The sequence below is a fragment of the Cervus elaphus genome, chromosome 15, assembly GCF_910594005.1.
Source record: "Cervus elaphus chromosome 15, mCerEla1.1, whole genome shotgun sequence".
Lineage (NCBI taxonomy): Eukaryota > Metazoa > Chordata > Mammalia > Artiodactyla > Cervidae > Cervus > Cervus elaphus.
This window is the reverse complement of record NC_057829.1, coordinates 58,315,845-58,460,023: the sequence shown is the minus strand read 5'-3', so window position 1 is coordinate 58,460,023 and position 144,179 is coordinate 58,315,845. Positions and strand designations below refer to the sequence as shown.

The 144,179-nt window shown below is 41.2% G+C and overlaps 3 protein-coding genes, 2 long non-coding RNA genes and 1 pseudogene across 12 annotated transcripts in view; 3 read left to right on the top strand and 3 right to left on the bottom strand.

Moving 5' to 3' along the window:
• The window catches only part of SLC35G1 (solute carrier family 35 member G1), a 10,137-nt gene extending 316 nt beyond the window's left edge, over positions 1–9,821 (bottom strand). The window contains exons 1-3 of one of the 2 annotated variants that reach the window (XM_043926643.1): positions 9,550–9,821; positions 4,892–5,072; positions 1–2,732 (exon numbers count right to left, since the gene is read on the bottom strand). The exon at positions 1–2,732 is cut by the window's left edge and continues 316 nt beyond it. In XM_043926643.1, the coding sequence (XP_043782578.1) occupies positions 1,994–2,732; positions 4,892–5,072; positions 9,550–9,727 (1,098 nt within the window). In that variant the 5' untranslated portion in view covers positions 9,728–9,821 and the 3' untranslated portion in view covers positions 1–1,993. The remainder of the gene's footprint in view (positions 2,733–4,891; positions 5,073–9,549) is intronic. The other variant, XM_043926645.1, reaches the window with a different exon arrangement.
• Positions 9,822–16,082: 6,261 nt separating this feature from the next.
• LOC122709342 lies at positions 16,083–16,595 on the bottom strand (annotated as a pseudogene).
• Positions 16,596–16,677: 82 nt separating this feature from the next.
• LOC122708547 (translation machinery-associated protein 7-like) lies at positions 16,678–17,029 on the top strand. The gene is made up of 2 exons (XM_043924766.1): positions 16,678–16,713; positions 16,793–17,029. Exons 1-2 carry the CDS (start codon positions 16,678–16,680, stop codon positions 17,027–17,029), a joined length of 273 nt encoding a protein of 90 aa, XP_043780701.1.
• Positions 17,030–28,842: 11,813 nt separating this feature from the next.
• On the top strand, positions 28,843–31,739 carry LOC122709344. The gene is made up of 3 exons (XR_006345486.1): positions 28,843–28,993; positions 30,444–30,641; positions 31,201–31,739. It is a non-coding gene; the product is annotated as an uncharacterized LOC122709344 (long non-coding RNA).
• Positions 31,740–50,738: 18,999 nt separating this feature from the next.
• LOC122709343 lies at positions 50,739–142,808 on the top strand. 6 transcript variants are annotated; one of them, XR_006345484.1, is made up of 11 exons: positions 50,739–50,840; positions 116,147–116,213; positions 117,625–117,713; positions 123,912–123,985; positions 134,235–134,279; positions 135,116–135,250; positions 135,682–135,779; positions 137,178–137,333; positions 137,655–137,713; positions 139,047–139,258; positions 142,673–142,804. It is a non-coding gene; the product is annotated as an uncharacterized LOC122709343 (long non-coding RNA). The 6 variants fall into 6 exon arrangements; XR_006345480.1 differs by lacking the exon at positions 117,625–117,713; XR_006345485.1 differs by lacking the exon at positions 117,625–117,713 and having other exon boundaries at positions 139,047–139,211; positions 142,673–142,798.
• On the bottom strand, positions 103,986–143,115 carry LGI1 (leucine rich glioma inactivated 1). Of its 2 annotated transcripts, none has more exons than XM_043926642.1 (8): positions 142,327–143,115; positions 141,859–141,930; positions 122,270–122,341; positions 122,095–122,166; positions 113,721–113,792; positions 111,001–111,170; positions 110,560–110,724; positions 103,986–104,618 (listed from the first exon to the last, which is right to left on the bottom strand). In XM_043926642.1, the coding sequence occupies exons 1-8, from the start codon at positions 142,959–142,961 to the stop codon at positions 104,575–104,577; spliced, it is 1,302 nt and encodes a 433-aa protein (XP_043782577.1). In that variant the 5' UTR covers positions 142,962–143,115; the 3' UTR covers positions 103,986–104,574. The 2 variants fall into 2 exon arrangements, with proteins under 2 accessions (XP_043782577.1, XP_043782576.1); XM_043926641.1 differs by lacking the exon at positions 103,986–104,618 and adding an exon at positions 106,290–107,487 and having other exon boundaries at positions 142,327–142,921.
• Between the last annotated feature and the right edge of the window lie 1,064 nt (positions 143,116–144,179).

The following is a 144,179-nucleotide window of genomic DNA, read 5'->3' as shown; positions in this document are numbered from 1 at the left end:
AGGTAGAGAACCAGGAGAGGCATCCCTGAGAGTTAATTAACCTTAGATATCTCAAGCAGTGGTTTACTTTCCATACTTTACCTTGGAACTAAAGGAGGGATAAATAAGACCATGGAAACCCACCTTGGGCAGGTCCCCTCCCTAGCATCCCTAACCATGGAGTATATCTCCTACAAGAGGATCTCTAACCTTTGAGCCCTAGAAAGCTCCAAGTCTATAATTATCTAACATAGTTGCAAAATGATGGTTCTGCAACTCTAAACTTGAATACTGCAGAGTAGGCTAAAGTTATAATAATAGTGTGACTCTCCTAAATAGACTTCATTTAGGATTTGTCTGGTGGGAAGCACTTGGGAAGATCAGCAAGCCAAAAATTTCCTCTGGGAACTACTGGAAAAGATCGTTTCTCACCATGGCATAAACCTCAGAAGCCAAGTTCTTTCTTACTTTGGCAGATTTGTGATGAAACAATGGGAAGGAGCCTATAAGCGTTCAAATCTGTAGGCTTAAGATCACAGATGCTAGGTCTGATACAGTAAGAGCTGAAGCCCTACCAATAAAGGGTTCACTGTGACAAACAGCCATTAGTATGTACTCTCTATTTCCTGATTAACCTCTCAAGTTCTCCTAAATGTTACATTCTCTCTTTAACTACAGAGTACTGGCCTGAAGAAATTCCAGATATAAAATGTGTTGTTTGAACTCATGAGGTTAATATCATGGTTCAGCACTGACACTTAAGGTCATACTGATATACTAGAATTTAACAGTGATTCTTTTTTTTTCCCAAGAAATTACAAAAATCAATTAATTGTGGATTCACAGGTCTTTACATTTAATATATAACATGAAGCATTATTATATAAAATTCCGTAAGGGAAAAAGACTACAAAAATAAGTTTACTAGGATTACTATATTTTAAAAAGTAATTTAAAAAATATACTCCAAAGTCCCTTAAGTATTTGGTTTAGAAGGTAAGAGAGGTATCTTAATAGGGTGAACCATAAGGAACTATGGTTTTTGTAAGTTGAAAAGGTAAAATCTCATCAGTTTCTTATGGTTAAAGTGAATAAAACCCTGAGAAAATTTTATTTGGCATAACACCATAAATTCAAAGAAAATTTCTAGAAAATCACATTTCTATTATGGGGAAAACACTTCAGAATGGAAATGTGCATACTGCTTATGCCAAGATTTCTTTCTTATGATTTTTAAACACCTAAAATCTTAGAAGGTTAAGAAAAATTTAGGGGTGTTTCAAAAAAAAAAAAAGAGGACAGTTAGAATTACAGAATGTAGCTACAGTTGCTAATGCCACTAAAACAGAAAACTATTAGCCAGATGTGGTGATGGAAAGATTTTCTTTTTTTTAAGTTTATGCATAAAAGTTTTAGCATTAAAGTGAAAAGGCACAAATACGGGTTAAAAGAATGACAATTGTTTATAAAAGCCTTGAAAATAAGGCTAATTCATTTGTTTTATTAATACCATTAAGTAGGCACCTATTCCAAGTTTCAGCTTTGGCCTCCTAAATGGGATTACATTTCAAATGAATTCTCAGCATAACACTAACTATATAGCAGCATTATTATCAGTAAGTTCTTCAGCCTCTACACTGCTGAAAGAGAATCTAAAATTTCCTCCCATCTATATCCCATCAGTACCAAAAATACACTTCTAAAAATTACATATATTTATACTTAGAGTCAAAAATTGTGCAGTTTTTCTTCAAAGAATCATCTATCCTCTTACCAACACCTACCAATGCCACCCCAACAACAACAAAAATCCAAAACCAAAAAATAATTGACTAAAGAAATCACTGCTACACCCAACTGACTGGCTTATTCTCAACTAAAGAGGATACTTTATGAAATGTATTAAATATAATCAATGAAGTAAATGCAGATTTTCCAGGTGTGTGTGTCCACTGTGTGTCTGAACTGGGTGACGGTGTACTTTAAAAAAAATACACATTTTGGCAGTGATGCTTTATTTGGTACTATGGCACCATTTACGAATGGCTGCTCCAGTGCTACTGGCTATTACGCATAGGGAGCCACCCACTGTCCACCATGATGGCATGTCATTAAAGAAAATAATCTGAAAGATAAAAGCAAAGACCACATCCATGGTCTTCATTAATGCTACTGGCCCTGCCTTTTCTATCTGAAGGGCTTTTGCCAGAAACATCTGACCTCCCAAACCAAACATTCCAATTAGTATGAGAAATAGCCTGTCCAGCCCGCAGTGCGGAAGACGCCATTCTCCTAAAATAGAAAGGACGATGACGCACTCGATGAGGCCAATGATGACATAATACCAAATGCTCAACATGTAGTCCACAGATGTCCCTATTTTTCTGAGGATAACTAGAGTAATGGCAGCAAACACAGCATGCGCGAGGGCCACCAAAGCGCCCTTCACGTGAACTGAATAGTCTTTATCCGTCTCCACGACTTCGGAACCGAACAAAAATGGTGGCCTCACGATCAGGATCACTCCAGTGATGGTGAAGGCAGTGAAGAGGGCGTCCCAGGGGCTGTATTTTTCCTTGAGAAATATGCAAGCAATTATAGAGGTGAACACCGGGCAGCTAAAGGAGATAACCGTGGCATCTGCGAGAGACGTCAGCTGGTAGGCATAGTACAAAAGGATCATGGCGTTAGAACCAAGGACTCCTCTGAGGAGCAGGTAGATTCGTTGACCTTTGGGGCCTATAAACCCAGTTCTGTAAATTCAAAGGAACGAATGCATATTAAATGGACTTGGCATTTGTTTTCAAATTACATGCTTAAACATTATCTTAAAAGTCTTAACTTTCAAAAACAGGAAATGGTAAATTAATTATGTCTACAACTATTATAATATACTTTTTACAAAGTGTTTCCTAAGTATAACTAATGACATTAAAGTGTTCACAGTACAAGCAAAAATAAGACATAAATAGTATAATTATAATTCAGCAAATAGAGATAGTATTTTCCCTATGTATTGATATATGCTTGTAAAAAAAAGACAAAAAGGAAAATATACTGAAATGTTCATTGTGGTTATACCTTATACAGGTAGACTCACAGGTAATTTTTCTTCTTTATATTTATTTTCTCTAAACTTTCTATAATGAAAAAGTGTTATTTTTATAATAGGTACAATTTCACTATTTAGCTGCCCTATATAAGAAAACTTGGGAATGCAAGTGTGCATTTTCAGTCTTAATGAGTTTTTTCTGTTAAAGTTGAAGCGATGCTAAAGTTTATTTTAGCCACTGCGTATGAGACAACTTTTCACTGTTCTCCTTAGGAAATGAGTTAAAATACACTGGAAAAGAAACTGTAGCATCTGGGTAAGTATAGTAACTGCTGTTCAAATGGTTTTTAATTAAATATTTACAAAGCAGGGCACTGTGTAAGTTCCTGCCTAGGTGCGGCTCACTGGTCTATTACAGAGCTGGCCTTTTTAGAACAGCATCTAGGCTTGATATAGGGAGTTAGGAATGAAAGTTAGGTCACCTTTGGTCCATACTTTGAGAAGCTGAGTTTTTTCCATGATAGTGAAACGTAAAATGGGTCAAAACAGATTAGTGCCAACAATGTAAGAAAATTTTTCTAAGTGCCTTACTGCCAGTATTTTTATTCCAAAATGGAGAGAATCATTGTGTTCACATCAATGGTCTGTTGGCACTCTTCAACATTTCTTAAGTCTTACCCACCATCATTTCCTAAAATACTGTGACTTGTCCACACCTACACAGGAATTTCTGACTATATTTTTGCTCTTCCTGTATTTTCACCCTTTTCACCAAAAGCTTGGGATAAGGAGTGAAACAATTCTAAGTAAATCTGTGCTGAGTTATAGATACAAGGAGACTTTGGTAGCAAGTGACTGAAGCTTTTCATTTGGAGTCAAAACATCTTTACCCAAAGAGCCAAACTGCCACCAGGAACCCAACAGTCCCTCCTCGCAGGTGTCTAAATACACAGGGATGTGTAGAGGTTATAACAGTGTGGGGGAGGCATAATTTTGACCTGGGGAGGGTGTGTGGATGGGGTCCACGTGCAAGGGGAAGAGAGGCTGGCCGGGGAGAAGACAGTAAGGATGGTGAATACAGTTTTCGTATAGGGTAGAGGACAAAGGGTATCATTCCCTCCAGTTTGCAGATGAGGACACTGAACAAGAAAGGAGTTAAAAGGGCCTTTCTCAAAGAGTCAGCTGATGTGGCAAACTTCACTGCTGTCTTATTTTAAGAAATTGCCACAGTCACCTTAACCTTCAGCAACCACCACCCCGCGCAGTCAGCAGTCATCAACATGAAGGAAGACCCTTCACCAGTGAAAAGACTAGGACTGGCTGAAGGCTCAGATGATGGTCAGCATTGTTTGGCAATAAAGTAATTATTTAAATTTTTTTTTTACAAAAGGCCTTTCTTAAGATCTCCTTACATCTTTCCCACAGCACCCTAGTGGGAAGATTGAAATATTATTACTGTACCTTTCTGTCTGCCCTGGTTAAAGAAACCTCTGACACCAGGAGACACTACTGTTTCCTCTTGTTTACTTTTCTCCTCCAAATACTTGTTATGCCAAAGGAAAGAGGGAGGGTGGTACAAGATGGGGGGAATTGTACAAGGAAAGCGTTGTTCTCAAAATGAGGGGCTGGTGAATAACTGAACTCTTTCCCCTCCTTTGTTGGGCATGTGGTTTGTGCTTATGAGAGCAACTTCTATGGGTGGATCCTTGTGACTTTTCATTAATCTGAGCCAGAGGGTATGAGGACTGGTAAATCTATGAGAGGGATAAAGCAGATGCTGGAGAGTAGATGATTTAAGCAGGTCAGAAGATTTACAAACATTTATTAATACCTTCTACTTGGCACGTAAGAAATACTTACTTTCTGTATATTAAGCAAGGGACAATGATTAGCATTTGGAACACACATCGGAATGCACTAATTTCTACAGCGTGGATGTCTTGCACTTTTTTAACAAATAAGGAGCCCACTGAGAAAAGGAACGCAGACAATAATGTGTAAAACAAGCCAAGTCCAGGACAGGGTGCTTTCTTCTCAGCTTCTGAAAAAGATTAAATTCTGGTTAGTCCTTGCTTCCATGTTTTATCACTTTTACTTAGATACTGAGAAAAATGGAATGACACTGATGACTCACAGAATACAAATATTACCTCCTAATTAATATCCATTCTCTGGACCTGAACCATTTTCCCCACCCAGAGTAGAGAACACAGGCAGAGGGCAACAATTTAAGCCTACATTTTTAAACTGCAGTTCACGCTATAAAATGGATTTCTTTGGCTCACTGAAGACTCTTCCCTTACTCTTAAGTCAAAAAAAAGTACAAGCTTGCCAAGATGGTGAAAGAAATCTTTAAGAAATATTTATCAAGAAGGCGAGAGAAAAATGCTTCCAAGTGATATTTTATATCACCTCCTTGCTGAACTCAGCTTTAGACAGAACGTGTTCTTTTCTGGAAAACAGGTCCGAACTGTGTGATGTGGCTACTTGTTGATTATCTGGCTTCCCCCACAAGCCTGTGAGCTCCTCTAGGGCTGAGAGCTCAGCTGAGCTGTTCAGGCCTGGCCCATGGAAGATGCTGAATAAAAATTTGCTGAAGGAAATAATGTGAGAAAGCCTGGCGGGTTTTTTTTTTTAATAATATAAGATGCATAGTCTAACACCACAGGCAAAAGCATAATCTGAGAAGGCTCTCTGTTTAGTTATTTTGAACAGCTGGCACGAGTGGTAAAGAATCTGCCTGCCAGTACAGGAGACATAAGAGACAAGGGCTCGATCCCTGGGTCAGGAAGATCTCTTGGAGGAGGGCATGGCCACCCACTCCACTACTATTGCCTGGAGAATCCCATAGACAGAGGAGTCTGTTGGGCTACAGTCCATAGGGTCACAAAGAGTCAGTCATGACTGAAGCGACTTAGCACACATGCAAGCAGATATTTAGGTTTTCATGGTTTACAACTTATCTTCCATTTAGAACACAACTTTTTGAGGGCAGGAGCTAGGTTATCTACCCCTCTGACCCCAAAGTGCTTAAAATTTTTTAAAAAAGATAAAAAAGAACTGCCATCTAATTCTTGGCTTGATCTTAACCAGGAAACTTCTGTTCTCTCCAGGGCATCAAGTATTCAGTCCATTAATGAAGGTCTATAGGAGCAGCCACTGCCTGTGTCTTACACAGCTGTCTAAGAGAGGAGTAGAGCGTGCTTTCAATCTCATCCTGGTCATTCAGAGGAGAGCAAAATGCAAAAGGGTAAGCAGAGAACTCCTTAAAAGATAGGCCACACACTGAAGAATAGTTTTTTAAAAACTAACACACAAAAAACCAAGGAGAGAATAGGGTGGAAATACAGTACGGCCCTTGTTAGTTATGAGCATAGCAGAGGTGAAGGATGTGTAGGCACATGCAATTTGTAGTAAAGCAAGATTATAATTCCAATCTAGGAATTTACAGTGGGTTACTCAGCCATAAACCAGTATTGTACAATGTTTGTTTGTCTTAATGCCCTTTTCTGATAAGCACAAACATCAGCTAATACACTTCAACATCCACATGTTAACTAGATATTTTTGCCCACAGTGATAAACAATTTGCAAAGTGGGACCAAACTGTGATGATGCACAATCCTCCTGGGCGTACACTACAGCCTGACCTTTGTAGTAAAAGATGCCATTCTGGCCAGAGGCCTCCACCTTTTCCTGTTCAAGGTGTACAGCTGAAGGGAATGACCTGGAGTTAGCAGTCGCCATGTAATAGGTTATCTGTTATAAGTACCAGAATCCTCCATTCTAGTCTATATCTATGTGCTCAGATACTGCAAGAACCAAACTGTACATACCCACTCAGTCCATGAGAAGGAAGCTTTAGAAGGTTAAGCACCACAAAGTACATGTCTTGGTTGTGGTCAGCCTTAGAGGTCAGCTTCTGAAATTTCAGAATTCAGGTCCAAATAAAATAGTTTTTCTTAGAAGAAACCTAATCCTTACATAGAACCTACACCCTCAGACAGAACAGAACAGAATGGGAAGATCAAGGACAAAAAACATCTTGGTCTGTGTTTCAGGGATCTTCTCCAACCTAAACTTTAAAATTTTTCTCAAGGAATATTTTAACTTATGATATTTTAACTCTTTTAAAACTTTAAGTTTCAAGGTCTGGCTGAACTTGATTGTTCTGAGGCTGAGGACTGGCAAACTTCAGTCTCTTACAGAACAATAATTTCAGTCCTGTCAAAGGAAATGAACAAGAATAGCATAATCCAAAGAGGCATTTGCTTATATATATGCTTCCACAATCATACTCCATGCAAGCATATCAAATAATCTTGTAACTCTAAATAATTCAACTTAAGTGGCAACAGTGTGATTTCTTGAGTCAGAAGAAAACTGAAAAGTTGCTCGGTTTCTCTATCCTCTCCTTTAAACTGATGATTCACTACCCAGTTGGGAATTAGAATCAACTTAGGAACTTTTAAAACTTCCATCTCAGCCCTACCCTAGACCCACTGAAACAGGATCTTGGTCACTGTAAAGAGCTCTGCTGGTTTCAGGGCCACTGCTACCCTAAGGAACTCACTCCTTCCAGGAGAATGAGAGGCACAGACTTAAGACAACTCCTTGCTTCAGTCTAAGACTCACACTGTCCCTCATGAAAATAAACAGATGTCTTAGGATAGCTATATGCTGTCTGTGAAGGTTATCCAAGAATGTAAGAAAAATGGGTAACAAGTTTCAGCCTGAACTTGAAAATGAACTTTCTTGAGATAAGCAGTTGGGTTAAGAGGCTAAAATGATACTGTCACAAAGTTCAGTGACCACAGTACAGAGGTTTAAAGTGTTTCTGTGGCACTCCCTTTTTTGGATTATTACCTAGTTACCTTATAATAAGTATTTCTAAGTCTTATTATTAGCAACTTTCTTTGAAATTAAAAGACCCCCTCAAGATTCTTGGGTGCAATTGCTTACATGGGTTTTGCCACGTTCTGCCTGAAATATTCCTCTTTGATTCACAAACAGGGAAATCACTTAAAAGCTTGCAAGGACTAACTCAGCAGCCCATCAGAACATTCAGGCCTAGGATATTAAGACAAGAATCTGACCTCTTCAAAGCTGCACCTCTGGTCCACTCAGCTGAAAGTGAAGTGAAGTGAAGTCGCTCAGTTGTGTCCGACTCTGCGACCCCGTGGACTGTAGCCCACCAGGCTCCTCTGTCCATGGGATTCTCCAGGCAAGAATACTGGAGTGGGTTGCCATTTCCTTCTCCAGGGGATCTTCCCGATCCAGGGATTGAACCCAGGTCTCCCACATTTCAGGCAGACGTTTTAACCTCTGAGCCACCAGGGAAGCCCTCAGCTGAAGGTAACCCCTAAATAAATAATCAGAAGCCTGATCATTTCTCTTAGCATTTAGGATGAAAATGGAGCAAGAACCATCTCCCTGGGGTTTGTCTCTCTATAAAGTTCGTGAACTTTGTGACTCCTACAGATAGGGAACAGTGGGGTTGGCTAAACAGCATAGAAATCCCAGGTCACACTAGGGGAGGTGACCTAGAGGATGAGGTGGTGCAGACTGTAACTTTGTTTTGAAAGGAGATCTGCCTGTTTCTCTTTCTTGGAAGAAGCTGCTTCAAGTGGGTGGTGAAGTTGAAGGAGGAATGTGCCTGAGGCTGAGAGGAAGGGCCCTGGACTGGGTCTCTAGCAAACTGGGATCCTATGCCTGCTGCTGCCCAGACCTGTGGAGTGTCTTTTCCAAACATGCCAAATCTTAGGAGAAAAAAAACAAACAAAATCTTGCCAAAGCCCTCACTTTCCTGGGCCTCAGTTTCATCATTTGTGGAAGGAAGACATTGAACAAAATAAAGTGTCCCTGGTCTTGGAGGTGGGTCCGTGAACCTCTTACCCATGTATGTAAGATTGTGCTTCTGTCTCGTTTTGCCTCAGTTGCTAAAAATTCCTTGTAACTCAAAAAAGGTTAAGAACCAGTGGTCCCACTCAACTTTGCTTTCCCAAGAGTCTTAAGACTGAGACAAACATTTTTCTAGACTTGATGCTTTTCAACTTCCTCTTCGAGGAACACCGTTTACCATTGATATCAGTTTTCTTGGTTAGCTTCCTCCCAACCTCAGCCCGCTTCGTGATGGCCTTTCTCGCTGACCCCCAACCTCCAGCAGGGCGCACCGAACGACAATCGGACTCCACGATCCTGCCAGCAACACTTTAATTATAGGAACAGTTTCAGAATCCTAAACGGATTCCAAAGCAATCAGAAACTTTCTCCGGTCTTTCCGCCGACTGGGAGGCAGGGGGCTTCTTCTTTCCAGCCCGCACCCCGCGCCCCCCCCCCCCCCTCCGCCCGCAGGTGACAGCGCGAGAGTGTTCCGGAGCTTCCAGCAGGGTGGGAAGGAGAGGCGCGGTCCACCATGCGCAGCCCCCCGCCCGCCGCTGCGGGAGCTCCCACCCACTGGCGACCTCCTGGTTCCCCCATGGGCGAGACCCGCGCCAGGGTCCGCGCCCCGCACTCACCCTGCTGGGCACGCGAGCCGCACGGCGAGGACGGGCACTGCCAGCACCCTCCGGGGCCGGGCGTCTCCACTACCTCGGCAGCCGCCGGCTCCTGCCTGAAGCCCGGGGACGAGATGTCCATCAGCGGCAGCCCGGACTCCTGCCGCTTGGCGGCCCCAGTATCATCCAGGGGCCGCATCCCCTGCCCGCGCTCTCCCCGCGGCCACCGCGGCGTCTGAAGCCTGCCGCCGCGGCTCTGCTGTTCTGCTCTTCCGGCCCGCGGCAGTCCGGATGCTGCGCATGCGCCCCCACTACCACCCCCCCCCCGCCCCCCCCCGCCCCCCCCGCCCGAGAGCCGAGCTCGTCCTCCGCTGCCCTCTCACTTTCAGCTTCTCTAGCGCGAGGCCAGCTGCCTGCAGGTTAGGCTGCGGTAGCCGGGACAGAGCCGAAGGCGTCCACCCCTCTGCTGCGGTCCCGCTAGACTGGCCAGCGACGTGGAGTCATGCTTCCCACCGACACTGGACCCCTTTCTGTCATTACGAAGGGAGGCTTGGACCCCCGCGGGTCCTGTAACCTTCTCCTGGGGCGGCCGGTGGGGAGGTTAGAATAGGGTGCATTTATTTATCCGTGTGGCGCGGCATTCAGCATCTGTAGCACACCCTGAAGACCTTGCCAAGCACTATGCCTGTCTTTGAAGGATCGTGGGTTTTTCCTCTTTTGTATCTGTCTTTGCCACTTACCCAAGGAAAGTCGATTTTTACTGGTTTGGGGTTTAAAAAAAAATTTAGCACGTATCTATGGGGGAAATGTAAGACTGGGGCGGAACCCATTTATTTGTTGTTGCTTTTTGTAACTGTAGGCATTCACTGTTGATCTTCATTGTCTTTGTCTTTCCGTCCGTGCATTTCTCTTCCTTGTTCATTTTCTCCATCCTCCCTCCTTTCTTTCCTTCCTATTGTCATGTGGTTAGGGGAAAAAAATTCCAACAACCTGATTTAACTGCACCTGGTAAAATCAGAGATTTATGTCATTTGGCCCCTGGATTCACTAATAGCCTCTGTATGTTTCCATAATTCTTTTTTTCATCTCTTTGCTTGCTTCAGATGTGAAAAAGAGAGTCTCTGGGCAAGGATGGACCTGTCTAAACTGTCCTCGGTCCAAGCGCAAGCAGGTTACTAAACAAGAGAATGAGGTTTGTCTTTACTTAGATATTTGAACAAAGTGGTCCACAGCTGAACAATATTGGACTTGAAATCAGCAGGAGTCCTGATTCTGTCACTGAATGTGTGACCTCCGACAGTCACTACTATGCTACCTGAAGTCAGCCTCGGTTACTTCATTTAATTAACAGAGATAAAATATTTCCCTTCCGACTTTGCAGAGTTGTTATGCAACTGAAGTGCAGTGATGTGGGCAAAAGTACCATGTCACCCGAAAAGCATTTTACTGGAAAAGCAAGGTGTATTTTTAAATAGGGCAAACATAATTTATCCTCCAAACTGGGACTTTTTTTTAGAGTAAAAAGGGGAGCTCATTTAAAAATTATGCAGGGCAGTAGGCATAAACTGGTACTGCCTAGGCATAAACTGGTACTGCCCTAGGCAAACTGGGACAAATGACCATGTGAATTCTAAATTAACATATACTTTTGCCTTGTTCTAAAGAATAATTCAAGAGTGCTTACAAATATATATGTGCAACTGATTTATTGGTGGTGGTGGAAGGTGTTTTGGTGGGGAAATTATAGGGAAGGGTGATGAGAATGATAGCTCATGATTAGGAGGGAAGAACCAAGAAGCTTCTCCAAACATGCAGAAAGCAAGTGGAGTGTCACAGTTGCATTCTGAGATTTAAATGTGCAGAACATGTGAAGAGCCCTTGAGATGTTGACTTACGAGAAATATGTATTTGGCCACATTCAGATGTATTTCTGAATGTATTTCTCACATATATATAATCTTCAACCTGAGTTCCTGGCTCATAGTTCTCAAAATCCTTGGAATTTCCTGCGCAGTAAGAGCAATAGGAGCATCTTTTGTTATAGTATTTGTTCTCTTGTCCTCACTTCTTAAAATGGCCTCTGTGCCTTAGAGGTGAAACAGATGCCTTGTTATCAGAACAGGCTTCTTTCCACCACTCCTGGGTTTGTGTTAATTTTTTTTTAAAAAAGCACCTAAGGATGGGGGCTTGTTACCAAGGGAACCAACCCTGAGATTAAAGGATTAACACTTTTGGTCCTACTCTCACCCTTCACTCTCCACCTCCAGGGAGGTGGGTAGGAACTAGCAGCTGGAGATTGAGTTCAGTCATCAATGGCCAGTGATTTTCATCAATTAATCCTATAATGAAGCCCTCATAAAAACCCAAGAGGAGGGATTCAGAGAACTTCTGCGTGGGTGAATATGTGGAGATGCTGGGACAGTGATGTGGGCAGAGAGGGCATGGACACTCAGCATCCTTTCCCTGTCCCTTGCCCTGCGCATCTGTTCTACCTGGTTGTTCCTGGTTATATCTTTTTATAATAAACTGGTGATCCAGTAAGTAAAAAGTTTCTCTTGGTTTTGTGAACTGCTCTAGCAAATTAATCAAACCTGAGAAGGGGGTCGTGGAAATCTCTGATTTATAGCCAGTTGGTCAGAGGAACAGGTAACAATATGGACTTACAACTAGCATCTGAAGTCTGAGAAAGGGGGACTTTGGAACCTCTAGTTTATAGCAGGTTGGTCAGAAGCACAGGTGATCCTATGGGCTTGTGATTGGCATCTGAAGGCATGGGGGCAGTCTTTTAGGACAGGATCTTTTACCTGTGAAATTAACCTGTGCTGTCTTCAGGTTTACAGTGTTGTATTGTTGTTTTGTTGCTTCAGTTGTGTCTGACTCTACAACCCCACTGACTGTAGCCTGTCAGGCTCCTCTGTCCATAGGATTCTCCAGGCAAGAATACTGGAGTGGGTTGCCAATTCCTCGTCCAAGGGATCTTCCCAACCCAGGGATTAAACCCCCGTCTCTTGAGTCTCCTACATTGGCAGGTGGATTCTTTACCATGGAGCCAACTTAGAATTGAGTTAAATTGTAAGACACCAAGCTGGTGTCTAGAGAACTGTGAACCACTGCAGCATTGGGTCCAGGAACCCATTTAGTCATCCTCTGAAAATTGTGAAGATGGTGGTTAAGAAGCAGAAGGAAGAAAGAACTGGATGAGTTGAGCCAGAAGTACCTCAACTACTTCACTTTGATCACCATCCTCAAAAAAAGAGAAGAGGAAGGGCTTCCCTGGTGGTACAGTGGTTAAGAGTTCACCTGCCAATGCAGTGGATTTGATCCCTGGTCCAGGAAGATCTCAGTGCCATGGGGCAACTAAACCCATGTACCACAACTACTGAACCCGTGCTCTGGAGCCCAGGAGCCACAACTACTGAAGCCCGAAAGCCCTACAGCCTGGGCTCTGCAACAAGAGCAGCCACTGCAATGAGAAACCAGTGCATTTAAAAAAAAAAAAAAAAAAAAGAGTGAGGAGAAGAGAGAAAAAAAAAGAAAATATGTGTCACACCAATGTTGACTAAGGTAATGAAAGGGTACTGGAATGATTTTGATCTTGGAGTTTATTCATTTAACTTGCTTTCCCTCTGTTGCTGACCTTGATACATGTATGATATCAGTACAGTCATTTGTTGAATAAACAAGAGCCATACAAACTTAAAAAGCTACTGGTAAGAAAAGTATAGACCAGACTAGAAGGAAGAAGGCATGGCTCTGTTGCAGTCCCACCCAGCAGAGGCTTGAAGTGGTTAAGTTTTTCTTTGAACATTGTTATTTCAAGGATCTGTGACACTAACATTAAGCTGGGCAAAGATGGATTTCCCCTATAATATGAAGGGTGGGGCAGAAATCCTGACTGTAGGGGAAACTGACTCAGCCCATTTTTGCAGTGGTCTCAGTGAGATTTTTGACCTCAAGGCAGAGGAGGCAAGGAGGAAGGATTGATTTTGAGTTAGCTAAAAGATGGAATGGACAGGATTAGTTGAACAGATGTGAAAGAGCATTGCTTCCATTTGCAGAGTCATGCAGTGTTCCAATTGCAATTCCTCTGCTTCTGAAGAAATTCAATCCTCTAGTGAAAACAGGAGTTCTTGACACAATGCCAGCTAGTCACAGTGACCGTGGCACACATATAGTTCTGGTGTCAAGAAAAAGAAGGAAGATGAACATAGAAGAGAGGTGAGTTCTAGCTGTCCCATTATTAATAACAAGTTAGAGTCCACAATCCTCATGATTCCAGTGGTGGCAAACAGAGACCTCCAGGAACTGCAGAAGATCAACTCCTGAATTCCATTATGTTTTGCATGTCAGGGATGTTCGTAAGTGAGACATATGTAAGTCAGGAGCTCTTTCCTGGTATGTCTAGCTGACGCACACCAGACTGGTATCTTGGTACTGATTTGCATATACTCAGAAGAATTGAAAGCAAGGTATCGAATGGATATTTGTACACCAGTGTTCATAACAGTGATATTCACAATAGCCGAAGAGGGAAACAACCCACAGATCATCAGTGAATGAATGGATAAAGAAAAAGTGGTATATACATAAAATGGAATATTATTCAGGCTTAAAAAAGGAAGGGGATTCTTTACATGCTACATGGATGAACCTTGAAAACATTATGCTAATTGAAATAAGTCAAGCCTAAAAGGAAAACTACTGTATAATTCCACTTATATTCAGGACCTAGAGTAGTCAAATTTATTGAGACATAAAATAGAATGGTGGTTGCCAGGAACTGAGAGGAGGAGGGAATGGGGACTTATGATTTAATGGGTACAGAGTGTCAGTTTGGGATGATGAAAGAGTCCTGTGATGGATCACGGTGATTGTTGTACAGCCATGTGAATTCACTTAAAGCCACTGAACTGTATACTTAAAATGGTTAAAATGATAAATTTTATATTATGTATATTTACCACTATTTTAGAAAGTTAAAAATATGACAGGAAAAACCCTTCTGAGAGTGTGCAACAGACAGCTAAAAAAAACCAGCAATGTAAATCCAAAGTCAAGGCAAATCTGGGTCTACATACAAACTGAGGCATGCAAAGATATTTTCCCCAACATGGCCATCTCCTCTCTTAAGTTCTGGCTCATAGTTATACAGAGATAATAATGCATTAAAAAAAAAGGAAATAATAGGACTTCCCTGGTGGTCCAGTGTTTATCCACCTGCCAGTGCAGGGGACATCGGTTCCATCCCTGGTCAGGGCAGATCCCCACATGCTGCAGGGCAGCTAAGCCCATGCACCACAACTACTGAAGTGCCTGTGCTCCGCAACAAGAAGCCAGCACAATGAGAAGTCCGTGCACAGCATAGAGAGTAGCCACAACTAGAGAAAGCCGGCATGCGGCAACGAAGACCCAGCGTGGCTGAAAATAATAAATAAATAAGTATTTTTAAAGAAAGAAATAACAGGAGGAAAAGCGGCAGCATGGTATTGCATGTTCCAGGCTTCTGAAACTTTTCCATCTAAGTGTCCCTCACAGCTAAGAAGTGTGAGCTTTGAACTCTAATTTCTGGAGACAGAGTTTAAAGCCCTCATCAGAAATGGGAAGTTTAGTTTCTTTGAAGGTCGGTGTCCCAGTTTCAAAATTTGTCAGTTTTCCATTCTATTCCCTAATATATTTATGTTCATCTTAGTATCATTCTGCCATGTAACTCATTCAGCTGATGCTGTTTGAGTGCATATGCCTGACCATTCACAATTCCTAGCAGGGGTAGAGTGAGGAACAAAAGAGATAAGTCTGCATTCCTCATAGAGATGTGGTAGGGGATGATGGAGAAAAAAAAAAGGATGCTAACATGACCTGGCATCATGCAAAATTGTTCACAACCATGTGAGTTTTGTTTCACTTCCTGCACTTTCCCAGTTTGACACACTCGCCTGGGGGTTAGAACAGTGTTCTGTGTGGTTGTTCGAGTCTGAATGCATCCATTGGGCTCTCTTCATCTCTATTTCCTCAGCTCCGAAGTCACAGGACGGGGTCCCCAAGCAGTCACTGTTGGGCAGAGCAGAGCCCTGCAGGCCTTACCATGGCCGGAACTTTCTCCAGCAACTCCTTGCTTCATTTATTTATCTTTTTAAAGAAAGAGCAATCTCCAGGCATTTTTTGTTGTTTGATTAAGAAAACAAAACCAGGTAGAGAAGTCCCCGAGGAAAGTCATGCTTCATGACTGTTTACTCTGTGGCCCTTCATCTTCTAAGTACTTACTGTATTTCCTTTTAAAGATTTTAGACATTTATTTTGATCACAAATGCAATCCAAGTGTGAATAAATAAATGTATTATCTTTTAAGAACATACCCACCCCCTGCCCCTCCCCCCCACCCCCCCCCCACCCCCCGCCATGTTCCTTTAAACAGAAAAAGGTTCTGAATGTTTCTTCATAGCCTATTTGGCCATAGTTGTCCCACCTACAGTTTTAAAAACAGACTGAACTTGATCTTCTGAAATCCTTCCTAGACCTACAGCTCATTCTGTTGAAGAAATCCTGAGAGAGAAGTCCTACTCATATTGTCAATAGTCTCCAAAAGGTGAGGATGGTAACTGAGCTATGGCAGCTAGAAGGGGTTGTCAGCAAAAGGAGGACCCTTGGGAAACTGGACAGAGGCAAATCTTGTCAACAAAATACCAGTTCCTTCGATGAGAGCCAGGAGAATGCCACCCACTGAGGCTTATCCAACGTGGATTCTGGTCCCTTCTTGCTCTCAGAATGGCTCTGTGAAGGCTTCACTCGTGACGGACTTCCAGGTGTCTTCGTTTGCTCAGACTTGAACCATACTGCAGTCGGTCTCAGAAAACAGACCTTTCCAGACTGCAAAGTTACCTCCCAACTGCGGAACCCTGGTTTTAATAGCTATCAAATTCCCTCGTTGTCTGTGGTTTGCTCCTACCAGAGAATTGTGGAAACCTTTGATTACTTGAGAGATCCCACTACTTATGGTTCCCATCCTAAAGGCCCCCGCTGCAGCCATACGTCATGCGCCAGGGGCAGAGCTGGCATGCCTCCTGCTCCATCTTGACTCCACTGCTTCTCGGTCAAGCCCTTGCTTTAGTACTCTCCTCTGTGCCCACTCGGCAACAGACAGCTCCTATAAAAATGATTTCTGGGGCCCCAGGGAACCTGTTTGCTCATGTGGGAGCTTGCTTTCTGTTTACAGATGATCTGAGAATGAGGATGTCTGAACTTTAGACTTGGCTTCATATGATAAAAGTACAGCATAGGTGGCAGGGTCTGGGGAAGGGGCGGCAGGCGCCATGTTGGGCCCGACGGTGGCAAGAAGAAGCCCCTGAAGCAGCCCAAGAAGCAAGCCAAGAAGATGGATGAGGAAGATAAGGCATTCAAGCAGAAGCAGAAGGAGGAGCAGAAGAAACTCGAGGAGCTAAAAGCAAAGGCCGCGGGGAAAGGCCCCCTGGCCACTGGTGGAATTAAGAAATCTGGCAAAAAGTAAGCTGTTCCTTGTGCCTGAGGCAATGATGACCCTTAGTTCCATTCCTGTTTAAACACCTGGATTCCCTGCCATGATATCTGTTGCCGCCTATAGCTAGAGTGAAGTGTTGTCTTGGAACCTGTTGTACATTTAAGAATAAACTTTTGTAAAAAAAAAAAAAAAAAGTACAGCATAATCCACCTTACCCCCAAGTTTGTTATAATTTGGGATTTGGATTCCACCCAGCTCTCATTATAATAATTGCTCTTTATTAAATGCTCAAAATATGCCAAGTGCTATTAAATGCATCGTTTCATTTAATCCTCAGGTGAACTTTATCAGACAGTTTAGCATAATAGCTGAAAGCAGGGGTCTGGAGGCAGACTGCCTGGATACTCTCCTGTCTGTCTTACTTAACAGCTGTGTGACTTCAGACAAGTTACTTAGCCTCCCTCTGAGCCTCGGTTTACACGTCTATAGAAAGGGATAATAATAGTACCCAACTGCCGTCAGAATGACTTGAGTTAATAACATGTAGAATACCAGAGAGCAAGTTCTCTTTTAAAAAGATGTGCGTATTATTACCCTCATTTTCCAGATGAGGAAATTGAGACTCAGAGATATTGAACAACTTGCCAGAGTCACACTAGTGGGGAAGGACAGAGGTATGATTAGAACCCAGTGCCATCAGAAGCTGAAGTCCATGGTCCAGATGACTACTCATCCAGAAGACTTAATTACCAGGATTGCTAGCTTCCAAGAAAACCTCATTAGAGAGATTTCTTCCACTTTATATCCTGGCTTGGACCTTAAGGCTCTTACTATGGCAGCATTCCATGACTACATTCTACACTACGACGATGCTGTGTGTCTTGTCTCTGTAGCTTATAGTGTCTTTGTAGCATCTTAACTTTACCAATAATGAGATTTAATGGGCCAAGAGAAATAGATCAGATGAGCAAGAAAATGGAGGTGTTATAGCCACACATTCTGGGAAACAAACTCACTCAGAAGGACAATGCAGATAGTGGAGTGCAATTTATTACACCATTGGGCCAAAGGCAGAGTCTCCTCTTAGCCAAGGACCCTGACCAGCATTTGTGAAAATCTTTTATACCCCATGTGTACATGTCCAAACCCACCACCCCAAATTCCTTGAAACTTACATAAACAAAGGAAGGGTAAATACAACTATAATAACCCCATCATTCATGTGTTCAAGCAGTTGATAATCAATAAGCCTGTGGTTACATTCCAACCAGTTAATAATCGATAAGCCTGTGATTACATCCCGATAGATACGGAAAAAATTTATGACCTGTCCGGAGGCAGGGGTGATTATGGTATGTTTCCTCTTAGGCAATGAGTAAACTGGATGTGATCGTCAAGATTCCCCTGCTCAGAGGGGATCTTATCCCTCCACTGTCTTTCCCACAGGCACTAAGCACAGAGTTCAGAGGCCACTGGAGAGGTGGCCACGCACGACCAGCATGGACAGGCCTGAGATGGAGTCCAGGCCCCATGAATTCCTTCTTCAGAGGGAAAATAGTAGAGTGCCTAGACAAAGCAGAGGATTCATGAAGGGACTAAAATGAGATCTGTGTTATTTGTAGGGATCTTTACATATTGCCTATGAACACCAGCTACTCCTTTCCTGAGGGTCCTAGCCAAGACCCCAGCTTTGGACGACAGAAGTAAGTTAGGAAGAAATCAGAGATGTGGATACTGGAGTGTGATAATGAGGTTATCATTATAGAAGAGAAAATAGGCTGGCTTTAGTTAATATTATAAAAATTGCTTTTCTTTGCTTCTTAGCATTTTAATTTTTAATAGTACAAGTCCTCAAGGGAGGAAGAATTAGGCAAAGGGTTTAATCATAAAACGTTATTTACTTTACAAACAGATGTATGGACACACACACATACACATGCATGCACGCACACACACAATTCTTCGCAACTACAGTGTAACAGAGGCCAGCCCTGGCTTTCTGGAGCAGCAGTAGTTTCCCCTTCAGGAGTGCAAGGTTAGGAAACACTCAAGAAGTTCCATTTTTACACAAATCCTGGTATATTTGTTTAACCTCTCTCCTTGCTCCATTTGTACCTTCTAAATTATAAAACTAGGTTTTATGCAGTGTTTAATACAGGTTAAAAATTTTAACAGTATAAAAGGATACATTATGAAGAACAAAAACTTTTCTCTCTGCCCTCAATCGCACTTCTCAAAGGCAATCCCTGTAAACAGTCTCTGTTTCTAATTCTTCTAGAGATCACCGTTATACTCTTATACATTCTTAGTTCTCTGTTACTGATTTATTAACTTTAGATGATTTCATTTATTCTGCTTTGGAAGATTAAAAATTTCAGTGTATTTTACCACCTCCTACTTTCCCTTGTTCCATCATATCTTTTCGATCAATTGCTCTCTGACCAAGTTGGCATCTGGCACGGTGGGGATATGTTTCACTTTAGGATAATAAGGGTTGCCCTTTGTCAAGTCTCTGTTCTTGCCAGGCAGGCAATATGCTAACAATTTATATATGGTAATTTAGTTAATCTTCAGACCCACGCTATTCAAGAGGCAGTACCCACCTTTTACCGACAAGTAAATTTAGGTTTTGGCTAGTTACGTTTCTTGCTCAGAGTTCTATAGTTAAGACTGGTGGAGTTAGACTTAGCCTTGATTCTCCAACAACCAAGTCCACTTAACCATTACTGACCTATAAAAACAAATGCGTTAAGGCTAGTCTACTTCTGCCAAGGTGTATTCACCTTGTTCCTTTGTTCTGCAAGTTATGTATGCATAAGTGTATGTGTGTGCGTGCACATGTTCATGAGTATCCACATTTATAACGTAGAAATAAAATCTATGACAAATATTTAAAAGGGTGGGGGAGGGAAAGATAGATGGTCATAAGTTTCTTCATATAGGGATACATTATTATTTTGTGGATGACAGTGAATTATCTTTTAAAGATAATAAAAGGAGGAAAAGGTCTTTTATATGTACTCAAATATTTACCATTTCTGACACTCTTCTTGCCTTTTATGAAGATCTAAGTTTCTATATGGTATCATTTTCCTTTAGCCTGAGGAACTTTTAAAAAACATTTCTTGTGGAGAAGATTCTGGGACTAAGATAATGGAGTAGAAAGATCCAGAACTCACCTCCTCTCATGGGCACACCAAAATTACAACCACTTATGAGCAACTGTTGATGAGAAAGACTGAAATCTAATAGAGAAAGATTTTCTACAACTAAAGATACAGAGAAAGATATACCCACATGAATGCAGAGTTCCAGAGAATAGCAAGGAGAGATAAGAAATCCTTCTTAAGTGAACAGTGAAAAGAAATAGAGGAAAGCAGTAGAATGGGAAAGACAAGAGATCTCTTCAAGAAAATTAAAGATACCAAGGGAAAATTTTCATGCAAAGATGGGCATGAAAAAGAATAGAAACCACAAAGACCCAAGAGATGCAGAAGAGATTAAGAAGATGTGGCAATACACAGAAAAACTCTACAAAACAGGTCTCAAAGACCCGGATAACCCCAATGGTGTGGTCACTCACCTAGAGCCAGACATCCTGGAGTGTGAAGTCAGGTGGGACTTAGGTAGCATTACCACAAACAAAGCCAGTGGAGTAGATGGAATTCCAGCTGAGCTATTGCAAATCCTAAAAGATGATGCTGTTAAAGTGCTGCGCTCAATACGTCAGCAAATTTGGAAAACTCTGAAGTGGCCACAGGACTGGAAAAGGCCAGTCAGTTTTCATTCCAATCTCAAAGAAAGGCAATGCTAAAGAATGTTCAAATTACCATACAATTGCACTCATTTCACATGCTAGAAAGATTATGCTCAAAATCCTTAAGCTAGGCTTCAGCAGTACATGAACCGAGAAATTTCAGATGTACAAAACTGGGTTTGCAAAAGGCAGAGGAACCAGAGATCAATTTGCCAACATCTGTTGGATCATGAAAAAGGAAGGGAGTTCCAAAAAAAATCTACTTCTGCTTCATTGACTTCACTAAAGCCTTTGACTGTGTGGATCACAACAAACTGGAAAATTCTTAAAGAGATAGGAATACCAGACCACCTTACCTGTCTCCTCAGAAACCTGTAAGCAGAACAAGAAGCAACAGAACTAGACATGAAACAACTGACTTGTTCAAAATTGGAAAAAGAGTACATCAAGGCTGTATATTGTCACCCTGCTTATTTAACTTATATGCAGAGTACACCATGTGAAATGCTGGGCTGAATGACTCACAAGCCAGAATCAAGATTGCTGGGAGAAATATCAACAACCTCAGATAGGCAGATGATACCACTTTAATGGCAGAAAGCAAAGAGGAACTAAAGAGCCTCTTGATGAAGGTTAAAGGGGAGAGTGAAAAAGCTGGCTTAAAACTCAACATTCAAAAGAAGATCATGGCATCTGATCACAGCACTTCATGGCAAATAGATGGGGAAAAAGTGGAAACAGAGACAGATTTTCTTTTCTTGGGCTCCAAAATCACTGCAAATGGTGACTGCAGCCATGAAATTAAAACACGCTTGCTCATTGGAAAAAAAGCAGCATATTAAAAAGCAGAGACATTTTACCCACAGAGGTCCATCTAGTCAAAGTGATGGTTTTTCCAGTAGTCATGTATGGATGTGAGAGTTGGCCCTTAAAAGAAGGTGGAATGCTGAAGAATTGATGCTTTTGAACTGTGATGTTGGAGAAGACTCTTGAGAGTCACTTGGACAGCAAGGATATCAAACCAGTCAATCCTAAAGACAATCAACACTGAATATTCATTGGAAGAACTGATACTGAAGCTGAAGCTTCAATACTTTGGCCACCTGATGTGAAGAGCTGACTCATTGGAAAAGACCCTGATGTTGGGAAAGATTGAGGGCAAGAGGAGAAGGGGGCGAAAGAGGATGAGATGATTGGATGGCATCACCGACTCAATGGATATGAGTTTGAACAAACTCTGGGAGATAGTGAAGAACAGGGAAGCCTCGCATGCTGCAGTCCATGGGGTTGCAAAGAATTGGACACTACTTAGGGACTGAACAACTGAAAGACAACAAAAGATATAAAGAAGGAACCACAACAAACTGATAAGAGGAGCAAAGTCATCATATAGTCAAGACCCATACCCCAGGTGGTCACCCACAACGGGGAGGATAATTACAGTTGCTTAGGGTCTCCTCAAGGATCAAGCGGTCTGAACCCCACACTGGGTTTCTCAGCCCAGGGGTCTTACCCTGGGAGGAAAAGCCCCTAGAAGGTTTGGCTTTGAAGACCAGCTAGGCTCACTTTTGGGAGGCTCAGAGTGCCATGGGAAGTAGACTCTACTATTAAAGGGAGCACACAAAATCTCACATGCTCCAATATCTTGGACAGAAGTAGTAATTTGAAAGGAGCTGGGTGAGACCCACATACTGATCTTGGAGAGTCTCCCAGAGAGTCAGGAGGCAGCTGGAGCTCCCCCTGGGGATACAGACACTGGTGGCAACAATTCTTGAGAACTCATTCTACCACTTGGACACTGGTGCTGATGGTAGCAAGAATAAAACTGCAAAAACCACAAATATGTGGAGGCTAAACAATATACTACTAAATAATCAATGGATCACTGAGGAAATTAGAGATGAAATTTTAAAATACTTGGAGAAAATGAAAGTGAAAACACAACAATCCAAAATCTCTGGGATGTTTTAAGAGGGAAGTTTGTAGTAAAACAAGCCTACCTCAGGAAAAAAGAAAAATCTTAAACAACGTAACTTTCTAGTTTCTAGTTAGAAACTAGAACTTTCTAGTTCTAAAGGAACTAGAAAAAGAAAACAAAATTCAGTTAGTAGAGGGAAATAATTCATAAAGATCAGAGCAGAAATTAAATGAAATAGAGATTAAAAAGCAATAAAAAATGTCAATAAAACTAAAAACCAAAACATGATACCAAATCAGACAAATATATAACAAAAAAAGAAAAATACAAGTCAGTGTCACTGATGAACATAGATGCAAAAATCCTCAACAAAATATTAGCAAATGGAATTCAAAAATACATTAGAAGGATCATTCACTGTAATCAAGTGGAATTTATCCCAAGGATTCCTGAATAGGTCAGTATGCCAGGATAGGTCAATATCCACATGTTAACAAATTGAATAATAAAAATCATATGATCGTGTTAATAAATACAGAAAAAAATCTTTTGACAAAATTCGACATCCATATATGATGTTGAATCAATGAAGTGGGTATAAAGGAAACATACTTCAGCATAATAGAGATCATATATGATAAGCCCACCCTCTTTGACATAAATCATAACACTATATTATTGGATCTATCTCCTAAGGCAAAATAAATGAAAGCAAAAATATGGAGCCTGATGCTGCTGCTGCTAAGTCACATCAGTCGTGTCCGACTCTGTGCGACCCTACAAATGGCAGCCTACCCAGGCTCCTGTGTCCCTGGGATTCTCCAGGCAAGAACACTGGAGCGGCTTGCCATTTCCTTCTCCAATACATGCATGCTAAGTTGCTTCAGTCATGTCCGACTCTGTGTGACCCCATGGACAGCAGCCCACCAGGCTCCCCTGTCCATGGGATTCTCCAGGCAAGAATACTGGAGTGGGTTGCCATTTCCTTCTCCATATGGAACCTAATTAAACTTAAATCTTTTACACAGCAAAGGAAACCATCAACAAAACATGAAAAAAAGAAAATACCCTACTCAATGGGAGAAAATATTTGCAAATGATGTGACCAGCAAGAGGTTAATATCCAAAATACAAAACCAACTCATACAACTCAAAAAAAAAGAAAAAAAAAGCAGCCCAATTAAAAAATGGAGTGAACATCTGAATAGGCATTTCTCCAAAGAAGATATAGAGATGGCCAACAGATACATGAAATGTGCAGCATAGCTAATCATGAAAAATACAAATCAGAACCACAATGAAGTATCATCTCACACCTGTCAGAGTGGCTGTCATCAAAAAGAACACAAATAACAAATGTTTGCAATATGTTTAGAAAAAGGAACCCTTGTACACTGTTGGTGGGAATGTCAATTCGTGCAGCCACTATGGAAAACAGTACGGAAGTTCCTCAAAAAACTAAAAACAGAGCTACTATATGGTCTAACAATTCCAGTCCTGGGTATCTATCAAAAGAAAATGAAAATACTAAGTAGAAGATATATATAGATATATATATAGATATATATACCCTAGTGTTCATAGTATACTGATGTATCTATATAGTAATCCTATCTATCTATCTAATCTATCGATAGATAGATTAGATAGATAGATAGATATAACCCTCCATATATATAGAAAGAGAGGTATGATACTCAGCCTTAAAAAAAATTAAATTTTGGCATTTGCAACAACATAGATGGACATGAAGGTATTGGAAATGATTGACATAATAGTGGATTGATTGAATCAGACTTTATGAATCTTGTTGTTGTTGTTCAGTCACTCAGTTGTGTCCAACTCTTTGTGACCCCATGGACTACAGCACGCCAGGCTTTCCTGTCCTTCACTTACCCCCAGGAGTTTGTTCAAACCATGACCACTGAGTCGATGATACCATCCAACGATCTCATCCTCTGTCGCTTAGTAAAATAAGTCAAGCATAGAAGGTAAATACTGTATGATATCACTTATATGTGTATTTTAAAAATAAAGCAAATGAATGAATATAACAAAACAGGAACAGGCTCACAGATATAAAGAACAAACTAGTGTTACAATACTTTGGCCATCTCTTGTGAAGAGTTGACTCATTGGAAAAGACCCTGATGCTGGGAGGGATTGGGGGCAGGAGGAGAAGGGGATGACAGAGGATGAGATGGCTGGATGGCATCACCAGCTCGATGGACATGAGTTTGGGTAAGCCCCAGGAGTTGGGGTCGCAAAATTCATGGGGTCGCAAAGAGTCGGACACGACTGAGCAACTGAACTGAACTGAGTGGTTACCAGTGGAGAGAGGGGAAGGGGAGGGGCAAGATAGAGGTAGATGATTAAGAGATACAAACTACTAGCATAGTGTAGTGTTAGTTACTCAGTAGTGTCCGACTCTTTCTGACCCAATGGACGGTAGCCTGCTGGGCTCCTCTGTCCATGGAATTCTCCAGGCAGGAATACTGGAGTGGGTTGCCATTCCTTTCTCCAATATAAACTACTATGTGTAAAATAAGCTAAAGGGATGTATTTACAGCACAGAAATATAACCAATATTTTATAATAACCTTAAATAGAGTATAATCTATAATATTTTGAATCACTCTATATACATCTGAAACTAATATGATATTGTAAATCAACTATACTTCAATTTTAAAAAAAATGAGGACCATATCTGCTGGCAACTAAGTCTCTTATTCTTTGTTTGCAACATGTCTTTTAAGGGGTCTTTTTGTTAAATATATAATTATATGTTGGCTGCTTTTTTTTCTTTGCACCCTTTGAAGATCTTATTCTATTTTCTTTTGGTTTGTATTTTCTTTGATGAGACATCAGTGATTTTCTTATCTCTGTGCCCTTGTTTTCCCTGTCAACTTTTTATTATTGATTTTCATCAGTGTTCGTTTGTGTAATTTGTAGTTTTCTCTGTATTTATCCTGCTTGAGGATCATTAAGTTTCTTGGATCTTTAGGTTGATATTTTCATCAAATATAGAAAAATTAGCAACCATTATTTTTTCAAATATTTTCTCAGGCCCTTCTCCCTACCACTACACTACCTCCCTAATCTTTGAGACTACATTTATGCAAATGTTAGACTGCTTCATTTTGTTTCACAAATCACTGTTTCCCTATTCATTTTTTAAATTGAAATATAGGTTATGGTTTTTCCAGTAGTCATATATGGATGTGAGAGTTGGATTATAAAGAAAGCTGAGCGCAGAAGAATTGATGCTTTTGAACTGTGGTGTTGGAGAAGACTTGACAGTCCCTTGGCCTGCAAGGAGATCTAACCAGTCCATCCTAAAGGAGATCAGTCCTGGGTGTTCACTGGAAGGACTGATGTTGAAGCTGAAACTCCAATTCTTTGGCCATCTGATGTGAAGAGCTGACTCATTTGAAAAGACCCTGATGCTGGGAAAGATTGAAGGCAGAAGGAGAAGGGGATGACAGAGGATGAGATGGTTACATGGCATCACCAGCTCAATGGACATGAGTTTAGGTAAACTCCGGGAGTTGGTGATGGACAGGAAGGCCTGGCGTGCTGCGGTTCATGGGGCCGCAAAGAGTCAGACATAACTAAGCAACTGAACTGAACTGAACTGATTTACTATATTGTGTTAGATTTCGGTGTACAGCAAAGTGATCCAGTTATATATATGTGTGTGTGAGTGTTCAGATTATTTTCCATTATAAATTATTATGTTATTGAATATAGTGCTCTGAGCTATACAGTAAATCCTTGTTACTTATCTCTTTTGTGTATAGCATTTTGTATCGGTTAATCTTATAATGTAGTTCCTCCCCCTTCCCTTTCCCCTTTGGTAACCATAATTTTATTTTCTACATCTGTAAGTCTGTTTCTGTTTTGGATTCTCCTCCTCTATGCCAGGATCTAAATGCCTTTAAAGCTGGGGCATTTGCAGGACTCATTTGTTTCCCTCCTTCAGAGATTACAGTCTTGTGAAGCTTGTTGTTCAGTATCTAAAAATAGATGTTTTAAATATTTGTCTGTCAGTTCAGTTGCTCAGTCGTGTCCGACTCTTTGTGATCCCATGAACCGCAGCACGCCAGGCCTTCCCATCCATCACCAACTCCCGGAGTCCACCCAAACCCATGTCTGTTGAGTCAGTGATGCCATGTAACCATCTCATCCTCTGTCATCCCCTTCTCCTTCTGCCTTCAATCTTTCCCAGCATCAGGGTCTTTTCAAATGAGTCAGCTCTTCGCATCAGATAGCCAAAGTATTGGAGTTTCAGCTTCAACATCAGTCCCTCCAATGAACACCCATCCTTTAGGATGGACTGGTTGGATCTTCTTTCAGTCCAAGGGACTGTCAAGAGTCTTCTCCATCACCACAGTTCAAAAGCATCAATTCTTCTGCACTCAGCTTTCTTTATAGTCCAACTCTCACATCCATTCATGACCACTGGAAAAACCATAGCCTTAACTAGACGGACCTTTGTTGGCAAAGTAATGTCTCTGCTTTTTAATATGCTGTCTAGGTTGGTCATAACTTTCCTGCCAAGGAGCAAGTGTGTTTTAATTTCATGGCTACAATCACCATCTGCAGTGATTTTGGAGCCCAGAAAAATAAAGTCAGCCACTGTGTCCACTGTTTCCCCATCTAGTTGCCATGAAGTGATGGGACCGGATGCCATGACCTTAGTTTTCTGAATGTTGAGCTTTAAGCCAACTTTTTCACTCTCCTCTTTCACTTTCATCAAGAAGCTCTTTTGTTCTTCTTCACTTTCTGCCATAAGGGTGGTGTCATTTGCATATCTGAGGTTATTGATTTGTCTGTATTTATCAGTATTTTGTTTATGGCAGGGGATAGTATCAGTTAGTGCATCACAGGTTGAAATTGAAGTCCTCTATCCTCAGAGTTTTGATCTAATAAAATGAAGGTCCATTTGGTGATAGTTACACTGAAAGCTTAGAAATTGAGATAGTCTTATCAAACTGCACGGCCACTTTGTGTTTTGTTCCCATGCAGATATATAGTTAACAACACCTTGAATCTTCAGCCAATATACCAACCAAGTCTATACACCTTCTGAAATCCATCAGGTTTTACCTTTCACTGTCACTTCTTATTGGTTGACTAGTGTGGGTTCAGCTACTTTTTGAATACCCTGTTCTTACTTGGGGAGATGATTTTTTTAATGTGATTAGTTATCATGTGCCATAATTATTTTTGTAAAGTCATATTTTATTGAAGTATAACTATCATATAGGAAAAAATGCACAAATCATGAGTGTATGGCTCAAAGAATGATCACAAATTTAATGTGCCCATGAAAATAATACTCAGGTCAAGAAATGTGAGACTTCCCTAATGGTTCAATGGCTAAGACTCTGTGCTTCCACTTCAGAGGGTATGGATTTTATTGCTGGTCAGGGAACTAAAATCCCACATGCCATGAGGCACAGCCAAAACAAATAAATAATAAAAGGAAAAAGAAAAATGTACTTGACAAAATTAAAAAGCACATTTATTTTTAAAAAGAAAGAAATGTAAGTCTCTCTTGTGCCTCCTCCCCATCAGTACACCCCTTCCAAAGATAATCAATACCCAGACTTTTAAAGCTATACATTAGTTTTGCTTGTTTTTAAACTTCATATGATTGGAGTTATACAGTATGCACTTGTTTTTGTGTGGCTTCTCATTCAGTATCATGTTTGTGAAATTCATCCTTGTTAGTGTATGTAGTTTTATTGGCTCATTTCGTTCTTTGTATAACAGTATATGAATATATGATGTATAATTATCAACTATTACAAGGGAACACTGCCACATTTAGAACTATAGTATCCTTTGCCCATTTAATGTATTTCCATTGCAAAACCCTGGAGATATTATTAGACTGGAGTTTCAAAAAATGTTATCATACTCTCTATATACTGAGCTTTAAAGTTCAAATTCAAATGAATTCACATGCATCTATCAACTGTCTACTACGTGCCGGTACCAGGCTAGACACCAGGACACGTTTGAGAATTTCACCATCTAATGAGGAATAGATACAAAAGTAGATATTTAGATTCTGTCCAAAAATGAGGAGAGCAGCCTGGTTTGCACAAATGGTGTTTGATCTCTGTGTTTTACCTCTTTGGGGCATTTTCGTCCAGGACAGACAGCATGGAGAGCCAGCTGCTTGCCAGCCTGTGGGAGCCCGGAAGAATGTCCAGAGCAGTGCACTTGTGTAGGGTTGCAAACCTTCATCAGCTCTGGTTTCTAATATCTGCATGTGTTTTTATCACATAGAATGTGGAGGAATGGGGTGAGTAGCCAATAGAGTTCTTAATGATGTTAAAAATGATAGCTGTTAATGGTTTTGTCTTTCCTCTGTGCTGGGAGCTGTCCTAAGCATATTACAAGTGCTATTTATTCCTCCCAGCAACTTATAAGGTGAATGCTATCATCAGCCCGATTGCCCAGATGATGGAGTTGAGATGGTGAGAGAGTAGCTTGCCTTGGCATCACACAGTAAGTGGTGAATTTGGATGCAAGTGATGGACACAGGATGAGGGTCTATTTCCCCACCCTGTGGCTCTACTTCAAAGTCTCTTGCTACTGCCCTGACGCTGTTGATTAGGGTTTGCAAATCTTTGAAGCTACTGGGGAAATGATACTGATGAAAGCTCAAGTCTGGGAAGGAATTTGCATTTTTCTATCAAGTTTACATGCATTTTTCCCATTTGACACCCATAGCCGTTCTCTATGGTAGAGCCCAGGTATTGTTATTACTGTCTTTTACAAAAGGGAGAGACTGAAGCCAGGAGGGGTTAGATGACAGGAGTCACACAGTTAATTATCGACAGTCAACAGCAGACTGTCCCCTGCCTCTGGTTTCCCTTCTAACCTGCAGATGGAGCTGTGTTATCTCAGAACTCCTGTTCCCACCTCCAGACACTTTGAGTTCCTCAAAGGACTTGGGGAGCATCATTCCTCCCTCTATGCTGTTGCACAGCACTTGCCCTTGCCTTGAAGGCTGATTTGGCTCTTTACTCCCCCTTTAGTCTGGAACCAAGCTGCTCTGATTTGAATCCAGCTCCACCATTTACTGTGAGCCTATGTTTCCTCATCTGTAAAATGGAGAGAATAATGTTATCTACTTCATAGGGTGTTGTAAGAACTAAATGAGGGTTCTCATTCAGGGCTCTCTGAACAGGGCTGGATGGATGTATACAGTATGTGCTTAATAAATGTTAGCTGTTGTGATCACTCCTTCAATGATGATCACTCCATCATCTTGGTGGTGAGTCCCTTGTCCAAGCCTCCTCCAACCCTTTGAGCCTTATATTAGCCGTCTGTTGGATGTTTCTACCACCTTCGCCCTCACACCTAAGGTGGCACTTGTCATACCTGTCCACATTCCTGCTTTCTGCATCACTTCCCAACCTCCCCCGACTGTAATTTCTTTATTCACTTCTGGCAGTGTCAGGCACAGTGTTTAGCACATAGTGGGTGCTCAATAAATATTTAGTAAGCAAACTAACATTATTTTAGTTGATGTTCATCCAAGTGTCAGTAGTCTGGTTTCCAAGGGGACCTCTGAGTTTGCAGGGGAGTCCTGCTGGTACAAACAGCTCTTTTGTGCAGTATGTAAAGACCTCCCTCTAAGTGAATACACTGAGATGCTCAGAGCTGATGTGACCCTATACTAGCTAGGGTGCCCAGTTTAGCCAGTCCAGCTCTGACTGAACTTCAGCCCTCCACTCCCCTTCCAGCCCAGGACCAAACTGGAGATTTCAGATGCCTCATAGCACAACCTCATATTGCTGAACAGAACATCCTGGTTGAAGAAATAGTGTCCTGCCAGCCCCATTTCACAGCAACCAACCTCATATGAGACAATGTGCTCTGGAAATGGAAGAAAAACAAGCACCACAGAGGTTGGTCCTGGATTGCTGCGGCCAGCAAAGCAGGTAAGAATCGAAAGTGGTTGATGTACAGTTTGGGGAAAAGAAACAAGAGACAGAATTAAAGTTTTAAAGATGGGGTCAGGGGACTCAAGATCTCTTGAGTCAAGAGCCCTGCTCCTCGGAGCCACATCACTTTTATTTAGTGTCTTGGCAAGCAGAAAGTATCTGTTGTGTTACGATGAAGTCAGCCTCCTGTGTCTCTGGTCACATCTCCCATTTTATTGATTACTTTAGACTATCTTTGTTATTTTCTTGTACAAGGGCTATCACCTAGCTGGAGGTCATAGACCCATATATGCCTTGGGAAAACATCTTAGTGTGTGCACAAGCAGTGTTCTGAATCTGCACTGATCTGGCGTTCCAAGGTCCACACTATGTTTTTCCTTAGCTTAGCAGGGCATGACAACCCCAACTGATGAACCCGATGTACTTTTATTTGGTTTATGCTGTATTGCTATATTTTGCTTTTATTCTTTTCCCATGGTGATTTTTTTTCATGGCTTAGCCAGAGCAACAGGCAGCTGACTATTAACCTCTGCATATCCCCCTTTTGTTTTTGTAGCAGAAGATATGTTGATCTCGCAACTTCTTTCTTCATTAGTTCTCGGAGGGTTTTTCGTGTGCATCTGAGGACTAAACAGAAGATTATAGTGAAACAGCAAAACATAGCTAGTGTTCAGTGAGATCACCTCCGATGTCTTTGATCCACTTGAGAGGACTCAATGAGTTAAGGCCCTCTGTATTCCTTGAAGTCTATCTGCACCTGGTAATGGTCTAAGAGAAGCATGCTGCATGCCAATGATTTTTGCCTGTAGCTTTTTAATATCTAGAGTAAAGTTGTCAGCCGTATGGCCCTGCAAGTGCTGTCTAACCTTTTCCCAGGAGTGTTTAGATTAGTTATATTCCTGGGCATGTCACACAAAAAGTAGTAATGTTCCAGTCACACTTTAAATGTATTTGTAATTTAAGATTTTGTACTTCTTCTCCTAAGAGTAGCACTGCATTTTCTAAATCCACCAACCTGTTGTTAATCTCCTCATCTATATGAGTTTGGGCTCCCCAGTATACTCTGAGATTTTTGTGTATGTCTGGAGACAGTCTTTTTTGTACCTTGATGAGACTGTTCAGAACCCAAACATCTCCAGTTTCTGGAGGGATGAGACAGAGAGAAAAGAAAAATGTTCTAATTTTACCCACAGGTATAAATCACTAAATTATTTTAAACCATCAGTGACCTGAGGAGAAGAGTTTTATAATATCTGAAAACAAAGATTAGAAGCCAGTAATATGTCAGACAAAAAGTCATGAAAATTGTAGTCATATTTAGCTGTTCAATCTCATGTAACCAATCCTTTTGTTTTGTGGCCCTTGCCTGACGACAAAGGACGTCAGTGAACGTGGTAGTCTCCAGAAAGCTCATGAAATTTTTGCCAGTGTCTGTACGACCCAGCAAAGTGGGTGCCCTGATCACTGGAAATTGCAGAAAATGTATTTTAACCATTTTTTTTTCCATTGTGAGATATTAACCCTACAGCCAGGAAAGGCTTATCCTATCAAATAAAAGTGAGGTTTGTCAGGGAGCCAGGAAAAGCCAAGTGGCCATCTTGGATTTCCCATAGCCCCAGCTGTTTGGTTTATAGCCATTTTTCCATTTTAAGTTTCCTGATGAGGAGTTAATTTTGTAGAAGCAGAATGTGCTTTGTCCATGTGTGTCATCGTCTTCATAGATCATTGTGAAGCAACACTCATTCATTTTATCAAAGTAACAAAAGATTTTAAAAACAAGTATGAATCACTTAAAGACTAAGAAATTTACATAGTCTGTTATCAAAAGTCACATACCAGGAAGACTTTGTCTTTTTTTAACAGGAAGAGAAAATCAAATTCCAGATTGGTACCAGCTTATATTCATTTTGAAACAATAGTTATTCATTTAGTCAAAGTAACAATAAAAGATTTCAAAGGCAGTTTAATGTCTTAAGAAACTTGTGTCATGCACAAAACTCTCTTCTACTTGCCACAAACCTTTTTTTACACTTTTATATTCATCACTCTATTTTCCCATTCAGATAACAGCCACCTGTAAGTTCAGATATACTTCCTTTTTCCTTAAGAGAATGTAATTCCATTCCTTATACCTTTTAATTAAAAACACACCTTACTTTCCTTTAGCAACTGTGAACTGTACTTTATAACATCATTCTGTAGATTGGTAAATATAAATCACTCAAAGCTATGTCATTTGCAAAAGTATCTTCACGAAGTCAATAAATAAACATTAATACCAGGTATCAATTCAATAATGAATATTTCCCAGTTCACACAAGCCTGAAATTCATTTTAATTTTTTTGAATTTAGAATTGTTTGATTCATAAGCACTTACTTCTCTTTAGGCCAATTAAATAGAGCTCATTGACCAATCAGCCTTTAGCAATTTTGTCCAAGGACAAAGACACACACTGAGATACACATAAATTTAGACAGACATATAGACAGAGATCTCATAGTTTTCTGCTTGATATTTAAAATGTCTCTTTTTTTCTGCTTGATATTTAAAATGTCTCTTTGCCCCTTCTTTTTTCTTGGTTTGAGTTCTACCAATTTGTTCATGGCTGGAGTCCCAGATAGAGTGGGCTGTGTATCCCAAGGACACGATAAGAGTTAACTTAGGTTTTTTTCCCCGGCCTGTTTTTGTTTCTCGAACAGAATTGGAGCTCCAAAGAAGTATTTTAACAAGCCGCTTTTTCTTAATTGCACGTGCAAAAAGAACCGGTTTTGCAATTTCAAAAAGACTTAATTTTAACCAGTTTTCTTTGGAGTTTAAAGAATATCATGGCCATTCAGTATCAAAAATGTCATCTCTCTTCGTAGTCATAGTTTCATAGTTAAAAATTAATCCAGTGAATGTTCAAATTGGCTCTGATGACAGGGGTGGACAGACTGATAAGAAGTTGTCCCAGCAGAGATTATCTCTCTGGGCAGGTGAGGTCTTCGCTTAAAGAAAACCTGTCCTTTAACCTCTATTTTCTCCCAGGCTCTTATGCAGTATCCCCTCACCTGTTCTATAGCTGATCTTCCATAAGTACTTGATCTTGAGTTCTCCCCCAATTTCCATTGCCTATTAATTGATCTAAAGAGATGGGGATCTGTCTGGCTTGGTCATGAGCCACCATAATCAAATGGGAACCCTCAGCTAGTCCCTGCACTATTTCTAAGGTAAAAGGGGAATTTACTCCATAATTTTGAACAGCTTGCTTAAGTTTCTTTAGTATTTTAAAGGGAATCTGTTTGTGTACAGCCTCATACACCCCATTAGGATTATTAGGATCTTTCCCAGGAGCTACTCGTTCATGTATTGTCCTTGGACATGTCATAGTCAGAGCCTCCAAGTCACCCTCCTGTCGAGTCTGACAAATACCTTTCTGGAGGGGTGACAGAACTGCTGTCCATGACAAGGAAAGAAAAGCTTGAGTCACTCCAGCTGTTAAGATAGGAGCGGGAGGTATACTGTCTATGGTGAAACAGATCACCAGCCCAGGTGGGATGCATGAGACAAGTGCTCGGGCCTGGTGCACTGGGAAGACCCAGAGGAATCGGGTGGAGAGGGAGGTGGGAGGGGGGATCGGGATGGGGAATACGTGTAAATCTATGGCTGATTCATATCAATGTATGACAAAACCCACTGAAATGTTGTGAAGTAATTAGCCTCCAACTAATAATAAAAAAAATAAATAAATTAAAAAAAAAAAAAAAAAAAGATAGGAGCGGGAGGAAGAGGAGATAAAGAAAATTCGTCCTCCCCAAAGGAAGGTACAGAAGGAACTGTAGCTTTAAGAGTCTCCTGCGTTTTTTTGTTCTACGCCCTCTGGCTTTGTGTATTCAGGTTCTCCCTTTGACTGGGTTTTACCTTCATCCTCACTCCCTTCTGAGCTTTCTGGAGTCTAAAGAGGTTCTAAAATTGATTTTATCAATGTCCAAATTGACCAGATAGATACAGGCAAGGGCTCTCCCTTGCAAAAAGCTTCTCTAATTTACTACCTACCTACTCCCAAGTTCCTAAATCTAAAGTACCGAGAGAAGGGAACCATGGGCAATGTTTCTCAATGGTTTGTAAAAGCTCCAATAGCCGGCCCTCACTAATTTTTTTTGTTGTTCACCTACCCGCCTGGGCCCTGGCCCCATAACAATACAGCCGGTATGGTTCCAAGTTTTCTGAATTTCCTATATTTAACCCCGGTTTTAATGCCTGAGAGTGTTATTTACTGCAAAGGGGGATTTTCAGAGGCCTCACCCCACTCTTCTTCAGGACCGTGCACTGATGTTTCAACTTCAGTTTGGCTCACAGCGATCCTTAACTTTCAAGAGCCCCACGTTGGGCGCCACTTGCTGCAGCCAGCACAACAGGTAGGGATCGAAGGTGGTCGACACACAGTTTGGGAAAAAGAAACTAGAGACAGAATTAAAGTTTTAAAGATGGGGTCAGGGGACTCAAGACCTCTTGGGTCAAGAGCCCTTCTCCTCGGAGCCACATCACTTTTATTTAGTGTCTTGGCAAGCAGAAAGTATCTGTTGTGTTACAATGAAGTCAGCCTCCTGTGTCCCCTGTCACGTCTCCCATTTTATTGATTACTTTAGACTATCTTTGTTATTTTCTTGTGCAAGGGCTATCACCTAGCTAGAGGTCATAGACCTGCATATGCCTTGGGAAAACATCTTAGTGTGTGCACAAGCAGTGTTCTGAATTTGCGCTGATCTGGCATTCCAAGGTCCACACTATGTTTTTTCTTAGCTTAGTAGGGCATGACAACCCCAACTGATGAACCTGATGTACTTTTATTTGGGTTATGCTGTATTGCTATATTTTGCTTTTATTCTTTTCCCATAGTGATTTTCTCATGCTTAGCCAGAGCAACAGGTGGCTGACTATTAACCCCTGAACTGGATAAAATCATAAAGTACATTAAACTTGTTTCCAGCACCCTCCCTTTCCTCTTCCTGGCATACCTTCAAACCCACTTGACAAACATTGTATCTTCCATTTGTAAGTCCCTATGCCAGATGTGGGGTGTAAAGAGTTTGCTCACAGTCTAGCGAGGAAGGCAGACATACATACAACCAACTCTAATTGAAGCCAGACTCTGCAAATAATCATAGCTAATAATCATAGCTAACACTGGTTATTTGTTATGTGCCAGGCACTGTCATTTTTATATGCATTGTCTCATGTAATTGTCACAAAAACCTCCTATGATACAGATTTCTCCATCTGACAGCTGTGGAGGGAAGTTACCTGGCCAAGGTCACCCAGCTAGTAATGTTAATAGACAAAGGAGGGAATTTAGAGTCATATAGTCGGGCAGCAAAGCCTGGCTTCCTAATAAATAAGTTATCGTACCATTCTAGAAGTCTAAGGAAAATCTCATGAGAACCAGAATAAGGAGTGGTGATTTTGGGGAAAAACATCTCAAAGGATGGGACACTTCAGTCTGCCAGGAGCTGGCACATGAGATCCCACCCATGACAAGGTCATAAGGGAGAAAACCTGACAGACAAGGCGGATCAGGTTTTCAGGGATTCCAAAAAGGCCAGCTCACGAGATCCCTCCCATGCAAGGTCACAAGGACAAAACCTGACAGGCAAGGCAGATCAGGTTTTCAGGGATTCTGAAAAGCTGCCCCCAGTGCTCACCTTAAAGATGATATCTGTCTTTCTCATACTTGCTTCAATAGACTACTCCCTAATTTCTGTGACACAGGCAGAAGGCCTTCCCTGATCTCTTTCCAAATAAGAATCAATTTAGAACTTTAATCAATAAGTTTCCCGGGTGGTGGTATTTTATGAGATTATCCAGGGTGAAAGGAGTGTTTTAATTTATACTTCTTTGCTGGTATTTTAGTTTGTTTGGCAAATGCGTCTATGCCCTTGGTACTAATATGCATGACTGCTTATAATACCCTAATCATAAAACAGCATAAAGAACCTGATCATATAAAGGCCCTAATAGACATAGAGCCTTTTTGGGGGGTAAAGGGGTCCTATTAGAAAACATAAGAAAAATTATTCTAAAGGTGGTTATTGGGTTAACATTTGCTTGCTGTGTTTTTACTCTTAATGTGCTAAGGTTGTGTTATAGAAACCATTGTTAATATAGTTATAGATCTAGAAAAATAAGAGCTTAGGCCTAGTGTGGTAACAATGAAACGGTCATTAATTATCACCCAGGAGTGCTAGGCAGGGGCTGCCTCACCAAAGTCGCAGAGTCAGTGTGGGGTAAACTTCTTAGATAAACGCAACTGACAACTTCTGCAGAAGGATTAATTTTTATGTTAACAAGGTTATGCTTCTACTCTGTACTGTTGCCCTATGAGACTGCTACCTTTCAGTTAAGGTCACCAGAGAAACAGAAAATAGGTTTACATTCACCTGACTTGCATAAAATGTTAATAGGCCCCAAGGCCAGAAGACAATGTACAAGACCCTCATAAACAAAGAAGTATGCAGAAAACACCCTGGTTTCGTGAAGAACAAGCTGATGTAATGTTAAACTATCTTCCCCTTAGAAATGTACTAATTTAGGGTATAAAAGCTACGGTAAAAAAGTAAAGCATTGCCAGACCCTGCCAGACTCTGCTGCACCCCCCGTCTGGTCACTCTCTTTCTCTCTCTCTTTCTCTCTCTCTCCCTCGCAGACTTGGCCCTATCAAGGCTGGTCTCACGTGTCTTCTCTCGCTGACGCCATTCATCCCGAGGGTACCCCCTGGATCCTGCCGAGGCTGAACCCCGGCAAGGTGATTTTGGGGGAAAACTTCTCAAAGGATGGGACACTTCAGTCAAACCTAGAAAGATAAGTAGAGTCTGGAGCCCACAGTAAGTGCCTTCCAAGTCCCTCGGTGCTTAAAGACCAGTTCTCTCTCTTTTACCAAAACTACAGGTTAGATTTAAGAGTAAAAAGCTTTTTCCACTTTTTCTTAAGTTCCAAGTAGGGAACCTATTTACATTTTCGTCCTGGAGATTTGAAGGCAGAAATCCAAAGTTTGTCTTGCAAGGTCATTGGGCACATTTGGTAAACAGGTTTTACAAATGGCAGTGATTGGTCTTGCTTATACTTGGTCAAAAAGGTCAGTTTTCATTCCAATCCCAAAGAAAGGCAATCCCAAAGAATGCTCAAACTACCGCACATTTGCACTCATCTCACACGCTAGTGAAGTAGTGTTCAAAATTCTCCAAGCCAGGCTTCAGCAATATGTGAACCGTGAACTTCCAGATGTTCAACTGGTTTTAGAAAAGGCAGAGGAACCAGAAATCAAATTGCCAATATCCGCTGGATCATCGAGAAAGCAAGAGAGTTCCAGAAAAACATCTATTTCTGCTTTATTGACTATGCCAAAGCCTTTGACTGTGTGGATCACAATAAACTGTGGAAAATTCTGAAAGGGATGAGAATACCAGACCACCTGACCTGCCTCTTGAGAAACCTATATGCAGGTCAGGAAGCAACAGTTAGAACTGGACATGGAACAATAGACTGGTTCCAAATAGGAAAAGGTGTATGTCAAAACTGTATACCGTCACCCTGCTTATTTAACTTACATGCAGAGTACATCATGAGAAACGCTGGGCTGGAAGAAGCACAAGCTGAAGTCAAGATTGCGGGGAGAAATATCAATAACCTCAGATATGCAGATGACACCACCCTTATGGCAGAAAGTGAAGAGAAACTAAAAAACCTCTTGATGAAAGTGAAAGAAGAGAGTGAAAAAGTTGGCTTAAAGCTCAACATTCAGAAAACTAAGATCATGGCATCTGGTCCCATCACTTCATGGCAAATAGATGGGGAGACAGTGGAAACAGTGTCAGACTTTATTTTTTGGGGCTCCAAAATCACTGCAGATGGTGACTGCAGCCATGAAATTAAAAGACGTTTACTCCTTGGAAGGCAAGTTATAACCAACCTAGATAGCATATTAAAAAGCAGAGACATTACTTTGCCAACAAAGGTCTGTCTAGCCAAGGCTATGGTTTTTCCAGTGGTCATGTATGGATGTGAGAGTTGGACTGTGAAGAAAGCTGAGCACTGAAAAATTGATGCTTTTGAACTGTGGTGTTGGAGAAGACTCTTGAGAGTCCCTTGGACTGCAAGGAGATCCAGCCAGTCCATCCTAAAGGAGATCAGTCCTGGGTGTTCATTGGAAGGACTGATGCGGAAGCTGAAACTCCAATACTTTGGCTACCTCATGCAAAGAATTGACTCATTGGAAAAGACCCTGATGCTGGGAGGGATTGGGGGCAGGAGGAGAAGGGGATGACAGAAGATGAAATGACTGGATGGCATCACTGACTCGATGGACATGAGTTTGAGTACACTCCGGGAGTTGGTGATGGACAGGGAGGCCTGACGTGCTGCGATTCATGGGGTCGCAAAGAGTCAGACACAACTGAGCGACTGAACTGAACTGATACTTGGCCAAACCACATTTTAAGTATATTTTCTCCCTTGTGTGGTCTTTTTGGTTGCTTCTGACTCCATAACCAGTGATATGTCCCAAAGAATTAATATTTAATCCCACCTGCCTATGCAGAGTGAAGGTGAAGACTGGGGCATATCCTCTGGGTCTGTTCCCTGTGAGCTCTATTCTCTGAAAAAGTTTGGAGGCAGCCAAAATTGAGGGCAGCCTTTGTGGTGAAGAATTATCACACCTCTCGATGATTTGATGAAAGTGCAGATCGGCTGAGGCACTAGATTTGTATTGGTGAGTGTGTGTATGTGCTTCAAGGCAGTGTTTCTTATACGTCAATGTGCATGTGCATCCCTGGGGACCTTGTTAAAATGCAGATTCTGGTCCAGCAGCTTTGGAGTGGGGCCTGAGATTCTGCCTGTCTGAATCTAGCAGGTGTTGGTAATACCGCCCCTGCTTAGGCCACGCTTCAAATAGCCATGCCATAAGGTCATTGCATGTCTTAGTCTCAGGACTTATTTTGGTACCAAATGACCAAGCCCTCCCTCCCCAGTCCCCGCCTCCACATACTGAAGAAGGAAATGGCAACCCATTCCAGTATTCTTGCCTGAAAAATTCCATGGACAGAGGAGCGTGGCAGGCTGCAGTCCTTGGGGCTACAAAGAGTTGGACCTGACTTGGCCACTAGACAACAACAACAAGAGCACAACACAGTGTTGTAATATGAGAGAACCATAACTATGACTTAATTAAAATTACTTTATATGATATATATTTTTTAGACATTCAATTTTCACAAAAGTCTTCAGCCTTTATTAGTGGACCTCTTCTGGAATTCCCAGAGGCACCTTTACATTTAATTTAGACTTAGAAAGATTAAAGAGAGTCATCCTTTTCAAAGGGTTTCAGTGTTCAGTCAATTGAAATGATCCTATTATGCATCAAAGAAATGCCAGTTTCATTCACATAGGCTTTACTTCCTCTATGTTCTGCTTTAATGACCTCAGCCTTTTTCATTTTTCACTTACGTCCTGTTTCAACCAGTTTATCTATCCCCTGGCTTTAATTAACACATGTACCTGTCCATGACCACTATATCTTTAGCCCTACTCCAGTCTTCTCTCTGAGCCCATAATTAACTACCCTAGTATTTAACTACCTTTCCAATACTTCTGCTGGCATATCAGCTCTACAAGTTCCAATCTTCACAGGTCTCCCCTACCTCTCTTTCCCAATCCACTGGAGCCACAGTTATTCACTTAGTTTGGGAGCCATTTGAGACTCTTTCTCCTCCTCTACCCTCCACATCCTATCAATCAGTAATGCTTGTTAATTCTATGTCTTAAATTTGTCCACTATCTTTATCCCCATTGCCACTATGCTGACTTAAGCTCTTGCCATCTTTTTCAGGATTATTGCATTGCCTCCTCCAAGATCATCCTGACTTCAGTCTTTTTTTTTAATTAGTTTATTTTTTATTGAAGGATAATTGCTTTACAGAATTTTGCTGTTTTCTGTCAAACCTCAACATGAATCAGCCATAGATATTCATATATCCTCTCCTTTTTGAACCTCCCTCCTATCTCCCTCCCCATCCCACCGCTCTAGGTTGATACATAGCCCCTGTTTGAGTTTCCTGAGCCATAAAACAAATTCCTGTTGGCTATCTATTTTACATATGGTAATGTAAATGTCCATGTTACTCTTTCCATACATCTTACCTTCTCCTCTCCTCTCCCCATGTCCATAAGTCTACTGTCTATGGCTGTTTCTCTGTTGTTGCCCTGTAAATAAATTCTTCAGTACCATTTTTCTAGATTCCGTATGTATGTGTCAGAATATGATATTTATCTTTCTCTTTCTGACTTACTTCACTCTGTATAATAGCTTCTAGGTTCGTCCACCTCATTAGAACTGACTCAAAGGCATTCCTTTTCATGGCTGAGTAATATTCCATTGTGTATATGTACCACAACTTCTTTATCCATTCATCTATCCATGGACATTGAGTTATTTGTTTCCTTGTTCTAGCTATTGTAAATAGTGCTGCAATGAACAATGGGATACATGTGCCTTTTTCAATTTTGGTTTCCTCAGGGTATATGCCTAGAGGTGGGATTGCAGGGTCCTATGGTGGTTTTATTCCTAGTTTTTTAAGGAATCTTCATACCGTCTTCCAGAGTGGCTTCATCAATTTACATTCCCACCAACAGTGCAAGAGCATTCCCTTTTCTCCACACCCTCTCCAGCATCCATTGTTTCTAGACTTTTTGATGATGGCCATTCTGACCAGTGTGAGGTGATATCTCATTGTAGTTTTGATTTGCATTTCTCTAATAATGAGTGATGTTGAGCATCTTTTCGTGTGTTTGTTAGCCATTTGTATGTCTTCTTTGGAGAAATGTCTGTTTAGGTCTTTTTCCCGCTTCTTCATTGGGTTGTTTCTTTCTCTGGCATTGAGTTGTATGAGCCACTTGTATATTTTGGAAATTAATTCTTTGTCAGTTGTTTCATTTGCTATGGTTTTCTCCCATTCTGAGGGTTGTCTTTTCACCTTGTTTATAGTTTCCTTTACTGTGCAAAGCTTTTAAGTTTAATCAGGTCCCACTTGTTTACTTTTGTTTTTATTTCCATTACTCTAGGAGGTGGGTCATAGAGGATCTTGCTTTGATTTATGTCATCGAGTGTTCTGCCTATGTTTACCTCTAAGAGTTTTATAGTTTCTGGTCTTACATTTAGGTTTTTAATCCATTTTGAGTTTATCTTTGTGTATGGTGTTAGGAAGCATTCTAATTTCATTCTTTTACATATTTCTGTCCAGTTTTCCCAGCACCGTTTATTGAAGAGGCTGTCTTTGCCGCATTGTATATTCTTGCCTCCTTTGTCAAAAATAAAGTAACCATGGGTACATGGGTTTATTTCTGGGCTTTCTATCTTGTTCCATTGGTCTATATTTCTGAGGTTTCTTTCTTTGTCAGTACCATACTGTCTTGATGACTGTAGCTTTGTAGTATAATCTGAAGTCAGGCAGGTTGATTTCTCCAGCTCCATTATTCTTTCTCAAGACTGCTTTGGCTATTTGGGGTCTTTTGTGTTTCCAAATGAATTGTGAAATTTTTTGTTCTAGTTCTGTGAAACATGCCATTGGTAATTTGATAGAGATTGCATTGAATCTGTAGATTGCATTTGGTAGTACAGTCATTTTCACAATATTGATTCTTCCTACCCAGGAACATGGAATATCTCTCCATCTGTTTATGTCATCTTAATTTCTTTCATTCGTGTCTTGTAATTTTCTGTGTACAGTTCTTTTGTCTCCTTAGGTAAGTTTATTCGTAGATATTTAATTCTTTTGCAGTGGTGAATGGGATTGATTTCTTAATTTCTCTTTCTGATTTTTCATTGTTAGTATATCAAAGTACAAGTGATTTCTGTGTATTGATTTTGTATCCTACAACTGCTAAATTTACTGACTTGCTCTAGTAATTTTCTGATACTATCTCTAAGGTTTTCTATGTACAGTATCATGTCACCTGCAAACAATGAGAGCTTTACTTCTTTTTCAATCTGGATTCTTTTTATTTCTTTTTCTTCTCTGATTGCTGTAGCTAGGACTTCCAGAACTATGTTGAATAGTGGCAGAAGTGGACACCCTTGTCTTGTTCCTGCTCTTTGAGGAAATGCTTTCAGTTTTTCACCGTTGAGAATAATGTTTGCTGTAAGCTTATCATATATGGCCTTTTGTTGGTCCTTTAATGGACCGGAACCTGGTGGTCTGGAGTCGACGATAAGAAAGTAAGAGAGAGAAAGAGGCTGATAGTGCTTGTTTGTCCTTTAATGGACTGGAACCTGGTGGCCCGGAGAGTAAGAGAGAGAGAAAGAGGCTGGTATCCCCTGGTTTATGTGGAAAGCCAATAGAGTCCTGTTCTTAGGGCTCGCACTGCTGCACATAGGCACCAGGCGCCCACTCGAGTGGGTGAAGGTACAGTGCGCCTTCTCTAGAGGGTCTTAGAAGCCCGGGCAAGAAAGTGAGCTCAGCGGGCCTCCGCACTCCAAGGAATTAGCCAGAAATAGAGAGAGAGAGAGAAAGACAGAAAGAAGGAATAGAAGGAAAGAAAGAAAGACACGGGGACCAAAGCTCTGATGGAGCAAAGGTGTTTTAATCAACATGGTGTGGGCATATATACTGTCTTACAAGGTGGTTATTCTCAGCAAAGACAAAGATTAAAATTTCAGACTTACAAAACATAAGATGATCCCTATCAAAGAGAGAGAGTTGCAAACAATCACCTTTTACCATTTGGCTCATAAAAAGGAAGAGGGTACTTATCACTGTAATGAGAAATGCCTGGATTCCTCAGCCCCAGGAAAGGCATGCCTCTCCTCTTAATTCCTGAATATTCAGGAATCAATAATGAGGGTTCCTGACAAATCCAAAAGAGCACACAGGAAGCCTCTTGTTAAATGCTTCCTGACAGTGATTGCAGCCATGAAATTAAAAGATGCTTACTCCTTGGAAGGAAGTTATGACCAACCTAGATAGCATATTAAAAAGCAGAGACATTACTTTGCCAACAAAGGTCTGTCTAGCCAAGGCTATGGTTTTTCCAGTGGTCATGTATGGATGTGAGAGTTGGACTGTGAAGAAAGCTGAGCACTGAAAAATTGATGCTTTTGAACTGTGGTGTTGGAGAAGACTCTTGAGAGTCCCTTGGACTGCAAGGAGATCCAGCCAGTCCATCCTAAAGGAGATCAGTCCTGGGTGTTCATTGGAAGGACTGATGCGGAAGCTGAAACTCCAATACTTTGGCTACCTCATGCAAAGAATTGACTCATTGGAAAAGACCCTGATGCTGGGAGGGATTGGGGGCAGGAGGAGAAGGGGATGACAGAAGATGAAATGACTGGATGGCATCACTGACTCGATGGACATGAGTTTGAGTACACTCCGGGAGTTGGTGATGGACAGGGAGGCCTGACGTGCTGCGATTCATGGGGTCGCAAAGAGTCGGACACGACTGAGTGACTGAACTGAACTGAACTGAACTGAACTGAGGGTTAGTTCTCTGGTAGTCTAGGGTCTTGGAGTCAGTGCTCCCACACCTAAGGCTCAGAGCTTGATCTTGAAAAGCTCCCCCTACAGTATATTCTGTGTCTGTTGCGTTCACCTTCCAGCTGCCTGGGTTAACTAGAATCCTCTCCTCCAGACCGTCCTCTGCTACTCTTGCAAGAATCTCAGCCATCGCCACAGAGGTCCCCGTCACCAGAACAGTCTCGGTCTCTAGTACCAAAGCATAAGCCACAGAACCAGAGGAGTGCCTCTACCACTAGCCAGGTTACCTCTTACTGCACACTGGCCCTGACTTCAGTCTTATTCTTCATATTAACCCATCTTCCATGTCATGATTCAGAATGCAAATCTTATCATATTGCTTCCTAGCTAAAAAATCTTCAGTGAGACTCCATTGCCCATAGTAGAGCTTCCTGAAAGATGTGTGCTACAATGAATTAAGACATGCCAAACATGGCTATGTATGTGGCCAGCCAGCCACAAGCAGCCTCAATCTTTTACCCTGGTATCCATATGTGTATTCATTTTCCATGTACATCATGAGTGGTATGGTAAGGAAGGACTGGCTATAATATTAGGTTCAAACTCCAGCCACTTGCCAAGTTCTCCCTCTCATCTCTAGTACTCACTGCTTCATATCTTATTATCTAATCAGTGCCATTTCCTGCCATGTGCAAAGCTGTTTCATATCTATATCATTGTACAGAGGGTAAATTCATCCATCAAACTTGGGATGAACCTCTCCATATCTCTATCTGGCAAATATCTACACATCTTTTAAAATGTAATTCAAACTTCTCCTTCGTGGGTAGTCTTCTCTGAGTTTCCAGGATGAAATTGCCATTTCAGCCTTTGTGCTTCCACTGTAATTCCTAATCCACCTCTATTATGGGATTATCATACTGAAGAGCATCTTTTGGTTAGTATGTTTATCTCCCTTGCTGATCTGAGACTTTTCATCTTTGCTTCCCTAGTGCTTGACACACAGGAGGCTTAAGAAAAGATTAGGTGAACCAAATGCAATGAACTAGTTTACATCAGTCAGGATAGGCTAGGTTATGCTGCTAAAACAAATGACTTAACACAACAAAAGTTTATTTTACTGTCTTTTTGTAATCATTCAGGTTGATGGATGTTCCATATGTAAACTCCTATGTGTGTATAATTTATAAATATATATAACATACATATATTTAAATTATGATGTAATGCACATATCATAAAATTCAGCATTTTAATCAGAGTGTACAATGTAGTGGCCTTAAGTATATTTACAATGTTGTGAAACCATCACTACTATCTAATTCCAGAAATTTTCATTAACCCAAATGGAAATCGCACATCCATTTAGCAGTCACTCTTCATTCCCTACTCCATCAACTCTCACTGCAACACCTTGCAATCATAATCTGCTTTCTTTATTTGCCTATTTTGTGTGTTTCATATAATCGGAATCATATAATATGTGGCCTTTTTTGTCTGGTTTCTTTCATTTAGCACACTGTTTTCAATTTTCATTTATGTTGTAACATGTATCAGTGCTTCATTCCTGTTTATGACTGAATAATACCATTATGGGTTTCCCTGGTGGCTCAGTGGTAAAGAATCTGCCTGCTAATGTAGGAGACTTGGGTTCAATCCCTGGGTTGGGAAGATCCCCTGTGTTCTTGCCAGTGTTCTTGCCAGGAAAATTCCATGGACGGAGGTGCAGTCCTACCATGTTCAAGAAATGGGAGCACTGAGATGTTTGTGAATATTCCTAATGATGTCACAGAGTTAATACCAAGGGAAATGAGAGATTAGCTCAAAACAGACCCATCATTTCTCTGCAAGTTCATATGCACAAATCAGGCCAGTATCTGTTACTTAAATATTATAAAGTTTCCAGAAGGAAGATGAACAGAGAATTGCTGAGAGTGGTGTGGTGGTGGTTTAGTTGCTCAGCCGTGTCTTACTCTTTGTGACCCCATGGACTGTAGCTCGCCACGCTCCTCTATCCATGGGATTTCCCAGGCAGGAATACTGGAGTGGGTTGCCATTTCCTTCTCCAGGGGATCTTCCCCACCCAGGGATCAAACCTGGGGCTCCTACATTGCAGGCAGATTCTTTACCGACTGAGCCACCAGAGGCCCAAGAGTGGTATAGAATGAGGTAAAAGAGGAGGGGAGAATAAAAGCCAGAAGGAAAGAAGAACAGAAACAAATAAAAGAATTTCCAAAGAATTCTTAGTTTTGTTAATTAATTATAAACACATTTTGTATCTTTGAAAAAAAAATAAACCTCTTTTTTTTTTAATACAATATAGTGTAGCTAGAAATCACTCAAACTATGGCAATTTCACTTTCATACTGGAGTTGGTTCAGCCCTCAGCAGCTTCACAAATAACTGCTGCAGTACATTTTGTTAGATAAAATAACTGAACAATCATTTTCTGATGAAACTACAAAATCAATCTGAAAAAATGTAGAAATAAATATCTGTATGGGAGGATTTTCCTGAAAAGGAGCACTGCATGTCAACAAGCTGCTTCTGTCACCCAGCAACTGCCCTTTAGAGTTCCCTCCAATGGGGTGGTTTCAGCTGGCAGCTGGTGCAACCTTGAAAGAATCCAATTTGTTTTCCTGCTCCCTGATGTGTAGAGGTCACTGCTGGTTACAATGTGGTTGCTACTCAGTATTATCTGGAGTGTGATAAGGGGGCAGAATTGCCTTGAAATGCTCTTTTTTAAAATCTTGATGTTGACTCTGCATATACAGATGGGTCACACTAGATGCACATTTCAAAGCCTAAAGGTATTTATTTACATTTTAAAAATAAGAATGACCAACAGGGGCGGTAATGGAGAGGATGGGGGGATAAGCATTATACTTTGTCTAGTTTGTAGCTGTTCAATCAATAAATTAACATTCATTATTCAAACTACCTGGGTTTGAATCTTGTCTCCACCACTAAATGTATGTCCTTAGGCGTGCTTACTAATCTCTCTATGGTGTATTTGAATCATCTATAAAATGGGACTAATAATAATATTTACCACATAGACTTGTGATGATTAAATGAGCTCATACACGTAACAGTGTTTAGGAAGAGGTATGGTACACAGTAGCCCTGTGTAAGCAAAACCTTTGATTGTTTTGGAATCATGTTCTATCTTGACAAATCACTTTTCTTCCACACCTCCCTGACTGCATTAGGTACCCCTGTTGTGCGTCTCTCTGGCAAGCTGTACTTTCCGATGGCTACACAGTGCTTAATTGGAATTACAGTTTAATTTTCTGTTGAATTACCTGTGTCCCCCAATAGCTGGAAACTTCCCCGATGGCCCAAGTGGTAAAGAATCTGCCTACAGTGTAGGAGACACAGAAGATGCAGATTCAGTCTGGGGGTCAGGAAGATCCCCTGGAGGAGGAAATGGCAATCTACTCCAGTATTCTTGCCTAGAAAATCCCACAGACATCGGAGTCTGGTGAGCTACAGTACATAGCATTGCAAAGAGTCGGACCTGACTGAACATTGCATGTGTGGATGCCCAATAGCTGAATGCTCTAGGTAGGTAGAGACCCGGTCCATATTGTGCACCACTGCATCCACATGTGTTGGAGGGCTTACTTACCTGTTGTGCTTTGAGCAGGATAGTATGAGGATGCAAAAGTTGCCGACCTAACCTAATGGGGAACAAGGAGCAGGCAGCAGCTGACTGAGATTTACCAGGACTTTACAGAGACTCAGAAGAAAGTTTGCCAAGTCATAAGCATGCAAGCATGCATTTTGAGCAGGGAATAATCTTAATTTGAGGTCTTGTAACATTGCTGCTTGAGCATGATGTAGCTACCAACTGACCCTCTAGGGAACAAAGGCACACATTCATTATCTTGTCTTTGAACCCTTTTTTGCATGTAATGAGATTCATTTGAATTCACTTCAGAATGGTCTGGTGGGAGAACAGAGAATATATAAGGATAGCCTTGCTGTGTCTCAGAACCCAAGGGCAGGAACACAGCTGAGTCCCCTGCCCGTCTCCCGTCAGGAACTAAGGCACCCTTTGACCTCACTCTTTCTCTCTGGAGATAGATGCTTCCTTGACCCTGGATCTCCTTGCCCCTCTGCTTCTTCTTCTCTTTCTTCATTTCTCTGTTTAGTGCAAGAAAAGTCTCTCAGCTTCTGTGGTTAAGTGTCCCTCCGTTCCAGCTGTACCCCGAGAATAACGAGCAGCTCCTTAGCTGCCAAACTTAATTTTCAGGAGAGAATCTGATTGGTTCAAATTGAGCCAGCTGTCTCACTGGATCTGGTTTATAGTTGCCCAGGATCATCTATCACAAACCAGGTTGCCAGGAGTCTACTTTCACGGTTGAGCAGTTCACTCTGAACGGGTTCACTGAGAAATGGGCGGGTACTCTATTAGGCTTCTGTTAAAACAATATCATTCAAAGTGGTCTACAGTATTCTGCAAGATTGGGTAAGGCAATAATATTACAGAGAGAAGAAAACATCTTAATGAACCAGAAACCACTGCCTTTGTGTGACTTTTGAAAATTGTCCCTTTAATGGCATTGAAGAACATACAAATAAAACTTCTTTTGGATGGGACATCGTTCAAAATGAACTACACAGTTCTCTGAAAACAAGAGAACACATGTTTCCCTCTTTGCCTGGAACTTTCATCCCTCCTTATACATTCAACTAGTCCCTACCCCGCTTTCAGATCTCTCTTTTACATATTCCCCAGGTGAAGAGCATGTTTTGTTTTTTTCCCCCCAAGGAATTTATTTGGCTTGATCAGGGATGGGGAGGGCCTTGCATCTAAAAGGAGGTGTTGGGCTTCTTGGTAAGTGTAGCTTGTGCTGGGCAGGACCCAAGGGGCTAGTGGGAACTTGATCTTGGACTTGGGAAGCTGCTTGACTACCGGTCAGTGCCACTTTGCTGGCTGTGAGCTCTTCCACCTTCATGATCTGAATCAATTGGGCCATGCCAAGTGCCCATGTCATGGTGGCATGGGGTGATAGCACCTGCAGAGGTCAGATCTGAATACAGGCAGTATACCTGCAAACTATTTTACCAGAATCCTGGAGAATATGTTTGATTAACAAACTCAGGTATGCAAGGTATGAACACTTAGCTTTCCACGAATGAACTTGATTTCTGTTATAAGCCCTTGTCTGGATTTGAGTGATTGCCAGACCACTTTCCCAGTGTTACATCAAACACTGGTATTGAGTGTTTAACTACTGGAGAGAATGGTGGGGATGGGGCCAAGTCAAATGCCTGGTTTTTGTTTGCTGGCATGTGCTAGGAAGTCCTCATTTTCACCTGGTCTTTAGTTGTTAATCCACAAAAGTCCTAGTCATCATCCCCACCTTGGCTCACTGGGTGCCTTCTCAGGAGCACTGAGCTCCTGGTTTCCAACATCATACCAGGCCCACATGAACCCCATAGCATTGTTGCTGCCCTTTACTATGCCTGCATTGAATTTAGGGAAATCGCTTCTGTCCCCATACATACATGGGTGCTGAGGTCCTCAGGAAATATTTCTTGGGCCCACTTGCCCACACCACTACAGCCATTTTTAGTCTGAGGTCTTGCCTCCCGTCCTCTCTCCACTCAGCTCAGAACCCCAATCTTATTTACAGTGTCTGCTGTTTTGTCCCACTGGGACTTTACTGAAGAGAGGCCGTTTAGGTCCCCTTCACATTTAAAACTTCAAAACCTATCCAGGATCTCGGTCCTGGAGGGGAACCTCCTCCATGCCCAGGCAGCCCATGGGAGAAGCACTGGTAAATGTTCCTCTCTTAGAGCCAAGTAGAACCAGTCTACTCCCAAGCCAAGGTCAGAGAAACTTTGTCTAATCTGGAGATGGCAGGTAGAGGAGGAGTGGGATAGGAGAAAGAAGGGAAGAGAAATAAACAAGAAACAAATGTAGGAATGGACAAAACTGGGTTTTAAATGGCTTTCTGTGCCTTTCTTTATCCGTGGCAAAGCTCCACTTAATGAATCCTTTATCCACTTAGGAAAGCAGTGATCACTGAGAGTCAATAAGAATTTACTAGTTAAGTTAACCTTATTTTTATTTTTGATGATTTGCAAAGCTTCAAAATCAAGGCTATGCTGGAGGTGGTGTTCCCAGATTTCTGCAAGGCAGGTGGGAAAGCAGTGGTCACTGGGAGTTAGTAAGAATCTTTAGCATTAATAGGTGCTTTTATATATGATATTTCATTTAATCCTAAAAATAACTCAATGAGTGGAAGAAAAGCATATATCAAGTGTCAATTGTCTAGTGCTATGTCATATACTACTCCACAACTTAGTAACTTAAAACAACAACCATTTTATTTATTCACAGTGTGGACGGGGCTCAGGGGGAAAGCTTATCAGTTGGAGGTGGAACATCCAGTTCCACAATGGCTCTTTCACATGGTCCGTGAGTCTGTGCTGTCAGTTGGGAGCCTCAGTTCTTGCTCTCAGCTAGAAGGACGGTTAATTTTCTATGACAACATGACTGGGCTAAGGCATGCTCTCAGATAACTGGTAAAATATTATTTCTGGGTGTGTCTGTGAGGGGAGTGTCTGAAAGAGATTAGCATTCGAATTGGTTGACTGAGTAAAGATCAACCTCACCAGTGTGTGTGGGCTTCATGCAATCCCCTGAAGGCCTGAATAGAACAAAAGGCAGAGGAAAGGTAAGTTTGCTCTTTATGTTTGAATTGTGATATCCGTCTGCTCTCCTTGGATATTGACACTCCTGGTTCTTGGGGCACTAGACTCTAGCTGGAACTTATGACATTGGCTTTGTTTGTTCTCAAGCCTTTGGTCTTGAGCTGGAACAAAACATCAGCTTTCCTGGGCCTCCAGCTTATAGATGGCAAATCATGGGACTTCTGAGCCTCCACACTCATGTGAGCTAATCCCTTATAATAAATCTCTAGGGACGTCCCTCGTGGTCCAGAGATTAGGACTCCATGCTCCCAGTGCAGGGACACTGGGTTTGATCCCCAGTTAGGGAACTAGATCCCACATGCCACAACTAAGACATGACACAGCCAAATAAACAGGTAAATAAATGCTTTTTAAATCTATATATATTTGTTGATCCTATTAGCTCTGTTTCTCTGGAGAAACCTGGCTAATTAATACAGCTAGGCTCCTCAGTTCTAGTCCATATAGCTCTTCCTCATGATTAGCTTAGGCTTCTTCACAGCACAGGGTGGACTTGTTTTACAGTGGCCGGTTTCCAAGAGTGTAATAGCTGTAATCTTAAGGCTTTAGGGCCAGAACTTACACAATGTCACTTTTACCATAATTTATTGGTTAAAGTAAGGCAGAAGGCTGGCACAGATTCAAGGTGAGAGACCATACAAGGTATGAATACTGGGAAACACAGTTCACTGCGGTTACTAAAGTAACACGTTGGGCTTGGGATTTACTGGCTCACATTTACATCAGGTCCGAGAAGCGTGGCTAACTCAGGAATGCCGGTAACAAAGCACTCAGATGAGGTCAACATGAATATGCTTCTCTTTGCCTCTCACCTCTGTTCCCTCTGTGTTGGCACCAGTCTCAGGCAGACTCCTTGATGCTGGTGGCAAGATAGCCACAGTATTTCTGACTTGCAAGATCCACGGAGAATCGTGTATCCAAACATCCAAGCACCTGTCCTGTGACTGGGAGGATGGAATGTGCTGGTTGGCTTGCTGGGTCATGTGCTTACCTATGGCATATGTTGTTGACTAACTGCCTACCCAGTAGCATTTCCCAGCCTTCTTCTCCATTTAGTGAGAGTCTGAAAAAGCCAAATACTCAATTTCTCTGCTTCCCTTACAGCTAAGGATGTTCATGTGATTGAGTCTGGCCATTGAGGTGATCTTTCAGACTTCCAGGGAAAATTTTTACTGAGAGTTTAGCTACTCCATGGTGCTGCTGCCTAAGCATCTCCTTTGTTTGGCAAAGTGACCTATGGGAGATTTAAACTATCACTAGCCCCGTCATGCAAGCTCATAGTCTAAATCATAAATAGCCTGCAGAGTCACAAGTAAATGTCAGTAACTGATATGACTTCCCCAATAGCCTCTGTGATAAATAGTCCCTCCTACCTTGCAGGGTCTTCCCACTGTGCCCCTCACCTCTTCGATAAGACCCCTGTTGGTACTTTCCGAAGCCCTGATCTTTTTATTTTTTATTTTTTACTTTTTATTTTGTATTGGGGTATAGTCAGTTAATAGTATCGTGTGATAGTTTCAGGTGCATAGCAAAAGGACTCAGCCATACATATACATGTATCCGATATTCTCTCCCAAACTCCCCTCCCATCCAGGCTGCCACATAACATTGAGCAGAGTTCCGTATGCTATAGAGTAGGCCCTTGTTGATTATCCATTTTAAAAATAAGCCCTGCTCTTTTGAATGGATCATTTCAGCCTTAGCCTGAGTACTCCATAGCACTCCACCCACAGAGCCTGATAAATGCATGTACCCCAGGTCCTGTCTCTCTTTCTGCTTGCACCCTGCCTTAACTTCCCTGTGTGGTGCATCAAAGAGTGCAGTGTACTTCCTTCAGTACTTGTGGAGGGAATAAACCTCTACTTATTTATATATGAAATTGACCTCTATTTCAATTCCTCTTGTGTTCTTTTGTCCAGCATTCCGGGAGTCTACTTAATAAATATCAATTTAACAAAGTCATAACAATCTTCTTCCCTGATTAAATGAGAAACTAGTCTTCCTTTGTGTATAAACCACACCCCACCCAGCAACTTCCTACTTTGACATTAATTTGTGATGATAAAAATGCTGGAGCATGACAATGAGGAGAAGGCCAAGAGAATCTCAGAGATGCAGGCCTAGAGTCTGGCATTGTTCAACTAATCAGAAACCTTCTTTTGTTGTTCAGTAGCTCAGTCGTGTCCCAACTCTTTGCGACCCCATGGACTGCAGCATGCCAGGCTTCCCTGTCCTTCAGCATCTCCTGGAGCTTGCTCTAACTCATGTCTATTGAATCAGTGGAATCAGTGAATCATTGAATCTGACCATCTCGTCCTCTGTCATCCCTTCTCCTCCTGCCTTCAATCTTTCCCTGCATCAGGGTTTTTTCCAATGAGTCGGCTCTTCACATCAGGTGGCCAAAGAATTGGAGCTTCAATTTCAGCATCAGTCCTTCCAATGAATATTCAGGGTTGATTTCCTTTAGGATTGACTGGTTTGATCTCCTTGCAGTCCAAAGGACTCAAGAGTCTTCTCCAACACCACAGTTGGAAAGCATCAATTCTTTGGCACTCAGCCTTCTTTATAGTCCAACTCTCACATCCATTCATGACTACTGGAAAAACCATAGCTTTGACTATACCCGCCTTTGTAGGTAAACTGATGTCTCTGCTTTTTAATACGCTGTCTAGGTTTGTAGAAACCTTCTACAACTATACTATAAACATTTCTATAGTTGAAAGTCACTTGTAATTGAGTTTTCCCTTGCATTATAACTGAACACTATTCCTAGGGCTGGGGAGGTGGTATCAAGCTTGCTAAACCATATGGACTGAGAGTGTAGGAGGGGTGTTTCCCCCAGAAATTCTAGTACTGTTTCCAGAAGAAGGGGACAAAGTTTGAGTAAAAGCTTGGCAGTGAAAAATGTCCATTTTAGCTCATAAGTCCTAGATCTAGGAACAGGTCTCAGGTTTGTCCTCAGAGGCTCATGAAATCAGCTTGCTTTAAATATATATGTATGTATGCATTTAAGGTGTAATTGATTTACAGTATTATACAAGTTTCAGATGTATAGCATACTGATTCACAATTTTTAAAGATTATGCTCCACTTGTAGAAAAACTATCGGCTGTATTCCATGTGCTGTACAATATATCCTATTTATTTTATACCTAGTAGCTTGTACCTCTTAACCTCTTACCCCTGTCTTGTCCTCCCCACTTCCATCTCCTGAAACCAGCATTACTATACTCAGTTTGCATATGAAGAAACTGAGGCTGAAGGACATTGGGAGATTTTCTCCTTGTCACTCAAGTGCCTAGTGGCAACTCTGGGCCTACTACCTGGTTCTTGGATTTTGATGTTATTGTCCTGCTCCTTCCATGAAGTGGCACAAAGCAGTAGGGATAATTGTCATCCTGAAAGAAAATTAAACTCCCAGAGATTTTGACAGGCTAGAATAATGTGCTAAGTTAGCAGAATATGAGAGAAAATATAACAGAAATATTCTATGACCGTAAAATCAACATGAATCAATAGGGTAATGTGACAGTCAAAATGGTCAGTGTGAGATTATCGATGAAAAATTCATCAGTTGACCTAAGAAATAAATGGAGAGTTTTATTCATTTGAAGATTATAACCTGGGAAGAGCATCTCAGAAAGCTCTGAAAACTATTTTGCCTGCTAGATGTCAAGGTACAGCTGTATAAGTTTTTTTGAGACAAAGGGCTGTACATCAAGTGATGTATTATTGACAGTTTACATAATCCAGATCTAAGTGTCATTCTAGTAGGTCATGTGACCCCTTACAAGATCAAGAAGGATCTTCCATGCCCTCCTCCATGGGATCTTCCCAGCCCCGGGTTCGAACCCAGGTCTCCCACATTGCAGGCAGATTCTTTACCATCTGAGTCACTAGGGAAGCCCTATGCTAGGAGAATGGTGCTCCTTATGGCTGAGCAGGTATTCCTGCCAATGGGAGAGATTTGGTGGATGCATAATGCACAGTGCGGAGAGAGGGGAGGCCAAAGGGCAGAGAACTTTTTATGTTTAAGTTTTTCTTGTCTTTCCATAAAATACGAATTTTATTTCATGGGGTGGATGTACAGTTGTTACACTTTGATTATATTAACAGTCAGTAGTGGGGCATAATGAATTATGCTCCAGAGGTAGCAGCTTCAGTTCAGTTCAGTTCAGTCACTCAGTCGTGTCTGACTCTTTGCGACCCCATGGACTGCAGCACGCCAGGCCTCTCTGTCCAACACCAGCTTCCAGAGTTTACTCAAACTCATGTCCGTTGAGTCGGTGATGCCATCCAACCATCTCATCCTCTGTCGTCCCCTTCTCCTCCCACCTTCAATCTTTCCCAGCATCAGGGTCTTTTCAAATGAGTCAGTTCTTCACATCAGGTGGTCAAAGGATTGGAGTTTCAGCTTCAGCTTCAGTCCTTCCAATGAACTCTCAGGACTGACCTTCTTTAGGATGGGCTGGTTGGATTTCCTTGCAGTCCAAGTGATCCTCAAGAATCTTCTCCAACACCACAGTTCAAAAGCATCAATTCTTCGGCACTCAGCTTTCTTTATAGTCCAACTCTCACATCCATACATGACTACTGGAAAAACCATAGCTTTGACTAGATGGACCTTTGTTGGCAAAGTAATGTCTCTGCTTTTTAATATGTTGTCTAGGTTGGTCATAATTTTTCTTCCAAAGAGTAAGCATCTTTTAATTTCATGGCTGCAGTCACCATCTGCAGTGATTTTGGAACCCCCCAAAATAAAGTCTGTCACTGTTTCCATTGTTTCCCCATCTATTTGCCATGAAGTGATGGGACCAGATGCCATGATCTTACTTTTTTGAATGCTGAGTTTTAAGCCAACTTTTTCACTCTCCTCTTTCACTTTCATCAAGAAGCTCTTTAGTTCTTCTTCACTTTCTACCGTAAGGGTGGTATCATCTGCATATCTGAGGTTATTGATATTTCTCACAACAATCTTGATTCCAGCTTGTGCTTCATCCAGCCCACCGTTTCTGTTGTTTCATGTCCAATTCTAACTGTTGCTTCCTGACCTGCATACAGATTTCTCAAGAGGCAGGTCAGGTAGTCTGGTATTTCCATCTCTTGAAGAATTATCCACACAGTCAAAGGCTTTGGCATAGTCAATAAAGCAGAAGTAGATGTTTTTCTGGAACTCTCTTGCTTTTTCGATGATCAAACAGATGTTGGCAATTTGATGTCTGGTTCTTCTGCCTTTTCTAAATCCAGTTTGAACATCTGGAAGTTCATGGTTCATATACTGTTGAAGCCTGGCTTGGAGAATTTTGAGCATTATGTTACTAGTGTGTGAGATGAGTGTAATTATATTGTAGTTTGAACATTCTTTGGCATTGCCTTTCTTTGGGATTGGAATGAAAACTGACCTTTTCCAGTCCTGTGGCCACTGCTGAGTTTTCCAAATTTGCTGGCATATTGAGTGCAGCACTTTCACAGCATCATCTTTCAAGATTTGAAATAGCTCAACTGGAATTCCATCACCTCCACTAACTTTGTTCGTAATGATGCTTCCTAAGGCCCACTTGACTTCTTATTCCAGGATGTCTGGCAATAAGTGAGTGATCACACCATCGCGATTATCTGGGTCATGAAGATCTTTTTTGTATAGTTCTTCTGTGTATTCTTGCCACTTCTTAACATCTTCTGCTTCTGTTAGGTCCATACCATTTCTGTACTTTATTGTTGCCCATCTTTGCATGAAATGTTCCCTTGGTATCTCTAATTTTCTTGAAGAGATCTCTAGTCTCTCCCATTCTATTGTTTTCCTCTATTTCTTTGCAGTGATCACTGAGGAAGGTTTTCTTGTCTCTCCTTGCTATTCTCTGGAACTCTGCATTCAATGGGTATATCTTCCCTTTTCTCCTTTGCTTTTCCCTTCTCTTCTTTTCTCAGCTATTTGTAAGGCCTCCTCAGACAACCATTTTGCCTTTTTGAATTTCTTCTTCTTGAGGATGGTTTTGATCACGGCCTCCTGTATAATGTCACGAACCTCCGTCCATAGTTCTTCAGGCACTCTGTCTACCAGAAGTAGCAGCTTAAAGCAAGTATTTGTTATCTCAGTTTCTGTGGGTCAGCAATTTAGGACTGGTTTGCTGGGTGTTTCTGGTTCAGTGTCTCTCACAAGGTTGCAATGAAACTTTTGGCTGGGATGTGGTCATTTGAAGGCTTGTCTGAGGCTGGAAGAAACCTTCTATGATTGCACACTTGGCTGTTGTCTGGAGGCCTCAGTTCCTCACCATAGGTTTTTTTATTAGGGCTTTGGGGTTTTCTCAAGACATAGAAGCTGGCTTTCCCCAGAGGGAGTGATTCAAAAAAGAGCAAGCAGAAAACTAACAATGCCTTTTATGAGCTAATCTCTGGAGTGGCATTCTGTCACTTCTGCTTTTTTTCTATTCATTAGAAGCAAGTCACAAGTTCAGCTCATACTCAAGGCAACCTTTTGAAGACAGCGGCAAAGAATTTGTGGATATATTTAATCCACTCCCTATCACCACTGGCAAGACCATACATGAAGCATTTTGTATGATTCTGAGCACTGAAACATAATAGTTTTTCTTTATAATACCTTTTATTGTTCACTTTTTGTGTGACTATATACACAATACTTTTCTCTCCTCCTAGATTGTAAACTTCCTTAGAAGAAGAATGTAATGCTTTTCTCATCACCTTATTCTCAAGGTCTAGTTTACTGCTTGACACAAGCAAGTGCATGATTAATCATTTGTTGAATGTTGAAAGAGTTCACTGAACAAAGGTCCAAAGGGACTTACTCTTCATGCCACATGAGAAATAATTGGAGTAAATTGATACTTAGCCTGGGAATAAAAGGCTCATTAGGGAAAATGAGAACTCTCTTCAAACCTGCACAACAGAAGTGATTCATTATGGTTACCACCAAGGGAAGGAGTTGCCATTGACTCCCAGGTAGAGTAATAGACAATAAAGTAATAGATTTTCATCTGACTATAAGGAACAACTTTGTAACAACCAGAAACATTTTACAATGGCCAGAGGGCTTAAGGAGGGGATGAATTGTTTGAATGCCTGCTGGAAGATCGATTGTTCAGAAAATTACCAAAACGATGAATATATTAGAGAGGATGTAGGATCAGATGACTTTTATGGGACCCTGAGATTATGTGACTCTGTGATCTTGGGGTTTATGCTAGTTTACCTAATTTTAAATGTCAAAAGAAGCAAACACAACACTATCTGCCTGTCCCCTATGGTAAACACCAGTTGCTTTATTTATCTAGCATGTACTCCCATTTCTTTTTGCAAATGTTTCCTCCCTTTGTTTTGAGGAACTGCTCTACCCACCAGTCTTGTGATTTTAGTGGGTGCTGCTAAGCAGAGTGCTCTGCCTCTTCCCTCCGACTAAAGTGGGCATGTGACCCCACGGATCCATCAGAGTGTTCCAGGGGTTTTTCTATTGAAACTGTCATCTCTGGTGTGAGAGTGGGGAGAATGTGAGCCTGGGAAATGCTGGCAGTTGTATTCCAGCTTCACAAATGACCTGAACCCAGACAGGAGAAACAGAGATGCAGATGGAGAATGGGATAAACTTCTGGTTCCTGCTGCCAAATGTTGTTGAGACTCCGTGTCACACCTGCTTTTTCTGCAGTTTGGTTTCATGAACCAATAAAGTTTCCATTTTTGTCCATAGAAGTTCAAATTTCATTTCTGTCACTTGCAATCAAAATCCTGAGCAGCTGCTTCTTCTCTCCTGACTTCTCTATTTCTGTTAACGATACTGTTCATTATCAAGCTGTGAAACCTCCAAGACTTCTTTTCCTTGCCTCTGAGGGCCTTGCCAGAAACCACATGCTATGAATTTATTCTTCATCAAGTCATAAAGTTAAATGTCTGAAAACAGTGCTTTGGACTGTTATTTGCTCCAAAACCTCCAAGAATATATGCCTTATTCATATTCTGCTCAAACTATGGAGTGATAGAGTGAACGTTTTTACAAAACATCATCAAACTCTTTGCTAGTTTTTTACATGCATATGCTGTGTGCTGATTTGCTTCAGTTGTGTCCAACTCTTTGTGACCCCATGGACTGTATCCTGCCAGACTCCATCTGTCCATGGGATTCTCCAGGCACGAATACTGGAGTGGGTTGCCATGCCCTTCTCCAGGGGATCTTCCCAATCCAGGGATCAAACCCGGGTCTCCTGCATTGCAGGAGGATTCTTTAACAACTGAACCACCAGAGAAGGTCTGCAAATGACTGACAAACAATGGGATACTAGACCTGGGAAAGTGGGTTTTTAGTGGTACCTTGTTCCACGTGTAAGCCAGGAAAACAGGGAAAGAAGATTGGACTAGAGAAAGGAGGGAAAAGGAAGAGGTGAAATGGCTAAGAATGGGAGCTGCTATGGGACTCATTGGAAAAAACCCTGATGTTGGGAAAGATTGAAGGCAGGAGGAGAAGGGGACGATGGAGGACGAGATGGTTGGATGGTATCACTGACTCAGTGGACATGAGTTTGAGCAAACTCCGGGAGATGGTGAAAGACAGGGAAGCTTAGCGTGCTGCAGTCCACGGGATCACAAAGAGTCGGAAGTGACTGAGCAGCTGAACTGAATTGAACTGAGGGGAATTTAGCCCAGGCAGAGAAACAAAGAGTTATTTATACTGGGGCAAAATTCTTAGATGCAAAGGATGCAAGATAAAGGATAGCATAGAGAAGTTGGATTCCTTAGGAAGACAGGACAAGGTCTGGGACTCAGATTAAGCAGGACAAGATTGGACAGATACAGCCATAAAAGTTGCAATCATGTTTGGTTGGACTACTAGTAAAGGAAGCATGTAACTCTAATTCTTTCCTGCGTGCCTCATGGAACTAAGACATTCTCATTCTACAGCAAAGTTGCTGTGCATATGCTGATGGAACACACCATTATGGGCACCTGGGGTAACAAGGATGTATGGGGACAAAGCTATAGGTTGAAATCTCCACAGAATAAGACCTCTTAATACTTTGGCCACATGATATGAAGAGCTGACTCATTTGAAAAGACCCTGATGCTGGGAAAGATTGAAGGCAGGAGGAGATGGGGATGACAGAGGATGAGATGGTTGGATGGCATCACCGACTCAATGGAGATGAGTTTGAGTAGGCTCCAGGAGTTGGTGATGGACAGGGAGGCCTGGCATGCTATGGACCATGGGTCGCGAAGAGTTGGATATGACTGAGTGACTGAACTGAACTGAAGCTAAAACAATATTATGGGAGACTATGTAAATATAAGGTGTTTGTCAGGGCTCTGGCAAGTAACAGATGGAATATAATAATTTGTCATGTCAGGGTTAAGAAAATCAGGAAGGGACTCTTGGTAGTAGAAAGCCAGTTCTACTCTTAAGCCTGAAGATGGGAGGGAAGGAATGATGTTAGTGGTTATCAGTAGGAGAGGGGCTGAAAGCATTTCTAACTCATACAACTAAGCCTCAGTTTTCTAATTTTCTTATTTTTTTTTTAAATTGGAGTATTGTTGCTTTACAATGTTGTGTTAATTTCTGCAGTACAACAAAGTGAATTAGCTGTGTTGTTGTTGTTGTTCAGTCGCCCAGTCATTTTCTGATTCTTTATGACCCCATGGACTGCAGCAGGTCAGGCCTCCCTGTCCCTCACCATCTCCAGAAGTTTGCCCAACTTCATGTCCATTGCATCAGTGATGTCATCCAGTCATCTCATCCTCTGATGACCCCTTCTCCTGCCCTTAATCTTTCCCAGTGACAAAAGTCCCAGGGACTTTTCCAGTGAGTCAGTTGTTCACATCAGAAGACCAAAATACTGGAGCTCCAGCTTCAGCATCAGTTCTTCAAGGTTGATTTTCCCTTAAGATTGACTGGTTTGAATCAACCATATGCATACAAATATCCCCCCCCCCATCGAGCCTCTTTACACTGCCACACCCCCCCAAAAAAAATTTTCCTAATTTTGAAAATAACAGTATTTATTTCAGACTGTTATTGTAAAGAAAAATCAAAGTAACAATAAGTAACATTCGTATAGCACTTGGGACATACCAGGCACTGTTTTGAGCACTTTACATATGTAAACCCTTTAAAACCTCACAAGCACTGTATGCTATAGGCTCTACTGTTATCCCCATTTTAGAGACAAGGAGAGAGAGATTAAGTCCCCTGACTAAAGTCACAGAATTTGTAAATAGCAGAACCAGTCCTGGACTCCTGCTAGCCTAACTCTAGGGTCTGCCTACTTATAAAGCAGTTAGTATGGTAGCACAGGGTAGGCATCCAGAACATCTCAGCGATAGTGTGGATGCTAATGATCAGGTGCCACGGCAATATGCAGAAAAGGATCCAGAGGCATGTCTATTTGGTGGCTTGGAGGGTGGCTCTTTTCCAAAGTCTAGTTTAAAAATGAAACTGTGCACTTGGAACCTCAAGTGAAAAACTCAGGGATAAAAAGGGTTTACGACGGGGGATCAGGAGTTGTGGGGTCAATCGGATGACATTTCAGAAGCCACCCCAAGATTCTGTTCCTTCATTCTTTCCCCATTCTTGGGTTTCTGTTTCCCAGTGGTTGTACTTCCATCTCTTTGGAGCGACGGTTTTTTTCCCCTTCTGTGAGGGAGCAGGACCCTATGCAGTTTTCCCAAGACAGACCCCTGTCCCCATGTCCTATGCTTTAGCTCCCCTCTGAAGTACCTAGAGAACAGTATCTGATGCACACATCCTGAATTGTTTTACAGATGCTAAGTGAAAGTGAAAATCGCTCAGTCGTGTCCCACTCTTTGTGATCCCGTGGACTATGCAGTCCATGGAATTCTTTAGGCCATAATACTGGAGTGGGTAGCCTTTCCCTTCTCCAGGGGATCTTCCCAACCCAGGGATCAAACCCAGGTTTCCCTCATTGCAGGCAAATTCTTTACCAGCTGAGCCACAAGGGAAAAACCCCACCAAATGATGACCATGAGCACACTTGAGCCTTAGGAGTCACCTCCAGCCAATCAGAGAACTGTCCATGAGCTGATCACAAACCCTATGACTCCCCTCCCTCACTGGGCTTTTAAAAACACCTTCCTGAAACTGATTGAGGAGTTCGAGGGTTTTGAGGACCAATTGCGCTGGACTCCTTGTTTGGTGCAGGGCACTTTCCTTCACAACTTGGTGTCAGTAGGTTTGCTTTACTGTGCGCAGGAGAGTGGACCCAAGTTTGGCTTAATACTTCCTCCACCAAACTTCCCCCTTCAACAGGGGACATTTCCAGGAGGGGCTGAGGGGGATGAAAACATTTCAAGCATTTAATATCAAATTTGGCCAGTAGGTGTCAGCATCTATCACAAAAAAAAAATGAGTGATTGCTTAAGTCATCTTTACATTTAAACTCAAAGATTTAAATTGTGTAAAACAAATCAGTTTTTAATCTACTTTATTAGTGCTTAGAAATCTGTAATTCCATTTCCAGACTTCTGTTTTGCTGGAAGTATGTACAGAAATTGCCTTTTAAACATTAAAAAATATAGGGAGAAGTTTGAAGAGAAAAGCTGCCTACTTAATGAAAAGATTAAGGAAATAGTTGTCATACAGGATCATGCATTCATTGGTCCATCAGCCATTTATTTGACTACTGTAATCTGTGTATTCAATGATAAAGAAGAAACCAAGAGTCTTGTAGCCCAGGATCCTGCAAGCTATCGCATACTGAAGTTTAAAATGATGTATTTTGGCTACTTGTGCCCTTTTTGGTAGAAGTTGGCCTTAGTTCTGGTGTTTGCGCCTGCCCCAATCTATAAGTATTTTGTACAACTTACAAGAGTGTCCTATTTTAAGAAAATGGAGCATATGAGAATCTGGACCAGTGAACTAAAATATTCATTAAGCACCTATTTTCTGTTCCTTAATGACACCTTGGGTGGATCCCAAAGCTTCCTAATCACATCTAGGTATTAAAAAGCCAAGCTGAGTCCAACCCAATAAGAAGCTTCAGTTTCACATCAACTCAATGCTCTGTCCCTCCTCCCCAACTTGAATGACCAAGGGGGCTTGCACGGGATAGAGGGACACATCTACTGCAGGGAAGGAAAATTTGCCATCCCAAAGTGTGTCTCTTTGGCAGGCAGATTATTTTGAGCTGAAAACAATCAAGGCCCAAACAACTAAAAACAAAACAAAAACAAACAAAAAACCACACACACACACACACAAATGCTTTGATCTTCCCCCTAACTGCCCAAAGAATTTAAATAGGGACCTGTTTTAGGGAGGTAGCCATCACTACTATAGATCATTACAGTATGAACTAGGTGTGCGATATTTATAGTATGAACTGTGGTGGTAGATAGGGAAGAACATAGCAGAGTCTGTTAACATTCCTGTCTACGTCCCACTCTCTCTGCATGGCCAAGCACATTTTTTTTAATTAAAAGTTTCTTTTTCAAGCAAACATTTTTTTAAACGAACACTTGTTTTTCCATCTTCATGTCAATTGCCTTCCTCCCCTTTGAAGTCCCAAACCACTACCCACAATATCCCCTTTTGTCTTTAGCTGAAGCTGAAGGTCTCAGCCATTTTAGTGAGTTACTCAGTTTTTCTGGGTCTCTCCCATGTATACAAGTTATTAAACTTGTTTGATTTTCTCCTGTTAATCTTGTTGTTCGTCATTTAGTTGTGCCCAACTCTTTGCAACCCCATGGACTGCAGCATGCCAGGCTTCCCTGTCCTTCACTATCTCCCAGAGTTTGCTCAAACTGACCAGCCAAAAGAACTTTAATGGGTAGGGAGTCATTTCTTTCTCCATGAAAAACTACTCTTACTCCTTCCCACTCTGCTTTGCATCCACTAGAACTGGAGAAGGCAGAGGAGGGACGTCAGAGAGAAAATGAAATCCTCTCTACCGCATAGATGCTGCACATCATATCCACCAGAACGTAGCCCTGGAGGGTGGAAAATGCAATCTCTATTCCGAATGCCCATGCACCCAAGGTTAGATGATGTTTTCCAGCGGCACATTTTCTGACCTTTACCCTCAGGCTGTGGGCCCTCTCACTGGCAGGCAGCCGCCTGCTAAGAGTACTACTGAGAAGGTTTAAGCTCTGCTAAATTTGTGGAGTCAAATGCCTCACGGGAAATGCAAACACCCTTGCTTGAGAAGCTGAAGCATCCCTCCTGTAGGGTAATTCTAATACTCTGGGAATATTTCCTGTTTCCCTCAGCTTTAGGGCTTTGTTGACAATTTCAAGACAGCACGGAGTGTTCCATTCAATATCCTGGGACCTGAGGTCCCATATGCAAATATCAGATGTGGAAATAAAGACCAACCTCATGAGAAAAACAAAGGCTCTTTAGTCAGAACTTGCTGTATTAAGGGAGTCCACCGTTGTCACTTGTATTTTGGCAGAAACTCAAAGACAGGCAGAGGAGTGCCAAGGCTTTTTAGGGGGAAAAACAGGAAGACTTCATATATATGCCAGTTGAAAGATGTTGACATGAGGGAGCTGTAGACTTCCTAAACCTAAGCAGAACATCCTGTGTGACTAGGTAAGTGTAGGTACTTGGTTTTCTCTGATAGATCCTAAATTGGAATCTATCTAATTTGATAAAAATTAGGAAAGCTGCAGTTATTAAAAGCAAGTTCTGGCCATTTGGGGCTGATTATGACAGAGGTTATTCTTTAATTTCCTGGATTCTCATTAGAGAAAGCAAGCTGACTTCTTGTGAGTCTGCCTTATAGCAGACTGGCCTCTTACATTGCTTATTGTAGATAAGGAGTTGGTTTCCTGAGCAGGTCGCCACAGATTGTTCTATTTTTATACATGGTCAGGCTGCTGTCTGTATATTTGGCCCCTCAGTAGCAAGCAGTAAACTTGTTTTGGCTTTATCAAATATGGTAGTACCTCATATTTATATCATGTTTTTGCACATTTTAAAGTTTGTTAATGTGTATCTCCAAGACTAATGCGTGTGAAAGGTCTGTAGGACAAAGTTATCCTCATTATTAAGTTGAGAAATGGGCTCAGAAATGTCAGATGACTTTCCACAATCACAATGCTGCTGCTAAAGAGACTAGTAGCACTGTCAGGAGACAGAATAGAGTTCCCAGAAAGAAAACCAGGCGTGGCTTTCTTGACATGTTGTTGTTCAGTCGCTCAGTTGTGTCCTACTCTTTGCGATCCCCTGGACTGCAGCACCCAGGCCTTCCTCTCCCTCACCATCTCGTGGAGTTTGCCCAAGTTCATGTCCATTGCATCAGTGATGCCAACCAGCCATCTCATCCTCTGGCGTCCTCTTCTCCTTCTGCCCTCAATCTTTCCCTGCATCAGGGACTTTTCCAATGAGCCGTCTGTTTGCATTAGAGGACCAAAATACTGGAGCTTCAGCTTCAGCATCAGTCTGTCCAGGGAATATTCAGGGTTGATCTCCCTTAAGACTGACTGGTTTGATCTCCTTGCTGTTCAAGTTACTCTCAGGAGTCTTCTCCGGCACCTCAGTTCGAAGGTATCACTTCTTTGGCGTTCTGCCCTCTTTATGGTCCAGCTCTCACAACCGTACATGACCACTGGGAAGACTGTTTGTGCTTAGCTGCTCAGTTGTGTCTGTCTCTTTGCGACCCCATGGACTGTAGCCGGCCACGCTCCTCTATCCATGGGGATTCTCCAGGCAAGAATACTGGAGTGGGTTGCCATGCCCTCCTCCAGGGGATCTTCCCAACCCAGGGATTGAACCCAGGTCTCCCACAATACAGGCAGATTCTTTACCATCTGAGCCACCAGGGAAGACAATAGCCTTGACTCTACAGACCTTTGTCAGCAGAGTGATGTCTCTACTTTTCAACACACTGTCTAGGTTTGTCATCACTTTCCTACCAGGAAGCAATCATCTTCTGGTTTCATGGCTGCAGTCACCATCTGCAGTGATTTTGGAGCCCAAGAAGAGGTGCTCACTTCGGCAGCACATATACTAAAATTGGAGCCCAAGAAGAGGAAATCTGTCACTACTCCCACCTTTTCCCTTTCTATTCACCATCGAGTAATGGAGCTGGATGCTGTGACCTTCGTTTTTTTAATATTTAATCTTGAGCCGGCTCTTTCCCTCTCTTTCTTCACCCTCATCTAGAGGCTCTTTAGTTCCTCTTTGCTTTCTGCCGTTAGAGTGGTGTCATCTATATATGTGCAGTTGATGTTTCTCCCACCTATGTTAATTCCAGATTGTAACTCATCCAGCACATTTCTCATGATGTGCTCCGCATATAAACAAACAGGGTGACAGCAGACAGCCCTGTCATACTTCTTTCTTGCCGGGAGCCAGCACACGAGATCCCACCCATGACAAGGTCATGAGGAGAAGACCTGACAGGCAAGGCGGATCAGGACTTCAGGGATTTCGAAAAGCTGCCCCGGCCCTCACCTTAAAGATGATCTCTGTCTTTCTGATGCTTGCTGTATTAGACTACTCTCTAATTTATGTGACACAGGCAGAAGGCCTTCCCCGATCTCTCTCCAAACAGAATCAACTTAGAACTTTAATCAGTTTGTCCCCCGGACGGTGGTATCCTATAAGATTATCCAGGATGAAAGGAGTGTTTCAATTTAGACTCCTTTACTGGCATTCTAGCCTGCTTGGCAAATGCGTACTAATGCACATGACTGTTCACAACACCTTAATCGTAAACAGCATAAAGAACCTGATCACACAAAAGGCCCTAATATGTACAGAGCCCTTTGGGAGGTGAGGAAACCCTATTAGAGAACATAAAAATTTATTCTAAAAGTGGTTATAGTTAAAGATTTAGAAAAATAAGAGTTTAGAATTGTTAATTTTAACCAGGAATGCTAAACAGGGGCTGCCTCACCAGAGCTGCAGAGTCTTTGTGTGGTAAACCTTTTAGATAAATTTAACTGATAATTTCTGCAAAAGGACTGACCTTGTGTTCATTAAAGAATAAATTACCGAAAACAGCTTTGCATTCACCTAGGTCATAAAATGTCAATAGGCCCCAAGGCCAGAAGATAATGTACAAAGAAGTATGCAGAAAACACCCTGGTTTCGTGTAGGACAAGCTGATGTAATATTAAACTATCTTCCCCTTAAAAATGTACTAACTTAGAATATAAAATCTATGGTAAAAAATAAAGATTTGCCAGACTCTGCTGCACCCCCCATCTGGTCACTCTCTCTCTTTCTCTCTCTCTCTCTCTCTCTCTCCCTCGCGGACTTGGCCCTGTCAAGGCTGGTCTCACGTGTCTTCTCTCGCCGACGCCATTCATCCTGAGGGTACCCCTGGATCCTGCCGAAGCTGGACCCTGGCATTTTCTCAATCTTGAACAAATCAGTTGTTCCTTACAGGGTTCCAACTGTTGCTTCTTGACCCGCATACAGGTTTCTCAGGAGACAGGTAAGATAGTCTGGTATTCCCATCTCTCTAAGAGCTTTCCATAGTTTGTCATGATCCACACAATCAAAGGCTTTAGCGTAGTTGATTAAACAGAGATAGATGTTTTTCTGAAATTCCCTTGCTTTCTCTATAACCCAGAGAATATTGGCAACTTGATCTCTAGTTCCTCTTCCTTTTCTAAACCCAACTGGGACATCTGGAAGTTCTTGGTTCACATAATGCCAAAGCCTAGCATGCAAGATTTTAAGCATGACCTTACTAGCATGGGAAATGAGTCCCATTTGTCAACTGAGTCCATTGAGTCCAATTTGGGAAATGAGTCCCATTTGGCAATTGTCTGATGGTTAGCACATTCTTTGGTACTACCCTTCTTGGGAATTGGGATGAAGATTGACCTTTTCCAGTCCTGTGGCCACTGCTGGGTCTTCCAGATTTGCTGACATGATGAATGCAAAACCTTGATGGCATCCGCCTCTTAGGGATTTGATAGTTCTGCTGGAATTTCATTGCATCCACTAGCTTTATTAATGGCGGTGCTTCTTAAGTCCTGCTTGACTTCACACTCCAGAATCTCTGGCTCTGAGTGACTAACTATATCATCATAGTAATCCAGTTCATTAAGATCTTTTTTATACAGTTCTTGCATACATTCTTTCCATCTCTTCTTGATCTCTTCAGCATCTACTAGGTCTCTACATTTTTATCCTTTATTGTGCCCATCTTTCATGACATAAGAGAAGTCATTTTTGGCCTAAACTAGACATCCTGGAATGTGAAGTCAAGTGTGCCTTAGAAAGCATCACTACGAACAAAGCTAGTGGAGGTGATGGAATTCCAGTTGAGCTATTTCAAATCCTGAAAGATGATGCTGTGAAAGTGCTGCACTCAATATGCCAGCAAATTTGGAAAGCTCAGCAGTGGCCACAGGACTGGAAAAGGTAAATTTTCATTCCATTCCCAAAGAAAGGCAATGCCAAAGAATGTTCAAACTACCATACAATTGCACTCATCTCACACGCTAGTAAAATAATGCTCAAAATTCTCCAAGCCAGGCTTCAGCAATAAGTGAACCGAGAACTTCCAGATGTTCAACTGGTTTTAGAAAAGGCAGAGGAACCAGAGATCAAATTGCCAATATCCGCTGGATCATTGAAAAAGCAAGAGAGTTCCAGAAAAACATCTACTTCTGCTTTATTGACTATGCCAAAGCCTTTGACTGTGTGGATCACAATAAACTGTGGAAAATTCTGAAAGAGATGGGAATGCCAGACCTCCTGACCTGCCTCTTGAGAAACCTGTATGCAGGTCAGGAAGCAACAGTTAGAGCTGGACATGGAACAACAGACTGGTTCCAAATAGGAAAAGGAGTACATCAAGGCTGTATATTGTCACCCAGCTTATTTAACTTATATGCAAAGTACATCATGAGAAACGCTGGGCTGGAAGAAGCACAAGCTGAAATCAAGATTGCGGGGAGAAATATCAATAACCTCAGATATGCAGATGACACCACCCTTATGGCAGAAAGTGAAGAGGAACTAAAAAGCCTCTTGATGAAAGAGGAGAGTGAAAAAGTTGGCTTGAAGCTTAACATTCAGAAAACTAAGATCATTGCTGGGAGCCGGCACATGAGATCCCACCCATGACAAGGTCATGAGGAGAGAACCTGACAGGCAAGGCAGATCAGGTTTTCAGGGATTCTGAAAAGCTGCCCCCGGTGCTCACCTTAAAGATGATATCTGTCTTTCTCATACTTGCTTCAATAGACTACTCCCTAATTTCTGTGACACAGGCAGAAGGCCTTCCCTGATCTCTTTCCAAATAAGAATCAATTTAGAACTTTAATCAATAAGTTTCCCCGGTGGTGGTATTTTATGAGATTATCTAGGGTGAAAGGAGTGTTTTAATTTAAACTCCTTTGCTGGTATTTTAGTTTGTTTGGCAAATGCATTTATGTCCTTGGTACTAATATGCATGACTGCTCATAATACCCTAATCATAAAACAGCATAAAGAACCTGATCATATAAAGGCCCTAATAGACATAGAGCCTTTTTGGAGGGTGAAGGAGTCTTATTAGAAAACATAGGAAAAATTATTCTATAGGTGGTTATTGGGTTGACGTTTGCTTGCTGTGTTTTGCTTGCTGTGTTTTTACTTTTAATGTGCTAAGGTTGTGCAATGGAAACCATTGTTAATATAGTTATAGATCTAGAAAAATAAGAGCTTAGCCCTAGTGTGGTAACAATGAGACGGTTGTTAACTGTTAGCCAGGTGTGCTAGGCAGAGGCTACCTCACTGAAGCCGCAGAGTCTGTGTGGGGTAAACTTCTTAGATAAACGCAACTGACAACTTCTGCAGAAGGATTAATTTTTGTGTTAACAAGGTTATGCTTCTACTCTGTACTGTTGCCCTATGAGACTGCTACCTTTCAGTTAAGGTCACCAGAGAAACAGAAAATAGGTTTACATTCACCTGACTTGCATAAAATGTTAATAGGCCTCAAGGCCAGGAGATAATGTACAAGACCCTCATAAACAAAGAAGTATGCAGAAAACACCCTGGTTTCGTGAAGAACAAGCTGATGTAATGTTAAACTATCTTCCCCTTAGAAATGTACTAATTTAGGGTATAAAAGCCACGGTAAAAAATAAAGCATTGCCAGACCCTGCAAACACCCCCATCTGGTCACTTTCTCTCTCTCTCTCTTTCTCTCTCTCTCCCTCGCCGTTCATCCTGAGACTTGGCCATATCAAGGCTGGTCTCACGTGTCTTCTCTCACCGACGCCATTCATCCCGAGGGTACCCCCTGGATCCTGCCGAGGCTGGACCCTGGCAGATCATGGCATCTGGTCCCATCACTTCATGGGAAATAGGGAGACAGTGGAAACAGTGTCAGACTTTATTTTACTGGGCTCCAAAATCACTGCAGATGGTGACTGCAGCCATGAAATTAAAAGATGCTTACTCCTTGGAAGGCAAGTTATGACCAACCTAGATAGCATATTAAAAAGAAGAGACATTACATTGCCAAAAAGGTCCATCTGGTCAAGGCTATGGTTTTTCCAGTGGTCATGTATGGATGTGAGAGTTGGACTGTGAAGAAAGCTGAGCACCGAAAAATTGATGCTTTTGAACTGTGGTGTTGGAGAAGACTGTTGAGAGTCCCTTGGGCTGCAAGGAGATCCAACCAGTCCATCCTAAAGGAGATCAGTCCTGGGTGTTCATTGGAAGGACTGATGCGGAAGCTGAAACTCCAATACTTTGGCTGCCTCATGCGAAGAGTTGACTCATTGGAAAAGACCCTGATGCTGGGAGGGATTGGGGGCAGGAGGAGAAGGGGACGACAGAGGATTAGATGGTTGGATGGCATCATTGACTCAATGGACATGAGTTTCAGCAAGCTCCAGGAGCTGGTGATGGACAAGGAAGCCTGGAGTGCTGCAGTCCATGGGGTCGCAAAGAGTCAGACACGACTGAGCGACTGCACTGAACTGAACTGAAAGTTTGGACTCTGTCCCTTTATTAATATGACGTACTCTTAGCTTGAAGCTTCCCCAGTTTTGCTATTCAGGAAGCCACTCATTTGGGAAAGATTTCCAGTGCTCTCCTTACTTGCTGCCAAGTACCCAGTCCTCCCTTCTCTGGCTCTTTGACTTGATTGTGCCTTGGTTCCACACTCACCAAGAGACAAGCACTGTTTTTCAGATAACAGCATGGTGACTATGCATCCTGATTTTCCTAAGACTGTCTCAGTTCTTTTGTCCTGACATCCCATGCAGCTAGCAGTCCCCTTTACTCTCATATGTGCCCTGGTTTGAACAATAAATCATCTGGCTATATTATCCCACCCAGCTGGGTCTTGAACAGATAACATCTGAGTTCCATGAGCACCGCTTTGTTTACCAGGTTTTGTTAATACCAGGCTCCCCAGTCACTGTCTCTCCCATCGCCATTCCTTTGCCAAGGCCACTGAGTGGACTCCAGTCCAACGATTTGTAGAAACAAAAGTTCTTTTTAAAATCTGCCTCATTGCCCACTGGTTGATAAAGGCTAGTTACAAAAGCTATGAAGAGATAATTAGTAAAATGAAAACAGAAATGTGAAAATAAGACTTGGCATTTAGTCATTTAATGTCCCTAAAAGAATAATGAGTGTGGTTGGTTGAATGTTTATAATAAGCAGGGGAGAAGGAGCTGTGCATTGGTGTCAATGTTTAACATTTCACTCAGGGCAAACTGTACTAAACTAAGGCCTTTGGATTTTAAAAGCTCACTGAATCCTTTAAGATGACAAAAATTAAGAAATTTCCTGGTTGTTCAGTGATTAAGACTCTGCTTTCACTGCTGAGGGTTTGGGTTCAGTCTCTAATCAGAGAAGTAAAATCCTACAAGCTGCGCAATAGGAAAAAAAAATGTGTAAATGAACTGTTTACAGACCCCTTCAAGATTAGTTCCCTTTAATAGTACTTGGAGCAGAAAGTCAGCTAATTCAGTTAATTAATTCCTCCTTTCTTAAGCTGAACCCTACAGAGAGGCTTTAAACAAGAAACTGGCTGCATAGTTTATGTTAGTACAAACCAGCAGGTGGCAAGCCACTGCTCTTTGGAAGAAGGCATTTGGCCACTTTGAGACTATTGAGATGCAATAGGGTCTGGATTTGAGAAAAAGGAAATGCTGAAGGAAGAAATAAATTAGTCACCATGTGATTCCTTTGTGTTCCTCGGGTTCTCCAGTCCAACCAAGCCCTTGGCCAACCTCCCTCTCCAAATTCTCCTCTCTACTGTGACCCTTGAGTTAGCAAGGATCCTTTAAATCAGCGTCAAACCACCCCTACTCCCAAAACTTTGCATAAATCATTCAATGAGAAATTCTTCACTGCAGGAGATGAACCTCTCTTGAGTTCAGCTTTAATCATGTATCATTGTTGAAACTGTAAGACACAGCCTGGTCCATTCTCCTCAAGTCTGCCAAGGAAGATCATAGAGGTGGTATGCCCATTCTATTGATGAGCTATCTCAGTCTTTATGGAAGAGATGAGTGTCAGAGTTGGGATGCTCTGAAACATCATTTGTGTGTCCCTGTTTGGACCCTGGGACACGTTTTCTTCTTGTTTAGATGTTGACTCAGTTCTCGGGCCCATTAAAAACCCATGTCACTGTTAATATTGCAGGAGAGCAAAATTTGCCACCCCGATATGTGTCTCTTTAGCGTGAGGATTATTTTAGGCTGGTTATTTATAAGCAACAGAAGGCTCAAGAAGTCCATTCTTGTACCTCCCTGTTAGCTGTCTAAATTAATTTAGATAAACTTGGTCTAGGAAGAGCACTATCATTAGAGATATCTGCAAAGAATGTGGGCCAGGTCTGGTGGGAAATCTTGGAGGACTTACAGACAAAAATTCTCCCCGTATCCATTCTCTGCATGGCAGAGCAGTCCTTTGTTTACCAAACATTTGTTTTTCCAGCTCTATGTTAATTGCCTTCCTCACCTTTGAAGTCCCCAAATCTTACCCACTGCTTCTTTCAGATGGTGTCAATCAAAAACTAAGGCAGGAGGCTGCAAATAAGAAAAGAGTTTATTTAGGGTCTGAAGGATTGCAATTCAGGAAACACAGATCCAGGTAACCCCCCAAATGTTACCGAGTGAGTCCAAGCTTGTACTGCTGGCCCAACAAAACGCCAGTCAACTGAGAGACTAGCTAGTGGGGTGAGGAATAGCGACGTTATCGAGAAAACCAACAGACCGAGAAGATGGCAAAACTAGACGGTCTTCTGGGATGTCAGTTTGGATGCCCAGGTTTGGATGCTAGCTTCTTTTATGGAACAAAGAGTGGGAGACAGGAGGTAAAGTAAAAAGGCAATAAGTTGCTGGAAATGTTTCCAGCCAGACTCAGGAAAGGATGTGTTAAATTCTTCTTTCTTTCAGCCACTCACACAGGCCTGGTTAGGATGTTTTCTGTAAACTAAATGAAAGTATTTTATTTAACTTAAACTCAGGCATGGGGGGCAGGATTCTTGGAGATGGAGCATTTATGTATACTTTAAGCTATAGGCAACATCCCTTTAGTGACTGACTTGTAGCAAAAGCAATAGAATAGAAAGGTAAAGTAAAAGTAAAAGGTTAAAGTAAAAGAGATCTATATTGGATTTCACAAATCCAATATAGAGTCAGATTTGTTCTTCCCTATCACAAAAAAAAGAGTCGGGAAGAGAATGAGCATGGGGCTTAAAAAGACAAAAAGCCACGAGGCTATTAAATTTGCCTGGTAAGAATTACAATTCAGAAAATATCTATCCTTCAGTAATCACAAGTCGTTTAATGGTAGGGGTCAGATAAGTAAATAGACTGTCACAGTTATTTTAGGATAAGGGTCTCATAGGTATCTTGAGTTTCTGGGAGACATTCTGGATACTTTCGTTGGGATAATAAGTGGTCAAAAGTTCAGATTCCTCCCAGACCGAGACCTGTGCACAGGTTGAACTGCAGTAGCTCCCTGCTCAGTTGTAGGGAGCTCTTAATGATACCAACTCCACTCTGATTTTCTCTTCACTATGGCATATAGACCTCAATTGCCTAACATGTCCTTGGTCTCATTTTTTTGTGTGTGGAGGCCCTCATATATGTGTGATGGAATTTTATGTTCTCCTGTTATTCTATCTTGTGGCAATTCTTAGACCAGCCAGAAGAACCTAGAAAGGGTGGAAGGAAATTTTTTTCTCTCCCCAACACAGCCCTTGAAGCAGCCCAGGCCCCTAAAACTTGAGTGTTGGGCCTGACCCTAGTTCCAAAGCCTTTCTGAAAGCTAAGCCTTGAGGTCTTAGGGAACTTCAAATGAGCCAGGGTGTAGGAAAGGAGAAGGAGGCTGATGGAGGAGCCAAGATTGGGGCATCAATAGGAGGCTTAGGGGAAGACTAGAAGAGAAGAGGTCAATTGGGGCACTTTGGCCACTATGGATGGCGGGTACAATGAAGGGGAGTTCTCAAGGATGGGAAGAGTCCAGTGATGAGGCCACAGGAAACCAGTGATGGAGAAGGAACAAAGGTTATTCTATTACAAGTTATTCCTTCATAAATTAGGTGATCTGAGAAGTTATGAAATGCCTACATAAAATTGGCATAGTGTTTTGTGGGGGGGAGGGGGTGGGGGGGTCTCTTTTTTACAGCAAAAGAGATGACAGGAACTTTCCTACTCTCCTGGGCTTCCCTGGTGTCTCAGATGGTAAAACGTCTGTCTGTAATGCAGGAGACCCGGGTTCGATCCCTGGGTTGGGAAGATCCCCTGGAGAAGGAAATGGCAGCCCACTCCAGTATTCTTGCCTGGAAAATCCCATGGACGGCGGAGCCTGGTAGGCTATGCTGTCCATGGGGTCGCAAAGAGTTGGACACAACTGAGCGACTTCGCTTTCCTACTCTCCTCCAGATAAATCACTGGATTATATCAGTGTATCATCTGAATGCAGCATTTTCACAAGATAGCTATGGGTCCCCAGAATGTCTGATGCTAGATCCCAGGTTTTCACAGGTTGGACTTGCCCCCAGGAGGTGCCTGGATCTGTGAGCTGAAAACACTGAGCATTGCCCTCTTAGAAGCCCAGGTGTGGGGCATCCTGGCTCAGCTGGGCTCTGCCTCCAGGACTCTTTGCCATCTTAGTTGAGATCTGGAACACACTGACATCTTGTCAGTGGGAGACCAGCATGACCTCTTGGACTTTCTAAGACCCATTTTTAACCCTGATGTCCTGGACAGTGAAAAGCCATAGCTTGCTGGACTCACCAGATTGTGGGATTTTAAAATATAAATTTTATTGTTGTTCAGGAACGAGGAGTCCAATTGATCAGGAGATGATTTTTGATGAAAAGATTTGACTGTTACAGTTCCCAAGAGAAGTGGGGAATGGCTTACCATAGCAGTGGGGAAGTACCAATGTTGGTCAGAAGCAAAAGGAACTCGAGAAAAATGTAGTTTATTGTGGTTTGTGCTGGAAGAAATAGGCAAGGATTGGCTAGTTGAATAATTTCAATGGCCTCTGGGTGTAGGAACTGTCTCTAGTTGTCTAGTACTGGCCCTGGAGTGCTTAAGGCAGAGGAATAGAGGCCTTAAGTGTGAGAGCCTGATAGAGGAGTGGGCTCTGGATTGATTAGTTTGCATATGAAAAGTACTAATACCCCTAGTCTTTACTATCTCTAGGAATTTACTAACCCTTGGAGGGGCAGTCGTCCAGGGTCAGAAAGGTTCTAAGATGTCAAAGCATTGAAAAGGAAGAAAATTTAAAACGTATGATTCATACAAGTACTCCTTGCTACCTGCTGGCTCAGGTGGTGAAGAATCTGCCTGAAATGCAGGAGACCCAGGTTCTATCCCTGGGTCGGGAAGATCCCCTGAAGAAGGGAATGGCAACCCACTCCAATATTCTTGACTGGAGAATTCCATGGTCAGAGGAGCCTGGCAGGCTACAGTCCATGAGGTCACGAAGAGTTGGACATGACTGAGCAACTAACACATACACACTCCTTCCTACAGCAGGAGTGTGGAAGCTGCACTGAGTTCCTTTTAGGCTAAAGTGAGATGCCCTAACCCCTACTCACTACTGTCCCCTCACTGTTCTTAGATAATTTCAGGTACTAGATACTGTGCTTCTTGCTAGTAAGGCAGAAGGGGCCCCCGAAAAATCATTAGAAAAGTGCAGAGGTATAACTATGTTTGATGTCCGAATTTCTGAAGTATTCCTTGCTAGTTACAGTAGTTAGGACTCCAGGTAGTTAGGCTCAAATATACAGAAGGAATTTTAAATGAGTTCTATTTTAAAATATCTCTGGTGCTGTCTTTATCCTAATAAAATGAAAGCAAAAGGGAAATGGGTGAAGATTTAAATCAGTTTAAAATGTATTAACCTGGGCAGACATAGGGTACTTTGAATAATTCTTCAGGTACTGCACTTTCAGAGAATTACTATTTGATGGGGGATCAAGCCCTGCAATAAAGGGTAACAGAACATGCCATTCCAAAATGTCTCTTTAGGGTATGGATTGTTTTGAGCTAAAGGCCATTGAGGACTTCCCTGGTAGCTCAGCTGGTAAGGAATCCATGAGTTCCTTGGACAGCAAGGAGATCAAACCAGTCAATCCTAAAGGAAATCAGGCCTGAATATTCATGGGAAGGACTGATGCTGAAGCTGAAACTCCAATCTTTGGCCACCTGATGTGAAGAACTGACTCATTGGAAAAGACCCTGATGCTGGGAAAGATTGAAGGCAGGAGGAGAAGGGGACGACAGAGGATGAGATGGTTGGATGGCATCACTGACTTGATGGACATGAGTTTCAGCAAGCTCCAGGAGTTGGTGATGGGCAGGGAAGCCTGGCATGCTGCAGTCCATGGAGTCGCAAAGAGTCGGACACGACTGAGCAACTGAACTGAATTGAACTGACCTTATAAATGTCCCACCATTTTGTACTTACAGATCTGAGTTGTGCAAACTATCTCTGTCATTTAACATATAGCTCTCTGTTTTAAAAATCTGTAAAACTATGCTTTGACGTCTGACAGGACGAACAGTTCTTGAAGCTTTCTGAGAGGCTGTTCTTGAGTTATAATCTTTAATTTGGTTTGAATACAATTTTCCATTCCTTTCTTAGATCAACTGACTAATTTTTTGTCAACAGATGGAAGGACATGATAGGGGAGGTCAGAGAAATTATGAGGACCAGATGGTAGGGGATTTAGAAGGCTTTACAAAGACTTTTGCTTTTACTTTGAAATGAAATAGGAACTAGAACATTTGTCATCACCGTATTGATATGACTATTGCTGTTCTTATTTGCCTAATCTTGGGGGTAAAGACTTGGGATTCCGGCATAGGGTATTCAGGACACTAACCAGGAATAAGAATGTCAAGTATGGAGATCAATGTGTTGCTGAAATTGAGGGAACAAATAGAAGAGGCCAGAATTATAGGACTTTGTTCAGCTATCTCCACCTCTGGGAGGTCTCACTGACTCATCTTCCCATGAGAGGTGGGGATGCTTTGGAGGCTTGCCCCATCACAGCATCAATCCACTCTTGTATTTGTCTGTCTCTCTGTGAATCTTAGCTTGTAAACTTGGCTCTTGAGGTCAGGATCCCTGTCATTTATTGTTTGTTTGTTTTTTCCATAGTGTCAAATTCAATTCTGACAAATGATATACAGGGAATGATTAGTGAATGAACACTTACCATGAATTGCTGAGTTCTCACTATGTGCTGGGCATTTATATGTACTAACTCATTTAATGCATTAACCCATTTAATTCTTTCAGTAACTCTCAGATATAAAGACTATTACTATCCCACTTTATTGAGGAGTATTGGAGGCTCAGAAAAATTAAGTAACTGTTCAAAGTTACTCAGTTAAGTGAAAAAGCCATAATTTCAACCTAGTCTGTGGGACTTACAGCTTGTGCTATTTACTGATAAGAGAGGGGTGGATGGCTGAGTGGATGGGGGGGTTGGGTGCATACGTAGATGGATGAATGGATGGGACATGTCTGAATTATAATGCAAGGTTTGAATTAGTGTTCCTAGAAGTTAGCAAAAATGGGAGAAATATTAAAAACGCCTCCTTACTCATAGTAATTCTATAGTGAACAAAACCCCAGGAGGCTGAAATTATGTCTGCATGAAAGAATACAGGAGGAGGAATGTGGAGTAGGCAAAGGAGGGAATAATCCATCTGGATTATAACCAGAGGCACTAACAGCCCTCCCTTTGGCTCCTGGGCTCATGGGAAGCTCACTCCCAGACTCTGGAACTGCCAGGCTCCATGGCCAAACCTTCTGGGGGAGGGTGGGAGAGGGGGAGGGGAGGCTGTGACAGGAAAGCTTCTTGGAGGAGGTGAAGTTCTTTCTTTCGCTTTTATTTTTTTGAGATATAATTCACCTACAGTGTGATGTGCACCAAGTTTGAGAGTTATAGTTCAATGGGTTTTGATAGAGAGAAGATGAAATTTTGAATTGAGTCTTGGAAGAACAATAGGATGCACAAGGTCGGAAGCACAGAGCACATGCAAAGGCGCAAAGAGCTAGGAGAACATTCAGTCCTTGTGACGGTAGTTTGTGCCAAGAACAGTGTGCTGCTGGGGTATGCACACGAGATAACGCTGGAGAAAAGTCCACAGATGTACATGCCAGAGCTGAATGCTAGTTTACAGTTCAGGGTTTTATTGGTATTGTGGGGACCCAGGTCAGCCACCCCAAAATGTGCCTCAATGGCATATTGATTATTTTGAAGGAAAGTTACTTAAGAAATGGCCCATGCCAAAAGGACACTCTGCTCCTCCCACTCTGTTGCCCTAAATGCAGGAAATAAATCTCTCATGTGAAAGGTGCACTTCCTGCCCGTGGAGGTAGAAAGACACCCTGAAGGAATTTGGGGCTGAGGAGGCCAGATAAACAAACTGTGTTACTTTAGTTCATTACCCCAAGCCCAAACTCTGTTTAGAGTCTTCACTGTTTGGGTACCCAAGACCCAAATTTCTTTGTCTTGTCAATTCCTCATAAATTTGTTTCTTTGTCTAAAAACTATAAAAGCTGCCTGCCTTGGGTACTTCTTAGGTCCATTTCTTTTCTTTTTTAAATTATTTTATTTGTTTGCTCTAGGTCTCACTTGTAGCATGTGGGATCTAGTTCCCTGACTAGTAATCAAACCTGGGCCCCCTACATTGGGAGCACAGAGTCTTAGCCACTGGACCACCAGGGAAGTCCCCTTAGGTTCATTTCTATGAGGCCTTCCGCATAAGATTAAAGTCTGTTTTGTTTTGTTTTTTTTCCTGCTCATCTGTCTGTATCAATTTTATTAGCTCAGCCAGGAGAACTCAAGAGGGATTGAGGGGGAGATTTCTCCCTCCCTGACTTTATTTTTGTGTGTAAAGCCTTAACTCCCAATAGCAAGACCTCTGTCTTCTGCTCTCTCTTAGGAATTCTGTGATTCCTTCCATTTCATACTGTGCCACATCCATGCAGCTGCAGGTGGCGATGCTTCCCTTCCACCAATGCAGGCTGCATATCCAGCCATTTTTTGACAGTGCAGAGTCATTTATTCTTGGGGACGTAAATATGTATATCAGCTGATTTGGGATTGCTACTTTGGGCTGTGAATAAGAACATCATTCAAGACTTGTGAGAAGGGACAAGACTTCTACAGAGTAAACACATCATCCCCCCACATGGAAGAGATATCCCAAACACAATGAGAGCTGAGAAACTCATAGACCATGGTACAGTTACTCAATATGTATGAGTGCTTTCTATCTTCCTGGCCTGCCCCTGTCTACTTCTCGTGAGTGTGTGCTCAGTTGCTCAATTGTGGCCGACTCTGCGACCTACTTCTCACTTTTACTCAGATGGCATCTCTCCTTGAGGCCTTTTCCAGCCTCAATCCCCCAATGCACAGATTTCCTATGTACCGTTCCCTGCTTACTCTTCTCCTTAGCACCCATCACGTTCTAGCAAGAGGACATATTTTACTTATTTATTTTATTCATTGTCTGTTTTCATCACTAAAATACAAGCTCTAAGAAGCCAGGTGTCTTTGTTTAGTGCTATTTCTGGAGTAAATTTTAGATCATAGCAGGCACTTAAAAATATTTGTTGAATGAATGAGTTGTGCTGAGTTTTGTAAGTAACTCAGTGGCTCTGAAACTGAGGCATTATCTAGAATGAACAAACCCATAACTCATAAGTTTAGAAGGAAAGGGATGAAAAAATAAAAGAACAAAGGCAAACATTTCAACATCAATAATAGAGGCCTAAATAGCCTGCTTTAAGCTTGTTAATCATCTTATAAGTTTGACAACCTTAACCAAATTCCTAAACATTTCTTTAAAAGGCACAGATAATTTAGCTTCCTTTTTCTTAAAAGCAAGGCCTAATTTTTTTTTAAAAAAAGCAAGGCCTAATTATAGATGCATAGACTTCATAAGAGAAAAGGATGTACAGGTCCTATTTGCCTATTTTTAGAAAAACTCTCTTCTTTGCATATTCAAAGAAATGACCTTTTGGGACATTCAAAACATAGGAGAATTAAACCTAGAGATGCAGATAACCAAAATTTTAAATATTATAATCTTAAATGTTATGAAGTGGTATTGACATGTGGGAGCTTTTAGCATCCTATTTTCCAGGTCTTTTATCCTTGACTAAACTCTTGACTTCTTAGTGATTAATTGAATTTGAATTATTTTCCACATAAATTTTAACAAATGCTTCATTGAACATACAGATTGTGGCAAGTTTTATTTAGTTTTAAAAATGAGTTTTTATTTATTAGAAAGACTCATTTAAGTCTAACTTTTTCTGAGATAAAAATACAAGAGAAATACACACATCTGTCTAAAGATTTTTTCATTTGAACATTTCAAATGTAATGTTCATGAATAATTATTACCTGTCACATCTTGAATTTATGTTGGATATAGACTGACTTGCTGATTTTCCCCTAAATGTCAAATCATAAAACCCTGTGCAACAATTTGATAAAGATTTTGCAAATGCTCAATTTTAAAAAATTTTTTGCACATGCTCAACTTTTGTCTTTTCCTCCACAGAACTTGTCAGTGGCTTTTCAAATGCAGTTCAGAATTCACAAAATGGTCCACATGAATTTCAAGGAACAGAGAACACTAAAGGCCCCTGTGGCTTAGGTGCTTCTATCATCATAGCGTTTGTGTTTATGTTTCTCTTATGGATTAACAATGTTCTTGATATTCAATGAAAAAAAAATGAAAGTTCACTTATTCATTTACCAACCGTTGTATAGCATACTTAAGGAATGTTAGGAATAATGCTAGGTGAGGGATTGCAGCTGTGAACAAAACTGACATACCCCCAGTTCTCATGGAATTTGTACTATCATGAGGGCAAAGATAGAAAACAGGTAAAAAATTAAAAAGCGACATGTTTTGGAGCTAGAGAGGAATGTTCCTGAAGCTGCCACCCAGACCCTGAAACAACGTGTCACTGAAATCCAGGATCCATCCAACAGAGAGTGCCTCCCCCCATACCCCCTACACCATGCTTCCTCGGCTAAGCCTGCAGAGTCTCTAACTCTGGAATACTCAGAACTTTCCTATCTGCCCATGCAACCCTGCCTAATTCAAAGTATCTCTTCCCTAATATCATTCCCAGCCACTCTGGCTACTCTGAGACCCTGCCGTGCTCATCATATTACACTCGGAGCCTCTGACTAAGTACATCTGAATTCTTGCACAACTCTTCTTCCAAAGATTACAACAGTCAGCCCGGTCTAAGAACATGCTTTCCATCCAAAGGAGATTGAAGAGGAAAAGGAAAGAGACAGGGCTTGTCCCCCACTCTCTAGAGTTCTTTGGTGACCACGCAGAGAGGTGCTCTCAATTTGGGTAAAACTGGCGTTTTTAGTTCAAGGCCACTGTTATCAGTGTAGAAGACTCAGACCTTAGGGAGCAGGAGAAACTTCCAGGTAGCTTATTACAAATGCAGATTTCTAAGAATAGGCTCCAGTGGTCCTTGTTCACTAAAGCTGCTGAGGCCTGGGAATCTGCATTTGCAACCAGCATCCTCAGATAACTGGAATGTTGCTTATCTGAGGACATTTTGAGAAATATTTGCATAATGGAAAGTAGGAAACCAATGTCCACCTCTACTTTCTTTGTGTAATATGGTACTCTATTATAAGATCCTAACATTCTCATTCACCCAACAAACATTGACCTAAGCCAAGCACCGTATTAGGTGTAGGGAGTTGAGCTATAACAATATATGAGACATACTCACACAGAAGGTCCCTGATTAAGAATGGTTCAACTTACGATGTTTTGCCTTTACAATGGTGAGAAAGCAATTTGCATTCAGTAAAAACTGTACTTAGAATTTTGACTTTTTCTTGTACTCGCAATATGCAGTATTGCTTGCATCTAGTGATGCTTGCTAGTGACAGCTCCCAGGCAGCCATGAGAGTGAACCATCAATACACTTAGAATCATTCTGTTTTTCACTTTCAGTACAGTTTTCAATAAATTGCATGAGATATTCAACATTTAAAGTTTTTTTTGTTTGTTTTTTTTTTAATTTTTGGCTGCATGGCATGTAAGATATTAGTTCTCCAGCCAGGCGTCAGAACCGCACCCTCTACAGTGGAAGTGCAGAGTCTCAACGGCTAGACTGCCAGGGAAGTCCCAAGCTATTCAACACTTTGTTATAAAATAGGCTGTGTGTTAGATGATTTTGCTCAACTTTCAGCTAATGTAAGTGTTCTGAGCACATTTAAGATAGACTAAGCTAAATCTATGATGTTTGGTAAGTTAGGTGTATTAAATGTATTTTTGACTTATGACATTTTCAGCTTCTGATAGGTTTATCTAGATGTAACTCCATTTTAAGTTGAGGAAGATTGTACTGAAAAGTTATTCATTGTTTATCTGAAATTCACATTTAACTGGGTGTTCTGTGTTTTATCTGGCCTTGCTAGGTGGCAGGGGCAGTAGGAGTTGTTGCAGCTTGGGTCTTCCACAGGCACACGCCGAGATGAAGTTCAGTGTGCAGATGTTTACAGGAATCACCCTTGAGATCAACACGTGTGGAAGGGATGAGAAGGAAGCTGGACGGAGCTGAGAGAGAAGGAGAACTAAGATGTAGGCCCGATAGCCTCCACCAACCCTACAGGCAACCAAAAGCATCTGAGTTGTCCCACATTGTGCTGAAATGGCTGGGACTACACAGCCCTGCTTCCATCCATCATTGGGTATAAGCTGTCTCCGGAAGGGTGTAACCTTAGGCGAAGGAGCTTTTGGTAGGCAAGGCTGACCCAAGGAGCTGAGAGATGGAGGTTCTCTGGGGAAAGCACTCCCAGCAGCCAGGCAAGTCCTTCCCTGAATGGGGACCTGTGACTTCACCATGCCTGTGTCCACTACAGGAGCCTAGCTTTCAAATTTCCTCAGCCCAGAAAATAGAGTTCTGAGAAATGAATGAGAGATTCATAGTGAAATTTCTCAAGCTTTAAGAAACAGAGATGATGAAAAACTGGAATCAGTGGCTAATCATTGGATGATAAACTTCTTTAATTCCTAGAATCCATAGGAACAGTGAAGCATGACCTATTTACCCAACACCATCCCAGGGTTACCTTGTCTCCCATTCTCCATTCATTCAATCATTCATTCATCCATTCAACAAGTACCAGTTGACCTTATCCATAGATAAGGCTGTTATTTCCCAAATGGCAGAATTTCTGAGAGCTTTCTATTGGTACAATATGAGTAAAGGTGGAAAGGCTATTTTTACTCGGTTATGTTTAGGTTTTTTACTTTTTTCATATTTTGCAGTGCTTCATTTGTTTTCCCTTGAGATAATCATCACAACTTTTCTTTCCTCTACACCAATAATTAAGAAAAAAAAATACACTATTCCCATAGCAACTTCAAAGATTAACAGCTCATCTAGGCCAGAAGAATCTCCAGAAAACTGTGATAGAATCACCAGGTCTTCCAAATTAAAAAAAAAAAAGCTTAAAACATTTAAAAGCTAAACAGTATATGAGAGTAAACACACGCACATAGAGTTGGCTGATGGTGTGACATGGGATTTTCTGCACTCTTTCCTCTTAGAACTGTGTAGGAATGTGGCAGAATTCCCTGAGAGAGGTAGGGACTCACCATGCTAGGGAGAGGGGCTGGAGATTGAGTTAATAATCAACCATGCATATTCAATCAGTTCAATTCAGTCGCTTAGTCGTGTCCAATTCTTTGCGACCCCATGAACCGCAGCACACCAGGCCTCCCTGTCCATCACCAACTCCCAGAGTCCACACAAACCCATGTCCATCGAGTCAGTGATGCCATCCAACCATCTCATCCTCTGTTGTCCCCTTCTCTTCCTGCCCTCAATCTTTCCCAGCATCAGGGTCTTTTCCAGTGAGTCAGCTGTTCGCATCAGGTGGCTACAGTCCTCATAAAAATCCCCAAAGTGTAGGATTCAGAGAGCTTCTGGGTCAGTGATCACATCCCTGTGCCAGGAAGAATGTGCACCCAGCTCCTGTGCTTGGGATGCGTCCAGACCTTGCCATATGTTTCTCTTTACCAGGCTGTTCATCTGTATCCTTTATCATGTCCTGTACTGTATAATAAACTAGTAAGCATAGCGTTTCCCTGAGTTCTGTGATGTGGTCTAGCAAACCTGTAGAGGTGGTTGTGGGAACTTTGATTTATTGCTGCTTAGTCAGAAGTACCAGGCATCACCTGAGCCTTGCGATTGGCATCTAAAGTGAGCACATGGGGAACTGAGCCGTTAACTTAGGGGATCTGACACTCACTCTAGTGTCTGAAATGAACTGAACTGTAGGACACCCAGCTGGTAATGGAAAAACTGGTGGTTGTGAGATAAACCCACACATCCCATGGTGGAAGTGCTGTGTGAGAGTAAAAGAGACTCAGGGGGTTTTCCACAGACAAGTCTATAGTTCAGTCTGGGGAGAAATAACATCTTAACAATATTGGGTCTTCCAATATGTGAACAAGATAGAAATCTCCATTTCGGATGATAGGATTAAATATAAATTGCATTCCATTGTTTTGCATGTATTCTTCAGGAGTTACAAAGATTTGTATCCTTAATTTTGTCTTGTTTCAACTACTTTCTGTCCGAATCCTTTCACTTCTTTATATCATTTCTATTCTCTTGTTTTTTTTTTTTTTTCTGCCTCTCCTCAATACTCTTCATTAAAATTGCATTTGAATCTATTCTCTGTTGGATACTTATAACCTAGCCTTCATGCTTAACATAATTTTGCCTTTTCTTTCCCAAGTTCAGTCAACTGATTGTTCAGTTCCTTTATCTACCTATCTATCTATCATTTTGTCTGTTTCTGTTCTTGAATTTGAATTTTTTTCTTTGGCTGCCCTGGGTCTTCACTGTGACACAAAGGCTCTTTCTAGTTGCAGTGTGAAATTTTTGAATTTTTTACTTAAAGTGGCTTTTCATATTTCCAAATGCTTGTTTAAAGATATTAATCCACCATGGCTGATTCATGTCAATGTATGGCAAAACCACTACAATTTAAAAAAAAAAAAAAAAGATGTTAATCCATCTGGAATTTTGTGTCTTTTTGGTAAGAATTTTCTCCAGTTGGGATTTTTTTTTAATCTCATTTTTAACCCCTTACAGTAGCTTTGTGTGGGCTTAGGCTGCTTCATTATGGATTTGGAGTAATTTGCCATTCTTGGTTCAAGATCACCCTCTTCTGTCAATGTCGTGAAGTACAGTTCCTTTAAGGGGTGGTTTTATTTTTAAGTTGAGGGGTGGATAATTTTGTAAATGTTCTTTTAAATTACTTACCTATTCCAGTTTCACAATCTCCTATTCTGATTTTACTAATGTTATCTTTTATTGTTTTTGAAGATTTTAGACAGATTCATTTCAAAGTTCTTTTCAGATTCTTCTTGTATCTCTGTCACCTCAGAGTATAAACCTCTCCTTTGTGACTACCTCTCATTGTGCTGAATGTGGTTTTTTTTTTTTGTTTTTTGTTTGTTTGTTTGTTTTATTAGTTGGAGGCTAATTACTTCACATTTCAGTGGGTTTTGTCATACATTGATATGAATCAGCCATAGATTTACACTTATTCCCCATCCCGATCCCCCCTCCCACCTCCCTCTCCACCCGATTCCTCTGGGTCTTCCCAGTGCACCAGGCCTGAGCACTTGTCTCATGCATCCCACCTGGGCTGGTGATCTGTTTCACTATAGATAATATACATGCTGTTCTTTCGAAACATCCCACCCTCACCTTCTCCCACAGAGTCCAAAATTCTGTTCTGTACATCTGTGTCTCTTTTTCTGTTTTGCATATAGGGTTATCATTACCATCTTTCTAAATTCCATATATATGTGTTAGTATGCTGTAATGTTCTTTATCTTTCTGGCTTACTTCACTCTGTATAATGGGCTCCAGTTTCATCCATCTCATTAGAACTGATTCAAATGAATTCTTTTTAACGGCTGAGTAATATTCCATGGTGTATATGTACCACAGCTTCCTTATCCATTCGTCTGCTGATGGGCATCTAGGTTGCTTCCATGTCCTGGCTATTATAAACAGTGCTGCGATGAACATTGGGGTGCATGTGTCTCTTTCAGATCTGGTTTCCTCAGTGTGTATGCCCAGAAGTGGGATTGCTGGGTCATATGGCAGTTCTATTTCCAGTTTTTTAAGAAATCTCCACACTGTTTTCCATAGTGGCTGTACTAGTTTGCATTCCCACCAACAGTGTAAGAGGGTTCCCTTTTCTCCACACTCTCTCCAGCATTTATTGCTTGTAGGCTTTTGGATGGCAGCCATCCTGACTGGCGTGTAATGGTACCTCATTGTGGTTTTGATTTGCATTTCTCTGATAATGAGTGATGTTGAGCATCTTTTCATGTGTTTGTTAGCCATCTGTATGTCTTCTTTGGAGAAATGTCTGTTTAGTTCTTTGGCCCATTTTTTGATTGGGTCATTTATTTTTCTGGAATTGAGCTGCAGGAGTTGCTTGTATATTTTTGAGATTAATCCTTTGTCTGTTTCTTCATTTGCTATTATTTTCTCCCAATCTGAGGGCTGTCTTTTCACCTTACTTATAGTTTCCTTTGTTGTGCAAAAGCTTTTAAGTTTCGTTAGGTCCCATTTGTTTATTTTTGCTTTTATTTCCAATATTCTGGGAGGTGGGTCATAGAGGATCTTGCTGTGATTTATGTCGGAGAGTGTTTTGCCTATGTTCTCCTCTAGGAGTTTTATAGTTTCTGTTCTTACATTTAGACCTTTAATCCATTTTGAGTTTATTTTTGTGTATGGTGTTAGAAGGTGTTCTAGTTTCATTCTTTTACAAGTGGTTGACCAGCTTTCCCAGCACCACTTGTTAAAGAGGTTGTCTTTTTTCCATTGGATATCCTTGCCTCCTTTGTCAAAGATAAGGTGTCCATAGGTTCGTGGATTTATCTCTGGGCTTTCTATTCTGTCCCATTGATCTATATTTCTGTCTTTGTGCCAGTACCATACTGTCTTGATGACTGTGGCTTTGTAGTAGAGTCTGAAGTCAGGCAGGTTGATTCCTCCAGTTCCATTCTTCTTTCTCAAGATTACTTTGGCTATTCGAGGTTTTTTGTATTTCCATACAAATTGTGAAATTATTTGTTCTAGTTCTGTAAAAATACCATCGGTAGCTTGATAGGGATTGCATTGAATCTATAGATTGCTTTGGGTAGAATAGCCATTTTGACAATATTGATTCTTCCAATCCATGAACACGGTATGTTTCTCCATCTGTTTGTGTCCTCTTTGATTTCTTTCATCAGTGTTTTATAGTTTTCTATGTATAGGTCTTTTGTTTCTTTAGGTAGATATACTCCTAAGTATTTTATTCTTTTTGTTGCAATGGTGAATGGTATTGTTTCCTTAATTTCTCTTTCTGTTTTCTCATTGTTAGTATATAGGAATGCAAGGGATTTCTGTGTGTTAATTTTATATCTTGCAACTTTACTATATTCATTGATTAGCTCTAGTAATTTTCTGGTAGAGTCTTTAGGGTTTTCTATGTAGAGGATCATGTCATCTGCAAACAGTGAGAGTTTCACTTCTTCTTTTCCTATCTGGATTCCTTTTACTTCTTTTTCCTGCTCTGATTGCTGTGGCCAAAACTTCCAACACTATGTTGAATAGTAGTGGTGAGAGTGGGCACCCTTGTCTTGTTCCTGATTTCAGGGGAAATGCCTTCAATTTTTCACCATTGAGGGTGATGCTTGCTGTGGGTTTGTCATATATAGCTTTTATTATGTTGAGGTATGTTCCTTCTATTCCTGCTTTCTGGAGAGATTTAATCATAAATGAGTGTTGAATTTTGTCAAAGGCTTTCTCTGCATCTATTGAGATAATCATATGGTTTTTATCTTTCAATTTGTTAATGTGATGTATTACATTGATTGATTTGCGGATATTAAAGAATCCTTGCATTCCTGGGATAAAGCCCACTTGGTCATGGTGTATGATTTTTTTAATATGTTGTTGGATTCTGTTTGCTATAATTTTGTTAAGGATTTTTGCATCTATGTTCATCAGTGATATTGGCCTGTAGTTTTCTTTTGAATGTGTTTTGTAACCTTTCCCAGAAAGCACATTTTGCAAGGGAATTTTCTCCCGTGTAGCCCTTGTCTGTGAGGCAGTTTCTTAGCTGCCTTAGCCTTGGTCTCATGAGTTAGCCAGCCTCAACCCAGCTCAGAGCTCCCCATTTCCAGAGTGACAGCTCTCTGCAGTTCATATGGCACGGAACAGAGGGGACTCCGCTGTGGATACTGGCCCTAAGCAAGTAGTGTATTTCTACTATAATTCTCCATGCCTGAGTGGACCTGTATCACCCACTGTTCTCAGGTGGCAAGCCCAGCTCAGATTCCTATTGCAGAGGTGTGTTTAGGCCTTTCTGGGGAGGTGTTCAACTCCAGTCTGGCTTGCCTGGCTCCAGCTGCTTACTTACACCTGTGGTTTTACATGTTGCTTATTGTTTAAGTTTTACTTCAGTATTGAGGTGCTGAAATTTTCCTCTTGTATCAACATTTTGGGAGAAGCATATAAGCATATATTTTGACCTCTTACCTCTCATCCTTATGGATTTGGAGCACAGGAAATAGGATCATGAGTGTATTTACTTTGAGACATTTATCCAGAGATTTTCATGCCTTTTTAAAAAATGAGGAGGACAACATGTATCTGAACTCAAAAAATATATATGTCCTTTGATCCAGTATTTCTGCTTCTGGAAATTTACTTGAGGAACTTATCCAAAAGGAAAGAAAAAGCTTCATGCACAAAGATGTTCATAATTATTTTTTGCTATAAAAATCTGGATATATTATAAGTATTTCCCAACAATAGGGAAATATTTCATAAATATATACTCAATATAGTTCTGTGCAGCTTCTAAAAAACAGTAATTTACAAAGAATATACAATGTAAAAAATATTTGTTATAATACAAGAGGGAAAATTGCCTTTAGCCTTTTTTTATTGTTTCATACAAGTGTGCTAAAAAAAAAACAAACATAAAAAGATAGAAAGAAGAATGGGAAGAAATGCTACTAAAGTGTTAAAAATGGTTGTCTCTTGGTGATTTTTCACCTTTTATTTTCTTTATTTCCAAATTTTATGTTATGTAGATGAATCATTTTTATAATAGAAAAAGACCTAAGTAAATATGTTGCTCCAAAAGGTGAATAATAGAAGAGTGAAATTTTAAATAGGCATGCTTTCTGTGATTATAGAGAATGGATTGGAACACCACAAAGTGGCTGATAACAAAACATGGTCTGATGGGCCCCAAACAGCTGAGGAAGCTTTTGGGTTATGGGATTATTTGTTGTGATCAGATCCCTTTTCAGCATAAGGGCACAGGTAGCATCAGATTGGAGATACAGAGCAAGGAGGCAGGACTAGGAGGGGATGGCAGATGGCAGGAACCTACGACCTGTGGGCACCTGGCCAGGAGCCAGGCTCAAATAAGGGAGAGGGCAAACTAGGAGCTGACACTGGGGTCAGCTGGAAGGAGGCATAGCAGGAGCCGATGTTGTTGAGTTTGTTCCAGGCACTGTTTGGACAATGAAAATACAGATAGAGAAAACTGATATAGTTCTTGCCTTCATGAAATTTACAGTCTAGAGCAGGAGTTGTCAAACTTTTAGGAGGAAAGCACCAATAGTAAACATGTTAGGTTTCGTGGGGCCATGCAGTCTTTGTCAGGACTACTCAGCTCTGCTGCTGTAATGTGAAAGCCATCGTAGATGACATGAAATGAATGGGAATGGCTGGGTTCCAATAAAACTTAATTTACAAAAGCAGGTGGTGACTGGATTTTGGTCGTGGGCCATCACTTAGCCAACACCTGATCTAGGGGGAAGACAGACAGTAAGCAAACACATCAACATGAATATCAGATTGTGATCATTGACAAGTAAATAAAGAGCGTGCTGTGGAAGTGAACTATTCTAGGTGGTCCACTTTATATTTTACCTTTTACTGAGGCGCGATGTCCATACAGCAAAGCATACAAATCTGGAGACATACACAGAATGTTCTTAGCACTCCAAAACGGCATCCTAAAGGATCAGAATGATTTATCCCACCAAAGAGCTGGGCAGAGGGAAGCATTCCAGGCAAAAGGGAAAGAAAATGCAAGACCCCGCGGCAGGGAAAGACCTGGCATTTTCCAGGAACAGCAAGTGTTTCCATGTGACTGGCTGGCAGGGGGCTTGGAATAGAGCGAGATGTGTGGGCGGAAGGAAAGTCCTACAGAATTTACAGGCCACTGTGAACATTTTCTGTTTTATTCTCAGTGTAACGAGAGAGCAGTGGAGGTTTTAGAGTTACATGATCTGGCTGAAGTTTTAAGATGATCTGTGAGCTAATTTCTTGTCTTATTTCTAGTGTTTTCTATGGTGGTGTTAGTTTAGGGCTGGCAACAGGGTATGGGAGCTGGGAGCTGAGGTGGGATGTGTGAGAAAAAAATCCATCAAAGAGCATCATGACCACCCACCATGTCCTAAACCACAGACATTGATCTGTTTTATGAAACACCTCTTTGAAATGTTACTGTGACAGGACTTATTGACACCTGTCACTTAATTAGCAGACATGGCTGCTGCAAGAAAGTTAAGAAGTGAAGTCAGTGCAGAGGCTCACGAGGGAGGCTGGAAGGCATGTTGAAATACACTATTAGCACCCAAAGACAATTTGAGGTTGTAGAAACTGGAGAGGTTTGGTTTGATTGTGTGTGGCTTTGTTCTGATTTGATTTTTTGAAGACATATTGTGGGGAATGGTTAAGAAATATCCTGTGATACTGAAAAGGCAGAGGCACAAGAAGTGATGGAGTATGGATAGGTAATTAGAAACTAACCATTTGGGGTTCATAATTTCTCTCCCTTCCTTCTACCCTTCCTTCCTCTCCTCCTTTCTTCTATAAATAGATAAGGATGAGAGATCAAGAAGAGATATTTAATCAGTGTGTGCCACCCTTATTAGGGCTGTCAAAAATACTAAAATATCATTTGCCATTTATCTGACATTCAAAATTAACTGTTGTTGTTCAGTTGCTAAGTCGTGTCTAGCTCTTTGTGACCCCATGGACTGCAGCACGTCAGGCTTCCCTGTCCTCCTTCACTATCTCCCAGTGTTTGCTCAAATCCATGTCCACTGAGTTGGTGATGCTGTCTAATCATCTGTCTTCTGCTGCCCTCTTCTCCTTTTACCCTCATTCTTTCCCAGCATCAGGGTCTTTTCCAATGAGTCGGCTCTTCGAGTTAGGTGGCCAAAGTATTGGAGCTTCGGCATCAGTTTCAGTCCATCCAATGAATATTCAGGGTTGATTTCTTTTGGAATTCACTGGTTTGACCTCCTTGCAAAATTAACTGGGCAGTCTGTTTTTGTTTTTTTGTTTTGTTTTTTTGCTAAACCTGGCCATCCTGCACTGATGGCTTTGGTTTTGCTGCTTCAGCCTCAGGGAGCTGATCTCTAGCCACTAGGAGGCAGACGGCTGCTGTGCTCAGGCAAGATGACATATGGTCTCTGGGCTTATAGGTCGCTTTGAGTTTGTCTGCATTCCTCTTCAACCCTCCTGACACCCCCCTCCTCCGCCATTTAGCTACAACTTTTCACTGTTCACTCCTAATCTTGCTTTGTTGCAATAGCTAACATCCAAAGAAACATTTAAAAGCCTTTCCCAGTGTAAAAAGAACCCATGATATAATATTCATCCTGCCTTCTCAATGAATTACTGTCATAAATGAATTCTTTCTTCTTTTAAAAACCTGAATTTAGCTGAAAAGACTCAGTTCCTGTCATTCTCCCCTGTGACCTGGGTGCCCCTCCCCTCCCTGCATACCCTCCTGCCCTCTGTCTGCACTGGATCTTGGCTCCATCTCTCCGCACCCCTTCCTGCCTCAGCTCATCACCATGGTTACACAGGGACCTGTTTCTCTGGTGCTGTCTTCCAGAGCCTGCTTCTGAGATAATTTCCCCAGTGAATTCCAACTCTTCCTGGTTATCTCTGCCCTAATCCTCCTTCTATGAAGAAAAACAGACAGAAAGGGAGATGGTGGAAGAAAGAACCCCAGCATCTCCAATATTTTTTTTTTCCTATCTGTAACCAGAAGACTTTCTCTAGCTGATGTTACCTCTTCTTTCTGTTTTTCTTCTTTAGTAGGAAAAGCCACTCCCCATCCCATGCTTCATTTAGGTGTAAAACCTAAATCCACTTTTAACACTTGGTTAATTTAACTACATGCCTTTGGATCTCATGGCTGTAATTACAGTTAACAACTGTTTTCTTCTTTGAATGTCTCCAATTCTGCAAACTAGAAGGGTCCACTTAGGATGGAAAAAGGAATTTCCTGTCCTGTCCTGTGGGGGAGACATCAAAATAGAAAACCACAGCCTGGCCAGCCTGGGCCATAGTGAGAGGTTTTAAGGGGCAGCCAGAGCCCAACCAGGAGATGTCAAAGCCAAAGGCCCCAGAAGAAGAAACTTTCCAAGCGAGATGGAGTCGAAATGTCTCCAACAGCTTTAAAGCCGCAAAGATAACTCTAGAAAGCTTTAGGTGTGATAACATGGAAGAGATCAGAAACAGCAGGGTTTTGATAAGTATTTGGCTTCCCATTTGCTTTATTTGGGGGTAACTTGAGATCCTGTAAGTTGGATTATTTTCCACATTCCTCATCAGATTTAGGATAACCTACTCTGATTATGCAAATACTTGTTCAAAGGATGAGGCCAAATTATGTCAGTTTCTCCTCTAATTCTATGGAAACTATGATTCATAGGGACCATTCTCAAAGAAGACTTGTTTCAAGTGAACACAGTCAAGCAACATTGTTTTTTAATGTCAGGAAAGGGCTGTAACTGACAGAAACACTTCATAGATTTCCCATGTCCTCCCCCAACCCACTGCCCTTAACACAGCTGCTTCTGGGTCTCTCTCTTCCAAAACACAAATTTGGACACGCTCCTTCAGCCTAATCTATCAGTTTCTGTGTTATTCTCCTCCAGTTCTGCTAGAGAAGAGTCCCCAGAATAGGACTCTGTTGAGAGGACTTGGGGAGAGGAAGAAATTGAGGAGAAGAAGGCAGAATTTTCTTTAGCTTTAGAGCCAGGACTTGACAGCAACAGTTTTGCCTAGTTAGAGTAACAAAGTGTCATCAAAATAATTTCCTTTGGGACTGCCCTGGTGGTCCAGTGGCTAAGACTCTGTGCTGCCAGTGCAGGGGGTCTGGTCAGGGAACTAGATCCCACATATGGCAACTAAGAGTTTGCATGCCACAGCTAAAGATTCTGCATGCCACAGTGAAGATTGAAGATCCCATTGCTGTTGCAACTGTGACTTGGGGCAGCCAAGTAAATCAATAAATATTTTTTTAAATTTCCTTCGCTGCTCTGACCCATTAGGAAGCTCATCTCAACTAGCAATAACTGTGAGTGATACTTGGTAACTGACCCAACACACACAAGGCTCGATGTTTCTCTCTATATTTAAGGGCAGTAAAATTCAATTACATATAGTCATCTCTAGCTTAACCAAAGAAGAAAGGGAGGCAACCACGTAGACCCTCTCTCTGACTGTATGACCCTCACTGTGCTCAGCATCACCTGAATGAGAACACTACCCTCTGGAGAATAGGATGGAGGGTTGGAGATCTATTGGGAAGATGTTATTTATCTCTCTTTGTTGTGAGGCTGGTGGACATTGGTGACCCAGGTGAAGGAAAGATAAATCTGCTAAGGCCTGCAGGGTAGGATGGATGGCTGTTTCAGACTGAATTTAATTAATTGCTTATATCTTGGCTGAATCATTAGGAGTTTATGTTCTAGCCTTCAGGTCTGCATGATCCAATTTGCTGTTCTGATGGTTCCTCTTGGGATGACCAGGCTTTGGAGGATTTATCCAGTCTCTCAGGAGGCGCACCAGCAGATTGATTTCAGAACATCGGCTTCAAGAAGGACAGACCTTCCGGGGTGTTGCTTTCCCCCTGAGAAAGTATGTTTATAATACTAAAGCAAGATACTATTTAAATATCTTTCCTCAGTTTCAGATTCTTTCTCTGTCCCACCCACTCCCCCCACCCATCCCCGCCCCTGCCTTCTTCAACAGGCTGAAGCAAGACCTTGGCAAAATTTATTCAGCAAAATTTTAATTATTATCCTAGTTCTTGAACCCTGGTAGCCCCTGGACTCTGTTCTTGGAATTTCTAGAACAGTCTCAGGAAAGGAAATCTCTTTCCCTAAACCTCCTTTCACACTTCAGTTGTACTTTTTCCAGGGACCACCCTTTGTGGGCCTGATTTCCTGGAACTCAGATGTCCACAGCAGCTGCACGCAGTCTCTGGGGCCACCTGCAGGGGGAGTCTGGTTCTGCTGCCCTCTGTGGACCACAGTGGGCTTGTTCTGCCTGTTAACCGTTGGGTCGCATCCCCGCCTCACCACAAAAACTGTAATTCTTATCCTCCAAACTCTCCTTCCTCAGCAGTCCTTAACAGATACCAAGCCCTCTTGTTATTAAGGAGCATGGCAGGAAGCCATGTTGCAGCTTCCAGGTAGAGTTTATCTCACATGATTGGTGAGTGATTCTGGCTCCCATTATAAAGGATAATGGGTTATTTCTGGGAAGGACCCTGAAATATGACCAGAAAATGTCTGAGCTCATCAACTCTGCCCTGCCTCTCATTCGATTTGTTGTCAGATGATAATATCTCTTGACCTTGCCCCCACATTTTGTGATAGTTCCTATTTGGGGGCCTCTAAACACAAAGTCACTCACTACAGCATAATAATAGTTGTTATTGTTATGCTTTATCTGCTACAGCATCCTCGAAGTGGTATCTGAGCACTGCAGAAATTTCAGATATCAGCATCAGGTTGACCCTTTAAACAGAAAGCAAAGGGGAAAAGATACTAATGGCAGTAAAATTTGGTACCTGGAAATAAAGAAGACTAGGTTTAGATACCCCAACATACTGGGTTATCAGGGACCATTAATACATGTTAAATCTTATTTTATAATGTAGACTTCTTCAGAGTCTTGGACTGGTCCCTCTAATCCTTTCCAGCACACTGATGCAGGCTGGCAGTGAGATAACTGGGATGAACTTCTGGGAGGATCCACCTAAGCATAGCCGTTTTTGTTTGTCCTAAGAGAGCATTTTAGCAGATGAGTGCATTTAAAAGTGGTCTGTGCTCTGCCCCCACACCAGTGTAAATATTGTAAGCATGAACATCTGGTTCATATCACTGATGACTACAGGGCATATTGACCTTAGATTAGGGGGATGAGACAGCAAAATCCTCATCAAACCAATAGTGACATTTCTAAGAGACGGCTGGGGTGGGGCAGTGAGGGAGCTTAGTCCCCTTGAATCTCCATTTTTGGGAAACTTTCCTTTTAAAAAAATTTTTAAGTATTATATGAAAATAAATTTCTAAAAAATCAAATAGATTTGCAATAAAAACAGTAGTAGCAGCCAGTGCACACTTTGTCAAGGCTCTTTTCACCTCTGATACAGAGTAATGTCCATGTAGTAGTTATTCCATCAAAACATGTATTAGCCTACAAAGATTATGACTTGGAGCAGTGCTCTCAGTAGCATGAAGAAGATAGAAACCTTTATTATTTTAAGCCAGTAATATTTGAGTTCTTCCAAAGGACTACCATATACCCCAGCCTATTTTGCCTGATACAGTCGATGCAAGTACAGTGGTCAATCACTAGGGCTCTGATTTCAGATGGATTTGTTTGTTTGTTTGTTTTTAATTGAAAGAAAGTGAAAGTCACTCAGTTGTGTCTGACTCTTTGCGACCCCATGGACTATACAGTTCTCCAGGCCAGAATATTGAAATGGGTAGCCTTTCCCTTCTCCAGGGGATCTTCTCAACTCAGGAATCAAACCCAGGTCTCCTGCATTGCAGGTGAATTCTTTACCAGCTGAGCCACAAGGGAAGTCCTTTTTAATTGAAGTATACTTTATTTATAATATTGCATTAGCTTCAGTTGTACAGCATGGTGATTCAGTATTTTTACAGATTACATTCCATTATAGGTTATTGTGTACTATACAGTATATCACTGTTATTTATCTATTTGATGTATAGTAGCTTGTATCTGTTAATCCCATACCCTTCATTTGTCCCTCCTCCCTTACCTCTCCCCTTTGGTAACCACAAATTCATTTTCTTTGTCTGTGAAATACAGACCTGGATTTGAGTCTGGGTCCTGCTGTCTCCTAGCTATATGCCTTAGACAGACTTCTGAAACTTTCTGAACTTCATGTCCTTCTCTAGAAAATAGTGATAATCATGGGATTTTTGCAATGCTTGGATTACTAAATAAAAGTAAAACATTCAATACATGTTCTGCACAGAATAAATGCTCAGTAAGTGGTAGCTTTTGATGATTAACAGTGTTTTTAACCTATTTAACACAAGTTCACAGGTAATACGGGGATTCCCGGGTGGAGCTAGTGGTAAAGAACCACCTGCCAATGAAGGAGACATAAGAGATGCAGGTTTGATCCCTGAGTGGGAAAGATCCCCTGGAGGAGGGCATGGCAACCCGCTCCAGTATTCCTGCCTGGAGAATCCCATGGACAGAAGAGCCTGGTGGCCTACAATCCATTGGGTCACAGACTCAGACACTATTGAAGTGACTGAGCATGCACTCGCAGGTAATATAAATACAGAAGGAATGTGTGTGAGCTGGCAGAGCTATTGCATTAGATGGAATACTGCCTTTTAGGAGATAAAGAAAGGAGTAAGTTCTTCAAGCTTTGTGGTAAAAATAAGTGCACATATGACTATTTTGTGATAGTGGAGAGGAAGGGGCCTTTATATTTGGTCTTTCAAAATAGTATCTCTGCTTCTTCACACTCCATTCAGAGAACAAGTCTTTTTTACTAAACCTTGATGAATTCTGTGCTAAAAATACTCTATTCCCATTTGGTGCAGTGAAATGTCATATCCATTAAACACCAACATACCAAATGCTGCGTGCAGAGCCTCAGCCCAGCAAATTCAAATCAACAGGATATTGTGCTCATCCTCATCTTCTTCATACTGTGCATCTCAGCAGATAATTCTGAAGGATTATCTAAGGCTTAATTGTTATCTTAATCTTTTAAATTATAAAAATAAAGAACTCATGTACTCCAACAAATTCACTTTTTTTTTTTTTCACTTTCTTTTTTTTTGTTTTTTTTTTTGTTTTTTTTTTTTATTAGTTGGAGGCTAATTACTTCACAACATTTCAGTGGGTTTTGTCATACATTGATATGAATCAGCCATAGATTTACACTTATGACAAATTCACTTTTATAATTTTATTTATTTTTGACTGTCCTGGGTCTTTGTTGCTATGTGGGCTTTTCTCTACTTGCAGCAAGCAGGGGTTGTTCTCTTGTTGCAGAGCATGGGCTCTACGGGGTGTGGGCTTCAGCAACTGGGGCTCCTGGGCTCTAGAGCCCAGACTCAGTAATTGTGGTGCACAGGCTTAGTAGCTCTGCAGCATGTGGAATCTTCCCAAATCCAGGATCAAACTCATGTCTCCTGCATTAGCAGGCAGATTATTTACCACCGAGCCATCAGAGAAACCCCAAACTCATTTTTTTTTTTAGTTCTACCACTTTATTGCTACCAACCCATCTCCCTCCACCCTCATGCACACATGCTCAGTCATGTAACCCCATGGACTTCAGCCCGCCAGGCTCCTCTGTCCATGGATTTTCCAGGCAAGAATACTGGAGTGGGTTGCCATTTCCTTCTCCACCAAACTCACTTTTAAAGAAAGGAAGTTGTGGTCCAAGGATAAAAATGACTTCTCAAGGTCACAAAAATATAAAAGTGACAGTACTGGGCCAAGATCTCCAAACATCCAAGCTAATTTTTCCCCCATAATAACACAGAGATACAGAACTTTCAGAACTGGAAGGACCTGATCCAGTTCCAATAAGTTATAGAGAAAGTTGAGGCCAAAAGAAATTTAAAATGTTTCACCCCAGGCAGTTCTTGAAGCCAGCATGTTCTAGAGTTTTGGGCCAACTTTTGTAATCACAGGCTTGGTGTTCTTGATATGTCACTGGTCAGTCCAATGTGGTTATTTAGAGTAGGGGCCCCAAGATTCCAGTTAATGGACTGGAAATGAGCTATCAACATTAGAATCACCTTAGTGATGTTTAAAAATAAAAATTCCTGGATCCCAGTCTTTGAAGATTCAGTTTTAGTGAATCTGAGGTGAGGTCCCTAGAATCTGTGTGGTTAGTTAGTTTGTTAGCTAATCCGTATAGTTAGTTTGCTTTCTAGCTGATTCTGAGGGACATCCAGATAGGGGAACCATTATTAACAGAAGTCAGTGCTTTATGTTCTGTTTTCTGCTGAGCCTGACCTATGATCATTTCCAGCTGATGACGAGATACCTATGGGAAAGCTTAGTCAGGGAAAGTCCTGGGCCACCAAGGAGCCTCTAAGATTTTAATCTGCAAAACCAACCTCAAGGTAATTAGAGCCAGGAGAAAGCTGCCCTCGCCAGATGGAGATTGATCTGAAATGGAAACACATCCAGGAGAACTGAAAGGGATCTAGAACACTCGGTCTCATCTCCCAGGCACGGGTGGCCACTAAATCAGAATTGGCAGCTTGACTTCTCTTGGGAAAACATCCTTTTAAAATAAAGGTTATCCGTTTAAATATTTTAAAACAGAATATTTGAGCAAACACCATTTTTAAATGTCTATAGAAATTGTAACAATAAATCATCATGAATAATAGACAAAGCTAGGAGGTTCTGTTTTGTCAAGTTTCACAAAATAAGAGCTGAAAGGGCTCTCTGAAACCTTTTAGTGAAAGGATTCTAAACACATCTGAGGGTGTGGCTTCTCCTCTGGTAGGTTTTTCTCTAAGTAGAGGATCTCAATAGAGATCACACCTCTTGCTGATGACTTTTGCCATTTTACCTGTATAGCATCCTTTCCTTCTTCCCTTATAGCTCAGTCGGTAAACAATCTGCCTGCAGTGTAGGAGATTCAGGTTTGATCCCTGGGTTGGGAAGATCCCCTGGAGAAGGAAATGGCGACCCACTCCAGTATTCTTGCCTGGAAAATCTCATGGACAGGGGAGCCTGGTGGGCTATAGTCCATGGGGTTACAAAGAGTCGGGCACGACTGAGCGACTGACACACACACAGTTTTACTTTAGAGAATTGCTCTTACCTTACTGTCATTCCACATGGTTCTCATCCGTGGGGTCCAGGAGTGGGCACCTGACCCAAGCTTGGCCAATCAGAGCACTCTATCCTTAACCAAAGCAACTGCTTCAGGGATGGGCACTTGGCCAATGAGCATCAGCCCCCAACCTTTGCTAGAACTACTGAGAAAGAGGATATGGGCATGGCTAAACTGGCCACAGAAGGGGGAAAAAAGTGGAAGCAGTGACAGATTTTATTTTCTTGGGCTCCAAAATCACTGCGGATTGTGACTGCAGCCATGAAATTAAAAGACATTCGCTCCTTGGAAGGAAAGTTATGACAAACCTAGACAGCGTATTAAAAAGCAGAGACATCACTTTGCTGACAAAGTCTGTATAGTCAAAGCTATGATTTTTCCAGTAGTCAGGTATGAATGTGAGAATTGGACCATAAAGAAAGCTGAGCACCAAAGAATTGATGCTTTCGAATTGTGGTGCTGGAGAAGACTCTTGAGAGTCCCTTGGACTGAAAGGAGATCAAACCAGTCAATCCTAAAGGAAATCAGTCCTGAATATTCATTGGAAGGACTGATGCTGGAGCTGAAGCTGCAATACTTTGACCACCTAATTCGAAGAGCCGACTCATCGGAAATGACCCTGGTGCTGGGAAAGATTGAAGGCAGAAGGAGAAGGGGGTAGCAGAGGATAAGATGGTAAGGTAGCATCACTGACTCAATGGACATGAATCTGAGCAAACTCCAGGAGATAGTGAAGGACAGGGGAGCCTGGGGTGCTGTAGTCTATGTGGTCGAAAAGAGTCAGACATGACTTAGTGACTGAACAACAACAACAAAACTGGCAAGAGGCAACATCGGAGCTGCTGGGGGTGTCTTTCTGCCAAGAATGGAGAGACTGCCTTAGGAAGACATCAACATGGAGGAAAATAGAGCCAAGAGTCAGAGAAAGACAGATGAACGATAATATCATCTTCATATCCAGCCCAGGTTTTTCTGAAACTAGATGCATTTTGATGTTTAAACTAGTTCAGCTGGATTTCAGCAACTGAAAACCAAAAGAATCCTGACCACTGTGTCTCCTCAGGAATCAGAAACTGGGGTTGCAAAATGGTCATGTGTATTTGGGAATTTACACAGATTATAATTCTTAAATACTCATTAAGTATGGACACGGTTTGGAGACAGGAAATGGGATTAGGCTTTTCTTCACTAGACCACTAGTAGTTGAGAATGACTTCCTGCTAGCTGAGGAAACTTGGCCAACATCACACAGCCTCAATACAATAAACCCCTCTGAACCCGATTCTATCTTAGGAAAAAACATGCTGTACACCTTAAAAAACAACAGTACATATCACAACAAACCGACTCTATTTGATCATTATTCACATTTTACAGACAAGATTAACTTACCAAGGGTCACGGAACTAATAAATGGCCACATTGAGATGCAAACTTGGTCTATCTGAGTCTAAAAATACATGGCGTTAACTACTCTGTCTACTGCCCTAAAGAGAAAATTGACATGGGCACCATCAGGATAGACCTACAGGCAAAAAAGGGAAAATATGAGTCACATTTCACTTCTCATATAGGACTTACTTTTGCCTCTTTAATTTTTCTGCGTGCTGCCTTTTAGAAATAAGCCCTAATGGTATGCAAATCTTTTAAGTGTAGGGACAATTTCTTGCTCATTTTTGCTTTGAGTTGTATACCATAGTGTTTTGCACATAGTAGGTGGTCAATAAACTTTTTCAATGAAGTTGAACTTTCTGTGTCCATAGGTGTAGGTATACAGTTGGAGTAGCAGGAAAAAAGGAGACAGAAATATCTAGTACTTGCCATCGTATCTACATTATAGTGCATTGTGCCTAAGTGTTCTGACTTAGTTGAAAATAATTTTGTGACATGTGTACAGAAAGCCACACAAAGTAATATAAAACAAAATGTGTATGTGTGTGTATGTATGTAGTGACATGTTAATAGAAGGCTACAGAAGTATCTCAAGGAATTCAACAGCAGGGAACAACACCATTGGATCGCATGAGTGATGGAGTGGAAAATGGGCAATCACTAGGAAAAGGGTGACTCACCCCCTCCCCTCTCCCACAGCCTTCTTCCTCATCTGTCTCCCTCTGGGCTGGATGCTGTGTTGTGCTGCCTCACTCAGGAATAAATTACTTATTTCCCCAGCTTCTGGGACTACTCCCAGAAGATGGTTATCTACTGTTTGCCCTCTTTGGGGATTGCCTTGGTTGAAAAAAACAGCCTCACTAAGGCCATGCTTTCTTCCAGGGACAGCACACCTCTGATAGAGGTATAAAGGTCTGATCCCCTTGGTCCAACTTGGGAAAACTGAGAAAGGACATCTCAGCTCTAGAGCTTCCTACAGGATTGCTTTTATTAGAACTGCATCACAACTCAGCTACTCTCTTTGCCAAATCCTAATTCCTTCTGCCTTCCAGGTTTTGGTCTGAAAGGTACTACCTAATACTTAACTTCTCAGAGTCTGGTTCTCAGGTGACCCAAGCTGGGTCTCCAAGGCTCCCAGTCTTCTTCCCATTCTCTCTCTGCCCTTCCTTTTAATTTATTTGACTGTGTTGGGTCTTAGATGCAGCATACGGGATCTTTATTGCATCCTGCAGGACCTTCCATTGGGCACACGGACTCTCTAGTTGTGGCACGGGGGCTCCAGAGTGCTTGGGCTCGGTGATTGCAGCCCACGGGCTTAGTTGCTCAAAGTGGCATGTGGGATCTTAGTTCTCCAACCAGGGATTGAACCCGTGTTGCCTGCATTGCAAGGCAGACTCCTCACCACTGGACCACTAGGAAAGTCCCCTCCCTCCCTTTCTACTCTCCACTTTTCCCTTTCCCTTTTCTTACCCCTTCTCTCTCTTCTTCCTTTCTTTTTCCTCTCCCTCCCTCTCTCCTTCAGACTATGTAGCTTCTCACCCCTGCTTCTTTCTGTGCTTCAGCTTCATTCTCTTCTCCTCTGCTCTTCTGGTTTGTAGACCACCGTGGCTGCTCCAAACTGGAGTGGTGCCTCAGACACCATCATTGTAGCATATGCTTTTGGTTATCCACCCAGATGTCTTTTGCTAGGTTGGTGAACTCATACGGTGGCATGGCTGCTCACATTGGTTCCTGTCTCTGGGAGGTTGCACTTAGCCAACTAGAACCTTCTCAGCTGGAGATGCCTGAGAGGTTATGCCCCACATTCTTTGGTCACTGATCATCAGATGGGGAATATAAATGTCCACCCTCCTTGCTTCAAGGCAGAACACACGCTGTAGTACAATTCATTCCTGCTTTAGAGATCCCCTTGGATTCAGGCTGAAGCTAGACTTCTCCTGAAAGTACATCTTTACATCTTCCCCGCTCCATGCTCCTCCCTGTCCCTTACCTAAGAGCACTCCTTCAGTAAATCCTGCTGCTTCAAGGGAACATGATTTAAGATCATCCCCTTACAGGTATGGTGCCTGGGACCAATTGACTCAGATTCTGCTGCTCTAGTTCCAAATATCCAGGAAGGAGGATGGATTGGCTCAGGCTGAGCCAGCTGAGCTTCTTAGATTGGGGTTTAGGTGTTCAGTCATTTACGGCTGGGTATAAATGACCCAGTTGCATAGTACAGGGTAGATGAGGGGTACAGAGAGAGAGGGCAACTCTCAGAAAAGTCGATTCCTGCAAGAATGGACGTGACCACATGTCCTCCTTCTCAGTCTTTCTTGAATTTATCATCTCAGTCAGCCTCCTCATTCCTCACCTCTCTCCCCATCTGCAACCCTAGGTTCCAGTCAGAGGGTTCGATTTTGAAAGGTAGCACGATGTAATGGAGAAAGGACTGGGCTGAGCATCAGGAGGCCTGGGTTGTAACCTGCTTCACATCTGTGGGTCTCAATTTCGAGGTAAATTAGACAGTTTGTTTGCTGACTTAAATAGTCAATGCCTCTATTAAAGCAAATGGCCAGAATCTAGATCCAAAATCTCTGCATCTCTGAAGTCAGCAGAGTGCCTGGCACAGAGTCTGAACACCGTTAACATATAGAAAACAGGAGGTAGCCTTTAGAAATGAAATGACAATGAATTACATCAAGGCAATAAGGTAGAACATGACCCCAAAGCATACAATATTCTGGGTGTGGGGCCCATAGTAATAACTGGTACTTGCACGCTCAGTTGCTTCAGTCGTGTCCGACTCTTTGCAACTCTGTGGACTGTAGCCTGCCAGGTTCCTCTGTCCAGCAGATTTCCCAGGCAAGAATACTGGAATGGGTTGCCATTTCCTGTTCCAGGGAATTTTCCCAACCCAGGGATCGAACCCTCGTCTCCCGTGTCTCCTGCATTGCAGGTGGATTCTTTACCGCTTTGTGCTCTTCTCTGCTAAGCACGCCATGTGCTATTCTGATTATTGCTGCTAAAAAGTCACCCCAAAACTTGGCCTTTTAAAATAACGATTTTATTAATGCTCATAGATACTGTGGGTCAGGAATTTGGGCAGGGCATCATAGGAATGGCTTGTCTCTGCTCCATGATTTCTGGATGTTCAGTTGGGAATATTTGCCAGTCTGTGGTGACTTGACAGCTGAGAGCAGAAATCATCTGGAGGCATCTTCGCTCACAAAAATGGTGGCTGATGTGGCGGTTGGTTGGCTGAGACCTCATCTGGGGCTGTTGACCAAAGCTTGGGCTTCCTCAGAATGGTGGCTTGGGCTAATAATAGCACTTTGTATGCAGCAGCTCAGGCCTCCAAAAGAGATCCTCCCAGTTTCACAAGGCAGAAGCTTCATTGTTTTTATGACTTCACTTCAAAAGTCAAACTGCATCGTTTCCACTACATTTTGTCAGTCACCAGGCCATCCAGATGGAAGGATCAAGAAATTAGGCATCATGTCTTGATGGGGTTAGGGCAAGGTTCTCATAGAGCATGTAGGATGGGAAATATCATTGTGGCCATATTTGTAAAATTCAATTCACCGTGTGTGCCTTGTTTCATTTAATCCTTCTGTTGTCCTTGGAGTAGGCATCGTTGTCCTTACAGATGAAGAAACTGAGTCTCAGCAAGGCCATGTAGCTTGCCTGTGGACAAAGCCAGTACATGACAGGACAGGACTTAAACCCACTCTGTACCAAGCAGGTGTTCTCTAACAGAGGTGCATGCTAAGTGGCTTCAGTTGTGTCCAACTCTTTGCAACACCATGGACTGTAGCCTGCCAGGCTCCTCTATCCATGGGATTCTCTAGGCAAAAATACTGGAGTGGGTTGGCAGGCCCTCCCCACTGAATCTTCCTGACTCAGGGATCGAATCTGCAAGTCTTAAGTCTCCTGCACTGACAGGCATGTTCTTTACCACAAGCACCACCAGGAAAGCCCCCCTCTAACACACATGTGCTACTTATTGGACAAAGGAACGAAGAAAGTCAGACATTCGAAGGCCAGATCTCCCTATGTGCAGGATTGGGAGTGGGTGAGTCTTTTCGTCCCCCCATAACCCTGATGTCAGAGTTGATATCTTCCCCACGGGGTAAAGGAATATGGTTCCTCTGCATAGCTCCCCAAGGTGTTGCTTCCCAGAGACTATGTAACTATTATGTGTACCTTTAATGCCTCAAGTTTGCCAGATACATGCTGCCAGAGTTGCTGTCTGTCCCACCTGCCCCCCTAATCATTCAGCTAAAGAGTCTGAGCAACAGTAAGCCTGAGGAAGCTCTGATCCCCTCCATGAAGGCAGCACACAGAACCAAATCATGCCAAGAATATCTCCTCTGCCCTGATTCCCTTTTGAAATCATCTCTTCCCTTTATGTTCGAACAAGGACCACTTCTTCCAGGAACTCATCTTGGACACTCCTATGATACTTAAAATCAGAATGTTTAGGTGACATTTGGCACTCACAGCTTATTCTGTAGTTTTTTGTGTCCTAATCACCCTGTTAGTCTTCTAAGGCCCCACAGGTCAAGGACTATGCTCTATTCCTCAGTTTTCCTCCCCAAACCACAGAAAAGATACCCCATTAGTAGGTCCTCAGTAAATATGACTGGTTAGATCAAAGGACCTTGTGAAGTTTATTTTTAAGTTTATAACATGTGCATCTTCAAAAGTAGTTTTTGAGAACCTACTCTATCAAAGGCATTGTGCTAGGTGCTAACATACCATGGGATCCAGGAGCAGGGATTTAGAAAGTCAGATCTGAGCCTTGTGGGCACTCAGCAGTGTGTCAGTATCATGTCAGAACTGATGTCTAGAAGCAAAGCATCCTTGGTCAGATTGAGGCCTTCGTATCAGATATATCTGATGCAAGTGCTGTAAGGTTACAATCTCTGTCAGCTGTCAGATGATTTGAGAGTCAGACATTTAGAAGTCCCTGAAGAAGGCTTTAAAAATCCAAGATCTTGAATTTAGCTTCTATAAATTCTCCAAATGATGTTTTTAGCTGGAGCTATCACATAGGAAAGGATGGGCCTAACTGTCTAATTAGCCATCTTGTAACAGGCAAGTTTCTCTACTCTTCTTCCATTTGTCACTATTTCACCCCAAAGTGTTCCCCAAAACCATGCCCTTTAGAAACACCTTTGAATATTCAAACTCAGCTGATCAACCTAATAATAAATGATAGGCAATCAATATGAATGTTCATCTTCACTCATTATTTACTACATAAATTCTCAATCCAAATATAACCCCATTGTATAAAACTCTTCACTCAACATACTATTACCAAGAATAAAATAACTCCTGTAAATAATTACCTTTGGGATATGAAAGAAAATGTAAACATTTTATTTGGCAGTTGTTTCTGAACACATGAATAAATAAATGGAAAAGTACATATTCATATTTCTTTTTGGAGTAACAGATACCATTAAACGCTTATTTACACATCTTCACTGCAAAGAACAGTTACACAATTCAGTTTTGTCTTATAAAAGGTAACTTCCCACACCACTGGACTGGACAGGTAAAGATGGAGATATGGGTAGTGCTTGGTTCTAGCAGTCTCAATGTTTGAAAGGCATTCATTTGCAAGTGTGAAAAGAAGTCATCATGCATTTGAGTTCATCCGGATCATGTACTGTAGAAAGTTACTGATGGCAGCCACAGAATTTGGTGTGTCATGCGCTTAAGTCAACTATGACATGTTTGTAAATCTGTGTGTTTCCCTTAAAACTGGAAGCAAAAAGAAAATTGCGTTTATTAATGGACACATGCGTGAATGATCTTGGTGCCTGAACATTTAATTCCTGAAATTTCACAAATTTGGCTTTCTCTGCATCCCAGTTATACACTTGAGTAAAGGAATAATCACTTCCAAGAATTGCATATTGGTAGTTATTTATCTGAAGAGGCTGGAACACCATGGATCCTCGTGATGGCATCCTCTGAATATCCTGAAATGAGGACCCTCCCCATTTCATTACTTTGGAATCACCAATGAATCTTGTCAAGCAGATGTACACATCGCCTTTCACTGAGAAGTGCTTAACGGCATATACATCCTCCATGTTGGGGATGTCAGTCTGGTTAGTGAATAATTGTATTGCTTTGTTCCACTGATAAATGACAGGACGCTGGGAACTGCTGGACAGTATTAAATGAGGCGTTCTGAGAGTCTGAGGTGTTCTGGCTATTTCTAGATATTCCACATCAGTATCCCTGTACCACGCATGTAAAGATTGATGGGAGTAGAATCCATTTCCATTCCACTTATAAATGGTAGTGAAACCAGCTTTTGAACTGTCAGCAACAACGAAGTACCAGTTGTTTTCAATCTTGAATGTTTCAATGTCATTGGGTTTTCGGATTTTGAGGATTTCAATATCCTGGATTTTTATGAATTTATTTGCAAAACTGTCTCGCTTATAGATGTGAGAGCCGCCAAACAGCTGGGCCACAATGACATAGAGCTGAGTTTCAATGACTATAGGCTTGCACACTACAGTGGACGTGCCTGGGAAAGACAAATGAGAGATTAGGAGGATGGCCATCCTTCTTTTGGAGCATGTTAATACACAGGCTGAGACCATGCAGCTGCCACCAAAATCTTGTTTCAGCCTGAAATAAGAGATTTCTTTGGTTGATTAGGCAAAGCCAGTTTTTTTAATCAGATCCAGTGGCAACAAGACTGTGCCTTTTTGCCTCATGGAGCCTTGTTACCAACAGTAGAGTTGTCTTGTCACATCCAATGTGTACTAGACATTCAGGACACATGGCTACAGCCTGAGTTTTCCCTCTCACTTCTTCTTCTTCATTGTCTTTAATTTAAAAAAAAAAATTTTTTTTGGCTGCACCACATGGCACGTGGGAGCTTAGTTCCCCGACCAGGGATTGAACCTGCGCCCCCTTCACTGGAAGTGCAGAATCTTAACCACTGAATTGCCAGTGGAAGACCCTGGAAGACGGCGACGGAAGTCCCTCTTCTTTGTCTTTTTTTTTTTTTGGCCAAGCCACAAATGGATTTAGTTCCCTCAATCAGGGATTGAACAGGGAAAGCAGTGAGTACTAACTACTGGACCGTCAAGGAGCTCCCTCTCCTCTCCTCTCACTTCTTATAGAAAAGAATCATTGCTTTCCCTGACGTATCAATGAGTTAGTCACAGTAATTCTAGTGGAAACTGCCATTTATTGAGCACCTACTTTATGCTTTGCCAGATCATCTCATTAAATTTCCCACCAATCTTAAGAGATAACTATTATTATTACCCTTCCTTTTGCAGGTGAGCAGGCTGAAAGTCAGAGAGGTTCGATGCTGCTAGAAGGCAGAGTTGGGATTCAAGCCCAAGGCTTGAGTTAACTTAACCCAGGGCGAGGAGTTAGCTGTATTGGGGCTTCCAACTTGGGCTTGGATTCCACAAAGTTCTGGGACAACCTCACCAAGTCTTGAGCAGTGGCCTGGGCAGCCCACAGCTCTATCTTCAATTGCTGTGTTCTCTGTAATGAATGGTTTCTAGCTCTAGAATCGACTAACTTTCCCCTAAGAAAAGAGAGATATCACTCGGGATTTTTCTGAAGCTTTAGGTCACTAGTGGCAAAAGAGAAGAAGGAAGAATCCTTAAGAAAAGTGAAAGAGGGGTACAGTCGTGGGCGATGCTCCTGAAAGTTACTTTGGGAAATCTCAGAAAACTACATGGGGGTCTGTCAGAAGCCTAGCTCAGTATCCTATGTTAAGAGTTTAAGTTATCAGTAGATTCTGATCTTCTAGAGGGAGGTTGGTTCTCTGAAACCCAAAGAAAGCAAGGCAAATCTAGCCCCAGGCTTTTTCTAACTGCAGCTCTAAGGGCTTTGAGGTAATAAGTTCCACATCGACTCTTTCTATTAATTGACTGCATGCATAGGCAAAATTATTCTATTTATGACCCTTTTCAAGACTCAGCTGATTCTGTGACCTTAAGAAAAATCTCTTCTCTGGGATTCAGTTTTCCCTTCTATACAGTGAAAGTTGGAACTAGATTAGAGATGGCTACTGGTTTTCAATCATGTACCAATATTGATTGATTGATTGGGACTGCCTGGAGAACTGTATTAAGAAGGATTCTGTCCTCTGCAAGAAAGAACATCATGATAGATTAACAGTGTCTATATGGGGTGAGGGAGGGGATAGTGCATATATGACATATATTCATCATCCTGGACTAGATAATGTCATCTGGAAGTCTGCAAATATATGATTCATTTTTCTTTCAAGTGTTCATCTAAAGATTCATTCATAGCAATTGAGAGACTGTACGCATTTAAGAAGAAGCTGGTTTAGATTGCACAAAGTCCTGCTGCAATCCACTGGAGAACTGAGGGGGCTTCAGGAGAAAGGGAAGCATAGCCTTCCTCCTTGAGAAGGAAAGAGGATTCTAGGAGGGTCTCAGTTTGGAGGGGATTCAGTTATCTGGGCACCTCAGTCTTAGGTAAGACCGAAACTTGTCCTGATCCTTTGAGCAATAGGGTTGATGACTGCCAACAAAATCTAGTTATAACCATCCCAGCCTTGTCGACTGGGTGACCTTCTATGGGAATGTGGGAGTGCTCTCAGAAGCAAGTTTAAGGGTGTTAGAAGCTAACGCTGATGTGAAGGTGATTTCAGAGGGAGCCTCATGTTCTAATTTATGACTTAACACTTAAAAGTTTTTGAAATGAGGAAGAAACTTAAGAGGTGACCTAAGTAAAAGTTTTCATGGAAAAAAAAAAAAAGATTTCCATCATCAAATTAAATGCAAAAAATACAAAAAAAAAAAAAATACTAGAAAGAGGTTTGTGTCCTCACTGCAGGATTTCTCAGAGCCTCTAATGTGTGTTATTATGAATCTCCAAGAGGGAGATATGGGTCCCAAATTTACTGGACCATAAAACCCTTATATCACAAGTCATACATGAACATTTTGCAGAAGTAATGTTTTTGCAATAAAATTTGAGATTCATCGACCTAAAATAAACTCAATTCTGTAGTTAAAAAAATGGACCCAGTGAGAGTGTGGCTTAACTAGTTTGTTTGTGGCAGAACCTAGATAGAACTCATAATTCTTAGTCCAGTACTTTTTCTTTCAAGAAAAATAACCCACTTTTTATTGCATATTTACTAAGATAGGTCTTATGCTAGGTTTCTTGAACATGTGCTCTCATTATTTCATAAGAGCCCTGCAAGTTAGATATTAGTATTACCATTTTACAACTGAGGAAATTAAGCTTTAGGGAACAATCTCAAATGGTAGATTTAGGATTCAAATGATTCTAAACCTGGTAGCTCAATTGGTAAAGAACTGCCTACTGTTCTAGAGACCCAGGTTTGATCCCTAGATTGGGAAGATCTCCTGCAGTAATAAATGGCAACCCACACCAGTATTCTTGCTTGGAAAATCCTATGGACAGAGGAGCCTGGTGGGCTACAGTCCATGGGGTCTCAGGAGCTGGACACGATTTAGCAACTAAACTACAAACCTGCCAAAAGCATTCCCTGATATCATTCATCTTTTCTTTTTGCCCTTGACCCAAGCAGTTTAACTTTCCATTCAAAATACAGTCAGCCTTTTCATACCTGTGATGTTGTCATAATTCCGGAAGGTCTTTTCTACATGGTCCCATTCAAGGAAAATGCACTTTCCAGTAAAAGGCTGAGCGATGACGACATACTCATCGTTCATATAAGAAAAAGTATCTATGGACAGTGACTGATAAGGCAGGTCTTGAGACTTTGCAAACTCTGCAAAAATTGAAAATGATGATTAGTAGCTGTGCTAATGCCTCATTCGTTGGCTAGATCTAAAATGTCCATAAGAAATACATTTATTCTAGAGAAACAGTAAAATGGTAGTTTTACTTTGCTTTTAAACACATGAAGTTTTAATGGTTCATAATATCTTTAAATTGCTCAGTTGGTTTTTAATGTATAAAAAATATCAGTTCCTGCATATGTTAAAAAAAAAAAATGTAACCCTTAGTTTAATTTTATGAGATGGATTAATTTGGAATACATTACCTGTAATGATGCAATCAAAATCCTTAGAGGAAAGACTATTGATTTTGCGCTTCTTGTATTCCGGAGGGCCTTCACAATAGATGTCTTCGACAGTTGCATTGGTGTGGCTTAGCCATTCCACCAGCCACTTCAGTTTACAGTCACAATTAAATGAATTACCTCTCAGGTCACTGAAAGACAAACTTCAGCTGCTTTTGATATACAAGGGTCCTTCCTTCATAGGCATGACTCTCACCATAGCAATTACATGAGCAGGACGCCCTCACCTGGTTTTATATCATGCCTCATAATCTACCTTGAACCTGTCTGATCGTTCACTTTGGGCTCAGAGAGGACCACAGTGCACCCTTGCAAGCCACCCCAGTCAATGGAACCTCATAACTTACTCCCTCTTGGATTCAAAGGTAGTTCAGTCTAGAGCTGTGCTGTCCATAGGAATACAATGTGAACCATATATGTAGTTTAAAAATTTTCTATAGACACATTAAAAAAGTAAAAAGAAACAGATGAAATTATTTTTAATATCATATGTTATGTAACCCAGTACATACAGAATTTTATCATTTTGACATATAGTAATATGAAAATTACTTATGAGATATTTTGCATGCTTTTTCTATACTAAGTCTCTGTGGAGTCCAATGTGTATTTTATGCTTACAATATATCTCAATTTGGATAATAAAATTTCAGCAGAAGTTCCTGATTTGTGTTTAGATTTAATAAAATTCACAGTTGAAAAAAAAAAAGATTCATACACCCGATTTGTTCCAAGCATACTTAAAAGTTTTCCAATAATTGAACAGAAAAATCAGTTCTTAAATTTAGTTTTTTATTTGATTAAAAAAAAAACTAAGTAAAATTTAAAATTCAGTTTCTCAGTCACACTAGGAACACATTTTAAGTGTTCTGTGATCACATGTGCGGCTACCATATTGGGCAACAAGGGTTCTAAAACACAGAATGTAGTGACTGTTGGACCATATTTAATTAAATCAAGTGAGCTATTTGCTTTTCTTCTTCCTCACAGATGTAATTAATCCTGATCCTATTCCATGGTCTTCAAATTCAATTTTAATAGGAAATGACTTCGATACAGCCGAGTTAATGCAGACATACAATAGCTCATAACCCATAATAAACTGCACAGCACAGATAGTTTAAATTTCCACATATGATCCCAACTCATCAGTTCTCTGTTTATTTGCATTGTTTCTGCTCAGAAATCCAATCTCTTTCCTAAAACTCGTCTCTGTCACATAGAATTCCTAAGATAGGTATTGTCTACTTTTCACACAGCACAAGAATAATTTTTAAGTGTTGGAGCACTTAAAAATGTGTTTTAAGGAATAAAGAAAACCAAGAAATCTACTAAAAGGCATATTGGCATGGATCCTTGCACTTCTTAAATAATTCTTGATTTGGGCGTATCAAGGTAGGCCAAACCCATGATAGGATTCCTTGGAGAAACTGAGCCCTTTTCAAGTGACTTTTCTTTTGCTAGCGTGCAGTTTAGACTGACATAATGTTGGGCCAGAGGGTCTCCAAACAAGCTATATCCCCAAGTCTGCCATGGAGTTATCTAACTTGCAAGACATTCGTAGGACTGACTTCATATCCCAAGACTACTCTGACCCAGAAATAATGAGTGTCAACTTTTCTGATCTATTGCAAACCAGAGTGGATAACTGTGGTCTGTCCAAGACTCTTTGGAAGTGTCCTGATTCTGACACTCTCTTGGAAATAAACCATCTTTCAGGAATTGGGGTAATAGGCATGGAGGAGGGGCTGGGGGAGTACTACAAGGAACAAAGAAAGTTTTTCACTAGCTAGCTGATTTGATGTTAAATACTGGTTTTAGGCGAGGATACTTGACTCAAATTTTGTTGGAGAAAAGTTGTTTTGAATATATATTCTATAGCAAAGGACCTGATAAATATGGTTTTTTTCACACATCTTTCGTTTGTTCCTATGTTCTACCTTGTGGCATTTAAATACCTTTCTAATGTTTTGGAAGGCACTTATTGAAGCTAAATTGCTTTTGAGACGGTTAGGCATACATTACTTGCTTTGCTTACTGCAAAATATACAAATTCCTTCCAAAGATCTTTCACTCTGAGGCTTAAAAGTCAAAGTTTGAAAGCTCTTTTGTTTGAAAAAGGGTCAAAAATAATTAAGTTCATTCCCTTCCTGGGGCTTAAGCCAAATTCCTGGGGATTAAGCCTAGGGTTGTTGTTCAGAGTAATGAGAGAAAAGGCAAACTTTTCTCCCTTCCCCCACTTCCTGCTCCATTTCTCTGTTGACTGACCAACCCATGGGTGTAACCTTTCATCTTTATTCTGTCAGTTACCCAGACTTCTTTGTGTTTTTCCTTTGTTGCCCCATTTCCTGAACCCCGTGAGAAAAAAAAAAGGCTTCTTGAAATTTCTATCTAGCTCTCCTCTTCCCCTGTCTCCCCCCAAGTCGCTTGTCATCAGTCCCTCCCATACAGACACACACTTTATCAAAGGAAAGCTTAGGGTTACGTTTTCAAACTATAGTGGAGGAAACCCTAGGAGACTCAAACAGTAGTCCAACTAAATTCAAAATTTAAGACAAATTAAAATTTTAAATTTCTCATTTAATTTAAAGCCAATTAAAATTTTTAATAATCAACACCAGACTTCTTTGTTAACTACTGCAAATTAGTTAATTAATCAGTGATTTCTTAGGTCCTCTTACACATTTGTTAAAGAATCCAGGCCTTTGAAAATATCTTTTGGGAGAGTCTGGAGATTGTTGTTTGCAAGGCTCCTGGAAAAAAAAAAAAAAAAGAGTAACGTAAACTGTAGTCATAAACAAAATACATGCATTTATGGCCCTTTTTGTATTATGGTATTAGACAAAATGAACAAGGAAACACTCCAAAATACCAGTAACAAAACAATGCCTGGGCATCGGTCTTTCTATTTATTTAGCACCGAATGGAGCATCACACTCTCAGACAACTAAAGGTTGTCTTCCCATGTCTGTCGTCTCCATGCGCTCCCCCCTCACACTCAGGCCGCCCTTCCCCTTCTTCCCTCCCCTCACTGGCTCCAGGAGTAGCTCAACCACCAGCTCTTAGAACCCGTAGCTCTCAAACTTGGAGGCCTGTCTAACTACTCCCACTCTAGCACACTCTTTTTGCCTATTCTTTTTCTACATGTTTTTCCTTTTTAGCTCCATTCATTCATCCCTCCTTAGAAAATAGCTTCCTCATAAATATCCGTCTCTCCAATCATCCATTCATCCTGTTTAATCATCTTTTTTTCCTTCTTATAGTTCTTGTCCTATTATCACAGGAATTGTTTTCTCCTTCTCTATTTGTTCTTCCACATATTGCTAAAATGATTCTGATTCTAATCAAGAGTAATGAGCAGGAAACAGTCCTGATAGTATCAAGGAAAAGGTCATGTGTCCACACTGCAGAATTGTGCACGTAACCGGGAGCAGATACTGTATGACGGGAAGGGTGACTAGGTACTGGTGATTTGTCTTTAATCAGCACTATACATATACTTGCATTTCCCAGGTGGCTCAGTGGATAAAGAACCCACCTGCCAGTGCAGGAGACTCAGGTTCAATCCCTGGGTCGGGAAGATCCCCTGGAGGAGGGCATGGCAACCCACTCTAGTATTCTTGCCTGAAGAATCCCATGGACAGAGGAGCCTGGCGGGCTACAGTTTATAGGGTCACAGAGTTGAACTGAATCGACTGAGCATGAATACATACGTATACATGTTATATACTTTCCTTAGAAGCGGTTTTAATTTTCACAATAAAAATTGAAAATTAAAACAAAGGAGCCTATGCTGTCAGCCTCCAAAGCTCTTGAAAATTCTCTCAAACTCATCTTAAAACACTCTCAAAAGTCTTCTGTTTCTGTGTCTTCTAATTAGTATGGGATTTCTCAAGTGCAAGCATTAAAGACATTTAAAACCTATTTTTAAGTTAATTATGTTGTTTTTCTGAGTTTTGGAAATTACCACTAGACTAGATTAGAAACCTTTTTCAATGAACCTTGGCACGGAAGAAAGGGAACTGAATCAGAAGGTTTCAGTCTCAGTGACAGTCCATTTTGTGATGAAGGGCATAGCTTTGGAGTCATTCTGAGCTGTCTGAATCCTGACTCCACTATTTACTGGCTGTGTGACTGTGGTTATGTACCTTCTCTTCAACTCAGTTTTTTCATTTTTAAGTGGAAGTATAATACCTCATATTATAAGAGTGTTTAAAAAAATGCAGTAACTCAGGATGGTAGCTGGTATGTGGACTGCTTTCAATAAAGGGCATTTGGGAGGAGGGGACTGGAAGGAGAAGGGCTTTTGTGTGATCATTGCCCCAAAACAGCATTTAGAAAACTGACCATACAAGTGAACTGCTGTAACTGTCTACCTACAGAGTATTAAGAAAATACTGCTAAAGAAGATTTTGCAAGAGAATATCTCCACAATTCCTTTTACTGACTGGTGGTTGAATGAAGAAATTTCTTGGTGTCTTGGACCAGTCTAGAGTCACTCTCAAGTTATGCATCTCAATATATTTGCTGGCACAATTGTGTCCTACAGTCCTTATGCTAACTTCTCCTAAGTGCATGTCCCTCTCCCAGACACCAACATAAAGTACAACTGGCTGCAGGATGCATGCTTGGAGTAGGCTGGGTTTTAGAACAGTGGGAGGGAAATGATAAAATAGTCTAGTCCTGAATTACTGCAGCCATTAAGGTTACCAAGGAAGAGACACCTGTTTTCCTTGCTGCCCAACGCAGTTCTTTGAAAAAGCCGGTGAATTGAGAGTTCCACTATCTGCCCGAAGAATAAAACTGTAGACCTCACATAGCCAGGGTGTTAACAATGAACTTCATAGATACAGAGAACAAATTGGTGGCTGCTAGAGGTGAGGTTGAGGGGTGGGAGAAATGGGTGAACTGCATTTTGTTTGTTTTGGTCTAAAAAAAAAAAGATTTTAAAATTCCAAAATTAAGAAAGAGTCAATGCGCTTCACTACAGGTTTTATTAAGGGGTAAGAATGCACTGTATCTGGGTAGCTGATGAGGGGTAGAATTGGTTGGGAGAGGAGTGAAAACAGGGAAGTGAGACATTTCACTGATGTTAATTGTTTTCTAGGATTACTCCACAGCGAGTACTGGAAGGATGTTTGTCTTATCACTGTATCCCCAGTGCCTGACATAATGTAAGTCCTCAACAGCTGCTTTTAAATGAATAAATGATTGAATGAATGAGTGGATGAATGGGACAGGCTTGAATGGATAAGAAAAAGGGCACCAATCGAGACAGAGAAAAGGGCAGAAAATGAGTCTCAGGCCCCGTACACCAAGACACTGAGTTAGGGAGAAACTGCAAAGCCCTGTGAATTACCATTGTCTTACCCTGACATCACGTGCTCCTGATGCTTACAAAGTTCCCTCCCTCCTCTGAGCCTGGGATCCTAGTTCCTGGCCAGGGTTCAAATCCTGCTGTGAAAGGGCCAAGTCTTTACCACTGGACCGCCAGGGAATTCCCTAGGAGGCTTCCTTTAATTTTTTTTTTAACTTGGCTGCGCCAGGCCTTAGTTGCACCATCAGGGGTCATTTAATTACAGCATGTGAACACTTATTTGTGACATGTGGGACCTAGTTTCCCAACCAGGAATTGAACCCAGACTCTTTGCACTGGAAGCTTGGCCTCTTAGCCGCTGGACCACCAGGAAAGTTCTCCTAGGAGGGTTTTTGAAAGTGTGTCTGCAGCTAAACTCCATTCTCTAGGTCCTGATTCAGAATCTACCCAAGAAACATCCTTTAAAATACCTGGGAAACTGTCCAACTAAACACCTAGCTGCCTTGAGACTGGCTGAGAAGGGTCAAGCATTCTTAATGGCAGGCAGGCTTTCCTTCCCAATGGAAATGATGACCATTCCCTCCACTTTGGGCTTCCCTGGTGGTTCAGCTGGTAAAGAATAAACCTGCAATGCAGGAGACCTGGGTTCGATCCCTGGGCTAGGAAGATCCCCTGGAGAAGGGAATGGCTACTCACTTCAGTATTCTGGCCTGGAGAATCCCATGGACTGTATAGCCCATAGGGTTGCAAAGAGTCACACACGACTGAGTGACTTTCACTTTCACTCCACTTTGGTGTTTTCACGGCTTACCTGAGAAAACCTCTAATTATGGAGCATGGAACCTACTGGAAAGTCTTCTTGCTAAGGCAGACCAGACTGGCTCAGACAGCACGTTTGTTTCAGTGCCACTGGGCTCTGCTGCTAAGAAAGCTTCGCCCACGGCCATCTGGGGTGCTCCCAGCCTCCCTGCAGTGCAGATTCTCAGCTTGAGTTGGTGTCTCACTGAATTTGCGGTACTTCAAGTGCAGTTATTTTAATTTCATACAAAATGTTTAAAGGAGATAAATACACTGCAGCATTTGGAGTCCTGATCCAGAATCAGTAGAGGTTAGGCAGCAAGGCTTAGTTTTTTCCTACATGATGGTGTTTGCTGCATACCACACTCTGTTCTAGGTACTTTACATAGAGTAACTGGCCTAATCTCCTGTCAGTCTTAGAATCTAGGTGTTCCTAAGTATCTTATTATTTTCCACCCCTATTTTTACAGATGACTGTTATCACTTCTGTTTTACACAAAAGAAATTGGAAGCACCAGGAAGCTTAGCGACCTGCCTGATGTCCCAGAGCTATTAATGGGTAAAGCCTGGCTTTGAACACACACAGTCTGGTAGCAGAGACAACCTCCTCAGCCACTATATCCCACTGCCCTCTACACATGCTTGTCATTGTGAAGGCTTAAGTGAGGACATCCTGCCTGATTAACTGGGGACACATGGATGCCCTGAGTTTGGGGACTGCATATATGTCTTTTGTACCTCCGCATTGCAGAACAACCAGTAGGTGCTTCATGACACGTATAGATCGATGATAATTTTCCCCAAATGTATTTATACATACATGCAAACAATCCTGCCTCCACTGGACCTTAGCCACCATGACACTTATGTGATGCCCAAGGGAATCATTACTAAAACATTGTGGGTGTTAACAGAAACCAATACAAAATGTTTAGAAATTTTGTCATCATTGACCATAAACTATTTTTTAATTCATTTTCCCCCATAAACTATTTTTTAATTCATTTTCCCCCTGACTTCAGAAGTAATACATGGTTATCAGGAAAATTCAAACCTTTCTGAAATATATGAACTATTCAAACACTTAAATTAATCATGTATACTATTAGGACAGTCATTTAGAATAATCAAGAGAGGCTCTCGGAATTTGACAGGATTTGTAAGGACTTAAATATAAGGAATTCCCTTTTGGGGAGGGGTTGGTCTGAAGGAGAGGGGAGTCTGTATAGTAAATTTTAAGTTATCTAAAAATGTCTCTTTAGAAGGCAAGTCTACTGAGATAGATGTATAAGAAGGTGAGGTAAGTTCATTGCTTCTTTAGGAATGAACTGAATTTATATCAGTGCTCCCAAGTTCCCTTGGAGCAGCTTTAATGTTAAGCCAGAGTGGGAACTAGTTGGATCTAAAAGCGTATGTCTACTATTGTACATACTACAAAAGTACGTACGTACTCTACATACCATTGAGAGTATGTTACGTGGCAGCCTGGACGGAATGGGAGTTTGGGGAAGAATGGATATATGTATAGGTATGGCTGAGACTTGTTGTGTCCACCTGGAACTATCGCAACATTGTTAATCAGCTATACTCCAATACAAAATATATATTTTTTAAAAAGCCAGCAAAAAAAAGTATATGTCTAATTCCAACTAATTGCATTTGGAGACCAAGAGTGAGGGTAGGGCTCCTGTCTTCAGGATCTTCTCTTCCTTCCCCATTTGTGTTTGCTTCTCGGATCATGTCCTGTGGAAGGACCTAGCCACCCGTAAAGCTCTCTGGTCCTTCTATAATTGACATGGTGGAGACGGCACTAGAGGTCTCATTAAAGATCTTGGAAAACTTCTGGCTTTTACCACTACTAACTGGGGAGCAGCTTAAACTCAGGGCACACCTCTGAATTCTCATTTGCCAATAGGGATAGTGTCCGCCCTGTTTCTTTTTTTTTAATTTATTTTTAATTGGAGGAAAATTGCTTTACAATGTTGTGATGATTTATGCCATACAACAATGCAAATCAGCCATAATTATATGTAAATCACCTCCCTCTCAAGCCTCCCTCCCCTCCCTCCTCACCCTTCTAGATTATTACAGAGCACCTGGCTGGGCTCCCTGGGTTATATAGCAACTTCTCACCGGCTATCTACTTTACACATGTTAGTGTATATATGTCTATGCTGCTTTCTCCATAACCCTCCACCTTATCTCTTTCATAAGGTCATCAAGAGACTGTAATGAGGTCTAGAATATGAAAAGCTTTGTAAACTCCTCCTGTGGGTTAGAGGGCAGGGTGATAATTATTTGCTACTTGAATGATTGCCTTTAATTGAGAAGAATTGGTCTGAGGAGGAGAAAAGTGCACTTTGAAACCTAAAATCTTAAAAAGAAAATTAATGGCTCAAAGAAATGTCAAATGTATGTATAAGTGGTTAATAATGGAAAATGAACTTGATGTGCTGAATAGTCAGAAGGACATTAGGGCTTTAAATCTTCCCTATCTCTTTTTGAAAGGAAAAAAAAAAAAGGTAAGGAGAAAAGAAAAAAGAAAGGAAGGAAGTACCCCTGGAAGAACAGCATAATTAGAAAGGAAGACATGATGTGGGGACTAGGCACTCAGTGAGAAAATATTTGTTTGTCTAATTCCTCTTGCTAGACTGAGCTCTTCCAGGTTGGAGCTGGATTTTCTTCATTTTTGTGTGGCACATCCTAGAGACTATTTAGGATGAACCATATGGCAATGCCATTTTTGTAGCTCAAAAACAGTCTCTTATTGGCACAGTCACTGAATCAACCTAACTATTTGATAAAAATGCAAGAAATCTAAGGGTCATATTCAATCAACTTTAACCTGTTCCCTCCTAACACCTCCCTCCTACCTCCAGCACCTGGTCCCACATTATTTAAGTGGGACTTCACTTTCGTTGTCTGTTTGATCCTTAAGATTCATGCCTCTTTCTTTGAGGGCTGCATTATGCTTTCCCTTGAGCCTGAAAATTTCTAGATATAAGTACATGCTGTACCAATGCCTCCTTCTTATATTCTTCATACTTCTAAAGAAGGGGCCTCATAATGACCCAAATTTATATTTCCATTTTATTTGATGGACATAGTGAGCTCTAGTCAAACAAGGTGGATGTTCTTCACCACAGTGTTGTATAAATTTTTTTCTTCCTCCTTTTCCTGCCTTCCTTAACCTTCCTCTCCTTTTCCCTTCCTTTTTCTCTCTTTCGTCCTTCCCTCCCATTCTTTCCATTCTTCCCTCCAGATGAGGTAGGCCTTTAGGCTGGAGAGAAGACACACTTGAGTGAACTAAGGTCATAGCAAGGCTCTGTCCAGGTTTCCAGAGAGAACCGTGGAGTCTTAGATTCTTCCTTCAGCCCCTTGTGATGCTCAGCCATTAGTCACAGGCCATGTTGAATGGATTTATGTGAGCCAAGTAGATCTCAGGTTGAAGTTATGAGCTTCCATTTATCTGTTTTAGTCTGAAATATCAGGCTTGGTGGCATTTGGCTCTATAATCAAATAGCACAGCATTCCCACCATGCACAGCCAATTTTGCAGCACTTACAACACTGATGTGAAAAGCAGTGTTGCTGTTTATTTTATAGACAATATTTTCCTCATCCTTTTATAATGACTATATACAGAAGCCTTGAAAGGTGTAGTGATTTTGTAAAATATATAGGGCCATCAGTTCCCTGTTGCTGCACATCCAAGTAACAGTAGAGATAGGAACTAGTAGAGACAGCATGAGACCATGTGGACACCCTAGAATAAAGGCTCAAAGGGCAGGCATTTTTACCTGCTTCATTACCTGGTACCTCCTGGGGTCTAGAACAGAGCTAGAAATGAGCTACTATGAGGCAACAGGTTAAAATGGACAGAATGACTGTGATGCTTAGATGGCTTGCCTCTTTATCTAACACTAATGAGATACATATTAGGAACTTGAGAAATAGTTGTTGAATGGATGAGTAGCCACAGCAGTTCAGCTACGGAGTTGATGTTATCATAATTCCCTAACTAGTCAGTTCACTTGTCATATATCCCCTCCAAGCTTCTGTTTCCTCATTTCTAAAGTGGGGGTTAAAAAATAAAATGGGGGTTATTGTGCCTATCTGGCAGGATTGTCGAGATAATTAAATGAAAATTCATGTAAAGAGTACTGACCATTGTAGTAGTAGACACACAACAAATGTTGGTGCTGTTTCTTCCCATGTCCTTCTGTTTTCATTAAAAATACGTGTGTGTGTGTGTGTGTGTGTGTGTATAGGGTGTAGTTGAAAGTAAGAGAGATGAGTTATTCAGTTCATATTTGATTTCTCAGCATTCTAAGCTGGTGAGAGGCTTTCCTATGCATTGCAGGATGTTCAGCAGCACTGCTATTCTCCACTCACTAAATCCCAGTTACATCCCTAGTTGTGACAACCAAACATGTCTCCGTTCCCTGGAAGGTAAAATTATTTCCTGTTCAGAACGACTGATGGAGCTCTAATCACCCACTAAATAATTAAATATTTTACTCATAAAAAAGTTGTTCAGGTGCTGTGTAGATGTGGCCTGTGGTTCTAGCATATGTTTAAATGTATATGAAATCAGGGCTTATACAGAAAAAGAGAAACAGCAAAAACTATATAGTCAGTTCATGAAGTTGAATAATGATGCAGTTAATAAAAACATTATTTCATTCATATAATTTCCTTGCATTAGGATATTTTCCTAATTATTGTTGGTTGGGCTAATATTAATAGGAATGGGTTTCCTGGAAACACTGGCTGAGGACAGGGAGAAAAGGCAGTGTGCATGGAGAGAAATCATTTTGGTTTCTTAAATTTTCATAGATACCCATAAAGTAGGTTATCTATGATAAACATTAACCACAGATTATCAAACTGCATTGTCCATTGGCAAGCTTAAAATATAATAGCAACGTTCATACTTACAGGTGAATTAAAGACTTTAGTCCTCGGAAAGTATGTCTTGAAATGGACTTGATGTTGTTGTTTTCTATGAATCTGCAATAGGTTATAATATTTTTGGTCAAACAGCTGTAGGAACCTCAGAGCCCTTGTCCTGTATCATTATGTTAAAAAAAAAAAAAAAGGTTATTTTACTTACAAATACTCTAGATGTGGGAGACCAATGAAAGCATCATCACTGATCACATCAAAGGAGTTCGATGTGAATAACCTGCCCAGAAAAAGTACACAGTGAAAATGGTTGAACTGCCAGATTGTCAATCTGCTGCTTTTATCTCTCAGAGAAATGAGTGGGAGTAGTGCACAGAAAAATGTCTGGGTGTCTGCCTTTTACAGTGTTATTTATTCAGGTAATTTTTGTAGCTTTTTTTAACCATCAATTATCTCATCAAATGCTCAGTGAGGGGGTGCCTTGTACCCCACTCCTCATAGGGATGAGTGTCACATGCCCTGGGTAACATTTTGGGACACAGTTGGGCAAGTATGACAGTCAAAGCAGCCAAATCAACATGTTGCAGGTTTCCATGACAAAGACACTAGCAGAATCTTTCCCTCCTGCTCTGAAACTTCTGGAACATTCTGACCAGCCCAAATAGTGGTATCATAGTCACTACCTGACAGACCTCGGAAACTAGCTCCATATCTAGTTGTGCATGTTATTCATAGTAGGTAAGCCATTGACACTGGTTCAGTAAAAATCAACTAACCTTCCTTGAAAGTAGAGCAGGCTGAAGATGGGAACAATGAGGCTTAGGAAGAGTCTCAGACCCATTTTATTACTAAGTAGTTGAAAAAGAACACTTTTACTTGGACAAATTTATTTGCAATTTCATTATCCACAGGGATTTGGTTTTGAAATAACTGATGAAAAGAAACATCAATCAGCAGTTCCCACATCCTGCGTAATTCCTCGAAGAATTTCTTTTTTTTTTTTTTTTTTTTCTGAATCAGAGGCTTAACAGAGATGATTACAAGCCAAATAATACAAAGTTATCTTTTTAGAATGAGTTTTAATTTATGGAATTCATCAGATAAAGGTTGACATAAACTGAAAATAAAGTTTTACATGTACTGATGACAACTTATAATGGGTTCAAGTGACATTCAGGCTATATGTTAAGGTTCTTATATGGGGAAACATCATTTTTCACTTGTAACTAGTGCCCAAAATGTGGCCATGATCATGGGACAGGTGGGAGGTTTGACAATTCATGTCTTATACATACTGTTTAATTGCACTATGCTAAGTCCAGTATTCTCTGTTAGTAAACTTCTTGACTTTTACTTTTGAGGTGTAGGGGTTAAAAATAGCTGCACTAACCAACTTAAAGACTTACCCTCTCTGAGCTTGTTAACCAAGGGGATTAAAACTATGACCTCACCTTCTGAACAGTTGTAAATAACTTATTTGACATCTGAGATTGCTTAAAAATAATGAGAGAAAGGGATAACAGTGGGTTAGCGACGAATTGAGCACGAAGAGGTCATTTTTGAAGCTGGAAGCTGATTTTTACTATTATTTCTACTTTTATATATGTTTGAAATTTTCTGTAAAAATGGGGAGGGAGAGAAAGTAAACCAAATAAAACCAGATGATGTCTTGCATTTCTTTCTAAGCTATAATCCCTGGAATGATGTTGGATTCTCTTCTATCCCTTCTCCTTCCAACGTTATAGCTTTACTCTCAAATGATTCACTAGACTGTGAAGTCAACATTATCGAATAAGTCATACATATTAGATGCCCAGTTATTCAAAAAATTCAAATTTTTATGATTTCAGTCACAACTTTGGCAATTGTCTCTTCTTACGTCCTGGTTCTGGGAAACAAGAAGATTGCTCAGCCTTACTCCAAGGTAAGCTACCATCCAAAGTCTTCCTTAGGTTACAGATTTTCGTTTCATTCTGTATCAGTTCAGTTAAGTTGCTCAGTTGTGTCCAACTCTGCGACCCCATGGACTGCAGCACACTGAGCTTGCCTGTCAATCACCATCTCCGGAGCTTGCTCAGACTCATGTCTATCGAGTCCGGTGATGCCATCCAACCATCTCATCCTCTGTTATCCCCTTCTACTCCTACCTTTAATCTTTCCCAGCATCAGGGTCTTTTCAAATGAGTCAGTTCTTTGCATCAGGCGGCTTAAGTGTTGACGTTTCAGCTTCAGCACCAGTCTTTCCAATGAGTATTCAGGACTGATTTCCTTTAGGATGGACTGGTTGGATCTCCTTGCAATCCAAGGGACTCTCGAGAGTCTTCCCCAACATCACAGTTCAAAAGCATCAATTCTTCAGTGTTCAGCTTTCTTTATTCTTTTATTTTTTAATTCTTTGTTCTTTTTATTTAATTTTTTTATTTTTAAAATGTTTAAATTTTATTTATTAAATTTTTATTAAATTCTTTTTAATTTATTAAATTTAATAAAATGTATTTATTTGAAATTCTTTATTCTTTATTTCTTTATTCATTCTGTATAGGCAGCATCAAGAAGGGGGAGGATGAAATAAGGCAGAAATAGATACAGAGAAATACCTCCCATGTTCACTGGCTTGCAAACTGTCCCAGGGACTTCAAAATCACTCACTTCAAGTCACTGCAAGAAATGACTTCTAACACTCATTCTTCTTAAGTTGAATAAGATGCAAAACAGGATACGATATGCATATAAGTAGGCAGAATTAGCCCACACATGTCAGGGAAATAAAATAGGGTTTTTGCTAAAATTTTTATCTGCTCATTCATTGCTTATCCCTAGCACCTGTAATAGTGCCTCTCCCATAGTGCTGCTGCTGTGACACTGAATAAATATTTGTTAAAGAGGAATTTACTTTACATTAAATTCTGGTCATTACTATATTACTAGATTTAATGTTCCTTATAGCAAGGACTTAGCCTTATTGATTTTTGTGTCCTCAGTCCTGAGCACAGTTCCTGGCTGAAAGCTGTTTGCTGAACTAGTTTTTAAAGATCAAAACTTCTGGCTAAAAGTACAACGATATGCGAAAATATGGGTGAATCTCATAAACCTAAATCCAGGGAAAGAAGCCAAAATGCAATAAAGTACATCCTTTATAATTGCTCTTATATAAAGAAGAAAAGCCAGCAAAACTAATCTATGCTGGCAGAAGTCAAGATAACATTTACATCTTGGAGATGAGAAGAGGGCACAGAGGAAGTCTTTGCGGTAATGATAATGTTTGGTTTCTTGACCTGGGTGCTGGTTACAAGAGTGTTCACTTTATAAAGTCATGAGGAAAGGGGTAGGGGTGATAAATAGGCAGAGCATAGAGGAGTTTTAGGGCAATGAATATATTCTGTATGATACCATAATGATGGATACATGTCTCTATACATTTTCCTGAACTCATAGGATGCACAGTACCAAGACTGAACCCTAATGTAGACTCTGGCTGATCAAGTAAGTTCATCAGTTGTAACAGAGATACTACCATGGTGGAAGATGTGGGGGATAGGGGAGGCTATGCATGTGTCAGGGTAGGGAGCCTATGGGAAATTCTGTGCCTTCTCTTCTATTTTGCTGTTAACCTAAAACTACTCTAAAAAATTAAGTCTTAATTTAAACTCTCAAGATGTACACTTAGGATATGCACACTTAAAAAAAAAAAGGATATGCACACTTTTCTTTATGTAAATTTTATTTTAATAAAAAGTTTTCTTATAAAAGCTAAAACAAATCCCTCTGGCTAAGATAATATTTAATATCTTAGTCCCTGTATTCTAAATTCAATTGTAATTTTCTGTGGACAAGGATTCCATGGGCAAAGATTTGTAAATGTATACGTACATTCTAAACATAGTTGATCGAACAGGCTATCCATTTTATTATCCAGTGTATGCTACTGCTAAGTCACTTCAGTCGTGTCCGACTCTGTGCAACCCATAGACGGCAGCCCACCAGGCTCCCCCGTCCCTGGGATTCTCCAGGTAAGAATACTGGAGTGGTTTGCCATTTCCTTCTCCAACGCATGAAGGTGAAAAATGAAAGTGAAGTCACTCAGTCGTGTCCGACTCTTAGCGACCCCATGGACTGCAGCCTACCAGGCTCCCTCCGTCCATGAGATTTTCCAGGCAAGAGTACTGGAGTGGGGTGCCATTGCCTTCTCCGATCCTGCGTATACTTAAGACTTAAAAAGATCCTGTTCTATAAAGAGGGTAAAATGCCCATCTTTAATTTTTATAGGTTCCTTTAGAAAGTTTGATTTCAATATCATAATTTGTTATTGAGCCAGATATGTTAGAGAATCCTGTAGTCCTTGTTAAAGGAAACTATGTCACCCTACTTCATCTTGATATACAACAGACCTGGGGCAAACTAGTATGCCATGTTTTATACCTCGTGACTTCTATCCCTTTTCTTAAATTATTAGAACAAGAAGGACTCCTTTTCTCATGAAGAATAGCTGATCCTAAGGTTGGTCAGCATCCCATGGTCCAACTAGTCTGGTTCAAAAAGGTGAGTTGGGCTAAAGATGAATCCCTTCTTGAGAATTTGGAATCACAAACAGAGATGGAGCCAGCCAGCAGAGGAGCTGAAGGAGGAAAGATGCCTTAGGGTTGAGTCAGCTCCATGGCAGGAAAACTGTGTGCAGGGTGAACTCAGAAGAGAGTGGAATGTGGAGGAGATCTCACAAAGGGCTGTGTGTATGAGGCTGGATCAGGGAGATGCCCAGATCTGTGTTTGATCCTAGACCTGTGCTTCTCAGTCTTAGCTTCACTTGGAATCACCTGGAGAGCTTTATAAATACTGCTACCATGTTCTCACCCTCAAGGATTCTGGTTGATCTGGTTAAATTTTGTACCTGTGATGTGGCCTGAGCATGGGATGTTTAAAAACTCCCCAGGTGTCTCTTACACGCAGCCAGGGCTGCATATGGTAAATTTCTGGTCAGTTACAATAGCCTTCCTCTACCTGTGGCGACCAAGGGGACCTCTGCTCCTTGTAGCAGGTGTGTCTGGAACAGGAGCTCTGATACACAGAGATGCTGTAGATTGTCCCATGTCCCTAACTACAGGTAGCAAGAGTCCATAATACCGTAACTCAGATTTGACGACTGTCCTCACAATTGCAGCACATGGAGGGGTGGGTGGGGACCAATGTATTGTCTGAACAAACTCCTTACCCTGAGCTCCAAATCAGAGACCTCACCCCCTAGATTTGCCAAACAGCCATCCTGTGGGTTTGTACAGGGATAATGTAGAATGTGTCCTCTGCCCCTGGGCCTGTGGGAACATTTGAGGTCTCTGACACTTTCTTCTTAGGAAGGGGAAAAGGCAGGCATGTTCCCTAGAATGTTGGTGGAGGTGGACACAGGGCTGCACCTTGACCTTTCTGTATCTTAGCCAACAGTCTCATGAATTCAGTATGAAAACAAGGGAGCGTAGGAAGGGTGGGAAGGATTGTTTTCCTCTGCAACCAAGGGAATGTATGTTTCCTTACCAAGAAAGATTTAAGACCATATATAGATCAATCGATTGCTCAGTTGTGTCTGACTCTTTTGCAACTCCATGGACTGTAACCTGCCAGACTCCTCTGTCTGTGGAATTTTCCAGGCAAGAATACCGGAGTGGGTTGCCATTTCCCACTCTAAGGGCTCGTCCTGACCCAGAGACCAAACCTGCATATCTTGTGTCTTCTGCATCGGCAGGTCTATTCTTTACCACTAGTGACACCTGGTATGTTTCCTTACCAAGAAACAGATTTAAGACCATACACACCAGCTATCATATTGCCATGCAGGCAATAGCTCATTCTTTAAATCATCATTGTTGCCTCCACAATAACCTGCATTTCATAAAATGCTGCTGTATTTTCTTATCAGGGCTTTGAAACAAGTCTGTGAAAGTGGTAGAGTAGGTGTTAATAGCTGTTTGACAGGAGAAAACTGTGGCCCAGAGGGCTGCTAAAAGCTTTGACCAAGGTCATAAGACCCAAGAGTCCTGGTCTACTCCCCTTTCCACGCCTTGGGTGGTCTCTCAGTATAGGAGCCCGATCACATAATGACACAACATTCACATTCTGACAGACAACTAGAACACTACTCAGCTTATGCAGATTTAAGAAATCTCTTTAAATTATAATTCCTTTTTTAAAAGAAATTAATTAATCAAAGTAAGTATCCTAAAAGTCACATTAAGATCATGTCAACTTATGCTTTTTTAAGTCAAGAATTAAAAAAAATCTAAACTATCACAACATTGTCAAGCAATTATACTCCAAGTTAAAAAAAAGAATTTAAAAAGTAAGAATGCAGTTTGGTGTATTCTGTTTAAGATACTATCGGCTCAGTGTAAAAATTCTGGAAAACTCAGAAAAGCTTAAAGAAGACAATAAAAATGACTGTCACCATACTACAAAGTTATGAATATATGTGTATATAATATCTGTATGATATATGCATGTATATATTTATAAAATTTATAAAATTAGAATAATAATTTGTATTGTTCTGTGTCCTCCTTTTCATGTACTTATTTTTTCAAGAACAATTTCTTATGACAAAAATTCAATATAAAAGTTTGACAGATAAGTAAGTCTTGTATTATAAATATTTCAGGATTTAACTTTTTAATTGTTGATTCCAATTTTCACTGTTATAAACACTACCATGACTACTCTCACATGCAAGTATTTTTCCATATCCCTAATTCTTTCCTTTAAGTAGACTTAGGGTAGATTTTTTAAGGTAGCATTATTGGATTGTACATGGTTTTTATGTCTGTATTTATTACTAAGTTGTATCACCCTACATATTCAATTCTGAATATAGAAATGCCTATTTATCACATCCTTACCAATAGTTAGTATTATCACTTTCTACGAAATCATGTCCTTTGACCATTTTTGTTGCATTTTAAGCACCTTTTATTTATTAAGGATATTACCTATTCTTTTCCTTTCTTATCTGATGCTGAATGTTTCCCTACTGATTATGATTTGCCTTTTGAATCATGATTTTTAGCATATAGACATTTTACATTTCTAACAAAACATATCAACATCTATTACATATTCTTTCTTTGCCATAATTCTTAAAATGTTTCTTCCTACCTTGATATTAATGAAATATTACTTACCCCTCACTCTATAACTTTTCTTTTTTTACTCTAATTTATTTGGAGCTTGCTTTTATCTATGATGTGAGGTGAGACACTGCCTTGATTCCTTCCTAGATATTTACTCAAATTTGCCAAAGCCTGTCATTGAATAATTAATGCCCTTCCCACTTGTGTGTACATAATCAGTTCAGTCAGTTCAGTCACTCAGTCGTGTCCGACTCTTTGCGACCCCATGGACCACAGCATGCCAGGCCTCCCTGTCCATCACCATCTCCCGGAGTTTACTCAAACTCATCTCCATTGAGTCAGTGATGCCATCCAACCATCTCATCCTCTATCATCCCCTTCTCTTCCTGCCTTCAATCTTTCCCAACATCAGGGTCTTTTCAAATGAGTCAGTTTTTCCCATCAGGTGGCCAAAGTATTGGAGTTTCAGCTTCAACATCAGTCCTTCCAATGAACACTCAGGACTGATCTCCTTTAGGATGGACTGGTTGGATATCCTTGCAGTCCAAAGGACTCTTAAGAGTCTTCTCCAACACCACAGTTCAAAAGCATCAATTCTTCGGTGCTCAGCTTTCTTTATAGTCCAACTCTCACATCCATACATGACTACTGGAAAAACCATAGCCTTGACGAGATGGAACTTTGTTGGCAAAGTAATGTCTCTGCTTTTTAATATGTTGTCTAGGTTGGTCATAACTTTCCTTCCAAGGGGTAAACATCTTTTAAATTCATGGCTGCAATCACCATCTGCAGTGATTTTGGAGCCCCAAAAAATAAAGTCAGACACTGTTTCCCCATCTATTTGCCATGAAGTGATGGGACCAGATGCCATGATCTTAGTTTTCTGAATGTTAAGCTTTAAGCCAAGTTTTTCACTCTCCTCTTTCACTTTCATCAAGAGGCTTTTTTTTTTTAAAGAGGCTTTTTAGTTCCTCTTCACTTCCTGCCATAAGGCTGGTGTCATCTGAATATCTGAGGTTATTGGTATTTCTCCCTGCAATCTTGATTCCAGTTTGTGCTTCATCCATCCCAGAGTTTCTCATGATGTATTCTGCATATGAGTTAAATAAGCAGGGTGACAATATACAGCCTTGACGTATTCCTTTCCCTATTTGGAACCAGTCTGTTGTTCCATGTCCAGTTCTAACTGTTGCTTCTAGGGACCAGGGAAGCTGCATATAGATTTCTCAAGAGGTAGGTCAGGTGGTCTGGTATTCCCATCTCTTTCAGAATTTTCCACAGTTAATGTGATCCACACAGTGGAAGTGAGAAATAGATTTAAGGGACTAGATCTGATAGACAGAGTGTACATATTACTTCCTTCAAAAATCTGCTATTTTATAGGGTTTTTCCAAAGATGAAAGCTTGAATTTACTTACTATTCCTACTGTTTCCTAATTTATTATTTTATATGCTAATTATTTATTTTCTCTTGAGTTCCTTAGAAGATGTATTGTTTCATGTTCAATTCATATATTGTTATTCTTTCTGATTTAAAATTCATATATTGTTATTCTTTCTGATTTAAAATGAAAGTATTTAGAAATATGACTTTGCCTCTATGTAAAGCATCCAGTAAGTTTTAACAAGTGTTCTCTTAAAATTGCATATTTGATTTCAACAAGTATTTAGAATAATATTCTTAAAAGTCCCTGTTGATGATATTTAAAAAATGTTTTCATGAGTTAAAATTAACATTGCCCTGGGACCAAGGAGGATGAGATCTGTAAAATGCCTGCTAACCCTGAGCTCCAGTTTCTCTTCTGACTACTTGCATTCTGTAGGTGTGGGTCACATCTCTCTATAAGCAATAAATGAACACCAAGGCCATCAGGTTATTAGGAGGTTCTTGGTTGAAAAGCTAGGATCAGAAGCACTTAATTCAAAAGGAGCAGAGAAGTGTGTGATAGGGTTAGCATGGAACTTGGTGTGCTGAGGTCAGCAGTAGAGGAGAAAAGGAAGAAGCAGAGGATCACAGAATGAGGATCTAACTACATTAGAAGGAGGTCAAGGCTGAGGCTGCCCAATGTCTAGCTGGGGGTCCGCAAGAGTGAAATGATTGGACAGGGACATGTGTCGATGCCAAGACTGAAGGGCTGCTAAAGCAGTTTCCTGCCCTGGCTTCACACCTCTTCTAGGGACCAGGGAAGGAGCACCCTGAAGAGGGAATCACAAAGCCTGAGTCTTAATTCCCACTTGGCCATAAATCCTCCGTGTGGCCTTGAGCACATCACTTCTGCTCTCTATGTTGTCAAATGAGGGATCTGAACTAGATAACCAGAAAGATGTGTGAGTCTGGGCTTGTAGAGCTGCAGGCTTCATTCATGGAGGAATAGGCATGGGCTCTGCATGAAGAGTGGGAGTCTTGGGTAGCAGGTCTACAGATGGTTGAATGGGAGGAGTAACCCTGATGGGAACATCTCCCCTTGTCTCAAGCCAGACTGGTCCCCTGGCTCTAATGACACTTCTTCAGACTCCCTTCAGTCACCTGTGACATCTTAACTCCCATCAGAACTGACATTGGCCACAAGTGGTCTGCATCTTGTCTTAGAGCTCAAAGCAGATTCTTTCGACTGTGGAGGGGGCTTTCCCATACAATCCCCGCTCTGTAGGGGCTACTCTGGATGAAGAAGAGTGAGCAGCCAGCCTCAGGCTATTGCTTAGAGATGGCATCGATTAGATATAGAATAGAGAATCTGGTTTCTAAGCTTGTAGCTGCTACTTTCATTATGTACATGATACATCAAGCAGGTAAATCTATTTCTTCATCCATTAAAAGAGGAATGATAATAACAAAGACTTGCTGGAAGATTCTGAGAATTATGTGAGATAATATATAAGAGCATCTCATCAATGCTTCTGCCAAAGAGTATATCAGCAAACAGCCCAGACATAAAATAGCAGAGCTGGAAGAACTGTTAGATCTAGTGAAGAACATTAGTTATGCGGAGAGGGAAACTGAGGTCCAGTGAGACTGTCATCTGCCTAAGAGAACTGTTATGAGCCTCATCTAGGGAATTAGGCAGCCATGGGCAGTGTGTGCAAGCACATTTTGTGTACATGTGTGTGCCGGATGTTTATATGTGCATATACATGAAATGAGAGAGAGCAAGATGCAGACGTTACAGTTGTTAGAGATTTGAGGGCACAGCTGGAAGGGCTGGCCAACTTTTTAGAACTGCCTCTGCTTAAATGAGTCATACCTTCTAGTTGTTACTAACATTCTCCTTTATTCAAAAGAACAGGGCTGGTTGAATGATAATTAATAACAGGCTGATGATTCACTTCAGTTGAATGCACACATTCTAAGTGCATGTGCCACGTGAACAATTTTATATTTGAATATATTAAAACAGGCTCTTAAATAGGAAAGCATTAAAATGGGAAGCATCACATATGAGTTCGTTATGTTCTTTTTGACTCTCATCCTTGGAAAACATTTTCAATGTAACTCAGAGGACCCTTAGGTAGACCTCTCCTATCTGGATTGATGGAAAATAACCTTAATTTTGCTCCATGTAAATCTGAAGGGTGGGGGGCAGCCTAGAGAGATATGCGATTCAATTCTTTGGTTTACAGGTGAGGAAAGCAAGGACCACAAAGTGAGTGACTTACTCAAAGTCACAACTTTTGACAGCAGCGGGGCCAGGTTTAAAATGTAGATTTTAGATTTGCAAGGATTCCCTTGGGGAATATTCTTAGCCTGCACATTTGAGCATGGATTTGATTTGAGCATAGACCCACCTCTCTGGTTTTTATAGTTCATTACCTTTCATCCCAGAATAATCAAAAGTTTTCCTTTCTAGGAGATGGCAAAACTAGTCACAGCCCACCCTCCTGATGCAGTTTATATATTTGGTCTGTATTTCCCTGCTCCTAAAAAACAAAGAAGAAGGGACTTCAATTTTATTTAAAGCTATTATATGCCAAACCTCATCTTTATCAGATTGCTATCTAGGAACTCATTTAAATCCTCCAGTGAACACTATAATGTAGGCTTTATAGTCTCCATCTAAAATACAAAGAAACCTGAGGTGCGAGCGATAAAGTACTTTGAAGCTTGTAACTGGCAGAGCTGGGATTCTGTGCTCAGTCATGATCTCCCCTGACTGGTAATGGTCAGGGGCAAGGCTTTGCTTCCTCTTTTTAGTCCCAGCAGATCCCAGATCTGCTACAAATCTAAGTTAGCCTTGCCTTGTAGTTCCCAGAGTTCAGGGAACACAAGGCCTTCATGCGATTGGGAGGTTTTACATGAACAACAAGAGAGGAAAAATCAAATTCATGTAAATTGGGTAAGTGAAGTTAACTGAAGTTCCTAATTACAGGAATCTTCCTATCTGTAAGTAAACTGAGTCTCTTCAAAAGGGATTTAAATACAGTTTCCCTATCTTATTGATAATGGGACCCTTTTATCATTGTGTTTTACGTACAATGAATATACCCAGGAAAATGCTGGACTAGCCATCTGAGAAATAACTTGAGGAAGCCCTCTTAAAACAAAAATAGTGAGAGCATAAATTCAAGCTTATGGGGTTTTTTCCTGTTGAACAGTCTGCAAGTAATAATGCACTTACTCTGAAAGATGGAACATCCATTGGGACGTCCCCAAAGAGGCCGTGTGTGCCCCACACACACTGCTTGATCAGGTGGAGAACTTGGCAGTGAGGCACGTTCAAAGATAATCACACTCAATGAGTCCACACTAACAAAGCTGCCTGAGTCACTCCTTATATGGAGACAGATGGTTTAATGTATCCTTTAAGATGAAATTCTTTTTACCTGTGTAAGCTTTGCTGGCAAGCCTCTCAAGAGCAAGGGAAGGTATTCATAATTAAGCTAATAAATAATGAACACCAAAGGTGTAGATTCCTAGTATCCTATTGGAGGTTAAGAAAAGGAAAACAACAAAAAGAAATTCCAGAGGTATTCTAAGCCAAGGTGCATTGTGAGTAGCCAAGCATGAATAGAATGGGCAGTTTCCCAAATTTATTTGAGCACAGAACTCTTTTTTTTTTTTTTTTTCAGGACACGTGTTCCACAGGACACAAGATGAGAAAACATTGGTCTAAGGTATAACTTTAAAGTATATAAGTTCTTTGCCATTTGCCCTTTTCTGTGTCTCTGTCCCTCTCTTTTTTAAAGCTGGGAGACTAGAGCCTACACATACCAATGAGAGCTGAATCCTAGGGCTACTCGATGTTCTTGCCAGCAACGCTGCCACCCTTTCAAAGGGCTTTTGAAATTCTTTTTCAGTGATTGTCTCCAGGGATCAGGACACAGTCCTCCGAATATCCTCGTTAGTGGCAAAGGTTGACCCTCTGAGAGGGGGTTTGATTTGGGGAACAAAACTGTGCAAAGTTAAGCCCAGTTATTCATGTTCAAGAGAAAGTAGACAGATGTAGTTAAAAGTGAGGATGTGGGTTTAAACTCCAGCTTTACCTCTTATGAGGGGTGTGACATCACAGAGGCTACCTAATTCTTCTAGGACTCAGTGCTTCACCTGCAAAATGGACATAATCATACTTCCTCACAGGCTTACTGTGATAATGATTGAAAAATGAGACAGATAAAGTGCTTAGCACCAAGCAATACAAGTGACAAATGTCCCCTAACAAAACTTTGCCTGATTTTATTGTATGACTTGTAAACTGGCAATGAAGACAATTCTCAAAGATCTAGAAATGTCTAGCTATGGAAGCAAAGTTAGGAAGAATCTCTGATCTCCCATAAGGAATTCTCTAAAAGTCAAGAGTTACTTGTATATTTAAATTCTAGTCTGTTTATTTTTTAAACGCTCGGGTTTTTTTTTTTTTTTTAAGATTTTCTTTTATGTGGACCCTTTTTAACGTCTTTACTGAATTTGTTACAATTTGCTTCTGTTTTACGTTTTGGTTTTATCCCATAAGATGCACGTGGGATCTTAGCTCCCCCACCAGGGAAAGGACCTACGCCCCCTGCATTGGAAGGTGAAGTCTTAAACACTGGACTGCCAGGGAAGTCCCCCATAAAGGCTCATTGCTTTTTAATCACATTTTACACAGGTAAACACCTGTCATCTTGCCATTTAAATGGCCTCAACAATTCCTTTCCAGTCCTTGCCCTGTGGGAGGGATATTGAAACACTGTTCTGTCACAGCCACCGTGGGAGGTTCTGATAAAGTCCCAATGGACCTGCTTGGGAAATTGGGAACTACATTATTATTCTAATAGTAACTTTATAATAGCCAATTTCATAATGTGAGGCTCTTTCATTAAACAATCTAATTTACTGGTTTATTAGAACTGATACAATAAATTTTGTCCATTTCCTTAACAAGGCCATTTTCTGTATTAAAGTACCCTGTTTGTAGAACAGAATACAATAGCATTTTTAAGCAGAAAGAAACCTAAGTTAATTGAACATGAAGGTCTCAAAAATGCCAGTTATGTGTGTTTTGTTTGGCCTTTATTCTGTTTAAAAATCTGCCTCCAGATTTCTGCCTTCTTCTAAAAATTAAAAAAATATGACCCATCTTCATGTAGCACGTTCTCATCAGCAATAATCAGTTGGAACTGAAGATTCATTTTTAGGTAAGACATGTCTTCTCTGGTTTACCCCAGTCACTACCACTCCCTATTGTCTTATACTCAACTGTTTCTTTCATTGACCTTATCATCCCAACCCCCATTGGGCATTTGAGTTTGAGAACCATGTTTTAATCTATCTCTGGTATTTTATACATATAAAATCTGAAATCCAGGGATACTTGGTCACACAGTCCATTACTGTCTGAACTGGATTTCAAAACCATGTCTCCTGATCTCTACTTCAGGCTTCTCTCCATCTTATCACAGAACTACTCATCTTAAGACTGGCCAGTGTTAATTACTTTTAATAAAACCTGACATGTTTACAAAATATGGTGCCAGTTGTTTTTTTCATGAATGAGAGGGCTCTGCTTCCTCTTTCCCCTCCCACCCTCGGAAAGGTAAATAGTTCACCTTTCTTGTGAGAAGTATTTGAAGAAAGATTTCTGCAAGTTCTGATGCAGACCTATGTGTAGAACAATGACATCTTAAAGCTAGCATCGTAGGCAAACCCAGCCTATACAATCAGGTGCTAATCTGATGTTATGGTCATTCAAATTAAAGTGATTTCAGAACAAATAATAAAAGCTAATGTTTATTGAGTTATAGGAACTGTTCCAAGTGCTTTACATGTATTATTTCATTTAATCCTGACTGTAATCCTGTATAACAGGTACAGTGGTTATTGCCCACCTTGTATTAATAGATGCAGGTAATGTAGCCTCTATTAGCCATAAGCTCAACAGTGGGCAAGAGTCACCATCATCACCAATCAACTGAGTACCATTTTGAACAAAAGGAGAGAGCTTATCAAGACTACTTTCTCATACCTTGGAATACAGGCAAAATAGAGTTTACCTTTTTAGGGCTCACCTCCAACTTGGAGCTGCCATGTCAAAGCAGGGGGGGAGAGCTGTCACTCATCTGTGTGTCTCCCACAAAGCCCAGGGCTGAGCCTGCTGCACAGTAGAATCCCAAAAGTTTTTGCTGAAATGGGAGGCTTGTGCTTTCATTTTGTTACTGCTTGCAGCTACACAATGAATAAACACTTGTTTTAGCTAAGCCACTGTAAATAAAAAGGAAACTATCTTTGTGTTCACAAATTTGGCTTCCATCTTAATAATGCTTAATCAGCATCTTTCTTTGGATGTCCTGTCAGACCGGATAAAGGGGGAGTTTGACCTTTCACAGGAGAGACAACTGGGGTGGCAAATAAGAGTTTGTGCTTGTCAAAGACCTAGAGGAAATCAGAGGGAGACAAAAGGGATCCAGGCAGTGGGTCTAAGGAAAGATTCTGGATGCTTTGCCTTTTAAGTTCTGGTACACTGGAAACATCTGTTGAAGAAGTTTGACATCATAAGGTCATGAGCAAATATCTCTTCACACTTTCTTTTGGTTCAGCGCACATTCCAGACCTCCACACTGTTGGCTCGTGTGAAATCAGATCGGGTATATCAAACAAAAGGAAGTGTGAACATGACTGAAACTACTGATAGGAAGACAGAAGTCTCTAGTATAAAATCTATGAAAATATGGATTGAATTCAACAAATATATAGTAAGCAAAATCTTAATCTAAGCTTATAACATCCTTTCTAGGACCATGGCTATTGAGAACCCTCTGTTAGAGACAAGGGCAGATACAAATAGCTCTAAAAATGATGGGAAGAATTAGAAACATCAGAAAAGTCTATAGAACTTGAGAAAATAGAGGTCAGGGAATGAGGTACTTCAGGCTAGCATGGATGCAGCTTGTGGTGTGTGTGTGTGTGTGTGCACATGTGTGTGTGTGCTATTGCTACCATGAGAGATGACCCTAGACAAATAGCCAAATTCTATTAATACCAACTCAGATGTTCAGATGTTTCTCTGTTTCTAGGGAACCATTAAAGGCTTCCAAGCGTGAGGGTATCAGGATGAGATCTGCACTTCAGGAAGGTAATGCTAATGGAGGTGGGGAGGAATGGGATCCAGAAGCAGGGGGACCACTGTAAAACCTCCCCCAGCAGCCTGTGGAACAGTGACTGCAGCCTCAGTTAGGATCATGGCCCTGGGGTCAAGAGGAGATGGCAGATTCTTATGCGGTTTGATGGGGGGGGGGGGGCTTTTCCTGTTGAAAGTGGACATGAAGAGGTAACTCCTAACTTTCCTGGTTGAATAATTGAGAGGATGAAAAACACTTTCAGAGAAAACATTTGTTATATAGGGCTGTGTGCACAGTCACAACAATTCATTAAGAAGTTAAAAATCAGAGCTATGGGTCACTGGTCAGACTATAGACAAAACAGCCCAGATGACTGAAATTTTTACTTCTTGGTCCATTGTAGGCCATCACCTGGGCACAAACCTTTTTCATACTCATCCACAAGCAGTAAGTAATTCCTCTAAAAGCCGTCTGATAGGTTTGGCTTGAGTAGTCACTGAAGGTCATGAAATGTTTCTTAACTCTTGTCATGGAATAGATAAAGAGGCCAATCACTGTGAAGGTGATATAGGCTATGGATATTTTCCCCTGGACAAATAATATTTTGAAGAACTAACTGATAAAATTATAGCAAGGATGGACTTATTATCTGTCTTGTTCATGCTGTTTACTTCTCGGTTTTTTGGTTTTTGATTTCTTATGAACTATATATTTGTGTGTTGATTGTGTATTAATAAAAGAAATGATGATATCCTCCCCCACCCCACCCCTGCTGAGGGATCAGTTCTATTGCTTCAAACAAGATCAGACCTCATTGGAGTAAATAGAAATTTTTCCAGCTACCCTGAATTCTTATATTAAGATTTTGTGTGTGTGCATGATACTAACCGAACCCTGTTACTTCCTGCAAATAAAACTCTCTGAAGAGTTCTACTAGATAGCTTTAGTTTATTAAAAATTTTATGAACAAATGGCAATGTGTCCACATTTTATACTTTTAAATTTGAATTTTACTTCTGTAATGAGCCCATATCATTGGGGATTTTAGTCTGTGAGAGGAACAGGGCTGTCCAGTGTGAAAACACATTTCTGTAAATTCCATTCACTACAAGTACCACTCCCTCTCACTGAAAGCAAACTAGAATGAATAATCATTGCCATTGGTTAAGTTTCACAGCAGGCCTATGGAAAACATGAATGAAATTACATTTTCTGGGGAAAGATTTTTTTTTCTTTCTTTTTTTTTTTTTTTTTGCTGTTGTTTATAGGTGTTTTTAAAAATAGGCTCATATAATTAATCTGATGAAATTTCATTGGATAATTTTATTCTTTCTCTCCTCTCTACAGAGTGTGGGCTTTTGTTTTTCTTGTTCTCTGACACACATTGCCAGCCACGGCCTACCAGGATCTTCTCCCCCAGAACATGTAACTTAAGGAGGCATTGCGTCTGTTTCCCTCAGTACCCCAGGCTGACATTTCACAAAGTACTTTTCATCATGACTTCTGCAGAAGGTCTGAAAAAGCATCTGAGGCCATAATGAAATTATCAGATTTTTAGGGTGGGTGATGGGAATGGGTCTTTTCTTTTTCTTTTTCCACAACTGAGCAAGAAACCAACTGCCTTTGGACATCAATGGAGCAGAATTGATTCAGAAGCTTATCTTTTCACAAACTATGACAGGTCTGTTTTGTAATCCGCAGTCGCAAGTGCTATTAGAATCCATTGCAAACCCCAAGCAATGGCTGGTGTGATCCAGGTCTGGTCTGATGGCAAAGGTCATGCAAAGGCAAATCAGACTCCTGGGTCTTCATGTTCCAGTGGGGAGTTTTCAGGGCACTGGATGGCGCCATACCACAAAAGAACTCTTTATGTCTGTGAAGCATGCATTCCCACCACTGTTATGATTATGGCATTATTCATACTTGGCGCCTTTTCATTTATTTCCTCCTCAGTGAAAATGCACTTATTAGGCCCTTTCCCAAGGACAGGAGGAAACAAAGAACATTGGACAGGAAGAATGGGGAGCAAAATCTCTAGGAAACAGAGTCCTGGCGATTAGAGACAAACTTTGACCTCTGCCATATTGAGTTTAGCCAATGTGAGTTAAGTAAGGACATCCAGGGCAAGAATTACTCGCCCTTTTGTTATTTCTGAAACCTGAACTGCTTTTAGAAATAAGGGTTGGAATGTTCCATAGGAACTCGAAGCATGGAACGCAGGGGCATGGCACACACACTCGGTGCGGGCTATTTAAAAACCAGTTCCCTGGCTTCCCTCTGTGATTCTAAATGCGTGTCATCACATTACCCTGCAGCAGCCGGTAACTATTTCTATAACATTGTCCAGCATCTGTGCTTGCTGAGGCTGGGTCTGCCCAGCGGAAACAAAGTGGAGAGATGCTAACTGATGAGGTTGATCAATCCAGGTGTTCTGTGTCACAACTAACAACTGCCCAATGTTGTTAGTAGTGTGTGTCAAATGACACTTCTTGAATTTTAAGGACATCTATTTAATTATCCTGGGGAGAAAGAAGTGCCTTAGTCCATCAAAAGGATGCTTTTAAAATGAGCCTTATATGTATTTGACAAATAATAACATAGTCACAATTGATCACTTTCTCACGTACAACCAGTTCTTATCCTATGAAAGGATCCCAGCATTGACGACTTTGCCTCTTTTTTGAATTTGTTTGATGTACTAAACAAACTAATTTGTTCGTTGCCCTAATCAACTATTAGCTGTCAGTCAAACAGATAAATCACTTAGGAATATTCTACTCAATTGTTAATCATTCAAAGACATTAGCTAGAAGAAGGACATTAGTCAACATTATTACATAATGTCAAAACACTTGAATAATCAAATCAGTTTGGGGATTTCATATAGACAAAACAATAGATTAAGTGATTTTTCTAGCTTTTTAGTTTCATGTAAAAAGTTAAAACCCTACCATTTATAAAATGTGTAACCACTTGTCATATCCTACACCAAGCATTTTATCTACTGAAATCTCATTTATTTCTGATAACAACCTTTCAAAGTGTCATCACCTCCATTTTACAGATGAGAAGACTGAGGCTCAGAGAGATTTAGTCATTTGCACACAATTACATGTCTAGCTTCTAGGGAGTGGTGGAGTGAGATTTACATACAGGTCTCTCTCATTTCAAATCCATGCTATTTGCCTCTCTGTATGTAAAACTTCAAATAGCCAAAATGGCCAAGTAAGGTAAGAAAACAAAAACCCTAAAACAAATAAGCAAAAAAACTTGAGTCCTGGATCATACAGTTAAGATAACCACAACTCAGTTGATGGACAATTGGCTGATTCCCCCCTAGAACCGGTAACGACAAGCCACTCTGTAGCCTGACACCTGAGCACCAGGGGACCTCTTGTCCCCTGTGCGGTCCTGCTCTGCGAGCTAGTACTCCAACTGCCAAACATTACATATGAGAACAAGTTATCCATGTTACATTATGCCTGTGGAAAGATCTGATTTCTTACTCAAATATTATTTTTTGACTCTTTTCAGACATAGATTGAATATGTGGTTCCCTCATGGCTATCTCAAAACACACAGCAAAGACTAATTCTTTGCACTATCTTATATTAATATTTTCTTTCCCTCCTTATAAGGAGATGAGTTATAAATCAGGTGAGATTAGAAAGCAGTCACTCAAGAATGAATATTTTAAGGAATTACCTAGGAAGATTTTTCTTCCCCACATGGTAAATCATACAGAGTAGCAGCCTGCCCCAGGTCCCCCAGGACAACATCTTGAGCGCATATGTTATGCTGGGTTCTGTATTGACTAATTCAGAAACTCCAGGGTAAAATAACCAAAGTTCCCAAGTCAAAAATGAAAGTAAAAGGAGAGAATGAAGTGAGGATCACTGTTACAACATTCCAACAACTTCACAAATAGCCATGAAAGTAGCCGGCATTACAGGTTAGCAAATTTACCATTGCAAGCATCAACCTGCACCGTTGGTGTCAGGTCGCAAACGAGCCCATCTACCTCTCACTTTACTGATAATTCTTTTCCTCTCCAGAAATATAAGCACATTTGACAAAATTAATATTGAGATCATTTCACTAGAGGGCTTATCTAAATATATGCTATATTAAAAATAGTCATGATATAAATATTTCTCACAAGAGCTGCAGCGATGGTGTGAATAAAAAACTCCCTTCGGAGATTTCAGTAAAACCAGATCTCACAAAGGATCTGAAAGAAAACAAAACAACAAACAGACACACACAAAGAGACACACACAGAACACAGAACAAACCTTATGTTAATCCGGTTTAGCAAAACAGTCACTACTGGACACTATTTTATGAAGTATGATACTATGCCTTGCCAGCTGAGGTAGGAGACATGAATCTGCTGCAGGTTTCTCATAATAATGTTCGGGGAGTGGAAGATATCTAAGCATGTTCTGTAGCAGCTAATAAGAATCAAAATGTCTAAATGCAGCAAAATGTTAGCTCTGTCAAACGGCCAGGCGTGCAAGAGGAATCTCTCTCCCCATGCCCTTTTACCAATACATACAAAGCCCCAAATACATCGGCTGGAATTTTTAAATCGTAAATTAGATATCAAAATGCTTACGGGCCTTACAGTGAGATAACGTCAGGAGGAACGGTGCGTGGAATGGATCTGGCATTCTCACATAAGGCATTATCTTTGGTACAAGTACACACGGCAGGGCATTTTGGCTTTGCTGGTTTCTTCCCCTCAGTCAGCAGAAGCGCAGATAAGAGACATAGGCAATAAGCAATTCTTTTCAGGGGGATGCAGGCATTTCCCATCCTTTGGCTTCTCTCTGATTCCATGCAGTCGAAAAAATATCCCCAAACATGAACAGGGCTTCTGGAATTCAGATGGTGATTGTCTTGCTCTAAGATCAGGTCACATAAGAGTCCACCCTTTTCCTTTGCCTCTGTCTCTCTGCTTTTCAAAACAGGGACCTGCAGCTGATTCGTGAGCCGCTCCTGGCTCCAGCGAGGCACTGCTGGGGAAGAGACCTGTGAGGTGCTGCGAGATGGGAGGGACCCAACGGCTGGAGGAGAGAGCAGACTTGCATCACCACGAAAACACAGAGCACAGACCAGCCTTCGAAGGCAAAGCGAAGTGATGTAACAGAGAATAAACAGCTTTCTGCTTGCACCGGGAGGCCCTTTAATTGTTACCAAAAATAGGACGGCATTATGTCTTATTAGTGGGTGGGTGGGCGGGTGGGTGGGAGCAGTCATCTTGCCTGGGATCTCAGCAATCTCGGAAACCTCTGGGAATTTGCTTTTCCGTGTGGCAAACAACCTAGTAAGAAAAACCAGCTTCGGAGCCAGCCCTGGCTGGAAAAATGAAGTGAAATGAAACTCTCCCTCTGCAACCTTTGGCTAAAAACCTTGGTATTTCTTGCTGAGTCCACCTGACTGATGCCATCGCTGAAAGACAAACAACACATGGAGAATGTGACTTTCAGGGAATGAATGTGAGTAAATACTTTTCTGACACTTCACTGTCATAAATTATTGATTTTCATAATCCACCCTCCCCCACGTGTGAGCCATTCCCTCCTCCCGTGTGAAGGAGGGAGACCGAAGCACTGACTGCCTCTGTGTCTAACACCCCCTCCTCACCTCTCACACCCCCCTTCTTCAGCACTAGAACCAGAAGCCTGGAAGGAAGTCCCTGCCAGCAGGAGGCAGCCAACTTGGGCTTCCAGGGCTCTGGAAAAGGTCTGGCTGAGCCTGGGAGGCTGAGACAGGGTGGGGAAAATGCCAGCTGACCAGCCAAAGACCCGGCTTTTGAGGGTCCATTTCTGCTGTGAACTAGCTGATGGTGTCTCTGGATCTGTACAATGGGCGTGACAGTACAGATGTTCCATATATATTGCAAACATTAAATCCAAATGATAGGATGCCACTGTCCCACGTAATGGGAAAGAGGATGCCCCCTTGGAGAAGGAAATTCATTTAAACAAGAGCCCAGGCTCTAGGGCAGGGAGGTATTATCTATGTGCCCGGGGAGGCACTTAGGGTAAGGAATAGATGCTTGGGCCTCTTTCCAAGTGGTGGGCAATCATCCCTGAAGCTGGCATAGCTGGTCAGGGATGTCAGTCCACCATCATTTTTCTCCCAGCTTTTCAGACTGAAAGGAGTACATGGACTGTGTAAGCCAAGGTGCAATCATGACCTCAACTCATCCTACACAGAGCTTGAGTCATTGACAGTCCATCCTTTCCTTCTCATCGTAGAGAGCACAAATCCCTCATTTACTTCTCTGTAAGCTCTGTGAAGGGAGGGTGGTGGCAGTCATGGTCATTCCCCTATTTGACTGCTGTCTGTTTACCCAGAAGACTGCAGGCTCCATGAAGGGAGAGATTCAGGAGGGAATCCGTGCACACCTCCATGTACAACCAGCGTTCCCTCATGAACAGCCAGAGAGCATGGAGGTTCCCCATGGTTGAG

Coding starts and splice junctions, on each gene's coding strand:
- LOC122708547 (XM_043924766.1), top strand. CDS start 16,678: ATGATTTCTGGGGCCCCAGGGAACCTGTTTGCTCAT. Junction 16,714..16,792: donor CAGGGAACCTGTTTGCTCAT/GTGGGAGCTTGC, acceptor ATATGATAAAAG/TACAGCATAGGTGGCAGGGT.
- LGI1 (XM_043926641.1), bottom strand. CDS start 142,541: ATGGAATCAGAGAGAAGCCAAAGGATGGGAAATGCCTGCATCCCCCTG. Junction 141,931..142,326: donor CCTCCTGACGTTATCTCACT/GTAAGGCCCGTA, acceptor GTTTTCTTTCAG/ATCCTTTGTGAGATCTGGTT. Junction 113,793..122,094: donor CTAAAGTCTTTAATTCACCT/GTAAGTATGAAC, acceptor TTTTTTTTCCAG/GAGCCTTGCAAACAACAATC.